Source organism: Urtica dioica, chromosome 2 (genome assembly GCF_054948205.1).
Source record: "Urtica dioica subsp. dioica isolate 48M chromosome 2, U.dioica_male_clone48M_v1_H2, whole genome shotgun sequence".
Taxonomy (NCBI): Eukaryota; Viridiplantae; Streptophyta; class Magnoliopsida; order Rosales; family Urticaceae; genus Urtica; species Urtica dioica.
Window position 1 is genome coordinate 45,020,373 of NC_142757.1, and position 129,689 is coordinate 45,150,061.

A 129,689-nucleotide genomic window follows, 5' to 3' on the forward strand; every position below is an offset into this window, starting at 1 on the left:
CCCTCCCGCGCGTTCTCTCCGACCCTCAACTCCCTCTCCTCGCCGTGCGCCGCGCCCACGCCGCCCTCTCTCACCTTGCCGTGCGCCCACGCCGCCCTCCCTCGCCGCGCGCCCTCACCTTGCTCGTGCCCACCCTCGCCGCGCGCCCTCACCTCGCCTCACCACCTTCTCTTCGCCGCCCTTGTGCTCGTCCAACTCCGGGTAATGTTTTTGAACATTTTTACATGAACTTATTTAGTGTGAATTCGATATTGATTTGAAATTAGGAGATATTGTATTGGATTTGAGTTTATTGAATTGAAGTTTGATATTGATTTGATTTGAGAAATATATTTGATAGTAGATTGAATTGGGATTGAAATTGTGTTTTTGTTTAGAATCGGATTGGATTTGAGTTTATATTGTGATTGGAGTTGAGTTTATATTTGATTTTTGTTACATTTGAGTTGAAATTTTGATAACATTTGAGTTGAAAATTGAAATTATGATTTGAATTTTGTTTATTAGATTCAATGTCGTCCACTACTACTACTTCTAGCGGTAGTGGTAAAAGAAAAATTAGAAGACAACTAGCGCTTAACTCCGATGAACAAGGAAAACGAAGAAACACTCTTATGGGTCGGGTTAATAAGGCTAAAACACTTGGTAAAAAAATCCCGGTACAATTTGATGATAAAGGGCAACCAATTGGTAAAGAGGGTGATGAGTTGTCGAGTTACTTTGGCGTGTTAGCAAGAGAACACGTTCCACTTTCGATGCGTGATTGGAGATGTAAAGACAACGCCCAAATTAAAGAACGGATTTGGAACGAAATGCAAGAAGGATTTACGATTCCTATCGAACAAAAACACGATTGCCTTATGAGAGTCGGAGAAGCCGCAAGATTATTTCGTCATGAGATATACAACGATCTACTCAAAGACATAATCAACGAACCAATCGCCTTAAAGAGACCGGCTTGTATTTTGAAATACTATACAAGTATCACCGAAGAAGATTGGATAGCATTTGTTGAGTATAGGCGAACCGAAATGTTCAAACAAACATCGGAACATGGGAAATCAAATATCGGAAAAAGTGTGTACAAATCTCGAACGGGCCGAAATGGATATCGAAAGCTTGATCAAGAAAAGGTTAGATTCATTTTTTTCTTTTAGTTATTTCAAATGTTGCAATTATTTTTTAATTTATTATATAATTACTTCTTACTAGCATGACGAAACGGGGGAATGGCCTACGAAAGAGGAACTTTGGATTGACTCGCGAATGAAAGACGTAGATAACTACAAGGATGAGAAAGACAAATTGATGGGAGAAAAAATCGTAAGTTCTTTAACTTTGTTATAACAATTAACCTTGTAATTTTATTTTCAAATAATTTTATGTGTAGAAAACGTTATCCCAACAAGCATCGCAAGGGACATGGTTGCCGGAATCGGGAAAGAGTGTTTTGCAAGAAGCTTTGGGAACGTCGCGAGTTTGCGGTCAATCCAAACACACGTCGCGTTTTAAGTATTTTGTTCCTCCAACGCCCAACGAAGAAGTAATGAAGATGCGTCGGGAAATGAGCGAGTTAAAGTCTTTGGTGATGAAGGCCTTCGGTGGAAATGGTAGCATTAATGTCGAGTCGCCTAGTGTCGAGCAAGTGGAAGGGAATCTCAACGCGAAGGTTATTGATGATAAAGAGATGGCAAATGTTGAAGAACACGTCAATGAAGTGGTCTCTTTAGGTATGTTTAATTTTTTTTATCTATTTATTAAAGATAAATGTTTTGGTATTAAGTTATTGATAAAATTCTTGATTCGCTTAGAACACGACGATGTTGATGATCGTCCGAAGATCGATCCTATCATTGTTGATGATCGTCCGAAGATCGATCCTATTGTTGTGGAAAAACCCAATAGTGTTCGTGCTAGTTGCTCTTTGAATCCAACCACGCCGGTGACACCGAGTTCGGATGAAAGCGTCGAGTGTCTTCTTTTCATTGATGACACCGAGTTTGGAGGCACAATTCATGTTGCAAATGGGCGAGCGTACATGAATGGAGGCGTAGTTCATTTCTCACCTTTGGAGGAAGGAAATTTACGCGTGGCCGTTTTGGGGGTTTTGATTAAAAAAGCAAAATTGCCAATTCCCACCGAAGAAGCTCAAACCGTTGAAGATGCTATAGGCGGGTTTGTCTCGTGGCCAAAGAGACTCATGGAAATGGACTCGGGAATAGAGAGTCGCGGTCCGGTTGTCAAACAACTCTCAAAGCTCGGTTTTGAGAGTGAAGCTAGCATCGATGATGCTAAGAAGATTCCGTACAAGGTGATTAATCCCAAGTATCGATTGCTCGCTCAACATGCCAACAAAGTAATGTTACCGGAAGGGGATGTGATTATGGTCGATGTTAGTCCAAGTCTCGCGGCTATCCCGATTCCTGTGTCATTTGAAGACATTTCCGATTTTTTGCAATACTTGGAAATTGGCGCGGGGAGCATAACGGTTTATATGGAGTAAGAGTTTTCTTTATATGCGTTTTTTAATATCAATATTCAATATTTAGTGTTTTGATCAACTAAATATTTGTTTGTCATAGCTATCTACGCTCGAGGCTAGAAAAGGCGAAGAAGACTCGAAATTATTGTTTTATAAATCCGAGCTTAAGTTCGTATATCGAAAATGACGACGAGGAGGCTTATTTGTCAAAACGAGTCAAGGACGTTGGAAACGTGGTACGAGATTGCAAATTTGGTGAATTAGTTTTGATGCCGTATAACAAAGGTGCGCATTGGATGCTCGTTGTCCTCGACCTTTGGAGAAATAGCGCTATGTTCTTTGACCCGTTGAGAAATAAAATCCCAATCGATTTAAATCGATTGATAAAAAGGTAATATTTTGATTTCTTAAATAATTTTCATTATAAATCGTTCTAGATGTTTTTTCTCTTATAATCTCCGTGTTATATAGGGTTCTTGTTGATTTCAAGCTCGAGCATCAAAACGCCCATAGTAACAGGCAATCAACGTACATCAAGGCTTGGGACGCTCCGAGACAAACGGGAAACACGGAATGCGGGTATTTTGTCATTTCTTATATGCGTGATATAGTCGTAGGAGGTGTAGGAAAATTAGAAAATAAGAAATCCTATACAAAGGAGGATTTAGAGAGAGTTAGGGAAGAATGGGTAAGTTATGTACAAACATTTATTAACTGTGATGATTAGCTAGTTTTTTTGAAGATGTATATATTAGATTTTGAATGTTTTGAAGATGAGGATATTTGAAGATGAATGTATATATTAGATATTTTTTGTATTGAAGATTATTTTCAGGTGCTAGTATCGTGTAAAAAACAGATTCTGGATTGAAAATAAATGATTCTCGCCGCGGCGAACTTTTTTTCTCGCCGCGGCAAGTAATTCGAGCCGCGGCGGGAAATATTATTCGCCGTGGCGAGACAAGATACCGAGAGCAGGCAAATTAGAAATCTTAGTCTCGCCGCGGCGAGATTTTTTCTTCGCCGCGGCGAGTTTTTAAAAAAAAATTCATCCCCTTCCTACAACGCATGATAATCCGTTGTAGAATAATCTCGCCGCGGCTAAGATTTGACTTCGCCGCGGCGAATTTCTCGCCGCGGCGAAGTGTATTATTCGCCGCGGCGAGTTGATTCTACAACGGATTATTATCCGTTGTAGAATGTTCTCGCCGCGGCGTGGAATGTACCTCGCCGCGGCAAATAACTCGCCGCGGCGACGTATATTTCGCGCCGCGGCGACGTGCTTCTACAACGGATTGAAGATCCGTTGTAGAATATGTCGCCGCGGCGCGAATTATACGTCGCCGCGGCGAGATGTTTGAAAATGTTTAAAAATTACACAATGGATTCAACCCGTTGTAGAAGCTTCTACAACGCTTAAGAATCCGTTGTAGAAGCTTAGTTTCTACAACGGATAATTAAGCGTTGTAGAAAGCTGTTGGATTCTACAACGGATTTTTAAGCGTTGTAGAAGCTTCTACAACGCAGGATTCTACAACGCTTAAGAAGCGTTGTAGAATCATTCTACAACTGTTTTTAAGCGTTGTAGAATCCTATTTTTGTAGTAGTGCCTGGTGCTCGATCGGGATGATTGACTCGACCCCGTGAACTAAGGAGAACGGGGTTTCTCCTGTCGGTGTTCGAGGACTGGTTCGGTATGCCCAGAGCACACCGGGCAATTCTTCTGCCTATCGTCCTTTCTTGGCATCGAGCCTTTTCCTTATTGAGTCTACTATAGTTTTGTTTGTTGCTTCTGCATGTCCATTTCCTTGAGGATACCGTGGTGTCGACATCCTCAACTCTATGTTATTACGGAAACAAAAAGTTCTGAATTTTTTTTATATGAACTGTGACCCGTTGTCCGTTAGGATCTCATGGGGGGTTCCGTGCCGACAGATTATATTCTTCTAGATTAATGCGGTTACGTCGATATCTTTTATCAAGACGAAGGCGCCTGCTTCAACCCATTTGGAGAAATAATCTGTTAAGATTAACAAAAACCTTAGTCCGCCGGGGGCGGGTGGCATTGGTCCAACGATGTCCATAGACCATTTCATGAATGGGTATGGAGACGAGATGGAGGATAACTCTTCCGTGGATCTTTTTATGTTAGGTGCGTGGCGTTGGCATTGGTCGCAGCGGCGCGAATGTGCCTCGCAATCTGCCAGCATGGTCGGCCAAAAGTAGCCTTGCCTTTTTATTTTGATGGCGAGTGCTCTGCCTCCTGTTTGGCTTCCGCACTCTCCCTCGTGTACGTCTTCTAGGATCCGTTTTGATTCGTCCGTGCCGACGCACTTGAGGTATGGTTCTGCGAAGCTTCTTTTGAACAGGTTTCCGTCTATTACGCAAAATCTTGCGCTCCTTAGTATGAGCCTTCGTTTTGCCATCTTGTCGGACGGGACCGTACCAGTCGTGATGTAATGTATGATTTCATCCCTCCAATTCCCCCTTTCTATAGCTATTACTGCCGTGACAGTGATGGCTATGGAAGGTTGTTTGATTGTCTCGACTGGTATTACCCTTTTGAGGTCCGGATCCGAGGTAGATGCCAATATGACCAGTGCGTCTGCAGAGGTGTTTTCGCCCCTGGGGATTCGCGTTAGAGAAAATTTCTTGAATTGCGCCGCAAGGTCTTTTGCCGGCTATTAGTGCTTCATATTCGGCTTCGTTGTTGGATGCAACGAAGTCGAGTCTGAATGACTGTTCGATGACCTCGCTGTGGGGTGATGTCAGGTGTAATCCTACCCCTGCCCCCGGTTTTGATGATGCGCCATCCACTTTCAGTGTCCAAGTGCCATCATCCTCAGTCACAGATGGGTCCTCTCTTGGGAGTTCGATGAGGAAATCTACTAAAACCTGAAATTTAGCGCAAGTTCTAATTCGATACTCAATGTCGTATTCGCTTAGCTCTACTGCCCATTTGGTCAGTCTCCCTGACTGGTTGGGGCTGTGTAGGAAACTTCTTAGCGGTTGGGTTGTCATCACTATTATGGAATGAGATTGGAAATATGGCCGGAGTTTTCGTGCTACGGAAACTACGGCTAATGCCAATTTTTCCATGATAGGATATCGGGTTTCGGCGTAGACTAACGATTTGCTCACATAAAATATGGGTCGTTGGTCCCCTTGCTCTTCCCTGATGAGCACTCCACTAACCGCTGCCTGGGAGACGGCAACGTATAGGTAGAGTGGTTCTCCTGTCAAAGGTTTTGCTAGGATTGGGGTGTCGACAGGTATTCTTTTAGTTCTTTAAAGGCTTTCTCGCATTTTTCGTCCCATTCGAGTTTCTTGTTTCCCTTTAGGAGTCGATAGAATGAGAGGCATTTGTCCGTGGATCGAGAGATGAAGTGATTGAGGGCTGCAATGCGGCCTGTCAGTTGCTGCACTTCTCGTCTATTTCGGGGCGAGGGCATTTCCCTTAGGGCGTTTAGTTGGTCTGGGTTTGCTTCAATTCCACGTTGGGTGACTAGGTACCCGAGGAATTTGTTGTCAATGGTGCCCACAAGAAGAGTTGTAGTGTGTATTTATGTACATTTGATGTCATATAGTCTTACGAAGACTCTTGCTTGTAATTGCTTATTCATTAATAAAGTTGAAACGTTCATTCATTCTTTCTTTGTTTGAAGCTTTATGATAAAACCTTAGTCTTTTAGTCCATAAACAAACTTAACAACTTACGGAGAGACAAATGTAGATTTGCATGAACAAACTCTTCGTAGTTTGCTTAAAACGATATATTCGCAATCTTAGGGTCAAAGGACTATTGACCTCAGTACGATTGTTAGAAGAATCTATGATGTCTGGTTATGAGGCATTGAGAGTTGGGGACTCTATAGTTCTTCTAGGTACCTTCCGAAGGTACTGAATTGACCAGTGCACTTCTAGAGACAAGATAAGAACAAACCATTTAACCTCTTATGTCTCGAAGTCACTATGTATGAATTGCATCATGCTTACCTTAATCCTGAAATGAGACATGCCATTTCACACCTTAGTATTCTCATTTGAGAAAGTCAGAGTTCGGACTCACTATGTGATTCCGAACAGGGCCTATTGGTGAAGTACTAAGTTGTGAGTATGTTATGAGTAACTTTGTGAAGTTCTCATAGATATGGAATTCATGTACAAGATTGCTGAAATGCAATGTATGTCACCTCATGCTTTGTTCCTTGGAGTGTGAATAAATGAACTGGCCAGTGTCCAAATTGAGTCCTGACTCTTTTGGATGAAACAATGTGACTTGTTAGCTCCTCGTCAATACATTGTTTCTAACTTATTCACAAGCGACAAAGGAGTTGAGGAAATAACAGCTAGAAGGGTAAAATGGTAATTTAGTAAATCCCGACTAGCTGATGACATTCATGAAGGGTAGCATAGATAATATTCAGTGGATCCGCTCATTATAATTAGGTGAATTCTTGAGTAGAAAATAAATTCATTTGAACCGAGAGATTTTCAGTGTCAGCTCTTTAGTGGAGTCAGTTGGCATTAAGCTAAACTTGGAAAAGGTTTGTGAACTTTTGAGTCCAAGTGTTTAGCTCAAGCTTTGTTCATTTGGGTCCATGAGGTCACTGTCACGAATCACATCGATAGGAATAGTTAAACTGGAAGCTAAGTCAAAACGAGAACGAAAATAGTCAAAAGGGTATTTTTGTCTTTTGAGACAAAGGATGAAATGAATGTCAATAAATTTTTTGACAAGTTCATTTGATGACTTAATAATACTCGGCCATGACTTGATCATTGGGCCTTGTGGATTAATTTCATTTCATAAGAATTTTATTGAAAATTCTTAATGGGCATTTCTCATGTTGTTATGAACAAATGAAGAAGCTTCTAGAAGCTCCTTCTAGAGAAAATATGGGCGCCCAAATACCTAAGAGAAAGAGAGTTTATTTTGTGCATAAATGTATTTAGATACTTGCCAAAAGAAAAAGAGGAAACAAATTTGCATGTAGATGCACTAGGGTAATCGGCCAAGTAAGAGAAAGGCAAGGCAAGGAACAAAAAAGGAAACAAATCCAAGCCTTCTAGAAGGCTGCCTTGGCCGTGTGGAATAAGAGGGAAATGGGCAATATTTGCTCATGAATATGTGATATTCTATAGAAGAGGAAACTACCTTATTGAAGGTGAGACCTCTCCTATAAATAGGAGCCTCATTCCACACATTTCATTCATCCAAGTTTAAGAGATTTGAGAGACTCTCTCTCTAGAACTTGGCCGAACTCCTCTCTCTCTCTCTTTCTAGTTTATTTTCGATATTTCTTGTTTTGGCACCTAGGTCCTCACTCGACCTAGTGTTTAGCTCTGCGACTTCAAGACTCGTTCTTAAGTCGTAGTGTTTAAAAGTGCCCACTCACTAATTCCTTTATTTCGAGTGATTTAGTGATACAAACTTTCGTGGTTGCTCGAGGTGCCGAGGAAAGAAAGAGAGACGTGCTGCGAGGGGAGACGAGCGTTGCAAACTTTCCAAAAGCTTCTTCAAGGTTCAAGCTTCAAGAAAGGTTAGTAAACGTCTTAGCTTATAATAGTTTTTAATTACATGTACTTGCTCTTTTCTCTAGGTTAGTAAAAACCGTTTTACTTGTAAAAGAAAATTTTTAAAATTCCGCCGCTTACCGAAGCGTTAATTATTTTCTTAAACCCTAGATCGATTCCAACAGAATTTCCCAGATGATACCCCGAAGGAGCATTTAGCAGGGTTCAGCTTCATTTGGTATTTATTGAATACCTCGAAGCACTCCTACAAGTGCCCTACATGGTCACAATCTCTTAGGGACTTGACGAGCATATCAATAATGTACACCTCCACTGTCTTTCCTACTTTTTCTTTAAACATTTCGTTGACTAACCTTTGATAGGTGGTGCCAGCGTTCTTTAGTCCAAATGGCATGACCTTGTAGCAATAAGTGCCTCAGTCAGTTATGAATGCCTTTTTTTCTTGATCGTCCGGATGCATTAGGATCTGGTTGTATCCTGAGAACGCATCCATGAATGAAAGCATCTTATGTCTCGTGGTTGCCTCCACCAGCTCGTCGATATGTGGCAAGGGGAAGCTGTCTTTGGGGCATTCCTTGTTCAAGTCGGTGAAGTCGATGCACATCCTCCATTTTCCATTTTTCTTTTTTACGACGACAGTGTTGGCCAACCAGTCCGGATATTTGACTTCGCGGATTGAGTTAGCCTTGAGGAGTTTTTCAACATCGTCGTTAACTATCGATGCCCTGTCTGGACCAAGTTTACGCCTCTTTTGCTTTATCGGCTTGAAACTTGGGTTTACGTTAAGCTGATGGGACGTAACGTCGATACTAATCCCTGGCATATCTTCCGTTGTCCAAGCGAAGGTAGATTTGTTTCGTTTTAGGAAACGAATCAGTTCTCGTCGTACGCCTCCCTTAAGCTCGGCTCCGACTCCCACACATTTAGAGGGGTCGAGGCCATCGAGCTGTATTTGTACTGTCATTTCAGTACTCGGGGAGTCCAGTTCTTCTAGTTTAGAGCCTTCATTTTCTGTTGGCTCTTTGTTTGTTAAACGTCTTAGCTTATAATAGTTTTTCATTACATGTACTTGCTCTTTTCTCTAGGTTAGTAAAAACCGTCTTACTTGTAAAAGAAAATTTTTAAAATTCCGCCGCTTACCGAAGCGTTAATTATTTTCTTAAACCCTAGATCGATTCCAACAAATGGTATCAGAGCTATGGTCAAAGATTGGCATGTACATGTATTTAAAAATATGAGCTTATAAATCGTTTTCGAAAATTTACTAATTTTGTGACAAGTTAGAATTGTTATCTTAGATTTTTTTTTAATTTATTGCTCATGCCTTTAAATTAAAAACCATGTTGTTTTTCTATGATTTTGGGATGTTTTTAAAACACATTAGAATCAGTTCTAAAAGTTTTTAATTTTTTATATTGAAAAACGTGTTTTAAAGGTTTGAGAAATTTCGAGTAAAATTTTGTGACTAGTTTTGTTATCTTGCTAGTTTCTTATTTTTACTTGAATCATTTTATGCTTGTTGTTCTTTCTTTTATGCCTTGTTATTACCTTGCTAATAAAACACAAATAAAAGCTTTAACAACCTTCATAAAACGTTCTGTTACACTCGATTCTTTTTCGCACCTAAAAAGGACCAAGCTTTAATTATTTCTTTTTCTTCGAGCTGGAGTAAACCCGCATTAAAAGTGGCATAACTCTCTGCTCCGAAATCTAAATTTAGTGATTCTTGAATCAAATTAAATATCTGTTTGTCCTCTGTCCAATGCCACCGGTTTTGGCTCAAAAGGACATCGGAGCCGCCAGATATGGCGATTTTACTCCGAGGTGCGCGGCTGTTCCGAAACTCCAGTTTTTTAGAAATCCGGATTTTCAAACCCCACTACCATGAGTTATAGAACTCTAATGAGAAAATTTCCTTGAGAAAAAATGTTTTTCATATGATTATAAACATGATGTGTAAGATTAAAATGTTTTGATTTTTGAAAGTTTAATTGAAATTGAGTTTTTACAAAACTAGTTTGAATTTTGAAAAACCGTTTTCACTTTCAAACTTGAAAATATTTTGTCATCCAAATCAAATAAGTTTTCAAAATGTTTTCAAAACAATATCTATATCACATATGTTCAAAATCTATATGCTCTTGAAAATTTGAGTGGGAGGTCTCTTTGTAGACAAGCCGAAAAATAAAAGATGTGTAATCTCAAACTTTCAAGTGTTCGAGTGAGTTGAAGTTCACACTTCCCTCACGCACTTTCCCGAAATAGAAAATAGGAAAAGATCGAGTATGTACCTTGTGCCTTTATGCACTAATACTACTCTGAACATGTCGATCTAGGATTCTCTTCTAGTTGTCCGCTCTATCGCTCTCTAACTAGGAAATCTGTTTCCGAACTTATAAGAGTCGATGAACCAACTCCAAAAACTAAGTGGGAGGGTTATACTTGTTGTTTGTAACCCACGATCCCCAACACTAATGAAAAGTGCAAGTGTCGTCGGACTAAGAGTCACCCTCGTGGCCCTCTCTTGAATGAGAGTACTCAAGGGCGCTTTGCTCTGATCATTGCTCAATGAGCTACGTCCGAGAGTGAGACGATGATGGCAAGGCCTCCCCTTGGGGGATTGTTTTTCAAAGTTGATCTTTTGGACTAAGTGGTTGGTTGCACACTTAGGCTCAATCCCTAGTAATCCTCCCTCGAGGCCCTGCGAAAGGATGTGAGTGATCAAACCAATTTACAAGGTGGTTAGTCAAAATAGATGTATTGACATCTTGGCTTAGCATTAATGATGTGTCATTTACTTATAAAAGGAGATTTTTTGCGGCCTTCTCTTGAGGGAGTAAATTATCGTTTGGTTTATAACACCTTTGGATTTTATAAAAGTCTTAATAAAACTTAAATCCTAAACCAAAGACTAATCATAAACTTGTTTCAACTTATATAGGCAATATGTCTCTCAACCATCTCTCTATCTTTCTTTCCTCGATCAAACTCGAAAACGAAAACTACGTAGATTCGAAACGTAGCCTCGACATAATACCTACCGTTAACAAGCACAAATGGGTACTCACCACCCCGTGTCCTCCTCTGACGAATGATGATTCAACTCAAGAGGACAATGACGCCTTAGCGGCCAGGCTTCGATCCGATGAGATTGTGAGGTGCTATATCTTGGCATCTATGAACAATATGCTGAAAGAGCAACATTGTGACATCGAGACTGCCGCTGACATGCTCTACAATCTCCTTGAGATGTTTGGAGGGCAAAGGCGTCAAACAAGGCTACAAGCAGTCCGACAGTTTATGAACTGTCATATGCAGGCTAGGACTCCTGTTGGAGACTTCATGATACTGATCATTAGTTTTCTGAATAAAATGGAAATCCTAGGATCTGAGATTGATGGGAAGAATATCATAGATATGATCTTAGAAACTCTCCCCGCATCTCTTGATACCTCCAAGATGAACTACTTCATAAACAAGCTAGAGTACACTGTTACCAAGCTTATGAAGGGACTTCACACTGCTGTAGGTCTCACTAAGAGAAAGAGGAATCAAGGAGAGGCACATGCTACTGAGCAAAAAGCCTCCGCCTCTGGAACTAAGAACAGACCTTACAAAGCCGATAAAAAGAACTGTCCTGCATATCTCAAAGCAAAGGAACATAGTATTGTACTAGTTACCGAAGCATGCTTAGTAGCTGATAATGTATCAACGTGGATTCTTGACTCCGCTGCTACTAACCATAATTGTTGTTCCTTGAATGGTTTCAAGAAAACCAAAAGCTTAGAGGAAGGCGAGTTCTGTTTCAAATGGGGTGATGGGAGCCTGGTGTCCGCGAAGGCTGTGGGATCCGTGACGCTGTCTTTTGAAGACCGCACTTTAAACTTGAATAATGTTTATTTTGTTCCTACCTTTGGGAAGAACTTAATATCCGTTGCTCGTCTTCGTGAGCAAGATTATTGTTTAAAGTTCATTAAGAATGGAATTCGTATTTCGTTTCTTGATAATTCTTTTGTCACTGATGCATGTATGAAGAATGCTCTTTTCTACATCTATCCCACTAAACCTTCTCTTTTAGACACCGAAATAGATAATGATCTAATTAGGGAGCCAAAGAGGATCAAACTTTCTGAATCCTCCGATCTAACAAAATCAACATACCTCTGGCACTTGAGACTTGGTCATATCAGTCTAGATAGGATTAAGAGACTTGTGAGGGATGGTCCACTCCAAGACTCTGCAATAGGTTCACTACCTACTTGTGAATCCTGTATAGAAGGAAAAATGACTAAGCGACCTTTCTCCGATAAGGGTCGAAGAGCCACTGAGTTGCTGGAACTAGTACATTCTGATGTATGTGGTCCGCTCAGCCAACAGACACGTGGAGGATACGAATATTTCATTACCTTCACCGATGATTACTCACGATATGGGTTTGTCTACTTGCTCAAACACAAATCCGAGACCTTTAACGTATTTAAGGTCTTTAGGGCTTTAGTGGAAAAGCAAACTGGCAAAGTGATCAAAACCCTTCGATCTGATCGAGGTGGTGAGTATATGTCTGGAGAGTTCGATGACTTTCTTAAAGAAGAAGGTATCGCTTCTCAGCTTACCGCACCTGGCACACCTCAACAAAACGGAGTGTCAGAGAGAAGAAACCGAACTCTTATGGAGATGGTTAGATCAATGATGAGTTACTCATCACTCCTTCTTTCCTTTTGGGGATATGCCCTCGAAACAGCCGCTTACATTCTGAACCAAGTTCCGTCTAAAACGGTTCCTGGTACTCCTTATGAAAGATGGACTGGCCGTAAAGTAAGTTTGGGTCGCATCCGAATCTGGGGTTGCCCTGCACACGTGCTGAGGCAAAAGACTAGCAAGTTGGCTAGTAGGTCAGAATTGTGCCTGTTTGTGGGATATCCGAAGGAAACCAAAGGTTTTACTTTCTATAGTCCCGAGGACGATAAGACTTTCGTTAGCACGAATGCTCGTTTCCTTGAGGAGGACTTTATGAAAGATGCAAAACCTACAAGCAAATTTGTGCTTGAAGAAAAGTTGGGTGAGGAAGCTTCTACCTCATCTGTAAGAACTGTTCTTACCCCAACTGAAACACAACCTAACTCATCAGAATCTCGTCAAGTAGTACTTAGACGTAGTGGGAGGGCTACTCAAAAGCCTGACAGGTACATGTCTTATGGAGACTCTCTTGTAGCCGTCTCTGACATGGATGATCCTGTTTCCTATAGCCAAGCGATGGCTTGTTCTGAATCAAACCTTTGGCTTGACGCCATGAAAGTTGAAATGCACTCGATGTATGTCAACAATGTCTGGAAACTTGTAGACCTTCCTGAAGGGATTAAACCCGTAGGGTGTAAGTGGATATACAAGAAGAAAATGGGTCCTGATGGGAACGTCGAGACGTTCAAAGAACGACTTGTGGCGAAGGGTTATACCCAACAAGAAGGGATTGACTATGAAGAAACCTTCTCGCCAGTCGCGATGCTTAAATCCATCCGCATACTCCTATCCATAGCTGCAGCTCTCGACTATGAGATCTGGCAAATGGATGTCAAGACAGCCTTTCTGAATGGCAATCTTGACGAGCGCATTTACATGGCTCAACCAGACGGTTTCGTGGAAGAAGGTCAAGAGACCAAGGTTTGTGAGTTGCTTAAGTCCATTTATGGATTAAAGCAAGCATCTAGGTCATGGAATATTAGATTCGATGAAACTGTAAAGAGCTTTGGCTTTGAAAAGTCAATAGATGAGCCTTGTGTTTACAAGTTAATACACGAAGGCAATGTTGTGTTTTTGGTGCTATATGTTGATGATATACTACTCATTGGTAATGACGTGGGTAAGTTATCTGAGGTTAAGGTCTGGCTGGCAAAGCAATTCGATATGAAGGATCTAGGAGAAGCCGCGTACATTCTGGGGATCCAAATCTTTCGAGATAGGAAAAACCGGACCCTGTCGCTCTCTCAAGCATCTTATATTGATAAGGTGATGGATCGCTTCTCGATGCAAGACTCCAAGAAGGGTCAAACACCCTTTAGGCATGGAGTTTCACTCTCTAAGGACCAGTCTCCCAAGACTGCACAAGAGATTGAAGACATGAGGAAGATTCCTTACGCCTCTGCCGTAGGAAGCCTCATGTATGCTATGCTTTGCACTAGACCTGACATCTGTTTCGCCGTTGGCGTAGTTAGCCGTTTCCAATCCAACCCTGGACCCGGGCACTGGATTGCTGTTAAGCATGTTCTTAAGTATCTTCGAAGAACTAGGAACTTGATGCTTACATACTCAGGTACTGACCTCACTATGACAGGATATACCGACTCTGATTTTCAAGCGGATAAGGATTCCAGGAAATCCACTTCGAGATCTGTGTTCATCCTTAATGGTGGAGCTGTCGTGTGGAGGAGTATTAAGCAATCTTGCATTGCTGACTCCACAATGGAAGCAGAATATGTGGCTGCTTGTGAAGCATCCAAAGAGGCTGTATGGCTTAGAAAATTCCTTAAGTATTTGGAAGTTGTTCCAAACGTCGACGAGCCCATGACCCTTTATTGTGATAATAGTGGGGCTGTCGACTCAAAGGAACCTAGAAGCCATAAGCGCTCTAAGCACATTGCGAGGAAATACCATTTGATTCGAGAGATCGCGCAACGCGAAGACGTGGAGGTGAAGTAGATCTCTGGCAGATCCATTCACCAAGGCCCTAACGAACATGGTCTTCGACCAACATCGAGAGGGATTAGGCATGAACGACTACACACATCTTCTTTGAGTCAAGTGGGAGTTTGTTGTCAATGGTGCCCACAAGAAGAGTTGTAGTGTGTATTTATGTACATTTGATGTCATATAGTCTTACGAAGACTCTTGCTTGTAATAGCTTATTCATTAATAAAGTTGAAACGTTCATTCATTCTTTCTTTGTTTGAAGCTTTATGATAAAACCTTAGTCTTTTAGTCCATAAACAAACTTAACAACTTACGAAGAGACAAATGTAGATTTGCATGAACAAACTCTTCGTAGTTTGCTTAAAACGATATATTCGCAATCTTAGGGTCAAAGGACTATTGACCTCAGTACGATTATTAGAAGAATCTATGATGTCTGGTTATGAGGCATTGAGAGTTGGAGACTCTATAGTTCTTCTAGGTACCTTCCGAAGGTACTGAATTGACCAGTGCACTTCTAGAGACAAGATAAGAACAAACCATTTAACCTCTTATGTCTCGAAGTCACTATGTATGAATTGCATCATGCTTACCTTAATCCTGAAATGAGACATGCCATTTCACACCTTAGTATTCTCATTTGAGAAAGTCAGAGTTCGGACTCACTATGTGATTCCGAACAGGGCCTATTGGTGAAGTACTAAGTTGTGAGTATGTCATGAGTAACTTTGTGAAGTTCTCATAGATATGGAATTCATGTACAAGATTGCTGAAATGCAATGTATGTCACCTCATGCTTTGTTCCTTGGAGTGTGAATAAATGAACTGGCCAGTGTCCAAATTGAGTCCTGACTCTTTTGGATGAAACAATGTGACTTGTTAGCTCCTCGTCAATACATTGTTTCTAACTTATTCACAAGCGACAAAGGAGTTGAGGAAATAACAGCTAGAAGGGTAAAATGGTAATTTAGTAAATCCCGACTAGCTGATGACATTCATGAAGGGTAGCATAGATAATATTCAGTGGATCCGCTCATTATAATTAGGTGAATTCTTGAGTAGAAAATAAATTCATTTGAACCGAGAGATTTTCAGTGTCAGCTCTTTAGTGGAGTCAGTTGGCATTAAGCTAAACTTGGAAAAGGTTTGTGAACTTTTGAGTCCAAGTGTTTAGCTCAAGCTTTGTTCATTTGGGTCCATGAGGTCACTGTCACGAATCACATCGATAGGAATAGTTAAACTGGAGGCTAAGTCAAAACGAGAACGAAAATAGTCAAAAGGGTATTTTTGTCTTTTGAGACAAAGGATGAAATGAATGTCAATAAATTTTTTGACAAGTTCATTTGATGACTTAATAATACTCGGCCATGACTTGATCATTGGGCCTTGTGGATTAATTTCATTTCATAAGAATTTTATTGAAAATTCTTAATGGGCATTTCTCATGTTGTTATGAACAAATGAAGAAGCTTCTAGAAGCTCCTTCTAGAGAAAATATGGGCGCCCAAATACCTAAGAGAAAGAGAGTTTATTTTGTGCATAAATGTATTTAGATACTTGCCAAAAGAAAAAGAGGAAACAAATTTGCATGTAGATGCACTAGGGTAATCGGCCAAGTAAGAGAAAGGCAAGGCAAGGAACAAAAAAGGAAACAAATCCAAGCCTTCTAGAAGGCTGCCTTGGCCGTGTGGAATAAGAGGGAAATGGGCAATATTTGCTCATGAATATGTGATATTCTATAGAAGAGGAAACTACCTTATTGAAGGTGAGACCTCTCCTATAAATAGGAGCCTCATTCCACACATTTCATTCATCCAAGTTTAAGAGATTTGAGAGACTCTCTCTCTAGAACTTGGCCGAACTCCTCTCTCTCTCTCTTTCTAGTTTATTTTCGATATTTCTTGTTTTGGCACCTAGGTCCTCACTCGACCTAGTGTTTAGCTCTGCGACTTCAAGACTCGTTCTTAAGTCGTAGTGTTTAAAAGTGCCCACTCACTAATTCCTTTATTTCGAGTGATTTAGTGATACAAACTTTCGTGGTTGCTCGAGGTGCCGAGGAAAGAAAGAGAGACGTGCTGCGAGGGGAGACGAGCGTTGCAAACTTTCCAAAAGCTTCTTCAAGGTTCAAGCTTCAAGAAAGGTTTGTAAACGTCTTAGCTTATAATAGTTTTTAATTACATGTACTTGCTCTTTTCTCTAGGTTAGTGAAAACCGTTTTACTTGTAAAAGAAAATTTTTAAAATTCCGCCGCTTACCGAAGCGTTAATTATTTTCTTAAACCCTAGATCGATTCCAACAGAATTTCCCAGATGATACCCCGAAGGAGCATTTAGCAGGGTTCAGCTTCATTTGGTATTTATTGAATACCTCGAAGCACTCCTACAAGTGCCCTACATGGTCACAATCTCTTAGGGACTTGACGAGCATATCAATAATGTACACCTCCACTGTCTTTCCTACTTTTTCTTTAAACATTTCGTTGACTAACCTTTGATAGGTGGTGCCAGCGTTCTTTAGTCCAAATGGCATGACCTTGTAGCAATAAGTGCCTCAGTCAGTTATGAATGCCTTTTTTTCTTGATCGTCCGGATGCATTAGGATCTGGTTGTATCCTGAGAATGCATCCATGAATGAAAGCATCTTATGTCCCGTGGTTGCCTCCACCAGCTCGTCGATATGTGGCAAGGGGAAGCTGTCTTTGGGGCATTCCTTGTTCAAGTCGGTGAAGTCGATGCACACCCTCCATTTTCCATTTTTCTTTTTTACGACGACAGTGTTGGCCAACCAGTCCGGATATTTGACTTCGCGGATTGAGTTAGCCTTGAGGAGTTTTTCAACATCGTCGTTAACTATCGATGCCCTGTCTGGACCAAGTTTACGCCTCTTTTGCTTTATCGGCTTGAAACTTGGGTTTACGTTAAGCTGATGGGACGTAACGTCGATACTAATCCCTGGCATATCTTCCGTTGTCCAAGCGAAGGTAGATTTGTTTCGTTTTAGGAAACGAATCAGTTCTCGTCGTACGCCTCCCTTAAGCTCGGCTCCGACTCCCACACATTTAGAGGGGTCGAGGCCATCGAGCTGTATTTGTACTGTCATTTCAGTACTCGGGGAGTCCAGTTCTTCTAGTTTAGAGCCTTCATTTTCTGTTGGCTCTTTGTTTGTTAAACGTCTTAGCTTATAATAGTTTTTCATTACATGTACTTGCTCTTTTCTCTAGGTTAGTAAAAACCGTCTTACTTGTAAAAGAAAATTTTTAAAATTCCGCCGCTTACCGAAGCGTTAATTATTTTCTTAAACCCTAGATCGATTCCAACAAATGGTATCAGAGCTATGGTCAAAGATTGGCATGTACATGTATTTAAAAATATGAGCTTATAAATCGTTTTCGAAAATTTACTAATTTTGTGACAAGTTAGAATTGTTATCTTAGATTTTTTTTTAATTTATTGCTCATGCCTTTAAATTAAAAACCATGTTGTTTTTCTATGATTTTGGGATGTTTTTAAAACACATTAGAATCAGTTCTAAAAGTTTTTAATTTTTTATATTGAAAAACGTGTTTTAAAGGTTTGAGAAATTTCGAGTAAAATTTTGTGACTAGTTTTGTTATCTTGCTAGTTTCTTATTTTTACTTGAATCATTTTATGCTTGTTGTTCTTTCTTTTATGCCTTGTTATTACCTTGCTAATAAAACACAAATAAAAGCTTTAACAACCTTCATAAAACGTTCTGTTACACTCGATTCTTTTTCGCACCTAAAAAGGACCAAGCTTTAATTATTTCTTTTTCTTCGAGCTGGAGTAAACCCGCATTAAAAGTGGCATAACTCTCTGCTCCGAAATCTAAATTTAGTGATTCTTGAATCAAATTAAATATCTGTTTGTCCTCTGTCCAATGCCACCGGTTTTGGCTCAAAAGGACATCGGAGCCGCCAGATATGGCGATTTTACTCCGAGGTGCGCGGCTGTTCCGAAACTCCAGTTTTTTAGAAATCCGGATTTTCAAACCCCACTACCATGAGTTATAGAACTCTAATGAGAAAATTTCCTTGAGAAAAAATGTTTTTCATATGATTATAAACATGATGTGTAAGATTAAAATGTTTTGATTTTTGAAAGTTTAATTGAAATTGAGTTTTTACAAAACTAGTTTGAATTTTGAAAAACCGTTTTCACTTTCAAACTTGAAAATATTTTGTCATCCAAATCAAATAAGTTTTCAAAATGTTTTCAAAACAATATCTATATCACATATGTTCAAAATCTATATGCTCTTGAAAATTTGAGTGGGAGGTCTCTTTGTAGACAAGCCGAAAAATAAAAGATGTGTAATCTCAAACTTTCAAGTGTTCGAGTGAGTTGAAGTTCACACTTCCCTCACGCACTTTCCCGAAATAGAAAATAGGAAAAGATCGAGTATGTACCTTGTGCCTTTATGCACTAATACTACTCTGAACATGTCGATCTAGGATTCTCTTCTAGTTGTCCGCTCTATCGCTCTCTAACTAGGAAATCTGTTTCCGAACTTATAAGAGTCGATGAACCAACTCCAAAAACTAAGTGGGAGGGTTATACTTGTTGTTTGTAACCCACGATCCCCAACACTAATGAAAAGTGCAAGTGTCGTCGGACTAAGAGTCACCCTCGTGGCCCTCTCTTGAATGAGAGTACTCAAGGGCGCTTTGCTCTGATCATTGCTCAATGAGCTACGTCCGAGAGTGAGACGATGATGGCAAGGCCTCCCCTTGGGGGATTGTTTTTCAAAGTTGATCTTTTGGACTAAGTGGTTGGTTGCACACTTAGGCTCAATCCCTAGTAATCCTCCCTCGAGGCCCTGCGAAAGGATGTGAGTGATCAAACCAATTTACAAGGTGGTTAGTCAAAATAGATGTATTGACATCTTGGCTTAGCATTAATGATGTGTCATTTACTTATAAAAGGAGATTTTTTGCGGCCTTCTCTTGAGGGAGTAAATTATCGTTTGGTTTATAACACCTTTGGATTTTATAAAAGTCTTAATAAAACTTAAATCCTAAACCAAAGACTAATCATAAACTTGTTTCAACTTATATAGGCAATATGTCTCTCAACCATCTCTCTATCTTTCTTTCCTCGATCAAACTCGAAAACGAAAACTACGTAGATTCGAAACGTAGCCTCGACATAATACCTACCGTTAACAAGCACAAATGGGTACTCACCACCCCGTGTCCTCCTCTGACGAATGATGATTCAACTCAAGAGGACAATGACGCCTTAGCGGCCAGGCTTCGATCCGATGAGATTGTGAGGTGCTATATCTTGGCATCTATGAACAATATGCTGAAAGAGCAACATTGTGACATCGAGACTGCCGCTGACATGCTCTACAATCTCCTTGAGATGTTTGGAGGGCAAAGGCGTCAAACAAGGCTACAAGCAGTCCGACAGTTTATGAACTGTCATATGCAGGCTAGGACTCCTGTTGGAGACTTCATGATACTGATCATTAGTTTTCTGAATAAAATGGAAATCCTAGGATCTGAGATTGATGGGAAGAATATCATAGATATGATCTTAGAAACTCTCCCCGCATCTCTTGATACCTCCAAGATGAACTACTTCATAAACAAGCTAGAGTACACTGTTACCAAGCTTATGAAGGGACTTCACACTGCTGTAGGTCTCACTAAGAGAAAGAGGAATCAAGGAGAGGCACATGCTACTGAGCAAAAAGCCTCCGCCTCTGGAACTAAGAACAGACCTTACAAAGCCGATAAAAAGAACTGTCCTGCATATCTCAAAGCAAAGGAACATAGTATTGTACTAGTTACCGAAGCATGCTTAGTAGCTGATAATGTATCAACGTGGATTCTTGACTCCGCTGCTACTAACCATAATTGTTGTTCCTTGAATGGTTTCAAGAAAACCAAAAGCTTAGAGGAAGGCGAGTTCTGTTTCAAATGGGGTGATGGGAGCCTGGTGTCCGCGAAGGCTGTGGGATCCGTGACGCTGTCTTTTGAAGACCGCACTTTAAACTTGAATAATGTTTATTTTGTTCCTACCTTTGGGAAGAACTTAATATCCGTTGCTCGTCTTCGTGAGCAAGATTATTGTTTAAAGTTCATTAAGAATGGAATTCGTATTTCGTTTCTTGATAATTCTTTTGTCACTGATGCATGTATGAAGAATGCTCTTTTCTACATCTATCCCACTAAACCTTCTCTTTTAGACACCGAAATAGATAATGATCTAATTAGGGAGCCAAAGAGGATCAAACTTTCTGAATCCTCCGATCTAACAAAATCAACATACCTCTGGCACTTGAGACTTGGTCATATCAGTCTAGATAGGATTAAGAGACTTGTGAGGGATGGTCCACTCCAAGACTCCGCAATAGGTTCACTACCTACTTGTGAATCCTGTATAGAAGGAAAAATGACTAAGCGACCTTTCTCCGATAAGGGTCGAAGAGCCACTGAGTTGCTGGAACTAGTACATTCTGATGTATGTGGTCCGCTCAGCCCACAGACACGTGGAGGATACGAATATTTCATTACCTTCACCGATGATTACTCACGATATGGGTTTGTCTACTTGCTCAAACACAAATCCGAGACCTTTAACGTATTTAAGGTCTTTAGGGCTTTAGTGGAAAAGCAAACTGGCAAAGTGATCAAAACCCTTCGATCTGATCGAGGTGGTGAGTATATGTCTGGAGAGTTCGATGACTTTCTTAAAGAAGAAGGTATCGCTTCTCAGCTTACCGCACCTGGCACACCTCAACAAAACGGAGTGTCAGAGAGAAGAAACCGAACTCTTATGGAGATGGTTAGATCAATGATGAGTTACTCATCACTCCTTCTTTCCTTTTGGGGATATGCCCTCGAAACAGCCGCTTACATTCTGAACCAAGTTCCGTCTAAAACGGTTCCTGGTACTCCTTATGAAAGATGGACTGGCCGTAAAGTAAGTTTGGGTCGCATCCGAATCTGGGGTTGCCCTGCACACGTGCTGAGGCAAAAGACTAGCAAGTTGGCTAGTAGGTCAGAATTGTGCCTGTTTGTGGGATATCCGAAGGAAACCAAAGGTTTTACTTTCTATAGTCCCGAGGACGATAAGACTTTCGTTAGCACGAATGCTCGTTTCCTTGAGGAGGACTTTATGAAAGATGCAAAACCTACAAGCAAATTTGTGCTTGAAGAAAAGTTGGGTGAGGAAGCTTCTACCTCATCTGTAAGAACTGTTCTTACCCCAACTGAAACACAACCTAACTCATCAGAATCTCGTCAAGTAGTACTTAGACGTAGTGGGAGGGCTACTCAAAAGCCTGACAGGTACATGTCTTATGGAGACTCTCTTGTAGCCGTCTCTGACATGGATGATCCTGTTTCCTATAGCCAAGCGATGGCTTGTTCTGAATCAAACCTTTGGCTTGACGCCATGAAAGTTGAAATGCACTCGATGTATGTCAACAATGTCTGGAAACTTGTAGACCTTCCTGAAGGGATTAAACCCGTAGGGTGTAAGTGGATATACAAGAAGAAAATGGGTCCTGATGGGAACGTCGAGACGTTCAAAGAACGACTTGTGGCGAAGGGTTATACCCAACAAGAAGGGATTGACTATGAAGAAACCTTCTCGCCAGTCGCGATGCTTAAATCCATCCGCATACTCCTATCCATAGCTGCAGCTCTCGACTATGAGATCTGGCAAATGGATGTCAAGACAGCCTTTCTGAATGGCAATCTTGACGAGCGCATTTACATGGCTCAACCAGACGGTTTCGTGGAAGAAGGTCAAGAGACCAAGGTTTGTGAGTTGCTTAAGTCCATTTATGGATTAAAGCAAGCATCTAGGTCATGGAATATTAGATTCGATGAAACTGTAAAGAGCTTTGGCTTTGAAAAGTCAATAGATGAGCCTTGTGTTTACAAGTTAATACACGAAGGCAATGTTGTGTTTTTGGTGCTATATGTTGATGATATACTACTCATTGGTAATGACGTGGGTAAGTTATCTGAGGTTAAGGTCTGGCTGGCAAAGCAATTCGATATGAAGGATCTAGGAGAAGCCGCGTACATTCTGGGGATCCAAATCTTTCGAGATAGGAAAAACCGGACCCTGTCGCTCTCTCAAGCATCTTATATTGATAAGGTGATGGATCGCTTCTCGATGCAAGACTCCAAGAAGGGTCAAACACCCTTTAGGCATGGAGTTTCACTCTCTAAGGACCAGTCTCCCAAGACTGCACAAGAGATTGAAGACATGAGGAAGATTCCTTACGCCTCTGCCGTAGGAAGCCTCATGTATGCTATGCTTTGCACTAGACCTGACATCTGTTTCGCCGTTGGCGTAGTTAGCCGTTTCCAATCCAACCCTGGACCCGGGCACTGGATTGCTGTTAAGCATGTTCTTAAGTATCTTCGAAGAACTAGGAACTTGATGCTTACATACTCAGGTACTGACCTCACTATGACAGGATATACCGACTCTGATTTTCAAGCGGATAAGGATTCCAGGAAATCCACTTCGAGATCTGTGTTCATCCTTAATGGTGGAGCTGTCGTGTGGAGGAGTATTAAGCAATCTTGCATTGCTGACTCCACAATGGAAGCAGAATATGTGGCTGCTTGTGAAGCATCCAAAGAGGCTGTATGGCTTAGAAAATTCCTTAAGTATTTGGAAGTTGTTCCAAACGTCGACGAGCCCATGACCCTTTATTGTGATAATAGTGGGGCTGTCGACTCAAAGGAACCTAGAAGCCATAAGCGCTCTAAGCACATTGCGAGGAAATACCATTTGATTCGAGAGATCGCGCAACGCGAAGACGTGGAGGTGAAGTAGATCTCTGGCAGATCCATTCACCAAGGCCTAACGAACATGGTCTTCGACCAACATCGAGAGGGATTAGGCATGAACGACTACACACATCTTCTTTGAGTCAAGTGGGAGTTTGTTGTCAATGGTGCCCACAAGAAGAGTTGTAGTGTGTATTTATGTACATTTGATGTCATATAGTCTTACGAAGACTCTTGCTTGTAATTGCTTATTCATTAATAAAGTTGAAACGTTCATTCATTCTTTCTTTGTTTGAAGCTTTATGATAAAACCTTAGTCTTTTAGTCCATAAACAAACTTAACAACTTACGAAGAGACAAATGTAGATTTACATGAACAAACTCTTCGTAGTTTGCGTAAAACGATATATTCGCAATCTTAGGGTCAAAGGACTATTGACCTCAGTACGATTATTAGAAGAATCTATGATGTCTGGTTATGAGGCATTGAGAGTTGGAGACTCTATAGTTCTTCTAGGTACCTTCCGAAGGTACTGAATTGACCAGTGCACTTCTAGAGACAAGATAAGAACAAACCATTTAACCTCTTATGTCTCGAAGTCACTATGTATGAATTGCATCATGCTTACCTTAATCCTGAAATGAGACATGCCATTTCACACCTTAGTATTCTCATTTGAGAAAGTCAGAGTTCGGACTCACTATGTGATTCCGAACAGGGCCTATTGGTGAAGTACTAAGTTGTGAGTATGTCATGAGTAACTTTGTGAAGTTCTCATAGATATGGTATTCATGTACAAGATTGCTGAAATGCAATGTATGTCACCTCATGCTTTGTTCCTTGGAGTGTGAATAAATGAACTGGCCAGTGTCCAAATTGAGTCCTGACTCTTTTGGATGAAACAATGTGACTTGTTAGCTCCTCGTCAATACATTGTTTCTAACTTATTCACAAGCGACAAAGGAGTTGAGGAAATAACAGCTAGAAGGGTAAAATGGTAATTTAGTAAATCCCGACTAGCTGATGACATTCATGAAGGGTAGCATAGATAATATTCAGTGGATCCGCTCATTATAATTAGGTGAATTCTTGAGTAGAAAATAAATTCATTTGAACCGAGAGATTTTCAGTGTCAGCTCTTTAGTGGAGTCAGTTGGCATTAAGCTAAACTTGGAAAAGGTTTGTGAACTTTTGAGTCCAAGTGTTTAGCTCAAGCTTTGTTCATTTGGGTCCATGAGGTCACTGTCACGAATCACATCGATAGGAATAGTTAAACTGGAAGCTAAGTCAAAACGAGAACGAAAATAGTCAAAAGGGTATTTTTGTCTTTTGAGACAAAGGATGAAATGAATGTCAATAAATTTTTTGACAAGTTCATTTGATGACTTAATAATACTCGGCCATGACTTGATCATTGGGCCTTGTGGATTAATTTCATTTCATAAGAATTTTATTGAAAATTCTTAATGGGCATTTCTCATGTTGTTATGAACAAATGAAGAAGCTTCTAGAAGCTCCTTCTAGAGAAAATATGGGCGCCCAAATACCTAAGAGAAAGAGAGTTTATTTTGTGCATAAATGTATTTAGATACTTGCCAAAAGAAAAAGAGGAAACAAATTTGCATGTAGATGCACTAGGGTAATCGGCCAAGTAAGAGAAAGGCAAGGCAAGGAACAAAAAAGGAAACAAATCCAAGCCTTCTAGAAGGCTGCCTTGGCCGTGTGGAATAAGAGGGAAATGGGCAATATTTGCTCATGAATATGTGATATTCTATAGAAGAGGAAACTACCTTATTGAAGGTGAGACCTCTCCTATAAATAGGAGCCTCATTCCACACATTTCATTCATCCAAGTTTAAGAGATTTGAGAGACTCTCTCTCTAGAACTTGGCCGAACTCCTCTCTCTCTCTCTTTCTAGTTTATTTTCGATATTTCTTGTTTTGGCACCTAGGTCCTCACTCGACCTAGTGTTTAGCTCTGCGACTTCAAGACTCGTTCTTAAGTCGTAGTGTTTAAAAGTGCCCACTCACTAATTCCTTTATTTCGAGTGATTTAGTGATACAAACTTTCGTGGTTGCTCGAGGTGCCGAGGAAAGAAAGAGAGACGTGCTGCGAGGGGAGACGAGCGTTGCAAACTTTCCAAAAGCTTCTTCAAGGTTCAAGCTTCAAGAAAGGTTTGTAAACGTCTTAGCTTATAATAGTTTTTAATTACATGTACTTGCTCTTTTCTCTAGGTTAGTGAAAACCGTTTTACTTGTAAAAGAAAATTTTTAAAATTCCGCCGCTTACCGAAGCGTTAATTATTTTCTTAAACCCTAGATCGATTCCAACAGAATTTCCCAGATGATACCCCGAAGGAGCATTTAGCAGGGTTCAGCTTCATTTGGTATTTATTGAATACCTCGAAGCACTCCTACAAGTGCCCTACATGGTCACAATCTCTTAGGGACTTGACGAGCATATCAATAATGTACACCTCCACTGTCTTTCCTACTTTTTCTTTAAACATTTCGTTGACTAACCTTTGATAGGTGGTGCCAGCGTTCTTTAGTCCAAATGGCATGACCTTGTAGCAATAAGTGCCTCAGTCAGTTATGAATGCCTTTTTTTCTTGATCGTCCGGATGCATTAGGATCTGGTTGTATCCTGAGAACGCATCCATGAATGAAAGCATCTTATGTCCCGTGGTTGCCTCCACCAGCTCGTCGATATGTGGCAAGGGGAAGCTGTCTTTGGGGCATTCCTTGTTCAAGTCGGTGAAGTCGATGCACACCCTCCATTTTCCATTTTTCTTTTTTACGACGACAGTGTTGGCCAACCAGTCCGGATATTTGACTTCGCGGATTGAGTTAGCCTTGAGGAGTTTTTCAACATCGTCGTTAACTATCGATGCCCTGTCTGGACCAAGTTTACGCCTCTTTTGCTTTATCGGCTTGAAACTTGGGTTTACGTTAAGCTGATGGGACGTAACGTCGATACTAATCCCTGGCATATCTTCCGTTGTCCAAGCGAAGGTAGATTTGTTTCGTTTTAGGAAACGAATCAGTTCTCGTCGTACGCCTCCCTTAAGCTCGGCTCCGACTCCCACACATTTAGAGGGGTCGAGGCCATCGAGCTGTATTTGTACTGTCATTTCAGTACTCGGGGAGTCCAGTTCTTCTAGTTTAGAGCCTTCATTTTCTGTTGGCTCTTTTTTTGTTAATTGCTATTGTTTCTCACTAGTTTCTTTAATATTCTGCTTCTGGTTAGTGAGATAGCAGCTACGGGAGGTCGCCTGGTTAGTGGGAAACCGGATACACTGGTGGAAGGTAGAGGGGACGGCCTCATCCGATGTATCCATGGTCGTCCCAGGATGATGTTATAAGGGGAGAGGCACTCCAACACCTGTTCGACTATTTTATTTATCCCGTTGGTCTTTACGGGCAGCTTGATGGTTCCTATTGATGGAGTGGTCGACCCGTTGAAGCCTGTTAATTGGGTCTGCTCCTTCTCGATCTCAGATTCTTCGATTCTCATTCTATTGATGGTATCTTTGAAAATAAGATCTATGGAGCTTCCTCCGTCGATTAGGACTCGAGCGACTTCGCAGTTGGACACGTCGATTGTTATTACGAGCGCGTAGTCATGCTGGTCTGCTGCTCCGGTGGCTTCTCTTTCGGAGAATGAGATTTGAACATCATGTTCCTCTCCGATCTTGACGGTCTTATTCATCAGCTGACGCTGATGAGCTTTTATTGAGTTGACTGAGTTTTCGCAAAACTTTGACCCGCCCATTATGAAGTCGACTCGGTGTTTTTCCGCGGTCGGCGGGGACTCTGGTTCCCCTTCTTCAATGGGCCTGGATCTTTTTGGCGAAGGATTGCCTCTGCCACGGTTGTTAAAGACCTTCTTTTTGGGCGGGGGACCCAAGTCGATGTTCTTTAATTCCCATTTCGCGTATTTTTCGGCCAGCACCTTGCGCATGGTTTCGCAATTTATGGTGGCGTGGCCGGTGGTCTGATGGAAGTCGCAGAACGCATTTGGGTCCCTAGTCCATTTTTTTTTGCCTAGGGACCTCCCTCCTTGCTCTCTTCTCCTATGTTGAAAGCAAAACCTGGAGGGGCGTGCTGCTTCCTAGCTTGTGATCCGACCTCTTGGGGGTTGGGCCTTCGAGGATTGCTTCCCACGCTTACGGGTCGCACCCATGTGTTAGCGTGGGGTTTCTTTTCGGCCGCGCGCTGTTTTGCCAAGAAGGCGAACTCCTCCTCGACTTTAGCGTAGTTCGCAGCTTTGTGGATCGCGTCTTCCAGTGACAGGGGCCGGTACACAGTCATCTCCAATTTGAACCTCGAGTCGTGCCACAGTCCGTTCCTTAGAGAGGTTATGGCAGATTCGGGATTGACGTTGGAGATTTTCGAGAGGAGGTCCTTATAGCGGATCATATAATCTTTTAAGGACTCATTTTCCTTCTGTTGAACCCCCCATAGGTCCGCTATCGTGAGCTCGTCTTCGACGAACATCGAATAATGTTTTAGAAAAGCTGCCGACATTTTTGCGAAACTATCGATGGAGTTCGGCTCGAGCCTGGAGAACCACTCTAAAGCGGCTCCTAACAAGCTTTCAGCGAACAGCTGGCAGTATCCTGCCTCTTGTTCTCTCTCTGTCAGCATAGCTCGTCCCATCGCAATCCTGAAAGACATGATATAAGCTTTCGGGTTCGAGGTTCCGTTATACCGCGGGAGTCGAACTTTCCCGGCGTCTCCAATAAAGACATCGGTGATGTTTTTTGCGAAAGGGATCCTTCCTGTTTCGGCGACAAGTCGGTCTATCTCGGGGGCCGAACTGATCGCACTGTGGAATTTTGAACGGACAGCCTTCAGCTCGGCTGTTACCGACTCTTTGAACCTTTCGAACTCGGTCGTGCTGGGTTCGCCCTCTTGAAAGCGGCGAAATTCCGTGCGCACTGGCGTGACCGTAGTGACTTCGCCCCGATTAGTTTGCGTCTGGTTCTGCCCGCCGAAAAATTGGGGGGTGAACACTGGGAAGGTCGTCGCAGGGCGAGGTCCGAAGTCCGCTGGGAAGGATCGCGGAGGTGCTCCCGCTGGCGGTGGCAGGGGCAGTCCGTTCGGATCGATCGGGGCTTCTGTGGCGACCTCTTCCGTACCCCCACCGAGCTGTGAGCTCGAGCCTGGGGGCTGGTCCATGCCCTGAGAGACCTGGATCCCGGTGAAGTTCAGACGGACTCCAGGGGGAAGAGCCTGGCTCGTCTGCGCGGCTGACGCCATGTTACGAGCGGACTCCTGGGCGGTCACCTCGCCGAGGTTCGGATGTTGACCCGGAGTATTTTGAGGGGTCAAGAGGGAATCTAACCGGGCACTGAGGCTCCGGTTGGTTTCTTATTGACTTTCTATTTTTTTGTTCAGCATATCCAGGATTGCCCTGAACCCCGAAGGGATTTCCTCTCCCGTTTCATAGTGAGTTGGGATGGAAGACATGATATTACTTTTCTTGCGAATTTGCTCCTTTCGAGGTTAGCCTTTCTGAGTTTCCCACAGACGGCGCCAAATTGTTGATGTCGATTTCAACAATCTCAAATTATAATATAGTATATATATTTGATTTATTATAAGTATGGGTTTCAGAAAACGTCGTATAAGAAGCAAAGGAAATTCAAAAGAAATGGACAGAAACGAATATAAATGCTCAAAGTTTTTGTTAATAACCGAAGAGATTACAAACTAGAAGATGGTGGAGTGCCGAACTCAACAAGGACGAACTCAGAGAATATAGAAATAAGAGATCGAAAGTAAGATTATCAGCTTGCGTGTGTATAATTTGACATATCGGCTTCTATTTATAGTCGAGACTGGTTCGTTGAAGTGGACACGTGTTCGTCAGTTCGGCTCTGCCACGTCGCTAGTCGAAGTTATCTCAGATCCGGTCTTCACGGCGGAGTCTTCTATCTGACCATGACCGATTCCTCTCGCTGGGTCAACTCGGGCGGCTCGTCTTTCCTGTGGCGAACTGGGCTCCTTACTGGGCTTGGGCCGAGCTTCAGGAGTCGAACTGGGTCCATATATGTCCTTGAGAGCCGGACTGGGTCTGTTGTTGGGCTTTGGTCAAACCTAAGCCCAACTTAAATGGTTTTGTTATTTTTATTTTTAGAAAATTGATTTTTGACCCCGACAATAACAGTGTCATAAATTTTCATTTCATTGATATTAACTTTTATATAAGAAAAACTGAATCAAATCCAAACCAGTACCCTAACTTTTAAATTCCCAATTTTGAAATAAAAAAAATTCATATCTCCCAAGAGATGACTTCATTCCATGTTCGAATCGCAACTCTAAATCATGGATTCTATGTTTGAATCTGTAATTTCAATAACTATCAACTGTCGATTTTTACTCCTTTGTCTCTTTCTGTGTTCTTCACGATTAAGAGATTGTTGTTTATTTTTTAGTTTTTAAATAAATTACATATATGGCGCGAATGAATAAAGATAATTGGTGTTTACATATAAATATTAAAAAAATTAGAAACACAGTCAACTTAAACATTTGACATTGCTAAATAGCCAACGTTTGATAAATCTTAGGTAAGTAGCCACTTTTAGACGTAAATCTTAAGTAAATAGCCAACATTTGGTATATAAAAATAGATATTTACCTAAGATTTGCGTCTGAAAGTGGTTATTTACTTAAAATTTATCAAACATTAGCTATTTAGCAATGTCAGACGTTTAAGCTGGATATTTTCCTAATCGACTCTAAATATTATACTCAACGTCAATGCAAAGTCAATAAAAATTCAATTAAAAAAAAAAATTGTGGCACTATTGTCTATTTTATGGTATAATTTCATCGTTTTAGTTAAATAGATGTTATGAAATCAACATTTTTGAAAACCAAATGTGAAACTCGACATTTCACTAAAACACAAGCTATATATGTGTCATTTCTCCCAAATTAAATAAGGTTCCAAGATTTTTACATAATAACCAATTGATGATGCGACAATTAATTCAAATTTTGTTTATGTACCTTTATCAACTTGTTATAAATATATTAACATTCAAAATTGGGATTTGAAGTATTGAATTTTTTTTTTTTTTTTTGCTAATTGATCTTATTGTTTCCGTGTAAAAATGATTTTCCTAGAATTTTATGGGACTTGAAATTTTGGAAGTCAAATAACCAATGTATCAGATATTCACGTCATCAGTATTTCATATTTAGTAATTTTTAGGCGCGATTTTTTGTGTGCCTAAAAGTGTCCAAAAGTCAGCCGATGTCAATAACTCAAATTGTCCTAGCGAGGATGCGACATTAATCACACTTAAAAGTGTGTGTCTAAACAAATTGACTGGTACTGGGGTTTGAAAATTTTTAATGACTAAATTATTTTTATTAGTTTATTTGATTTGTTTGTTTGAGTGGTTTATTATTTTGAAAATTTGAACGTAAAATAAATGGTTTGTTTAAGTTAACCTTTTATTTTAATTATGGTTAATAAGGAAAATTCTATCAAATACATCTTGTTTATTATTGTCAATGGATATTTTGCAGTAACTTGGAAACATATCAGTAAAAAAAATTATCTTTTAAAACAAAATATGAATAAGATTTATACAGAGTCAATACATTGAACACATAGAGATCAATTTTTTATTTTTATTTTTTTTGCTTACAGAGAGAGTCATTGATGAATTTCGGCCATGTCAAGAATTCTAAGTCGTTTCTTAGTAGCGTGGTGGGCTATGGAGCTGAACAAAAGTACAGATCTCTGTGCTGCAATATGTAACCTGAAAAAGAACAATTTAAATCGTCTCAGATAATTTGCAGAGAACCAGATAATTTCATTCACAAACTCTCATTTTTGAAAGTGATAATATATCAATACAACTTAAAATATGATTAAAGAACCAAAAAATTTCATTCTCAAACTCTCATCTTTGAATGATATTCAAAGTTTTAAACTTCCAAACTAATAATAAAAATCAAAGAATCATATTATTGAGCCTGAGGAATAAAAATCAAATTTGTAATAAAAATTTATTGTAATATTTAGTTAATATCCAAGGAATATTTATGATTATTTTTTAAACAAGAATATTTTAATGAAAAATTAGTCGATCTAAGCCACATCAAACGTTGCAATTGTAATATAGCCAACGTTTCGTTTAATTTTCGAATCTAGCCAAATTTGATGACGTGTCATATTTATGTAAGATGGTATTTACTATATTAGCCTTGGTTTGGTTTCAAAAATACTAGCCCACGTTTTGAAACTTGGTTTTGTAGCCGAATTTGTTATATTCGGTTTATATTTCGAATTTTTAAAAAAAATTCTATATTTGGCAAAGTTGGTTATTGAGCGTTTTTTTCTTTAATGAACATTATAGCCGTGTAAGCAAATACAGTGTAAATGTTCGTAAATTTTTGTTAATCTCCGTTGCTTTGTTAATTTCTGTTAATTATGGTAAATTTACATATGTGCAGGTAGAGCTGATTTCTTTCCTTTCCTGTAATACGCATTTAATACGGTATTTTTGTTTTCCAAATTTATTTTCTAATTTTGAACGAGATTTTATCATAATTACGTGTATTCATTATCTTGTTTGACTTTATTCAATCAAATAAATATTTCCTTTCCCTTTTAATTACATCACCGAATCTCATATTATGAATTCAAAAAGCTGAAATTAAATTGGTGAAATTATAGCCGTGTAAGCAAATACAGTGTAAATGTTTGTAAATTTTTGTTAATCTCCGCTGATTTGTTAATTTCTGTTAATTATGGTAAATTTTTTGTGCATTTATTGCATTAAATTTTCTCTTTTAATTACATCACCGAATCTCCTATTAAATTAGCTAAATATCCAATTAAATTGCGAAAAAATCTGAAATTAATTGGCTGTATACAATTCAAACCGGTCAAACGTGGGCTAGTGTTTTGATCAAGTAAGTATAAGAAAAAGGGTAAATTAGGTATTTTATATCCGTAAATTTCAGTAAATGGCTAGATTGCAAAATTTACCAAACGTTGGCTAGATTCCAAAAACCATGTTTCAAAATGGCTACGTTGCTAGTTTACCCTATTTTAATTAATTATCCAAATTAAAACTTGAGGTTTACAAAGTAGTTAATTGTTCCTGCTTGGTTGTACTGATTTGTCTAGCTATTATCCAATTTTGATAGCACCAAATTTTGATAGCATTAGAGTTGCAGCTATATTTATATACCATTGTAAGAATATGGCAGTCTTTCAAACCCATGGAAATCTTCCATATTGATGAGTATGAGTATGATGTGTGTGAATTTCATATTAGTGTTTTATTAGGTTTTTTTTCAGTGATTCAATTCAAGACCTTGACTACCTCCAAAAGATCTATCGTTGTCTACTTTAAAATGCTTTTGTACGTACTGGCTTTACAAGTTTGGAAAGACAGGAATTAGGTTTTGTTCAACTTGCTAAAATATGTACAATGTCATTTTAAAAAAGGCAGCAAAGCCTAAGATCTTTTGAAGAGATTCAAGCTCGAACCCTATTTTTCTTCAGCCATAGATTCTATTGAATATGTATATTTAAGAGCAATGCTTTACGGCCCGATTCACGATTCCAAACGATCCACTCACGTGTTGACACGTGGCAGTTTGTTGCCACGTGTCAACACGTGAGTGGATCGTTTGGAATCGTGAATCGGGCCGAAAATCAATTCCCTATATTTAAAGAAATGTCATAATTTTAGTTAGCCTTTATCGCTTGTACAAATAGACCAAGTTGTGATTTTCATTAAATTATGAACTGAGCTTTTTCGCTGACTCGAAGCTGTTCAAATTGTTGAAATGTCTTTCTACTTTACTTTACGATGGAACTTGCATAGGTGTTGATGTCATACACTCTGTAATACATGCAAATTTATTATCTGATTTGTATGTTCATCGTTTTGTATAACTGGCTGTTGATTTTTTTTTTTTTTTGGCATTGTTCTTTAACCAATATTTAACGAATATCAGTTTAATCAGTTTAAAAGATGACATATATTAATTTTTTTATTCTTATAATCTCGCATGTTGTTGTAATTGCAGAGATGATTGACTCTCAATTCCAAATCAGGAGGGTCGTGTTCTTTCTCTGGCTCTGATTCTGCTGGATCATATTTTAACAAATTATATCAAAGATAAAAAAAAAAAGAATATATATGGTTAAATAACCATGAGAATTTGAATTAATTTTCCTAATTACTAATCTGTTTTACAGGTCCATGTTGTTGCGAATTTGATATCCCTATAACAGTTACGGAAAATAAATAATTACGCTAAGATTATATAAACTAGATCTAGATTTGCAAATTTGAATAGAATAGAGCTAGATTTGAGAGAGTGATTCAAACAACCGATTAAAAGATGAGTTTTCAGATTACTTACATGTTTAGCAATCTGCTACTGACACTTCAATCGAGTTCTTCAAGATCCCGTTCTGAGCTCTAATAACTCGATCTTCTAGCTGTAGCTTCGATCTCTTCACTTATTCGGGAATGACGACAGGACTCTCGTCGTTTGGATCTCTGGAGATGATACCGTAATCTTTCGACATGTAATCTCCGGATGGAATAAGAAGAAAGTGTGGGCTCGTTATCTCACAAGGACTCGGATTTAGAGATTCAGATTGTGTCGTGTTTTTGGGAACGGAAACATGAATTCCGAGGGAGAAGGAGAGAGAAGAAATTCGGCCACACCTCAGTGATGTGACACGAATTTTTGGCTTCTTCTCTTGTTGTATGTATTGTGTTCTGCTTGACCCGTATTTATAGTGGTAGAATTGAGATATTCTACGAAGCTCATATAGATATTTTATTCTCCTATATTCTTTCCTATTTTCTAGTTAAGCATGAACCATTGGATCTTGACTACAAATCCTACTTTTTCTCTCAACCACCAAATCAAAATCTAAGATAATATATTTCCTTATTTTTCTCATTTATTTAAGGAATTTAGATATTTGAAAATAATGATGACAATATCTTATTCCTTGTTTAATGAAGATAATATATCTACAATTATTATTCTCCTAGATATTAGGAAATTAATTATGAGAGAGAATAAAAGACAATATCTTATTTTCTTATTTAATGGAGAGGGAATATATCAACCATTATTATTGTCTCTCTTATTTATTTAGTTACCTGATTTCTTTTCCATAAATCTAGTAACTAATTAAAGAAAGAATATTGGGTAATTAATACTCATAGTAGTCGCCTACCATAAGGTCAAGGGCCAAAGAATTTTTTCGAATTATACAGTGTCCATAATGCCCAACTTAAAATTCAATTAATTATTTACTCGATCCAATAATAAATAATTAATTCCACAATAAATATTTAATTCAGCAAATACACAAATTTTCGAATGAATGCTGCAAATACATTTTACATCTGTGAGACTGTAATAATAAATATCTTCATTATTACTAGAGAGTTTTTATCCATCTTTATCAAAGCCGAATCAGGGACTATGGACCTAGTACAAAAGCTCACACAAATCCGATTAAAAAGACGAAACAGTCATTTATCTTTTTCAATCGATTCGTCAATCTTGGGGATACTCCACAAAATAATACAAAAATGCACTCTTCTTATTACTAGAATTATAATTTATTCATCGTAAGACCGTCCACTGATATAGTCAGTTCATGATCAAAATCCTTCAGGTTCAACCCGTATCGAGAAAAAGTCAATTACTCCATTATACCTTTCTTGATACATATGAGCCCTAAGCCCCGTTGCTTCGCTAGCGAAAGATTCTTTCGTACGTACTTACTACGAAAGTGTGCACAACCAATCGGTTCTAGAATCAACCCTTAGGTGAGTGAACATTGACCTACTTTCAGGAAGGCTAAATTCCGTATCTGTAAAACATATCGTTCTCTTACAGATCTTCTTAATGCGACTTCATGTGGTTCATCTATGATAGGTTCAATTTTGTACGACATCATTCAGTGGTGCTTGGTCGTTAATTTGTTGTTCTTGCAAATAATTATCATGGACAACATGAACAACAACTTGAGAAGAAGGTAGAGGCAAATGTACTTGCACTCTAACTTCTTGGATTTCCGTATTACGTGGTTCCAAACTCCCACCGACTTCACTATTTTCGATGAACCTAGCATTACCAGTTTGGAGTTTGGAACCACGTAAAACATGATGACGTGTCACTTAAATAAGCCATTTAAAACTTTCATTTAATCATTCCAACCGATTTTTTTTTTTTTGCTACAGTGATTCGTCACTCTTTCTCTCTCATACAGTTTTTTTTTCATCAAAACTTCAAAAATCCATATCTTCCTCATATGAACTAAAAATTGGGTGATTCCAAATCCTACAGACTCGTGGCGAGGAGAGCTTCAAAAATAGACCCATTGTATTGGATGAAATTTCATGTCTACTATTGTAGAATTTCGCCGGAGTTCACTATTGGTATATTAATTATCGAATTTTTAAATTATTTACATTTTTTTTTGTTAATTATAATATGTTTAATATAAGGATATTTAAGTCAAATATAATTGTCGTTGACTATTTTCCTAAACGTTTGCAAACGTTGCCTACACCCAAATTTTATAGTTTAATTTTGGTTACAAATCTACAACGTCCTATTTTATGTATATTATATGATATTATATTATATACATAGTTATATGTATATATCATATAATATATGATATACGTGGATATATATATATATATATATATATATATATATATATATATGTGATAAATTACAAGAAATCCCCCTCAACTCTGGACTCGGTAACAAATTGCCCCCTCAACTTGAAAAAACCACAAAAATTACTCTGGACTCTAGTTTTTCTCGACTTTTGCCCCTTACGTCAAATTTTTACTAACTCTGTTAAAAAATTTATGACGTGGATGTCATATGTGACTTAAATTATATGAAATTATCAAAAATACCCTCTATTATTTCAATTTCTTTTTATTATTATTAATTCAAATATTAATTAAATATTTAAATATATAAACCTAAATCAAATCTTTATTTTATTTAAGAAATAAAAAAAAACAAAAAAAGTGGATCTGAATAATCTCCCTCAAGCTCAAAATCCCAGATTTCCTATTTCTTCTACTTCTTCACTGACGTCTCCACAAAATTCTTCCTTGCCGGAGCGGGCTTGTAGTCCCATGCCTTGGGGTCAAAAAGCCCGCCTTTTTCTCCTCCTTCGGCCTTGACCGCCTCGAGCCATTCCTCGTTGTCGCTGTGCCAGCGAGTCCGAATTCCAGAGCTTTTTCGGGGTTGCCCAGGCAGCTTTTGGGCAAAGCGCACCATACGACTTCCTGAGCCGCGGCGACGTTTCCAATCCCAATGGGCTCCGATGATTGGGGATTTCGCGGCGGACTTAGCCGCACTTCTCGAGCACACGGCGGACCACGGCAGGGGTGATGGACAGGTAGGGGATTCTTGGGGGCGATGGGTTGGATTGGGAAGGGATCAATTTTTTTATTATTTGATTCTCTCTCTCTCTCTCCCCGAAGTTATACCTTAATTCATTCACGCAAACTCCACCAACTGTTCGAAGAAATGTCCGAGCCATCATGCTTAGCTCGTTACCAGCTCTGAGCTCTCATCCACATCCTTGGTTTTATACTCTCTGCCGCGGCGAGGCCTCGGGGAAGGAGAAATGAGCGGTGGTTTGTGCCACCGGGTTTAGCAGGCGCGAGGGAAAAGAACAAGACCCAATCTTCTCGGCTAGGGTTTCACGACATTAATTAATGTACCAACGGAAACAAGAAGACTTGGTCCGGATTCGCTCGTCGTTGCAGAGATTGGAATGGCGAAGAGTCCGATTTCTTTTTGGAGGCGGAGATTCTTGAGTTCATGAGCTGTACGGAGAAGCCAGAGGCGTTTCCCACCAGGAAAGAACTTATCAATGGCGGCGAATAGATTTGGTCGACGCGATTCTGAGGAAGCGCGTTTGGATGTCGTTTGGCTGGGCTTCGGACGATGAAGAAGAAGAAGAAGAAATCACAGTCCGTGGATTTCATGAAGCCAATAGTTGGAGTTCATGGGAAGAAGACTATCGGAGCTCGTCCATGGTTTCGTTTTGGTTGTGTTGCTTCAGAATAAGCAAACGAATGACAAAGGTTGAGTGGAAACAAAATTGAACACGGGGAGAGAAGAAGAGGAAGTTGAATAATTTTTTTTTTCAATTTTATAAATAAATGGTTAATTTAATAATAATAATAATAATAATAATAATAATAATAATTGAGGGTAATTTGATAATTAAACATGTTTTAAATCACATTTGATATCCACGTCACCAAAATTTTAACAGAGTTAAAATAAATTTGACGGAAGGGGTAACGCCGCAGCAAAACAATAGTTCATGACAGTTTTTGTGGAAATCTCGAGTTCAGGGGGCAGTTCGTTACCGACCCCTGAATACAGGGGGTATTCTTGTAATTTATCCATATATATATTATGATATACGATACTAACGTATAAATAATATTTATTAGAATTAATGACATTTTTAGTCCCTGGACTATGTCGTGTGTAACAACTTGGTCCTTCGGCGAAAAAAGTTGTAGCATCGATACCTGGTGAATGTGAGAAAATCACGATTGATCCTTCTGTCAAATTTATCGTCTATTTAGACAGAAATGTGCTGACGTGGCTTGATCGACTAGGGTAGTTACCATTTTGCCCATGTTTTAATGGTTTCCTCTTCTTTTATAAAATATTCGCTCCGTGACAAACGTCCTCGTCTACTGCGAGTCTCTCTCTGTCTCTCTAAACCCTCTCTCTAGAACTGGTAGTGAAAACCAGTCTTCTTCTTCTTCTTCTTCTTCTTTGTGATCATCGAGATCGAAACCCTAACCTTAATTTTGAAGCTCTGAGAGGACTCGTTAATGGCGGACTCGGCGAAGCACGCCGTATCGGTGAGCGTCTCCGACTTCAAGAGCCTAATCCCCGCCTACAAGACTCGCCGGACGGTGGCGTTCCTCTATGGCTTCATGTTCGCATCTCTCCTCGTCACCGTCTTCTTCGCCTTTAGTCCGTCGTCCAACGCCGCCGCGCCGTGGCTCACCAACGTCTTCGCCAATGGCGGTTCTTCTGGTTACAGATCTCAAGTCTCTTCGATTGTTTCTTATCTTTTTCCGAACGGGAGTTCTTCCTCTTCTCCTTCTACTTCTTCCGGTTTAGGTTTCGTTCCCGGCGAATCGAATTCTTCTAGATCCGATACTCGTAGTTCAGGGAATTCCCAATCGAGTAAGAATCAGACGCAGAGCTTGAGCAGTTCCAGTGAGAGCAAAGCTTCAAAGTCGAATCAAACTGCGCAGTTGAAGCCAGAGAAACTGAAACAGGAAAACCAGACGTCTAATTCGCCGAAATCAGAGAAAACTCCGGTGTCGAAAGATACGGCAGTAAATTCGGAGAAAAAGAAGAGCAGCGGAACGAGTACAGGGGCGTCGACAGGGCAGGGGACGAACAGGGACGATTCAATTGAGTCCTTGAGGAAGTGTGATCTCTTCGATGGTAAATGGGTGAAAGATGATTCGTATGGCTTGTATTACAAGCCTGGTTCGTGTTCTCTAGTCGACGAACAATTCAACTGCGTTGCTAACGGAAGACCTGACTTGGACTTTCAGAAGTTTAAATGGAAACCCATCAATTCTTTTTTCCTTCCTAAATTGAACTGATTTTAATTTTTAATTTTTTTTTTTTTTTTTTTTTTTTGCTTTACTGAAATCTGCAATTTGTGTATTTATTTGTTTTAAATTTAATTAGACTTGATGGAAAAAAGATGTTGGAGATGTTGAGAGGGAAGAGACTGGTCTTTGTCGGCGATTCGCTGAATCGAAACATGTGGGAATCGCTGATTTGCATTCTGATGAACTCGGTGAAAGATCGAAGCAAGGTCTATGAAAGAAGAGGAAACCATTAAAACATGGGCAAAATGGTAACTACCCTAGTCGATCAAGCCACGTCAGCACATTTCTGTCTAAATAGACGATAAATTTGACAGAAGGATCAATCGTGATTTTCTCATATTCACCAAGTATCGATGCTACAGCTTTTTTCGTCGAAGGACCAAGTTGTTACACACGACATAGTCCAGGGACTAAAAATGTCATTAATTCTATTTATTATATTATATACGCGCTTATAAATATTATACATGATATTATTTGAAAATATTACCTACATACTAAACTATGTAATATATTATATTTATTATTGTTAGTTAAATTATATATATAATATTATTTTGTATTAGTACTATAAGTCTTTTAAAAATAAATTTTTATTTAATTATCTTTATTTTAAAATATATATATTTTTTAAATAATTATGTATGATAAATTTGTGTGTTGATTGTTATTTTGTTTTTGTAGTACAAATGCCATAAATTTTCATTTCATATTATTTCGTCTCACATTTATTGTATGAGAAGGGAAAAAACTTCGACTCTCATAAATCTAAATAGTAAAAAAAAAACATAAACTTATTGTATACATTATCTAATAAGTAACATATAAAAATTATTATGATGAAATTGAAAAATATATCGAACAATAAAATTAGATGAAATTTATATTTATAATATTATTTTATTTTTTTATTCTTTCATAATTATTTATATTTTTATTAAGCCTAATGATTATTTTATTTTCATGTTTATTTATTTATAAAAAAATTATTATTTATAATTTTTATTAAACATTATTTTACTTTTATGAAACCAAACAGGTAATGTAACATTTTCATAAATCTTCTTAAAATATCAATTTTAAAATCAAACACTATAATCTTCGACTCCGGGAATCCGATTACTTTTAATCACGTTCCCTTTCAACCACCGCAAATAAGAAATTAGGGTTGCTCGCTTTCCTGTGGATCATCGGAACTTCTTCACCGTCGGAGTGGAATAAAAAAATGGCGGCTTCGGGTTCGGGTTCGGGTTCGGGATCGAAGTCCCTCAAGGATTACTTGAAGCGGTACGAGAGCAACAGCACCGAAGACGAATTGAAAAAGAAGGGCAAGAAGAAGAAGAAGAAAGCAAACGCCAAGCCAGTCCCGACTGGCGTTCTTGTCATAAACGAAGACCCCGTTTGGCAGAAACCCGTCGTCATCGAGGAAGAGAGAGACAACGATTCCGATGGTCAGTAATTTAATTATATATATATATATATATATATATATATATATATATATATATATCGCTGAAATTGAATTAATCTGTTGTGCTCTTTGTGTTAAGAGGAAGAGATGCCACAAGTCGATGAAGACATCGAGGTCAAGAGAATGAGGAGGCTTGAGGAGATTAGGGCTAAGCGCGCTTATCATGATGTGTCTGAGGATGGGAGTGGCTGGGTTTCGCTCTCTTCAAACCCTCCTCAGACTTCGGGAAATCCGAACTCCGATTTATCGCCTCCTCGCCGGGGAAGGTCCCGGAACGACCCGCCTTCGCCGGAGCAAGGAAGGCCCGCCGGAGATTTGTCGCCACCTCGCCGGGGAAGGTCCCGGAACGACACGCCCTCGCTGGAGCGAGGAAGGCCCGCCGGAGATTTGTCGCCGCCTCGCCGGGGAAGGTCCCGGAACGACACACCTTCGCCGGAGCGAGGAAGTCCCGCCGGAGATTTGTCGCCGCGACGCCGGGGAAGGTCCCGGAATGACACGCCCTCGCCGGGACGCGGAGAGGAAAACGCTGACCTGTCACCGCCGCGGAAGCGTCAGAGCCGGTGGCGCGACTCTCCGCCGGGGAACGGCTCGGATCTTTCACCCCCGAGGAAAAGTAGAAGAGCTGATGATGGTATGGACTTATGGACTCTTGAATTGTAATGCTCTTTATTATCGTGACCGATTCGTAATTCATTTGGTGTGTACGTTTGGTTTCAGATCTTTCTCCGCCGAGGAGGACCCAAAAGGAAGAATCTATTCCGGTTACTAAAGTGCAGCGGAAAACTGGGTTGATCACCGGTCGAGAAATGAGGGACGAAATCTCGAAAACCAAGAAGGAGGATATGATAAGGTAGATGATTTTCAGTCCCAATTTATTTATTTATTTTGTTTTCTCTTTATATTTGATCAAAACGTAGCTCGTGAAATTAATTTGGCTTTACGTTGAATCCGTGATGTAGGTTCCGAGACATGGATCCCTCTATTAGCGGCCGGAACGCAGAGCCTGTATATCGTGATAAAATGAAAGGTCCGCAGATTTTTCTTCTCCTCTCAATGAGTTAGTGAAGACATTCGTTTATTGTACTTAATCCATGTCTCACATTTCTGTGAATGTTTCAGGGGAACGAATATCGAAGGAGGAGTTTGTGAAATCACGACAAAAGGTCAAGGAAAAGCCCAAGGTATGTTTCAGTTTAGTTAGTTTAGGAAAAGCCTGATTTCTAGTTTGCAGCTAAATATTTATTCTTAGTGTGCTGATCCATCTTGTGAAGTCATGCATGTGATTAATATATAAGATGTACTGGATTTGTATTAATATTGAATGCTCTTTTGCTTCATGGCTTGAGGTTCATGGGGGGGGGGGGGGGGGGGGGGGGGGGGGGGAATAGATTAATTGTCTAGTGAAACCGTAGGGTATTTGTTTTACTTTGATATCTTGTGTTTTACAACGGGTTGTGAACTTAAAAAGCCACACATTTTGTTTTCATCGACTGTTTGTGTCCCTTAGTTTATGCCATGGGGTTGATGAGTCTAAAGATTGTTTAAATTCGGACTGGTCTTGTACGCTGGTTTACTTTTTTGAGGATTCCTCATCCTCTTTTATTTTTATGAATAATACATTTAGTCTCTCCCACTCATATTGTTTTCATCCATTTTGACACGTTGGTAAATTTGTATAAATAAATTTTTCAGGAGATAAAGTTGGAATGGGGCAAGGGTTTGGCTCAAAAATGGGAAGCCGAGGCTAAGATGCAAGAGTTAGAACTTGAGAAGGATAAACCATTTGCTAGAACGAGGTTGGTACATTTTTTTATTCCTTTCGTATTCTGAGTCTTTCCTGTTTTGTGTGTGTGTGTGTTCTAGATTTTTAGAGATAGCTATACTTATTGTATTTTATTACCATGTTACGAAATACAGGCCTTCTATTACATACTTTTATCATGAAATCATTTCTTTAGTCACTGCAAATCTATTTTGATTTACTACGGATTTGGACGATGTTTAGTGTAAAAAAAAAAGTAAATCGACTTTGATTTATGCCCCCAAATTTCTTTTTATCAACTGACATGTGAAAGCTTAATCAACCATGCTTTTTATCTATGTCATTTAAAAAAATATATGGATTATACATTAGATCGGTATTATCTTTTTGGAAGTACAAACATTCTCATTCGATGCATCCTCTTTGCAGAGACGATCCCGAGCTTGACCGGACGTTGAAAGACGCTGTCAGATGGGGAGATCCAATGGCACATCTGGTGAAGGTACACATTCTCACTCTCTATAGAATTTGCTCTCAATAAAGCTACAAAATGTTTCGAATACTGATTCGGGTCCGTTTCGCTTTATCGTTTTTCTTTCAGAAGAAGCAATCCGAACTTGTTCTTCCCAATTTGGGCGAAAACGAAAAGATGAAGGAATCGGGATTCATCATTCCTCAGGATATCCCGAACCACAGCTGGTTGAAGAGAGGAATGGACGCCGCACCAAACCGTTATGGCATCAAGCCTGGGAGACACTGGGACGGTGTTGATCGCAGTAACGGTAAGTTTTCTTCACTGCCCGTTATTTTATTTTTATGATTTTCGGTTTGGGTGTTGTTTTTATTCGTGGGCGTAGTAAAATGTATCCTAAACATGAAATTTTGTTAAATGCATTTTTATGGGTCTTGTAGGTTTTGAGAAGGAATCATTCAAACGGACGAACGAGAAGCAAGCTACCGAAAGAGAAGCTTATCTCTGGTCTGTCGCTGACATGTGATGTTGGTGTGTTCCTCCTAAGAACCATAAATCTCTTGTCCTGGGGTTCATGACTTGTTGTGCAAGTAAACCAAAAGAGTTTCCGTTCATTAGCTCGGCAATATGTAGATTTTTTTTTTGTGACGTGAGTTTCTTCAATATGAAATGTAAAAAATGCATTCACTTGTTCTCATTAATAGAGCTAGAGAAATGGTTGCGTGTATTACATGCAAAGTAGAGCATAATAATTTATGCTCAAATAATATTATCGTCTGACGGGTCATTATTAAACTGTGTATATGATTAGCCAAAGCTGTCGCGTTCTTATTTTAAACGGTTGAGCTAAGGGATTTGAAGAAGACCTTCAAACTTTAACAAAAAATAAAGACCGAAATTTTAATGAACCCAAATGAATGAATGCAGAGAACCAAAAATCAATGAATATTATTATTTCTTGTTGCAACTGCAAATTTACAGCACAAGAAAGAAAAGCTCCAACGGTCAAATACAGAGAGCTATCTATGGTCTCTTCACTCTCTCACTCACAGACCCAAAGTGAAAGCCACAAACCACAACCTCTTAAACCCTTTCCTCTCTCAGAAATGTCACTCCGTCTAAAACCCTCGAAATCCTTTCCCGGTCTATCTTCAACGGCCCTCCAAAAACGTCTCAACGCACGCAAAGACATCTCCGAAGCAGCACCGAGAATATGGCGCGAAAAAGACGAACCCATCGAGCTCAACGATCTAGGCCAAGTCGTCCTCAAGCAAAACCACCCTCTCCTCCGAGCCGTTGACTCTTGCAGTTCCCTCGGAGACCTCGACCGAGTCACCTCTCAGCTCATAGTCTCGGGTATCTTCCAAAACTCCCTCACCGCCAGCAGGGTCGTCAAGAAGCTCTCCTCCGATCCCCGGACTCTCTCCAGAGCCGTACACGTGTTCGGTCGGATCGAGAGGCCCGACGCGCTTCTCTGCAATCTTGTCATGAGAGGCTTCGTGGACTCGAACGATCCCAATTCCGCTCTGAGGTTCTTTCACGAAGAGTGTGTGGCTGAGAAGCTCGTGGTTCCGAATCACTTCACTTTTCCCATTCTGTTCAAGGCTTGCGCTGAGATCGGTGATGTCAGGGAAGGGAAAAAGACTCATTCGAGGGTTGTGAAATCTGGGTTCGGGTCCGATTCGTTTGTTCGGAACTCGTTGATACGTATGTACTCGGTTTGCGGTAGCGTTGATGATGCCCGAGGGGTGTTCGATGAAATGCCTGATTGGGATTTGGTCAGTTGGAACTCAATGATTCATGTGTACGTGAAGAACGGGGATATGCGAAATGCCCGGAAGCTGTTTGAGGAAATGCCGGACAGAGACTTGTTCACTTGGAACACTTTGATCTCGGGGTATGTGGAGACCGGATTCATGAAAGCCGCGAAATTATTGTTTGATCTTATGCCCGAGAAGGACGTAGTTACGTGGAACACTATGATCGACGGGTACGCGAGGACCGCGAATATCATCGATGCCGTTAAGACGTTCGAAAAAAGTCCCCGACCGCGCAGCATAACCTCGTGGAACACGATCTTGGCTCTCTTCGTGAGAATCAAGGACTACAACGAGTGTCTAGTTTTATTCGACAAGATGTTGGAGTCGCGAGAGGCGAAACCGAACGGAGCGACTCTCGTGAGCGTCCTCAGCGCCTGCGCGAACTTCTCGAGGCTCGACAGAGGCAAGTGGGTCCACTCCTACATCGAGTCGAGCAAGATTAAACCCGACGCCTTACTCTCGACCTCTCTCCTCACGATGTACGCGAAATGCGGGGAGATAGAAACGGCTCGGAGGGTCTTCGACGAGATTCCCGACAAGACCGTGGTGTCGTGGAACTCCATGATCGCAGGGTACGGAGTACACGGGGACGGGGAAAAAGCCCTCGGGACGTTCTTCGAGATGGAAGAAAAGGGTTTTCTCCCGAACGAAGCGACTTTCGTCTGTGTTCTATCCGCGTGCGGGCACTCGGGGATGGTTCTAGAAGGCTGGTGGTTCTTCGACCTCATGAAACGGCGGTACGGGATCGAGCCGAGAGTCGAGCACTACGGGTGTATGGTCGATATACTTTCCCGGGCGGGTTTGGTGGAAGACTCGGAGGAGCTCATAAAGAAGATGCCGATGGAGGCGGGCCCCGCGATTTGGGGGTCTCTTCTGTGCGCTTGCAGGGCTGAATCGAACTCGAGGCTCGGGGAGATCGTGGCCAAGCGGCTGATTCAGATGAGGCCGCGCGATATCGGGCCGTACGTGATGTTGTCCAACGTATACGCTTCGCAAGGGAAGTGGGACCGGGTCGAGAAAGTGAGGAAGATGCTGAGAGAGAATTGTTTGCGTAAAGAAGAAGGGAAAAGCGCCGCGGTTCATCTCGGCCAATGTGGGACTCAAAGCGTGGTGTACTCGATGTTGAACGAGATGGGTAGTCAATTGAAATTAGGGAATTGGACTTGAGTAGTGTAAGACCGTTGGTTTTTTTTTTTTTTTTTTTTTTTTTTTAACACAAGAGAAGATAAAGATGTCATTAAAAGAAAGCACTGCGGGTTCGTCTCGGCTGTTGTGAACCGTGACAAACCATGAAGAGTGAGAATGGTTTGCGTAAAGGAAGACGTAAAAGGAGAACGGTTCATCTCGGCGTTCGAGTGTGAATATGTACTTGGATTAACAATTTTGTGACCGTAGTTCACGGAAGAGGAGTTATTCGATTTCGCAGGCCGTGCAGCAATTCGTTGGTCTGCCGAACTGCATTGTCACGCGTAAAAATAATTATTTTATTTTTACGTCCAAGTGGAAAAGCGGAGACGGTATTGTGGCCTAACCTTGAATCTCGAGTCGTGTTTATAGAAAATATGTTACATCACTCAATTTATCCCAAATTTTTTATCTCCTATACTGTTTAATTAGTTTGATAATTTTCTTCAAGCTCTGCAATTTTGAAGGACTTCAATTGGAATCCTGGATTTTTCGAGTCGAGAGAAATCAAGAGTTCTCACTATTTCTTTGAGCTTTGTCTCTGTGACGATCAGAAATTCAGATAATCATTTAACTTCAAATAATCCTGGAATTTTTCTTTTTATTATTAGCTTTATTAATCTTGCAATGAAACAATTACATTCAGGACTTTTCACTTGCCCTATCTTATTGAAGCACACCACAACCCTTTGCAAAGAAGATAAGCAATAAAATAATTAATAAAATGAAGCCAATTACAAAGCTAAAATCCACGAAGAAATGCAATTACGAATCCACTTGAACTCCGGTATCGTAAATTTCCCCGGCTTTCCAGTCTTGTGGTATGTTATTAACGGGAATAACCCAAGACTCGTCTCCTTCGCCGTCGCTCAATAGCATCCTAATCTGCAGAGGCCCGCTCAGAGGCGAACTTGTTGTCCACACCGACCCATAACTCCGATCCAAAAGCTTGCACACAAAGTTCTGAGTCTGCAAATAATTATTTTTTATCATTCACTTTTCGTCATTACTTCATTTAGGTACTATTATGACATAAATAAAACTAATCTTTCTCTATTTACAGAAAGCGGATGCGTTTACCTCGCAGAGCTGAACAACAGTGATGTCTCTCTTCCCTTGTTGATGCCAAATCACAAAGGCCAAGTAGTAAGGGAAGTCACTGCTTTCGTCTATTTTGATCGTGATGTTCTTGCTCGGGTAACTGCACGAAACCCTGTTCGTGGAATGCGAAATAGTAAAAAAAAAAAAAAAAAAAAAAATTTAAAGTCAGATTTGAAGTTTGATAGAATTTGCGTAGTGTAAAAGTGAGGTGTTAAGTGTACCGTTTATATTCGATGTCGACTACTCCGAGCGATAAGAGAGAGGCCGATGAGTCTGTGGTTTGAGCCATGCGACTAAAAGCTCGCTTGCTCATGATAAAATCTGTTCGGTCACTCGAGCCTTGGTCTGTTATAACCACTGTCACTCCTTTGTCCGAGCAATAGCCCGTGTTTGTGCACCGGACCTAAGGGACAAAAAAAAAAAAAATTTACATTACGCATCAAACAAAGTCATATTCTTCCCATGATATCTAAGGTTGGTGTGAAAAAAAAAAACGGAAAAAATCGTAAAACGGACACGATCGGACTAGACCACTGGTTCATTCTGGAACGGGATTCTGCTAACTAGCTCTGGTCTGATTTTTTAAACTCGTCCCAAACGGTTGGGTCTGGTTTTAAATATTGAAACCGATGTTTATTAGGCCGGACCAGACTAGTTCCAAAACTTTTAAACTTTTTTTTTCCTTCTCGAATTGTTATTACATTTAAACTTTATAGATTGAGTTGGACAAGTTGATTGATAGCATGTTTAATGTTGAGGATTAAGATAATTGAATTATTTTAGATATTATTTTCCTAGTTAGAATTATTAAGAAAAAAATGCATAAAACCAGACCAAACCGGAGCTGTCTAAAACAGTTTGATTTATTACTTATTTCCAGTCTCTGATTTTCCTAATCGTTGAAAATGGTCTAGTATATAGTTTGAAAATGAAACTGTAGTTTAGTTTATTATTTATTTAGTAACACTGACCTGGTAACAAGCACCGCAGCCAACTCCGTCCTGGTAGAGATCGGAAGCTGCCGCAACATCTCCACCGTTGATCGTCGCTCCAAACGATCCGTAGCCACACCTTCCTCCTATACAGTTAACAAAATACGAAAGGGTTTGTTAGTCTATATGTGTATATATCTATATGTATATATATGTGTTTGTGTTAACATGTTTGCTTCTTACTGTCTGTTCCCAGCTCTTCAGAATTCGGATAGTAAGCTGCTCGAGATGGGACAAAGCAGTCGCTGCACATTTCAGCGTATGCCCTAACTTGCATTACAAGAAAGACCGCGAAGAGGGAAGAGAGCGAGGTAAGAGAAGATGCCATTATTTGTGAGTCTTTTAGGAGATGAAACAAAAATGAAGGCCGTGTTTGTTTGTTTGTTTGTTTGTTTGTATGGATATTCAAAGCTTGCAAGATGATTCCAATATTTATAGTGAACCAAGAGAGCCTTATTTCTTGCCAATGTTTAAGACTTTCCGGTTGTGAAACTCCGTGGCTATTTTCGTTGACTTCCTCGTTTTCGAATTAATGTAGAATCCAAATTTGACCAGCATTTTTCTCTTGCCTTTGTTGGAGGTTTCTTTAGTATAGTGAGTTGACAAATATACATATATATATCATAATTCAAACTGTATTTTTTTGTAGCGTGAACTTTTGTGGCTAACCAAACCGAGTCACTTTCTGAGAAAGAAATATTTTGTTATTTGAAATCCTATGTAAATTAATAGATATATTTGTCTGCATTTCACTGTTTTGATTGCACACTACTGGAAGTTGTTATCGCTGCCAACGTCAAAAAAGCATATTGTGTGGGCGTTACAGGTATTATATATCCAAGACTAAAAAAAATCAAAGATTGAATTTTTAAATGTTTGACACGGAAATATAAGTTAGGTTCTTATGCACTGATGAGAATCTCATTTGTTGGCATATTTGCTGACTTTCCCACTGTGATTTTTTTTCTTCTATTATAATCACATGGGCTGTGATTTTTTTTTTTATTCCTTTTTAAGAAGGAAAGTACAAAGGAAGCAACACAAGTGATAGACATTGGTTGCGCAAGATATCATTGAGAAATTATAAAGTATATAACCCCCCAGGTTTTAGTTCTCTTCCAAAAATAAAATCATTTTAAATAAAAAGAAAAAGAAAAGACAATATCAAGAGACAGCAATTCGAGGCCAAAAAGAGAAAAGCGCATAATATTATAAGCAAAAGTGTCGTCATCATTACATACAAAAAATGACGCAGACACTGTTTAATGTTTTTTACATTTTTTTTCCGAACATCATCTATTAAAACTTCAAACCAACCCTTCTCCATTATATTTTAAACTGCTGTCTATATTCTTTAAGAATCAAGTGTGTATATGTATATCGCTTACACAAAAGTACTTTACGAAAGAGTTTTGGGTTTTGACAGATTTATTTATTCAATATTGAAAGAAAATTTATCGTCAAACTCTTTCGTAAATAAATCTGTCAAAACTCACGATGCAAGTTCTTCCTTTGTGAGTTTTGACGGATTTATTCACGAAAGAGTTTGACAATACATTCTTTCAATATTGAATATTTATATTCCTATGTTAGAAATGTTCCACAAATATGTATCAAATTTTTATTTATAACCATGATGTCTGCGTTAAATCCGACTAAAACTCGAGGCCCTGACGCTATGGACTGAGAGAAGTTGTTCAAATTGTTGCGTCCAAAGAGATTCAAACCGGAAGTTGATAAGGTCCTCTTAAGATAAAAACGGCCTCTAACTCATAACATTTTTTCTTAACCAAGTCGAAGATATGTTAATACCATATCACACCTCACCGGAAAATAAAAATTCCCGAGACCCCTTTTAAGTTTAGTGAGTCCACATATTAGTCCTTTTTTTTAAGGCGGTGTGACCTCCTTGCTAATCCGTTTAATGTAATTATTTAGTGACATTATAAACTAACATGCAGTTAAGGAAAAAAAAAAAAATTAACATGCACCAAAATAAACATATCCTGTATGAACATACTAGTAACATATGTACGTACTGTACTTATCAAAATCATCTAGTGTTAAAGGGTAAGAAAACGTTTGTTATAAATTAATGAGAATAAATTGCATATACTACCGTTTTTTAACTTTAATTTTAGAGATACTGTCTTAATCAACTTAATTCCAAAAATATCGTGCATTTCTCTTTCCCCCTTGTATTTGTTAGAGCTTCTTTTGATTTTTATTTGCTTAATTGTTTTTATATCACTCAATTTTTAAAATGTTGTAAAATGAAAATATTAATGTTTCTTGAAATTGTATTCATTTTGACAATTTATTGATTTCAGGTTGTAAAATTCCATCCACTATTTTTCGTAAAAAATTACAAAAGTATTATATAATGTATCAAAATTACGAAGATAACATGTAAGAGATTCTGTTAAGTTTGTTTTTAGTTTTTTTTTAAAGCCCAGTCGTTTTAAAGTGCTTAAAATTGTTGAACCTATTGTTCAATATCCGAATAAGAATAAATATGTACTAAGCAATATTCCAAAGCAAACATCCTTTAGGTTATCAAAGTTTCTAGACAAACCTGGATCCATCGCGTCGAGCGTGAGCGAAAACGTAATTTGATGAATGTCGACAGGTGGTATTGTGCTCTTCCTCAGCCATATATCTTTAAACCGGATGTGCTCTCTCAGATGTGAAAGAACGGCTATTTTCTGATACGGTGTATTAGGGACCATAACCACTTTATATAAAGTTTCAAATAGTTCCCATAAAACTCTAAAAGACCCAATTATCTAGTGTCTTCTTATTTTGACTCATATTCTACATAATAGTCTAATTGAGCTTCCGAATTGGATCACTAAATATAGCCCAAAAATACAAACAACTAATATAATTATAATTAATAATATAAAGCTCATAATTAGATAATTGAAATTACACATATGCCCAACAAAAACAGCTATTAATAAAAATTGTAAAAGCGTGTTTGACAAATTGAACGTAATTGTAAAAAAAATTAGAATTCATAACTTTTTAAGAAATATTTTTTTCTTTCTATTTAATTACCTATATATCCTCATTCATATATAAAAAAAAAATAAAAAAAAAATAAAATCACACGAATCTTACTCTGTAACATATTGGACTTATGGTCGTGTATTATACGGACTCACCCTCCCTCAATTCTCTCCGTTAATTACTCTAACTTCACTAACAAATGCCATATGTATTTTCAACAATAGAATAAATATGTATTTACATAACTTGTTAGATAAATGTCACAGTCAGATTCTCTGATCTGCATATAAATATCACAAACAATCCTCACGATTAACACTCAAGTAATATAATATATATATATATATATATATATATATATATATATATATATATATTTTATAGAAAATCTACACAATTATACTGAAATAATTCCCACTTCATGTGTGTGTATATATATAGAGACCCAAATACAAAACGAGAGAGGGGCTCGAATCAATATATAGACTAATGGGAGCTGGAGTGATGTGTCATCTCCCTAGATACTGTTTTTTATTTTTATTTTTTTATAATCATATCTATTTTACCAAAAACTAAATCTGATTGTGTTACTAGCAAAACCTAATTTAAAAACAGTTTACCAAACACTTATCTGCTTTTGAAAACAACGATTTTTTTTTCCTATAGCGGAATCTAAAAGCAATTTTTGTAGAATCACATCAATGTCAAACAGAGCCTTTATATACATATGTAGCATGGTCGAAGCTAGGAATTGAATTCAAGGTAAACTGATATAAAAAAAAGTCAAATGATTCATAGCAATAGTATATTTATTTAAAATATAATTTTAATAAAATTTTGAAAAATGATAAAAATCAAGGTCTTATGTTGTTTTCAACAATGTTTAAAATATCGATATCGATACTCGTACCGCGGTTCTGATTTTACGGATATATAGAGTATCGACAGATATTTTATAACAATTTTAATACCGACTACCGATTATATCGGTGATATAAGGATGATATATCAATTATCGACGGATATATCGACAAAAATCTTATAAATATATATATATATATATATATATATATATATATATAATTGTATATATAATTTAATGATACATATAACAATTATATTTTAAATATATATATATATATATATATATATATATATATAACATATCTATATTTATGTCTATATAGATATATACGTATATTTATATCTATAAATATAAATATACGTAATGAATGAATATATAACATTTATTTAGCTAACAATAAAGTTCACCTTATTATGAAATTAAAAAATTTAAAAAAATCACTCCATATAAACCTATGTAGTTCTATGAATTTTAATAAGCAATAATGGTCTTCATCCTCCCAGAAACTCAAGTTTAAATTTTGTGTCTGTTTAGAGCTATGAAAATAGGTATTTCAGGAATAACTTTTCTATTTTAACTGTTGTAGGAATTTTTTTTATAAAAATGGTATTTTGGGAATAAAACGATATTTTAGCTATTATATTAGTTTTTTTACCGAACTTCCCATTTTTCCTTGATATCGTGGATATATCGTCGATATTTTGAACCTTGATTTTCAATGAACTTTTAAAAGTACAAGATTTTATTAAATTAATTGTATATTATTCTTGATCAATTATACCACAAAAGTATTTAGGCACACAACTGTACGTTGTTTATCTTTACACTCTCCAAACAATCTGGTCCATCTCATGTATTACTACGGAACTACTGCACCTTTCATCACTACAAAATTGTGACTAAGCCACGCAAATCACCAGAATAACTCACTTAATAACATAGAACGAATATGGATAAGTAGCATGGAAATCACATGACAAGGGATCTGATACATGTCTATTTTCAACTAGTCCAACTTTATACTAAAGTGAGATCAATCTTTATTGCAAATAACGAAATTTGCAAGTTCTTGAATTCAGGAAGAACAATAATAATGATGATAATAACCATCAACATTATTATGCAGAAAACTGAATTACATCGAGACATCATAATTGAACATATATAAGTGTCTAAAACTAAAATGACTCCTACTAAACTAAGGCAATATCTGGAACAAGAATCATATGAGCAGTGTGCTATGAAAAACTTTAGGGGTCATGCCCTTTAGTAAGTGGATATGCTATCATAGAATTTGTCCCTATATGTTCGATATAAATCTCCTTTTCCTGAACTCTTTCCTCCACAACTAGGTACTTGATGTCAACAAACTTGGACTTCGTCTAGATCCTGGTTTTGTTAGAGTAAAGCGCCACAGATTTAATGTCACAATAGATCTTCAATGGCCTTTAATGCCATCTACCACACAAAATCTCATGACAAAATTTTGCAACCATATCCCATGGTTGGATGCCTCGAAACAAGCGATGAACTTTGTAGCCATGGTTGAAGAAGCTATCAACGTCTGTTTAGCATACTTCCATGAAATATCTCCTCCAGTTAACATGAAAATGTAACCTGACGTGGAGCGTCTTGAATCTTGCCGCGAAATCGGAGTGAGAGTATCCGATGATCTCCAAAGTGTCTGATCTCCGATACGTCAGGATGTAGTCATTTGTTCTCCTCAAGTAGCGCATCACACGCTTTGTCGCCTTCCAATGTAGCATGTCTGGATCACTCATATATCTGCCTAAAACATCCATTATAAATGCTATATATGAACGGGTAAAACTTGAGCATACATCAGACTCCCAATGATCGAGGAATGAGGAATCTTTTACATCTCATTTTTTTCAAGATCATAACTGGGGCATTGCTTGAGACTGAACTTTTCTCCTTTCACTACGGGCATATCTCATGGTTTACAATATTTCATGCCAATCTACTCAAGATTTTATCTATATAGCCTATTTGTGATAATCCAAGAATACATTGAGAACAATCTCTAAATATATGGATTCCTAATACAAACGAAGCTTCATCAAGATCTTTCATTTCAAAATTCTTCACCAAAATTAATGTATGCAAATGCTAGGGGCAATCATGTAAAATAATGAAGCCATATAATCAAATGTGGCTAGATTTTAAACATATCTAAAACGTTAGCTAGATTGCAAATCCAATGTTTCGAGTGATCTAGTCCGTGAGAATTTTCTTTTTTAATTAGTACCTTTACTTGAGAATTGGTTTTCAAATTATTTTTTCCTATCTACGTTCTCTAGCTATTTCCGACTTAAAGGAAACTAAAGCAAGAGCTTTGAGCTCACACATAAAAAAAAAGCCTATAAATTTTTAAGATTATCGCTAGTATAAGCCCTAATCAGAAGCTCAAATATCATAATAAATAAAATTTTACCTTATTCAATTATACCTTATTCATGTAAGTGTTGGGTTTTTTTTTTTTTTAAATGTTCAAATGTGATTTGAAATAAAGTTAAAAAATTAACAACGGAAGCTTATTTACGATATAGTTTTTTTTGTAATTACTTTTTCCAACGTAAAACTTCAACAACTCATATTTTTCAGATCTGCTTTCAAACTTTTGTTACCTCCATTTTCCGTGTTTCTTTTTATAATTGAACTAGTTTTACGTGTTGCTGCTTTCTGTAATTATCGTTCTCTTGGTTTGGTATTAAAATATGAATAATAGATGATCTAGAAAGTTATTAGTGTTTAACAAGTATCATAATTGGGAAAAAAATCAGCTTATTTAAAAAAAATGTATACATATATATATATATATATATATATATATATATATATATATATCCTTAACATAGTTAATAAGAGGCACTGTCTCTTTAACTTCAATCTTGGTGCCGTCACGTGGCGCCACCAGGAGGCGACACGTGGCGGCCAGTTTTTTTTTTTTTTTTTTTTTTTTTTTTTTTTTTAGCTTCCAATTTTTTTTTTTTTTTTGGCTTCCGATTTTGGTTTTTTTTTTTTCTTTTTTTTTGCTTTCGATTTTGGTTTTCTTTTTTTTTTTTCCTTTTTTTTTTGCCTTCCAATTTTGATTTTGGTTTTGAATTTTTCTTTTTTTCCTTCCAATTTTGATTTTTTTTCCTTTCCAAACATTAATTTTTTTTATGTATGTTATAATCATAATTACTAATACTATATTATACTATATCAATAAAATACATTATCCTTTATTTTTTTTCCCGACCTTTAATTTTTTTCCCTCTCTCATCAATATATTTTGTATATCTTTTTATTTATATTATTTCCTTTTTTCTCTCTCTTTCATCAATATATTTTGTATAATTTTTTTTATGTATATTATAATCATGATTACTAATACTATATTATACTATATCAATAACATACTATACCAATAACATACATTATTATGAGTATATGTTATTATTATTATTATTATTATTATTATTATTATTATTATTATTATTATATATATATATATATATATATATAGTTGGAAAAATTTGATTTCTTTTATCAGAATTTAACTTCGACTTTTACTTACCTAAAATTTCTTTTTCCCATAATACTTCTAAGAAATCTGACAGATAGGAAAACATTCAGTATTTTGAAAACCTTTGAATCAGTATTTTGCTAGATTTAATTTAATACAATTAAAAGTCTTCAACTTACTCTATTTTACTTATTTTTCTTTTTGACTTTTAAAAAAAAAAATTGCTAACTCGCGCATCGCGCGTTTTTAAAACTAGTATATATTATAGGGACGGAGCTAGAGAACGTAGAAAGTCTATAATTATAATTTGATATACAAAAACATACAATACCAAAAACATACACATTCTATCAAATTTCATATAAAAGTATATGAATATAATTATGATACATGCATGGCTGCTGAAACTCTTTATTTGTGTGTGTGTGAGAGATCCAACAACCTCAACTACAAATGACATAACCCAACTTTCTAGCCAAAACAAACAAATGCATACAATACCACAACCACTTAAGTGGAATTATCCTTAGCAGTTGATCAACCCCACGATATATTTATTGGAAATACTGCTCCGCCATATCAGTAGAGTATCGAAGTCTGATATCCAAGCTTGCGTGATAATCAAGCTTGGAGTTAGTCAGAGTTTGTTAAATAGTTAGACAAGTTGATAGAGTTTGTTATGAGTGTTAGAGTGTATAAAGGCTCAGTGTCAGCATTCATACAAGGTTAATGAAGGAAATCGTTTATGTTCATCTTTATTCTCTCATACAATCTATCAAACACCTTATATTCATTTTCTTATATGGTATCAAAGCTTCACAATCAGGTATCGAAATTCCCCCACATGGCTTCACCAAGTCAGACCTCAGCTTCAACGATCAACTGTGCTTCACTAATGTCATTCTCTCACCCAATTGCTTCGAAGTTAGACCAGAACAACTTCATTTCTTAGTCATCGTCTCCAATAATTCATCGCGGTGAATCGCGAGCAACCACTGAAGTTTCTCAACCATCAAGATGAGATTTCTTCCGGACTCAATCTAAAATTTCTCGACTTCAATCAACAAGATAGTCTCATTATGTCTTGGCTTTTCTCCTCCATGACCGACAGTCTAGTCTCTCGAACGATCAATTGCGAATCAACATCGCAACTATGGTAAACTCTCAAATCCTACTTCGGATCTCTAGTTAGAGCGAAGATCTCGCAATACAAGACAACTTTGCAACACACGAAGAAAGGCGATTTGTCGATAAACGATTTCTTACTAAAGATTCGTAATTGTGTAGATATGCTTAATCTAGTCGGTGACAAAGTCGAAGAAAAGAACGCATCGACGCGATTCTAGGTGTTTTACCCTCAGATTATGAGATGTTTGGTACATCCATTAATCTGAGAGTCGAACCATGCACTGTTACTGATCTCGAAGCCTTGCTACTCTATCATGAAGTCTTGCTGGAAAAGACGAGAGCAATGAGCTTGATCATAGTTCAAATCAGATCATGGCCAATTATGCAAGATCAGGCTCTCAACGCTCCATCAACAACAACTATTGTGCTCATCAATTTTCCCAGCAACATCAATGCGAAGGCTACTCCAAAAAATTCTCCAACAACTCCTTCAATCGAGGTCAAAGCAATGGAAGAGGTCAACCGCACGCACGAGGACGTGGACGTGGATTTACCAATGGCCGTGGTTTATGGCACAATAACAAAGTCTAATGCCAACTCTGTGGCAAAATTCGGCATATTGTCACTCAGCGCTACTATATGTTTGATCAAACATCCTCACGTCCAAGTCAACTTCAATTTGGTGCATCAATTAAAGGCAATGTTGCTCATCTCCAAGCCGCACCAGAATAGACAATGAATAATTCTGCATCAGATCAAGACCTCTGCTCCATGACAGTTCAACAAACAACATCAACGACTCTGCTTGGTTCCAATCACCGGGAGACACATAATGGTTTCCTGACTCAGGTGCAACCAATCTCATCACATTGGATATGGAAAATATAATAAGAAGATTGGAGTTCTATGGAACTGATCAAGTTTATGGGAGATGGTAAGGGACTTTCTATAGCTCATGTTGGTAATTCTATTTTTCAGTCTCGATTTTGTCTTGATAGATCTTTGTCTCTCAATGAACTCCTTCATGTGCCCAAAATAACGAAGAATTTACTTAGTGTGTCAAAATTTTCTAGTGATAGGTGCAATTTGTGCACTCCTCAAAAGCTGGATTCCTTCTGCTGTGAAGCGTATCTATTTGTTGGTTGATTGGCTTGTGGTGCTGCTCTAACCACGCTGTACTCTACCTTCCCTGATCCACTCAACACGGGCAATCTCTTTTCCGTCGATACGCCCATCATACTCGTATCTCACAGTACCATAGAACGAACCCGACCCTTGATGAATTCCAGTCTCCAATGTTGGACATGACACTAAATACTAATAAAATGACATGAGTGAGATAATCGAAGATGACTCGATATATAGCATTATGATCACTATTCATTGAAATGAACGGATAGCATCATATCAAAGGTCCCGAAAAAAAGTCCATGTTGATAAGAAAAATTATGATCACTTAATTCGAAAACCCCAAAAGATGGTAGAAAAGCGAGACAATGGTATAAAATAAAAAAAAGAAGAAAGACCTGATTCCGGGTTCTTTGTAGGCAGATAAAAAGGGGATGACTTGTGGCTGGGTATTAGGGACCATCATACGGCTCCCAATTTCACACGTGGCTGTAAAGTGGTCTTCAGCCGGATTTGATTTTAAAGGAAACAACGGAGGGATCCGAATCGGACCTAAATGGGAATGACATGAAAAGTCTTTCTGGCTCTATTATCTTTACTGGTGTTTTCTAACGAGTTCATTAACCATCATTATAGAACTCTTCTGTTAAACACTATTCTTAGAAAGAATTGAACTTCTATGCATTGATTAACTTTCCTACGGTCATCATAGTACACGAACCCCCAAAAAAAGGAAGTAATTAAGAGCATAATATGGGGCAATTTTGTATTTCGTTTTTTGATATAGACTACCAAAAAAGATTGATTTGAATCTTTCCCCACTGAAAATGCATTATTCTTTGATCCGTCTTAGGCCCGAGGCACCTTGCTATCATGAAAACGCCAGCTGTTACCATAGTAGCTGCATGAATCGAAGCGGATACTGGAGTGGGACCCTCCATAGCATCTCGGATCGATGAGAATTTTTCTCTACGAGAAATTGAACAGAAAGCCGCTGAATTGGCCTATTTCTTGCGCCTGGTATTAACTTAGAGAAATACAGGCAACACTTGAAGTTCTGAATAACAACATTGATATTAACTGCACAGCCCTATTTATTCATTAAAGAATTCCCATTAACTCTGAGACTCCAATTCATGACTGTTTCTCGGGTTCCATACTTTGGGAATTTATGTTCATAATGATGTCATGCTTGCTTGAGGAAAATATCCCAGCGAATAGAAGATGCTCAGCTCCGCACAACATAGGGATTAGCACGCTTTTAGTTCTCGCTTTGTTTTATCGGATCTCAATATCGGTGTTTTTTTATGGATTGCCATTTCAAGTATTGCTCCTACTAAAATCGAGCGTTCGATACCTCAATACCTTCGGTTTAGAGTATCTTCGATTGGTGCCTTTCGATACCTCTTCGAAGACTTTTTAGTCTATTTTGAGACATGTTTCGAGAAAAACCTCCGAATGGAGGGCTTCTCCCCGGAAATTATTAATAATAGGCTAGAGTTGATCTTAAATGCATTTTATTTCATGGAGTTAGCTTCATTATAGAGGTCTATAGTTAACAAATGAGTTCATCTTTCAATCGGACAAGGTATCGAAGATAACGAAGTGAGATAACGGAGTGAGATAAATGCGAAGACACTACACGGGTCGATACGCACAGCGCCTAGTATCCATCGTTTACGGCTAGGACTACTGGGGTATCTAATCCCATTCGCCAAAATTGAGAGGACCGGAAAAAAGAAGAATTGTATCAATTAAATCTAGAACTCTCAATATCGATAATAATGGCCAAGTCAGCACGAATCATGGTAGTTCGGAAACCATCACGAGTTATAGAAAAAATACGAGACATCTTAACAAGGCGACAACTAGAAAGCGTATAATAATAAAAACTGAAATCAAATGGGGATTGTATGTCTTCGACAAACACCAAGTGTCTATCAATACACGCAATCAGAGCTAAGCCAAGCCTAGCAACCACAAAGAGCTTCCCAAAATGTCACAGTCTCTATCTGTTTTTACCTAATCTCTTTCCTAGTATAAATGTAACTTCCACTAAACCTGATTTTAGTAATTGGCGCAATAAACTTGGTCATGCTTCAAAGCAGATCACTGAACTCGTACTAAATCATGTAACTCCGATATTATCAATAAAGCTATAAATTTTGTATGCTTTGCTTGTTGTCTTAGCAAACTCCATAAAGCTCTTTTTCCTAATTCTACAACTGTTTTCACTAAGCCCTTAGAACTAATTTACACACACACACACACACACACACACACACACACACACACACACACACACACACACACACACATATATATATATATATATATATATATATATATATATATATAGGGTCCCTCTCCCACCTTATCAACAAATGGCTGTAAATACTACATTCACTTTACAGATGCTTACTCAAAGATACACTTGGGTCTATCTTCTCATAGCCAAATCAGAAGCTTTGTAGTCATTTAATCACCTCAAAGCTCAGGTAGAACTGCAATTAGGGCACAAAATCAAAGCCATTCAAAGTGGGGGGGGGGGGGGGGGGGGGGGGAATTCAGAGCCTTTTCAAAAACCTTTAGCTCTCTAAGCATTGTTCACAGAATTTCTTGTCCTCATGTCCATGAACAAGACGGGTTGGCTGAAAGAAAACATAGGTAAATTGTTGAAATATTTCTTGCTTTATTAGCTAATGCATCTATGCATTTCAAGTTACATAAAATTAGGAAAATAGCCAATTTAAACAATTGATATTGCTAAATAGCCAACGTTTGGTAAATCTTAGATAAATAGCCAATTTCAAGCGAATTCAGAGCCTTTTCAAAAACCTTTAGCTCTCTAAGCATTGTTCACAGAATTTCTTGTCCTCATGTCCATGAACAAGACGGGTTGGCTGAAAGAAAACATAGGTAAATTGTTGAAATATTTCTTGCTTTATTAGCTAATGCATCTATGCATTTCAAGTTACATAAAATTAGGAAAATAGCCAATTTAAACAATTGATATTGCTAAATAGCCAACGTTTGGTAAATCTTAGATAAATAGCCAATTTCAAACGTAAATCTTATGTAAATAACCAACGTTTGGTATATGAAAGTGGATATTTACTTAAGATTTACGTCTGAAAATGGCTATTTACCTAAGATTTACTAAACGTTGGCTATTTAGCAATGTCAAACGTTTAAGTTGACTATTTTCTTAATGGACCCTTCAAGTTATGGGATGAAGCTATTAGGACAACTCTCTTTATCACAACAGACTACCATGTTCTACAATTCAATTCAAAGCTCCTCTAAATGTTAAGTTCAATTGAGATCCACAATACTCAAATATCAAAACTTTTGGTTGTCTTTGCTATCTTGATATGAGACACTATAACAACCACAAATTTGATTCCAAATCCAAACCACGTAGTTTCATTGGTTATAGCCTAAGTCATAAGGGTTACAAGTGTCCAAGCAAGTGCGGAAGAATTTACATAAGCTGAATTGTTATCTTTGATTAGTCCCACTTTTCCTTTTCTAAAGACAAACCAAACACTTTACAACCATCTCACTTTGTCCCACTATTCAAACTCTCAAATTCATAAATTCCAAACCACTTCCAATTCAAGATCCAGGACAAAGTGAGACTGAAAATATTTAACGAATGTGGTGCTAATCACTCTACTGAGATTGTTGTAGAACAGGTTCAAGTCAGCCTTACTAGCTCAGTCCTCATCACACAACAATGACCATGATCTATAGCTCTCAGAAGCTAGCAATTCACTATACTCTGACATAATAGAGATTATACAACCGTTTGAACATGTCAACTTCAATGGTAGTGCTCAACCTCAATCCACAGATGCAGTCTCACTAGAAACAGAAAATAAACACTCTATGGTCACAAGGTCGAAGAATGGAGTGTTCAAGCGAAGAGCTCTCATCAGCACTCGAGACCTGACACTGCTCAAGATGCTCTACAACAATCAGAGTGGAAAGCTGCAATGGATATAGAGCACAAATCACTGATGCAAAACAATACGCGGAGATTAGTGGAACTTCCTGCAAACAGAAAGCCAAGAGGTTGTAAGTGAGTCTTTAGACTTAAAGAAAATTCTGATAGCTCTACACTCAAACACAAAGCTAGGCTGATCATTATTACACTTGCAGTGAATATGAAATGGCTAGTACACCAAGTAGATATAAAAAAATGTGTTTCTCAATGGAGATTTGCATGAAGAAGTGTACATGCCACAACCATATAGTTTTGAAAATAGCACGAGACCAAAAGCTGTTTGCAGACTCATTAAGTCACTCTACGGACTCAAACAGGCTCCAAGAGCTTGGTTTGAGAAGCTAGAAATAGCTCTACATTCTTTTGGCTTCAGTCATTCAAAGGCTCAAGAGAAGCAATCCTTTGGTGTGACAATCTAAGTGTAGTTCACTTGACAACGAACCTAATACTCAATGCAAGGATCAAACACTTAGAGATTGAGCTTTATTTTGTTTGTTAAAAAGGTTTAAGCCAAATAGATAAAAGTGCAACATCTTCCTTCGGTCGATCAAACTGCTGACATTCTGACAAACGCCATCTCTAGCAATGCCTCTGAGTCTATGCGTTCCAAACTCAAAGTACTTGATGCAAGTACGTTAAGTTTGAAGGGGGAAGGGTATTGGAGGTACTGCTCTGCCAGCTCAGCAGAGTATCAAAGTCTGATAGCCAAGCTTGCGTGATAGTCAAGCTTAGAGTTAGTTAGAGTTTGTTAAATAGTTAGACAAGTTGATAGAGTTTGTTATGATTATTAGAATCCGTATAAATACTCACTGTAATCATTCATTGAAGGTTAACGAAGAAAATTGTTTATGTTCATCTTCATTCTCTCCTACAATATATTAAACACCATATACTCATTTTCTTTTAATACTTAGGAGTGGTGAATTATTGTTAGTTAAAAGTACTTAGAACTACTAATTTTATGGTAGATATTAAGCTCGGTAACTTTTTATAATCTATTATATTATAATTTATAAATAGTTATAGTTTTCATTACTTATAATTTTACCCATCTATACTTTTGGTTTTTGAAGGTTTGATGGAGAAAAAGTTTGATGATATTATTGTGCCATAATTGGCTGCTTAAATAGGGTTACAAGATAGCAGCTTTTCCTAACTTAATGCACATATATATGAACTCACTAACCACTAGATAATATCTAATAATAAATACGTAAATAAACAACTGAATAATATCTGACGGTTTTCTACACTCTCCCTCAAGTTGGCAAGTATATATCATAGATGCCTAACTTGGAAATCATCTTCTCGAATATTGCTCGAAATAATCCCTGGTAAGGACATTTGTTGTTTTCTCTATTGTTCCAACGAATGGGATGCAGATTATTCCAGCCTCCAAGTTCTCCTCAATGAAATGCCGATCCACCTCGATATGCTTTGTCCGATCATAGTGAACCAGATTATGAGTAATACTCTTCAAGCTTCCATGTATGATTTTTCTCAAGCGCATCCGTTTCCTCCATAACAACCACCTTCCATTCAGGTTTAGATAGGGCTTCATGTATACTTTTGGGAATGACAATAGAGGACACACTTATAATGAAGGCATTGAAAGACATGGATAGATTGGTGTTAGAGACATAGGAAGACATTGGATACATAGTACACTGGATACAAGTTCATTTTCTATGATTTCCTTACCTTTTTCACCAACTGCTTCTAGTTCGGATTCATAGTCGGTCGGAGGAGCAAAGGTTGTCGCTATTTCCTCACTTTTTTTCTTTTAGCAAGAAGACCCAACTTATTCTTGTATGATAATCAATTATAGTCATAAACCACCTCTTTCCATTTAATGTAGATACTCTAGATGTTCTCCAGATGTCACTATGTATTAGTGTAAATGGGGGAAGTAGGAGTATAAGTTTGTGTTCGATAATGATTTTTGTGGTGTTTGGCTAAAGCACAAAATTCACAGTGAAATGAAGAAGGATCTTTATTTATAAAAAGAGTAGGGTACAATTTTTTTAAATAAGAAAAGCTAGGGTGTCCTAGTCTTAAATGTAGTAAGTACACTTCTTTATTGCTTGGAAAAAGAAATAATTTGAAGACAAGAAGTCTTTTGACCTATTTTAGTTGTACTTGATACGTCTTCTAGGAAATAAAGACAGTCACGTTCTTCATCATTGCCAATCATCCTCCCCGTTGCCAGTTCCTTAAAGACACAAGAATAAGGTGGGAAACAAGCACGACAATGAAGATCTTACTGACACCAGATTACAGGATAAGTTTGGAACATGAAATTATATACGACAATGAAGAACTTTTGACAAAGAGATGGAATTATATATTTTGATTTCTCCTATTCTTGCAATTGGTGAAAGGGTACAATTTGCTAGTCTAACTTTCTTATTTCCCGCACATGGTTTATATGATAAAAAAAAACTCAAAATTCTGATCTTATGATTTGTAGCACCCGATTCAATAATCCAAACATTATATACTTTTGAGCATAAATATGAAGACAGAGGACTTGTCAAGAAACATGATGGAATATCGTAGTTACAGGGGTTTTGTGTGGTTTAGAGTATCTTCAAGATTTGCTCTATCTAAGCCTTAGTGAATGGTGGCTACTCAGAGTTGACTGGCTGCTCTTGTGAAGTATGAGCCATAGTTGCTTAGAGGGCTCTCCCTTTCTTCGTCTTGTATTCTGTTGGTTTGCCGTGTATCAATCAGCAGGTCTCTCTTGTATGCCACAACCTCTTGCAGTGATCGCACCAAGGCTTCTTTCTTTCTTCGTTCCCTCTTGTAAACAAGGCTGGTGTTTCGTGAACTAGATCAGTGGTTTCTTCATTGCATCGTATGATATTTCGTCGATTTTCTTCAATTCTAACCTCCGAGAAGACTTCTCGGATTGATGGCATTGGTCGTCCATTGATGATTCTTCCTTTCACTTCATCAAGATCACGGTTCACACCTGCTAACAAGACATAAACACGGTCATTTTTCTCGCGTTTCTTCTGTCGAGCACAATCAACTGGACTCTTCCAAACATCATCATGGTACTGATCCAGTTCTTGCCAGAGTGCCACCATCTCGTTGTAATAGGTCATCATGTCTCGGCCCTCTTGTCTGGATTGAACTTGGTCTTCAGTTCGAAGATTTGTGATGCGTTCTCACTATCAGAGTATGTCTCTCTGATTGAGCCCCAAACTTCTTTGACTGTCTTCATGAACATGTGGGGTTTGGCGATTGATGCTTCCATCGAGTTGAGTAGCCACACCATGACTAATGAGTTCTCAGACCTCCAGATGTTGTAACCATCACAGACCTCCAGATGTTGTAACCATCACCTGCTTTCTTAGGTTGTTTGACTTTCCCCATCAGATAGTCAAGCTTTCCTCTCCCTTCGATCGCGAGCTTCACGGATTGGGCCATTCTAGAAAATTTCGTCCAATAAGTCTGTGCCCAGCTATGAGCATAGATGAATGGACTGATGATGAGTGGGATGCATCCATACTGTTGATCTGAGTAATAGAGGAAGAGGTTTTTGGGGTTTTGGGGCTAGTCGATTTCTCCATAACATTATCGCCTAATACCATGAAGGTTTGATGGAGAAAAAGTTTGATGATATTATTGTGCCATAATCGGCTGCTTAAATAGGGTTACAAAGATAGGATTACAAGATAATAGCTTTTCTGAACTTAATGCACATATATAGGAACTCACTAACCACTAGATAATATCTAATAATAAATACATAAATAAACAACTGAATAATATCTTACGATTTTTCTACAATTTTCATTGTTCTTCAATGGATTTTGCTGATTCATGGTTGCATGCTTTGTCAAAATCATCCGCCTTCAATTACGTATGTATTTTTTTTTATTTATCAAAATCATCAATAATGCATAGTTCGTTCTAAAAAAAATTCATGCCTAAAGCTCTTTAGTCAACTAATTGAAAACCAGGGCTATGTATACTCCAGTATTTGTTTAAGGATTGTTTTTTTTTTTTTTTTTTAAGACGAGTTGACATTCGTCAGTTGTCAAATATGTTTTGAGTTTTTATGTGATTTATTTCATTATAAAGTTGGTAATTAGATACCAAAAAAAAATTGAGCAATATATTTTTCCTAATGAAATTAGTTCGAGTATAAGAATACCACTACCAAAACAATTAACTATTTGAAAAAATAAAACCATAGAATAATGCTGTTAATTCATATTCTTGCTTACGATGCGTAATGTCAACACATAAAACTATTTAGTCGTTGTCCTCAAAATAAAAAATAAAATAAATAAAAAGTATATAGTCGTTTAGAAAGGTGCTTCCGAATCCAGCATGATACAATGATCTCAGTAATTCACTGTTGCTGATATCTATTGGATGACTATTTGTTTTAATCAATTTTAGATGTAGAATATGGAGATCGACTTTGGTTCTTTATCGTCTTGCTCTCATCTCATGACCATACAAACATCATCGCAGAAGAATCTTTTGAAGAATCATAGAATAAATGCCACAATAAAATTGTTTTAAGAACTCATAGTTTATTCCAGTGAAATTTGTTGTAACTAGCCAAGTTTGTCATTCTTATTGGGGGAATAGCACAAGTTTCATTTTATTAAGCAAATAGCTCATATTTTCGGCTCAGACCATAACGCCCTTGGTAAATTCGCGAATAGGTTAATTTAATTAACCTACTGGAGTGAGTTAGGTTAATTAATTAACTTATTAGTTGAATATTAGTTTACGTTCTGATTTTTTTGTGAGTAAAGTTAATTTACTAAATGATTGAATTCGGAATTAGGTTAATTAATTGAATGCTTTGAATATCAATTGACTTAAGTTATGATTTTTGTAAATTTTTTGTGAATTTCAAATCATTCACGAATCAGTTAATTAATTAACCTAACTCACTCCAGTAGGTTAATTCAATTAACTTACCGCGAATTTGGGGGTTCTAGGGTTCGTTCCTGGAAATTTCAACGCAGACCAAGTCAACCATGGCCAGAAAATCCCTGGGAACTCCAGCGAACTCAGCGGGACTCGACGCTACCGTCCCGGAGGAGATCCAGGCAGCAACCGACGACCACCGAGACCTCCGGCGAACTCAGCGGATTTCTCTGCCGGGACACGAGCATTTGGCGGAGCCTCTCGATGCCGGCCATCCGCTCCTTCGCATCCCTTGCACGCGCGAGCTCCACCGCCACCTCCTCCATCGCCGATCCGGCGGAGATTTGCAGATCCGGCGGCGGAATCAGCGCATAAGCGGAGAAAGAGAAACAAGCGCGACTTTGGCAATGGTTGAGGAGAGAGAGAGCGTGTCTGTGTGTTCTGTGTGTACAGCTAGAGAGAGAGAGAGAGAGAGAGAGAGAGAGAGAGAGAGAGAGAGAGAGTTGTGTGAAAGGGTAATTTAGGTAGTTTAGATTAGTTGGGCTATTCCCTTAATTAAATGAAACTTTGACTATTCTCTTAATATTAATAGGTTGATTTGGCTAGTGTCACGACCCGCGAGCGACAGCTCGCCCACGAGCCGCGACCGATCAACTCTCATATTTTTCATATTAAACAATAGATCATAATACTTTTATATATTAAAATAGTTTGCGAAAATTCGGGGAAATTTTTTTGCTTTTATAACTTAGAGTCTTATAGCGACTCCTATACAAATATGTTCCGGAACGTTTTAACAGAAGACACTAATCCCCGATTAAGAAACCCCATAGCCCATAGGTCAAGGCAATACGCGCTCGGTCTCGGTCTTCAATCTCGTTTCCCGCTTACCAGCTTCCCTTATCTACATTACCAAGGGTCATAAAACTATGAGTCGATTGACTCAGTAAGTGGGAGTCTATCTATAAAGTAAAACGACTAATGCCATGTGACATGCAAACAAACACACAAGAATGCAGAATAATTGCTAGATATCGCTAGAACATAACATTAGAGCATGACTGACACGTGATATCACACTTTATCTATTCACTTGTCGTTCTGCAAGATCGTACATCCTCTTCTGCTACGATCTCCACAACGACAATAAGCCAGCCTCAGACCTCGAGCAGCAGTCTTACGGCGGCTTGGATGTTTTAAGATTGTCTGGGATCCACTAGTGGTACCATCTTCATCTGACGTCGGCGCATGTGTGCCCCCTTGGCACGACAATGAGTTCACTCGAGGCGACTGCTCATTGCTGAATGGGTTCACTCTTGGCGACTGCCCATTACCATCGGGTTCGCTCGTGGCGACTGCCCGTTATCGTTGGGTTCTCCCCAGTTTTGAGTACTCAGCGCCATACAGACGACCTAGGTCTGCCACAAACACAAGTCGTTGACTTGTGGGTACCACCGACACGAGTTTAATTAAAGTTTGGGTACTCTGCGGCTAACAGCGTACACGTTATACTTATATACGGAAGAGCTTAACGGGATAAACCCCGAAAGAACTTATTGTTTCTCTTTGAAGCTCGTTAAGTGTTTTAAGCTGAAAGTTCGAAATGTGACTTCCGAACCCTCTACTCCCGATTGAATTCGAGAGTCTATTGCTCTTCCGTCCTCTCGATTCTAACCTACTTCCTAGAATTAGAAGAGAGGTCTAACTATACACATAGCAAACGTGGCTGGTTCAAGTTAGCGTTTGAACCTAACGGGCGTACCCGAATTAAGTTTTCAAGCAAGAGTGGCCGAAGCCTTAAATTTCAAGTTTATTCATTTTAGGGCTTTCACCTACTCTTGTTTACTAGCAAATAAATGCACAAACAAACATGGTTATTCCCTTGGTAAGTAGTTGACTTATGTCTCCACACTTACCTGGAATTGTTCGACAGATGGTTCGACGATTCCCGTAGATGTCTTGCTTCGCAAGTTCTTCGAGGCACTTGGCTCTTGTCGAAACGTCGAAAGAACTAGCATTCGGAGTAGAATATCCGTTAGTTAATGGATTCGAGTTTACTTAAAGAGGATAGGGTTCGTTATCGGGATAAGAGTTGGTTCGGAATTCGAGAATTTAATTTATTATTCCCCGGTTCTTCGGAAGTTAAATTTATTCAAGTCTCGCGTATTCTCGTACCGAGATGAATACGAAATAAAATTCAACAATTAATCACGAGTCTCAAATAAATTCAATAATCCGAAAACAAAATAACCGAGAATTCCAAACGAATAATTAAATTAAATTCAAAAACATCATTAAATAAATAATTATAAATTATTTATTTAAATACTGAAAGTACATATCTAAGAGTATTTAAACGCTATAAGCGATTTAAAACTCACGAGTTAATCGAGCTTTATTTCGATAACTCTTTCACTTGATATCTTCAGAAACTGATCTCGTCGCTCTTGACTCGTCTGGTTCCCGTTCGTCCGTCAAGATCTGTAAATCAAACCTGGAACCCAACGACGAGTTAACATCTTAAATTCAGAATCCTTATCAGTTTCCAAAATCCAAATCCCGATATCACAATTCAAAACCCGAACCCATAACCAATTCAAGCGAACTCAACCCGAAACCAACTAACCGAAAACGTCCTTAACACAACAATAACCATAATAACTCCCGAGGCTCAGAATTTACACACAAACAAATCAAAACAGCCAGAAACTCACAGCTAAAAGAAACCCACGATCACAACGAGCCATACGGCCACACAACCAACAAACCACGGCCAAGATAGCAACATAACCAACAATTCGTCCAAAATTCCAACAAAACTCAAACAACCATTTTTTCCTCAAAATCCAATCAATTAACGAGCTCTAACACATCTCAGAATCATCAGATAACACGCATAAATCAAAATCCCCAAAAATCAACGTCCAAAATCCTAATTCATCACATTTTCGGCCAATTTCAAACCAAAACCAAGAAATCCGAGAATAATCATCAAAGATAAGTTATAATCATCACCAAACGAGTCCAATGAACGCTCAAACACCATCAATTTCACCAGATTCAATCCGGAATCTAAAAACCCCCAAAAACCAAGTATGAACCCTAGAATCCCCAAAATCCATTTCGGGTTTGAGTGCTTACCCAAATTCCACGTGAATCTGGACTCCTCGGCGTGCTACCCTTCTTTTCAGGCGTCTCTTCCTCGGGCGGTGGTCACGGCGAGCTCGCGGCGGAGTTGCTCTGCTCGGTCAAGGCGCGCGGCGACGTGGCTCGGTGCTGGGTGACGCGCGAAGAAGAGGAAGGGAGAAGAAGAAGAAGAAGAAGAAGAAGTGAGGGACGATGGCGGTGATGATAAGGCTCGGTGGAGCTTAGAGGAGTGGCCGAGTTTTTTTTTTTTCTTTATGTCTGGTTCTTGCGCGAGAGACACGGGAAGAAGAAGAGAAGAAGAAGAAAAGAAAAGAAGAAAGAAGGAAAGAGAGAGAATGGTGAGGTGGCCGTGCAAGGGAGGGATGAGTGGAATAAGAAATCCACGTGGCAACCTCTCCTCGCGCCACACGTGCACACGTGGCCCACTCTAATATTGCCACGATTCTCTTAAAACGACCCATTTTTCTCTTTTTCTTTCAATCTCATCCTTCAAAATGTTGCACATAAGTCCTTTTAAAATAAAATCTCACAATCCTGTCCTTAATTAATTAAAAATAATCTTGAAAAATAACCGAGAAAATTATTATTATTTCCCGTTATCTTGAATATATTTAAGGGATTCCGGAATTTATTTTTACTCTTGAGATTTTTAAATCTCCGAGTCTATTCCGAATAATTTTATTCGGAAATAATATCGAGTTTACTCGAATATTCTTATTCCGAAATCTCGTCAACCTTAAATATTATTATTTTCCAAGATATTTAAAATTTAAGGACGTCTCATATGCAACAAAAATTTGAATTAAAACTCGTCCATTTTATTCAAATTCACAAGTCGAGCGGTTACAAAAGTTTATACATTACAGCTAGTTAGCAAAATAGCCCACTTTATTCTAAGTAGCCTATTTAGGATTCTAAATATAATAATAGGAAACTTGATGATTTCATACAAATTCATATGAGTTCTGCACAAATTCAAAAGTCGATACAACATTTCAAAATTCAGAGAACTGTGTGGTGGTGACTTTGCCAAAAATAATCCTGAAAATATTTCTATTTTCCCAGCTCCGGGACTTTTTGGAAAATAAATTAGATGAAAATATTAATTAAAAATTAAAAAGAGAGTCAAGATAGTCGGAAAATGGCATGACGTTGGTAGTCTGGCATCTTTCGGCTTTTTCGTCTCTGATTCCAAGTAGATTCCTCTCTCTCTCTCTCTCTCTCTCTCTCTCTCTCTCTCTCTCTTCATATATACATATTGCCAAGTGTAGAGAAAGCAAAATACCAGTTTTTCATTCGTTTTTCTTCTGCGAACCATTTTCTTTTCTCTCCGAGACCAAAGGAAATAATTTTCAAATCCATTCTTCGTCTTCTACCATGACTGCCTCGTGTTGCCAAAGCTCTTCCGACACCAGGTACTTTGATATCATCGTCTATAATCTAAAAATTCAAATCCAAGATTCGATCATGTCAATCGCAAATTTAATTCATGATTTTCGTCTGTCTACATTTTTTTATTATATTATATAACGAAATGCAATATCGAATGTAATGGTATCGTCGCCGTAGATTTAAATGATTTCATCTTCATTTATACTTTAAATCGCTTTCGACGTTTGTGACTGCGTTTGTTTTGTGTAATTATGTGGAGAGATCTTTACGTCACTCTGTTACACATGATTATCAATATTATACTTTAGATTATCTGATTTATATGAGATGTCATTATATTCATCCCATATGGATTTGAAATAGATTAGAATTGGGTCTATACTTGATATATACTTTGTCCAAAGTCCTATAGCTGTAAAGCATACAAAGCAATAATATAGTGAGTCCTACGGATTTGAAAGACCGTGTGGAATATATTTTTTTTTTTTGAAAATGAGAACGTGTGGAATATGATTCTTTCTTTTCACTGCTTTACTTCTGTTCATAAAGAAACGTCAGATAGAAATTTACCGATTAGCTTTATACTTTTTACCGGATGGGGGTTTCACACTTTTGTAATTTGTTGCCTTGTTGAACCAGTAAAAGTTCATTGTTAGGACAAGCTCCGCTTGAAGCAGTGCTGTTCGACGTCGATGGAACTCTCTGCGATTCCGATCCGATTCACCACCAGGCTTTTGAAGTGTTGCTTCAAGAGGTAAATCTTAGACCAAATCTCTATGAAGATGATATTCTCTTGCCCTTTTTTTTTATTACTGAAATTTTGTTTGAATTAACGACAGATTGGGTTCAATGGAGGCGTTCCCATCACCGAGGATTTCTTCATTCAGACAATCTCCGGGAAACACAACAACGACATTGCCCGAGCGCTCTTCCCTGACGATTTCGAACGCGGCTTGAAGTTTTGCGAGGACAAGGAAGCCATGTTTCGCCGGTGAATAATCCCTTTTCCATGTGCTCTCTGAAATCCTTAGAGCTATTCGACTTAACCGGTTTGAATTTGACGATGGCGACAGATTAGTCTCCGAGAAAGTGAAGCCTCTGGACGGGCTTTACAAGGTCAGAAAATGGATCGAGGACCGCGGGCTGAAACGGGCCGCGGTGACAAACGCTCCGAGGCCCAATGCGGAGCTGATGATCTCGCGGCTCGGGCTTTCGGATTTCTTCGATGCCGTAATCATTGGGGACGAGTGTGAACACCCAAAGCCACACCCAGAGCCCTACTTGAAGGCCCTTGAAGTCCTCAACGTGTCAAAGGATCACGCTTTCGTGTTCGAGGTAATATAAGAAAACTGAAATGTTTAGGCAACTTGTTTTTCGGCAAAAATATTACATGCTTCCAATTTTATAGTGAACTAGTCACGTAAGTGTAGGAATTGCATATCAATGAACTAGTCCTGTAATATTTATTTATGATTAAACATTGACTGTTTTGCAAAAGCTAAGTTTCAAATGGCTAGATAACTATGCTGCCCCTTCAGTCCTTTTGCCTAACATGTTCCAATTTACTGACAAGTAGTCATGTAAGTGTTGTACTTGCATATCAATGTCAAAATCCAGTAAAAAAAAAAATTGGTTACTTGGATTGGATAAGAGTCTAAAACTTGTGAAACCTTGAGTACTTTGCAAAAACTTAAAAGTTTCAAATGGCGAGATAGCTTCTGCCGCACTTCAATCTTTTTACCCTACAGGTTTCCAATTTCCAATTTTGCAGTGAACTAGTTTAAGTGTAGTAATTGCATATCAAAGCTTGAACCCGATTATAATTTTTCGTTACGATTCGCAAATGTTTTAAATACTTATGAAGCCTCGAGTATTTTGCAAAAAGCTATGTTTTCAATGGCTCGATAGTTATACTGCCCTATAGTCTTTTTGCCCCACAAGTTTCCATTTTACAGCGAACTAGTAATTCAAAGTATAGTAATTGCATATGACAAATGTCTGAGAATTATGAAACCTCGACTAGTTTTGCGAAAGTCAAGTTTCAGATGGCTAGATAGCTATATTGCACTTCAGTCTTTTTTTTTTTCTACGAAAAATTATATACTATGTTGGTGTGTTTTCACTAGGATTCTGTGTCGGGGATAAAAGCCGGAGTTGCAGCTGGGATGCCAGTTGTTGGAATAAGCATCCGAAACCCAGAGCATATGCTGTTGCAGGCAAAGCCTGCCTTTCTTGTGAAGGATTACGCGGATGCGAAGTTGTGGGCTGCGCTCGAAGAGCTCGACAAGAAGGGAAAGCAATGCCAAGAATGAAGTTTTCTTGGTGATGATTTTTTAACCCAAATGATTTTTTGAGGGGAACGTAATTAAGTCCTCTCTCTAGTCTCTACATGTAGCTACTTCACTTCACTTGAGACATTATATCAAGAGAAATATTCTGTGCCCTAGCTGGCACTGCTAGATATAATAATAATAATAATAATAATCCCCTTGAAAAAAAAAAATCATATTGCATTGTATTGTATTTTATCTAGGGGTGTCCTTGCTGTTTTGGAGCAAGCAACAGATTCAGTCACTTCAATGTGAAAATAAGTTTGAACCCTTTAAGAAGAAGATAACTTTTTTAACTCTTGTAGATTTTCCAATCACTCACAAATTCAAAGTGCATTGAGCTTGTACTAATATATATATAAAAAAAAAAAAAAAAAAAAAAGTTTCAAGGGAATACTGGCCTATTCTCAATCTAATTAAATATAATAGATAAAACCTCTAAATTCTAATACTCTAAAGATAAAAATGCCTGCTGGTAAACTGAACATTTTATTTACATGTGAATATATGACAAAACATGCTTCTCAAAACAAAACTATGCATGAAAGCAGGTAAATAAATAAACATTAATTAGAAGAAAAAGTTTACTGTTTGGGCAGTAGTTGGTGAATTCACAAAACTCGTTTATCTGGACCATGATACCGAGTCTATCTCATCCCTTGCAGACTTGTAAAGCTCAAGCCTCTTTGCATATTGGAGCCTCTTTGCCATTAATTCAGGATCTTCATCCAAAAGCTGAGCAAATTGTTTACCCTGCAAAACAAAATCACCAAACTTACTCAAAACTTCTAAGAAAAGAAGAATCAATCACAACCCATTACTCATGTACCTCTTTCCTGCCCAATCGCGCGTAGAAGCGATCAAGCAAAGACCGTTTAGCCTCTCTAACTTGGCAATGAACAACGGACTTTGGAATGGTGTTCCTCAGAGTCTCGGAAACCATCCCGATGTAGGACGACACATTCGATCCTATCCTGCGGAAATGGGCCTCGGAGGCAGAGGACGGGACGGCCTGGTTCCCGGCTTTCTCGGCTTCCTGCGGAAGCTTCCGGAAGAAGTCAACGGTCAGATACGCCGACTCCATGTCCACCAACCGCAGAGTTGTCTTCTTCCCATCTTCACGAAATCTCTCCAGTGCTTCAATTGCCGCCGCGGCTAACTCCCTTTGAAGCATTGGAAACCGTTTCAACTCCTGCTTCGTATCAAAGTCATCAATTAAGTACAGATTGGTATATTTTTAGTAATGAAAATATTTTTTTTTTTTAAAAGAGCAAAAAATAAAACATTGTGATGGATATCGCACATTCGAGAGGAGGTCCGTGCTCGCCCCCACTAGGAATCTCTTCCACCCAATTATCTCTCATACAATTTCAAGATCTTACATCTATGTTCTTAAGTACTCTTAAATCTAAGTTCCTAGCATATATGATTAGCTGCCACTTGGTTATGGATCGTTTTATGTGACAAGACCTTGGTTTATTGAATAATAAATGAACCTGTGTTTCAGCAATTGACCTCCTCACAAGCTCCTTCAAAACAAAGTGAACCTGCAGTTGCCAGAACAATTTTAAAAAAATTACCTCGGGTTGAATTTTGCAGAAGGTAAAGTAAAATTCGAAATTCCAATATATCAGGAACTACTTGACCAATTACAAATGTGGAAAAATTAAGAGCTTTTAAGAACCCTTATAGCTTGGAAAGGGAATATCGCCTAAAGTCATGGGAAAAAAAAGAACCACTTACTGCATCGACAGAAGCTTCAGCGGGGCCTCTGAAAAAATTAAGTGCACTGTCGATAAGTCGGCGATAGCCTTGCTCGGGCGCAACTAGATGAGGCTGGTACCCATCTGCCTCCGAAACTACTCTTCTTATGTTTTGAATCGAAAGATGTCGATCAAAAGGAAGCTTCCTTAGAGCCGAAGGAAGCTGGTTGTCAAATACGCCATAAATTCGATCCCCTCCAGGTCGCCTGAGATAAGAAGGTGAATCATATTAGTACATGATGAACAAAAAAAATAATGATGTCATTTATATTTTTTAACGGAAAGACAATGAAATTTTACCCTCCATCCAAATGCTCTCTAAAAACCCTCTCAAACGCACGGCATAACTCTAGGATGGTATATAACTGTGCCTGATCACATCAAAAAATACAACTTCACGTCATGTATCTCAGATGGAAATTGATACAATAACAACCAAACAAATGACACGTAAATTCATACCCCAGCGTCAATACCAATAGGTGTACCGAGATAATCCAACTCTTTCTCCATTTCATCAATGCTTTTGTTGATCAAAGATTGAATTCCTGGGAGTCGAGCTTTGATTACCGACTCCAAATGCTGCAATCATTTAAAATTGATAAGAGGCTTGCTCTTTCGCTCGCTGTGATTAACAAACTTCAGTTTGAAATAGCAAGATTTCACATCAAAGTTTAAGAAGAAAAAACAGACCTTCGAAAGAAGCTTAGCAAGATATTCTGATCCCATTTTGCTTGCCAAATGTCCATAATCGGGACTATTAGCAAAAAACTCACGCTCCCTATGTCGAGCAGAAATCATGTCCAAATTTTTATTGATGTCAGATTGGGAACGGTTCACAATTCCAACCCAAGGATGCTGAAGCCGATATGCTCTTCCTTCAAGAACCTAGCAACAACAAAAATAAATGAAAAACACCAGCAATTGAGACAAAGAATGGAAAACTTTGCAAATAAGTCTTATCCAGCATTGGGCTAATGTTCAATGCTCAAGAATCATATTTGTTGTAGCGAAAAACGTAAATTCTTACTTCCAAAGCGTTTGTTCCTTTATCCATCAGATCTAGCTTTGTCAAAACTCCAAATGTTCTGTCACCTATGCAGTGAAGCAAATCAGACAAGAGACAGAACAGAAGACCATACAAGGAGATAGAATAAAACTACGAATTGCAAGAAATGTATAGAAAACTACCTGTCGGATCAACTTCTCTAGCAAGCTTAATAGCATCGGATGTTGCTATATCTTGATTGGCCGGAGTTATGGCCAGAATAATGCAATTTGGCTGCAACACAAATAAAACTTTAATATTATTATTATTGTTATTTATAATTCCTTACTATAAAAATAAGGTTGATGTATGTGTTACGATCAACATTTAAATTCACAAACACGCTCTATAATAACCTTGCTCGTATTTAGTTACTTAATAGGCAAGTGAAGCCATGAAGATAAAATGTAACTTAGTAAACTCAAAGCTTTGTAATTAAAAGACAGGCAAGAGCTTTAAAAAATCAAAGCAACGAGTTAGTGTCAGCATTTCAAATAAAATCCTCAAAAAAAAAAAAAAAAAAAAAAAAAAAAAAAAAAAAGCAAAGTAAGAACAAAAATACTACAGCTCAAGCCAGGTAAAGCCACAATCCAATTAGCCAGTAGCCACAAGTGATATAATTCAATGAAAGAAAAACTGTTCTCCTTAAAATACCTTCTCAACATAGGAGCGAACCATGATTTCAATATCTTGAACAATACTCTCTGCTTGTCCCTCTGCAAATTACAAAAGCAGGCTTAAATTTTCGGTCGTCAAAAGAATAATAGTGAAAAAGATTTCTGTAAAAAATCTGCTGGTTTTTATTTTATTAAAAAAAAAAAAGTATTACCTACAGCAACCTTGGTTAATCCAGGCAAATCCACCAGTGTTAGATTGACAACTGCCAAAAAAGACAACCCATCAATTTCAGAGAATTTATTATATTGCAGTAACATAGCTGAAAATGAAAATCAATTAGAGCCTTGTGTCAAACCACCAAAGACTTCAGTAGATTTGAATAAAAACAGCATGACATTGATATCTCAAGTATGAAATATCAGATACGCTACTCAATGGAGAAATCTAATAAAATGCATGTTCATCACTATTGCTTGATTATGGGAGTAGTGTTAGCAGACTATAAATCATGCTAGAGCTCAATGAACATCTTGGCGTGATGTTCTCAATATTTCTTCCATCACATGTGTAAATCTAGAACTAAAGTAAATAACAGTTGTTGATAGAATTTCAATTTACCGTTCGGAGAGTAAATACTAAGATGGATGGGGATTGAAGAAATCTGCTTTGACTTCCCAATCATCCTGTCAGTTTCCTCTTGGATTTCCTTGCGAACCGTAGCTGAGTAAACATAACAAACAAATGAAATCTTATATTCATCCCAAGAAAAATCGCACAATCCCACAAAATAATGTATTGTTGTGCAAAAGAATGATATTCATTTTACTGCATCAATCTGTGGGGTAAACTTATTACTTACTAATTATCCAAGTAAATATTGATCATATTACTCTTGATTGAGTCAAATCAACAACTCTCATCTGCCACTACCAATGTGAACTTTGACCAAGTCATCAATGGTAGTCAAATACTATGACAATGAGAACCATGTTCGATAAAATAACATACAGAAATCATTGAATCTTCTCTTTGGCATGTGAAGAAACTCTGCATACTCTTCGACACCCTTTTCAATTTTGTGTAGCTGCAAAACCAAAGGTCTTCTAGTAACAATCCCTGAAATGAAACCCCCAAATCCAAATGAGGCAATTTCAAGAAACTACATTTCCTTGCAACATAATAATGTGGTTTATCGATGGGGTGATTATAATTTCAATTATAAAAGTATGCGGATGTAACTATCATCTATAAAATATCAGTAAATAATGAATATATTTATACTATAGCATTTAGAATCAAAAGTTTTTAATCATTAGGATTTATAAAGCTATCAAGTATCAACTACCTTAAAATACGTAAAAAGTAGTAAACAAATCAATCACCGATTTTCAATTCCTGTAAGAAAGTAGTTTGACTATGTTGACTTTCCTTCTTCATTTCTGACGGTCAACTAGTATAACACTTGCTTTAAAATTAACAACCAATATTTAAATACCGCACGCTCAACCAAAATAAAGTTCGTAGAAAAAGGAAAATAAAAAATAAAAAACAAAAAGAAAAAAAAAAAAAAAAACTTCTCTGTAATCGCGTGACAAAAATTATTTTCTTGACCATGGAAGAAGCGCAAATTATAATTCACCATGAAAGAAGCGCATAAAAAGAACTCCAAACAAACCTGATCCTCTCGGAAGAAAATCTCGCCCAACAATGCTCTCCAATACCGAAGATTTTCCAGAGCTCTACAGTTTCACAGAATATCACACAATCAATACACTTGTACAAAACTACATATACATGCTCTCTGAATCCTGTTAATACCTGACCACCGACGACGGCGACAGAAGGAAGAGCCTCCCAGAGAGTCGGCAGAGCTGAATCGCCGCCGTGATCGCCGAGGACCGTACATGCTCTCTGAATCCTGTTAATGAGGCCAATCAGGCTTTCCATGGTTGCCATTTCAGCCACCTGTGATCGTTTCTCGCGAGGTCCGATCAAAACGAAGCCGCTCAAGGTGACGGTGACTGAGACAATGAGAAGAAGAGGACCGACAAGGAAGTACAGGATAACTACTGAGATATCTATTTTTGTTTTTTCTAATATAATATATTATTATTAGTTTATTTACGTGATTATTTAAAATTCCAGAATATTTGTCAACTTATTATTAAATTCGAATATTTGGCGAAAGAGTCGGCTTAGTAACAGATTAGTGGCTTTTTAGCTTTCCCTTTGAGAATTGAGAGAGAGAAAAAGAAAATGGGTCTGAAACTGAAAGTAATGTAAAGTGTGAAACTCGATGCCCCACGAAGACGTGACTGGCGTCTTTATATAGATGTAAGCTGTAAGATCGTATATGCTAATATAGTTAGAGATTAATTAATTATTTTTTCTTTCATTGTTTTCCTTTACGGCTTTTTGTTTGCAACGGGAGAGGAGAGGAGAGGAGAGAACCCAAGTAGGTAAAAGGGTTTGAAAGTTTTTGAATCTATGTTTTGGCGGGCTATATTTTCTCTTATTACGTGTTAATTGTCAGTTTATGGTTAACTTTTTTTTCATTATCATCATAAAGTAAAATTAGGATGATTGTAAAATGGGTGATTTAGCTAAATAGCTAATTTAACGTTGTGTATTTGCAAAATAGCCAAAGTTTATCTAAAATTAATGAAATAGCCAAAATATGTAATAATTTAGCTTCAAAATGTTTTTTGACCTCAATATTAATTTATTTGAAAGTGATAAATTGTTTATTATAATCGTCAAAAAATTTAATTTTAGGTGTAAGAAAAAATTTGAAAACATAAATTTGTTATTTTGCTGAAAAATTGAAACTTTGTTATTCTGCTAATCAATAAATTTCAAATGGTTATTTTGTATAATTTAATATTTGTTTTGTTGAAAAATGACATATATATACTTTTGGTTCATCAAAATATTGCATCCTTAATTTCAACAAAGTGTTACGTTTACACTTTTAGTTTATTACCTTAAAATTGATTTATGTGACTCATTTATACTCTATTTTGAATTTTTGTTTAATTTTGACTTTATAATGCTTTAAAACCATTATAATACCCTTTTTTTATTTTGTTAATTTTCACTCCTTCTATCACTTGTCATGACATCAAATTAATTAATTTAACATTATCAACCAAACATCAACTAAAATTGAGTTGATAAGCGTGGGGGTGTAAATTTTTTTTAAATATTTATTATTTATTGAACCTTGGTTCGGCCAAAACCAAAGCCCAATAAGTGATTCAGCCCGGCTCTAAGCAAGAAACCCAAGCCCAGCTCGTCGAGGAGAACAGATCGCCCGCGTTGGTCCAGTCAAGTAGCGAAGTCGTGGTCAAATTGAAACCTCGTCAAGAAGACCGGATCTGAGAATTGACTAACCTACGGCTACGACGTGGCGAGGACGAACTGATCAGCACGTGTCCAAGAGATGATCATCTCTTCGCCTATAAATAAAGACTGTTGTATTCATATTCACACACACAGAAGCTTCGACTCAGTCTTTCATATTTGTATTCGAATTCTCTAGTTGAGCTCGCCCTCTTGACCTCGTCACTTCGCCCCATCTATAAACGTTTATTATTTATAAAGCATATTCCTTCTATATTTCGTATTAATATTTCTCTTTAATTAAATCGGGATTTCATTTCTGTCTCTTATACAAAGTCTTCTAAGACCTATTATTAAATAAAAAATATATATCGTACAAATATTTGTGATTGTTGAGGATCCCTAAATCAGCATCAACAATAAGTTTCATGTGCCTTTGTTAGGGGTGGCAATTTGGTCCGGACACGAAACACGAAACGGTTACGACACGATTTAAAGCGGATTTGGATCTCAATAAATGGGTCGGTTCTTAATTGGATCGAACACGCTAACACGATTAAATAATGGTTCAAAACGACACGATTACGGTAACACGATAAAAAGCCGATTAACACGATTATTAAATGGTCGACACGAAACACGATTACGACCCGCACGAATATGATCCAATTAACACGATTACGAGTAATAGCACGATTACGATCCATTTAAACACGATTAATATTATATATGTAAAATTATAAATTTATAACTATAAACATAAAATTATAATTATAAACATAAAATTGATATTAGAAAACACGATGTAATAAATAAAGTATATTCGTATAAATATCAATTCACGTATGATAACATATAGTCAATATTATACCAATTGACTTAACGGGGGCAATAAGAATCCCAATTCATTTCGAACAATCACAATTACTATAGTCTCATAATAACGTATCATATTCAACTTTTTTTTATTTCAATTCATATCGAACAGTTTTCATTCACAATCACAATAACTATCATCTCATAATAACGTATCATATTCAATTTTATTGGATTTCAATTAAATTCATATTGAAAAATCACAATTTGAAATTGACAGTCACAATAACTGTAGTCTCATAATACCGTATCACATTCAATTTTATTTTATTTCAATTCAATTCAATTCATATCGAGCAATTACAATTTACAATCACAATAACTATCATCTCATAATAACATATCATATTCAATTTTATGTGATTTTAATTCAATTCAATTCACAATCACAATAACTATCATCTCATAATAGCGTATCATATTCAATTTTGTTTGATTTCAATTCAATTAAATTCATATTGCAAAATCATAATTTATAATTGACAGTCACAATAACTATAGTCTCATTATAACATATCATATTCAGTTTCTTTAAATCGTATGAGTATTGGTTAGAGAGTCACTCGTAGTGTATTTGTTGAATATGTGAATGTGAATTTGGGTATAGATTATGTACTTGTTGAACTTTTGATTTTCGGTATTGTTGAACTTCTGGTCTTGGGCATTGTTGAACTTCTGATTTTGGCTTGAGTTTAAAATGTGTTTGTTTTTTGTGTAAGTGTTTTTATTTTTATTTTTTTACATGCTATAAATGGATTGTGATTCTTAATCAGTTGAACAAACAGTGTCGATGTATCGGAAGTTAGTAAAAAAAAAAAGAAATAGGACAATTCTGATCTTATGACTGTTATGTTTTTTATAATTATATCGCAACTAATTGAGTCCGAATGTCTAAACACGGTTAAAACACGATTAAATACCCATTTAACACGACTATTAAACGGTTTAATTTAAACGGTTTAATTTAAACGGTTATGGATATGTAAAAAAAATAAACGGTCGGATTTGGATCTAGATTTCAAACACGATTAATAAATGGTCGGATTTGGTTCTAGCAATTATTTATACAAACACGATTAACACGACACGATTACGACACGAACACGAAATTGCCATCCCTAGCCTTTGTTAGTTATAAGTTTATATACATTTAATATTTGAATTAAAAAAACAAAAACTAAATAGCTAACGTTCAAATTTTTTTATTTAAATAGTTAATTCTAATGATGTGGCAATTAAACCAAACAATGGCTTCCGATTTTACTCTTTATTTGAAATAAAAAAAATCAATTAATTAAAAATCCTAAATTTAGGACTTGATTGTCCATTAAACTCTCTCTCTCTCTCTCTCTCTCTCTCAGGTCCACGGCCTTGTGGCTTAGTTGATCTCACGCGCCTCCAGCGCACCATCTCGCTCTTTCACGGGGATCTCGACTAAGAATAATAACAGATACGGGTAAGGCCGTATACACCTATTTGCTACTCATATCCGTCTCAATTTTTACATGTTATTCATACTCGTTTACCCGATTTCTAAAGCAGATTGAGTAACGAGTATACCTGTGGGATAAGCGGGAATAATATAATATACATGTACCTATTTATCCGCTATAAAACTGGGTATCTAGTTGGGTGGGAAGACCCGTTTACCTATCCATAATAAAAAAAATGAATATATTTTATTTTTATTTTAATATGTTATTTTAGATTGAATAAAGCTTTAATATATCTTATTTCAAATTAGATATATTACTAAATATATGTCATATTTTTCAATGTGTTATAAACAACTAATTTATTTTATTTTAGTGGATATATTTATAACTCAAACTCAAAAAAATTAACCGGTCAGGTATCAAATAAATGGGTATGGAATAATAATTTTGTTATTGTACTCAGACTTGTTCAACCATAACATGTATTACTCGCTTACCCGTTTAATCAATAAGAGTGAGTGTTAGTAACTCGTTTTAATTTACGCGAGTAATGAGTAAAATTGTCATCTATTCCCGACCTCTACATTTGTGTTCTTCAGAAACTCAAATCTAGGTTCTTTGGCGAAAAAGGCCCTTCCTTCGTCTTCTCCTCCATCAAAATCTACTCCAAGCTCTCTTGATCTTTGCACAACCGCGAGTGTAACAACCCGATTTTTTTTTGCTACCTATTCATAAAATCTTGAACTCTCTTTTCATACTTTAAAGTTTTACAAACATATATATATATATATATATATATATATATATATATATATATATTTAAATCTATAACTGAAATAAATATTTATTTTCAATGAAATACTTTAACTCTAAATTATCATAATATAAATAAATGCTAAAACATTTCTTCATAAATAGAATAATTATGTATCTCTGAAAGGTTCTAATATAAAGAAACATACTTAATAATTTTATAAAAATAACTAGGCAGCGGAAAACATTTTATTTAGCGTAGCAGTATCCATCTCCGCCATTTACTCTTGTCGCCACCACGATTTCAACTCAAAGTCATTTACCTTACACATGTCCTATAATGCGAACGAAGAAAAACATATACAAACATGTTAGCTAAAGCTCAGTGAAGTTCATGTAAAACTCACAAAACATTTTTCTATATAAAGAAACTAAAAAGCATAAAGTTTTATGTTTTATTATAAACGTGATACATATCTTGATTCAGTATTTCAGGGACTCCTAGTGATCGTATCGTATCGTACGCACAAAGGCTTTATGGAAAACAATGCAATAAAACCTTGATTCCGCCCTTCCTGAACATGTAAGACTCACCTATCAAGACATAAAGGTCTACGAGGTGGTCGCAAGAACCTACTCTGGCGTAGACCGATACGTCACCTACTTAATGTTCTCACTTGCATATTTATTAAATAATTTGCATGGTAAAGTTCATGAAATAAAATAAGTCAAGCATACTCTACATATTAAGCATAGTTCACAAATACGGTAAGATAAACTTGCAAACATAATAATGTAATCTAACATGCATATAGTAATAAAATCATACACATCCATAAAATTAAATAATACTTGCACGTGATATTATTTTGAACTAATTCGCATTGTAGTGAGATGAACTCACCCTAGGTTTCAAGATACTTAGCACTCGAGCTAGGAATCCTACTCTTACTCGAACCTATAGGAAATCAACTTATGAGCTTCTATAATCTATCCTTACAAATCCAAGCTTAAGGGATAAAAGACCTATAAGAATATTAAAGCTCTAAGAATGATCTAAGGCTCGGGAAAACATGATGCATATCGAAAATATAATTTGAAAGCTTGTAAAAACGTTGCTGGAAAAATTACTTTTTCAGAATGACCTATAGTCACACTTTTGTTAATTACATATAGCTCGTGACTCGAAAATCAGTGATTCTTTTTAAAAAATAACAGTAACATCTTTACCTTTAAATTGACATATTAAACTTAATTTTACAATCTATAAAATGTTCCCAAAATCAGTTTTTAAGTTCACTAGACAGAATTGTCCGATTAAGAAAAACAGTTTCGGCAAACAATTTTACAAATACTTGTTAGAACTTATTAGAACTTATTTTCTGAAAATTATTTTTGAAACGGGCCAGCTCGGTATCTAGCCTAAATTAGCTATCTTCTTTAAAATTTTAGCCCAACTATCACTTAAATTAAGTAACTAGCCCAATACACTACAAAACAATATTATATTCATATCTTACCCTTCATCAAATACACACCAAAATTTTTGCCTCCGACTCCGAATCCTTCAATCCTCCGATATTGACTCCGAACTCTCCATCGATTTCGAATACTTCAATCCTCCGATATTGCCTCCGACCTCCTTTTCCGCCACCAATTTTCTTATTTTGCCACTTCCGAAGCCGACGAAGACGTTTCCGTTCTCATACTTAGAAAAAATGGTAAGTAAATATTATTTCCAATTTGATCAACCCATAGAACACCATAATTGAAACCCTAGCCCGTATCTCCTATCAATTCTTTGTTAGATTAATTATAAAATATGGTAAATATTATTTCCAATTCGATTAACCCATAGAACACCATAACCGAAACTTTGAAACTTTAATGGTAAATAATATTTTAGTCCGGTCATTCGATAGTAAATATTATTTACCATTCGAAAAAGAAAAATACTTGTCTCCAATTTGGCGAACGATTCCATGATTCAAATCCGATGATGAATAACTGGAAAAAAAATTTGGAATCAACAAACAAATAAGAACGAAGTTTTATGAAACCAAAGAACCTAAACACCTACACTAGACAAACATAAACTAAGAATGATTAAATGACTAACCTAGACAAACAGATAATATAAGAACAATAGAAGAACATCTATGAAATCGACGATGCTAAACATCTATTCCAAATGAGTCGTCGAAAATTCTGATTGCAAATCACAGGATAATTTTAATGGTAAATAATATTTACAGTCCGGCCATCCGATAGTAAATATTATTTACTATTCGAAAAAGCAAAATACATGTCTCCGATTTGGCGAACGTTTTCATTATTCAAATCCGATGATGAATAACTGGAAAAAATTTGGAATTAACAAACAAATAAGAACAAAGTTTTATGAAACCAAGGGAAATTTTGGAAGTATGAGAAATATGGGCTATTTTCCTAAATAAATGGATAGTTTGACTATAATTTAAAAGTCCCCTATATAAGTAGGCTAGTTGTTTACAAATATTGAAACATTGAAAAGACATAATAGTAATAGTACCAAAATATATTTTAATGTACAATAATTAATATAACGTGTTTAAATATTATACTCCATGGTACGACATCTTTTCTCGGGTCCAAAGGGACATCTCCCAAGCCAGTGTGTCTTTAGAGACTTGTTACGAAAAATATACACATAATATACTTATAAAAATTTCATATTAATAAATAATAATTAAGTATCTTTGTTTTGAGATACTTCACGGTCAATTTGAGTCATAAAAATTATTTGTCAAAGTTACATAAAATAAAAAGACAGATTCGAAAAAAAAAAAAAAAACATCTAGTTTCTAGAGTTGGATAGGAACATGGAAATAAAACTATTACAAAAAAATACTAAGGAACTATAATCATAAAGAATTAAGACGATAAATTGCTAACCTCTTGAACATGAAGAAAGGGCAGAATTATTCTTCACTTTGATCTCTAGAAGGAGTTCTAATGAACTTTATATTCTTTGAATTGTTTCTCTCCACTCTAACTCACTTTGTTTAACAATGAAAATTTTATGATGAAAGGAGGGAGTGTCTTGGGGGCTATTGGACTCAAAGAAACCGTGCATGTCATCTTCTCCTCCTCTTCTTATTTTTTTTAATGTTATTTCTTTATTGGAATACACCCAAAGCCTTACACAATCATACACTAAAGGGGTGTCCTATTTTAGGTTCTACGCATGGTCATGCATGAGATAAAGTTGCTCTTATCAAACTATTGAGAAAGGTAATTTTATTCTCCACAAAAAAAAATTTTATGACACACCACTAACATTTCTTACACCACAACCACTTTAAGCTACTTTCAAGATAATATTTTTGTCCTATGTGCCAAGAGTAAAATCGGCAAGCCTAGTAGAAATGAGTAAAAAAAAAACTGACTTGTGATGCCACGTGATTGTTTGAAATGAGCACCATTGTTAGAAGTTGTAAATGTGTTACGATATAAAAAATGTGTAATATTCTTGATTAAATTCAATAATAAATAATCTAAAAGTGATTTAATGAAATTGATTCATGAAACATGAAATTAAATATCTCATGACATGAGATGTTATAAAAAATTAAATGTCGACTTTTTGATCTTGAGTCAACTTTCTTAAAATAGAACGTTTGACTCGAAATGGACCTTCCTAAATTAGAAACAATTTCCGAGAGTGTCTAAAATGATTTTTTATTATGATGTTCCTTAAAATTTCTCATTGATATTGGAATATTTCAAATACAACATATGAATAAAGCTGAAAACGTAATAAAGAAAATTTGAAATGTCAAAGCGAGACTCTTAGCTAAGACCCGGTGGAGATTTGACTCTGAAACGCACTTCTTTGATCACTCGCACAGAAGAAACTTGATGGAGTACTAGGACTTGGCTTCTAATCGAAGGTTAGAGTACTCGTGGTTGAAGTAGGTAATCATCCTTCTTATCTAGTTATCACTGTTTGTTTTGAGGATTTTCAAGACACAACCGCACCACCCAAAGTGAATACATATCCACTTGTGGCTTTAGAGTCTTGCATATCAGATATCCAACTAGCATCAATGAATCTTTCAATGACTTCGGGATATTTAGTATAGTGTAAACCATAGTCACGAATCGTAAATACCTAAGTACTTTCACAATTGCTTTCCAGTGTTCAGAACCTAGATTACTCGTATATCTCGCAAGTAGTACTTACAGAGTAAGCTAGGTCAGGCCTTTTACAATTCATCAAGTACATTAGACTTCCAACTACTCTAGCATACTCAATTTGAGACACACCATCTCCTTCATGCTGAGACAAATGTGACTCACAACAATTGGAGCTCTAGAGACTCTACCATCATCATGTGCAAATTTGTCTAAAATTTTATCAACATAGTGTGATAGACTTAATACAAATCCATTAGATGTTTGCTTAATCTTGATCCCCAAGATAACATCGGCTAGTCCCAAATCTTTCATATCACACCTAGGGTTCAATATATCTTTTGTGGACATAATCATGCTCTCATTGCTTCCAACAATGAGCATATTATCTACATATAAACATAGAATCACATAACCATGTTCAATTGTTTTAATGTAAACACACTTATCACACTCTTGATTTTGAAACCATTTGACATCATCACATTGTCAATTTTCTCATGTCATTGCTTTGCAACTTGTTTAAGGCCATACAAAGATTTGACTAGTTTACATAATTTCCTTTTCTTGTCCAAGTGCAGCACAACCCTCTGGTTGATCCATGTAGATATCTTCCTCGAGATCTCCATTTAAGAAAACAGTTTTCACATCCATTTGATGGATTTCAAGATTGCGAAGAGTGACAATGGCTATAATCAATCTTATAGATGTTATTCTCGTCATGGAAGAATAATTATCAAAATAGTCAAGACTTTCATTTTGTCTATAACTTTTAATTACAAGTCTATCCTTGTATTTATCGAGTGACCCACCACTTTCATCTTACTAGTGAAGATCCACTTTAAACCAAGAGTTTTACTTTCAGGTGAAAGGTCAACTAGTTCCCACATGTAATTATGCATTATAGAGTCAATTTCACTTCTTATGGCATAATTCCATAAGTGATCATCGACTGAATTTACAACCTCTTTATATGTTAGAGGTGCAACCTCTTTATTTCGGAAATCTGCAGGCGGTGACCCCCTTTGTCGCAGTTAAAACATTTAGTAACAAACCTTTGTTGGTTCTTCTTATAGAAGGAATCACCTTTCGGCCCAAACTTGTTGGCGGGATTCTTGCCATTTGAGCTCTCACCATGCTCGACGAAGTTGTCTCTCTCAGAAGTGGTCTTGAATCTCTTATTTGAGCCATAGTTGTCTTTCGATCAATGCGTAGCCATAGTTGACTTTGTCGCAGTTCTTGAAGTCCTTCTAATCCGAAGGTAGCTTCTCGATGAAGGAGTCAACTTGAATAGACTTGCTAATCAGATTAACTTTCATAGCAAATCAGATGAACTTTAATCAGATTCATGACGAACTTCGAAGCACGTCGCTGCAAGGCATCACCATCACCGAAATTGGAGATTCGTTCACTAACAACATTGCGGATTATGCTGCCGTGGTTCTGATCGAAGTCTTGCGGATTTGATGCCACCTCCAACACACGCGCCACGTCGACGCCGACTCCAACGCACGCGCCATGTCAATGTCACCTCCAATGCATGCATCGTGGATCGCATTGCAGCGATCATTGGCTTCCTACCACAGAGGAGGAAGGGAATCTAAAGTTGTTCACGAAGAATTGCCGGAGAAGGATTAATGTTTTTTCTTGGTTGGAATCTTCGTTCGTGGGTTTGGCGGTTTCTGGTGATTTCGATTAGGGTGAGCCGAAAGAGAAAAAAGAAGTGGGAATCTGAATTTGCAGAGTGAGAGAGGGAAATTTTGGAACTCTCATTAGTATTTGGCTATTTTTAGTTTGGCTATTATTTTAATCTCTTTTCTTTGTACTACCAAATCACTTTTTTTTCCCATGCAAACCGATGAACTTGAATCACGCAGCTCATAATGTTTGAGCATAGGCTTCGCGCACTCAAGTTTCAGGGAATTTTAACATCGGGATGTCTCGTCCCTTGTGCGGGAGGATCTTTTGGCTTGAGTTTTGAACGACAGTAATTTAAAAATGGGTCAAGCGGTTATATAGCCCGATAGAACTTAAGCTTTTGCAAAATAGTCATAGTTTGCCAACTATAAGCAAACTAGCCCAAGTAAGATTAATCTAGGCTGGATTAAATTTAATCCCAACGAACTATAAAGACATAATGTAAACTTTATGAAGGCTGGATTAAAATTAATCGAGGCAGGATTAAAAATCATAATACTCTCAATTGACTATTTTGCTATACCTAATGAAACTAACTATTTTGCAAAAGTCGTAGTTTGAATTGACTACTTCATACCATTTTTCCTTTAAAAATAAACTTGAGTGACCTGGTTATTTTCCAACTATATCAACATCAATGACAATGTCATTTTCTTCTCAACCTTTTTCTCAACCAACACGGGAAAATGATCACAGCAGCAGTAAGATCACGAACAAAGAGTCTTTTCTGCCCATTTATAAGCCTTCTGACTCTGAGTAGAAATCCAAACTTAAAAAATAAAAATAAAACAGTAAAACATGATATTATAAAAAAAAAACGTAAATTTTCTTTTTAAGCACCCAAAAGCTTTGGCAATAGTATTCTCTTTGTCACACTTTCATAATAAACACAATGGATCTCTCGCATCAGACTGAATCCAGATTTCCGAGCCTTTCTCTTGATATTTTTTTTTTCCAGCAGTATATAGCTAATGGAAAGATAAATTCTGTAACTTAGTCTTGTGGGGACACAAGCATGATTATTAAAATACTTGAGCATACCCTTAAATACATAGACATATAATGTAAATGAACACAGTCCCACATTCGCTGCAAAGAGAACTAACTTGAGTACTAACAGCTTATAAAACACAACTTACAACACTTAGTAAAGCATACCTTTCTCGGCCTTTTGGCTAAGTTCAAGTGTAGTATCTGTTCTTATCAGTCAGGGGAGTTTCCATAATAATAGCTTGTTATTAGGTTCCTCGGCGTCGCCAATGTTTTGCACTACAGCATTGGTTGCTGCAACCCTACAAATATTAGTGAAAGATTGTTCCATTTTCCCAATTAAATGTATACGGAATTTATTTTTATCCAGAATACTCTAGTATTTGTAGACATTTCATCTCCCTCGAAAAGTGACTTAGTCCCTCATTCAACTTGACAACTCATGAAAGATTCACGGGTCGATCATTGAAAATTTAAATGATATGAATACGACCGGATTTAGATTTTTTTTTATTGACACATCCGTACTAATATATTTCGGTAAGATTCAAATAGTGAAACAGCTCTTATTTATTTATTTTTTTTGTATATGTGCAAAATATTTTTATTTCACCTAAAGCCTGAACTACAGAAGAATCTCTAGGCATGTGTGTGTTTGCTTTGCGAGCTCAATGGAGCTTAAAAAATGGCAGATTTGTAACAAACAAGATTTCTATACGTCATTCATAGTATTTGCAAGCCAGAAGTCTGTAACAAATTTCCTGTATAGTAATTAATTACAACCTCAAGTTTTTTGTTTCCTCTTCTTTAAGCAATGGAGAATTCTGGAATTTGGTCAATTGGAGTCACAAATCTTAGAAAACCCATAGGATAAACATGAAGTAGAAATAAATAGATTATAAACACATATTATTGGTGTGATAATTAAAAGATTTATATTTTTTTTCTTCTTTAAAAACAGAAGTTTTGGTGTAAGAATCTATTTTTATAGTGCACATTTAGAGGGTGATTTAGATCATAGACCATGGTTGTTATAGTCCATGTTTATATGTCCAAGTACCAACATGATAAAAAAAATGGTGCTTTTTTACTTTTGAATTAATTAAGCTCCCACTTTGTTTAAGAGCAAACCAAATGTGTTAATGACCCATGCCAGTCCCACATTGGCTGCAAATGAAATTATTAGCTTAAGTAACAGCCTATAAAAGACAACTTAAAACACATGATTAGGCATACCTTTCTCGGCCTTTTGGCTAAGATCAAGTGTAGTATCTGTTCTTATCAGTTTAATATCTGATATGTGGGTCATAGACTCACACGATATTAAATTAATTTTTTCAGGGGAGATTCCATAATAATAGCTTGCTATTAGGTTCCTCGGCGTCGCCAATGTTTTGCACTACAACATTGGTTGGTGCAACCCTACAAATATTAGTAAAAACTATTCCACTTTCCCAATTAAATATATTCGGCCTATAAAACATGAGAAATTGCTACATCTATTATCAAACTATTATATTTTTCCAATTTCTCATAAAGTCATAATTTGGTCAGATATGCCACTAATTCAAATGTACAATTACCTTTTTACTCTCCACTTAAATTTTTCTTACAACCCACACCAACTCTCTCCATATTCTTTTAATCTATTTAATTTCCAGTCTCCTGCCATAGTCTCTCTCTCTCTCTCTCTCTCTCTTCGTCGGTCTCTAATAGGGTCCTCTCTAAAATCCTCGGCGTCTCTACCCCCACAGGTTCCAAAACGTGCACCCTCCTCTTTGTCTCTCTCTCTCTCTCCGTCGGTCTCTAAAACCCTTGGTTTCTATACCCCACGACACCCAAACGTCCAGCAGAGCCAAACGCCCACGAGTTCGTCGTCCAAGACCAGCCCGCGCACAAGATCGTCGTCCAAGACCAGCTCGCACACAAGGTTCGTCTCGCATTTTTTCATTTTCCATAAATTTCGTAGTTTAGAAAGTTCAAGTTATATGTCACATTTTGATAGTTTAAAGAGTTTCAAATGTTCTGTTTGGTTTGGGTACGTTCACCAGTTGGTATAAAATCGTCAACAGAGTTCATCAATTGTTGACTTCAGATGTCAACAGTTGATGTCCACTGTTGACATATGAAGTCAACAAATAATGAACTTTGTTGGAAGGTTATTTATATATGAGGAAGAGGAAAGAAGATGACACGGAGAAATTACAATTGATATAGGAAGTAAATGAAACTAAGTAACTAAGTTATCGTTGACATCTTTTGTAGACATCTAAAGTAACCAATTGACGTTAATGTTGAAATTAAGTTTGTAATTTTTATGTTTTAGGTTTGACAATGACCACAATTGTGCCCTAAACGTAAGGCAATGACATCACCCGCAAGCAACGAATACTTTAATAGGAGAGGTGGTGAAGCATAAGTGTATTGATGTTAACAATTGCCATCAACAGTTGACATCAATGTCAACAATTGGTTCAACAACAACAATATTCATTCAACAATTGGTTCAACAACAAAAATATTCATTCAACAACAACAATATTCAATCAACAATATTCTCACCCTAAACCGAAATTATAACTAATCAATTAACCAATACTAAGGGATAAACTGAAATTCAACAATCTCATTCAACAATTCTCTTGAATCCCAATCAATAATCCATAATCAACAATTCAATTCAACAATCAACAATTCAATCAATCAATAAGAACAAAACCTAGATAAATTTAGCGCAACATTATTGGAGACTAATTTTTAGTCTTTGATACGTAAATATTTTCGAGACTGAATTTTAGTCTCCAATAAGACACTGCGCAAGAGTATAGAAGACTGATTGTTATTCTCCGATTTTTCTCATTTTCCGAGAATATATTTTAGTCTCTGATGCCCACATTCAGAGACAAAATTAATCTCTACAAATTTGCGTCATTTTTACATTTTTGGAGGGAATAAATCCATGACTAATTATTAGTCTCGAATAGTATACGCAACCAAATCAATCCCGAATACTATCAGAGACAACCAAATCAGTTTCGGATGCCAACTATCAGAGACTAAAAATTGGTCTCCTACCATTTGCGCCATTTTTCATTTTGGTGGGAATACATCCATGACCGAAAATTAGTCTCGAATACTATTAGTCCCGAATACTATTCGAGACAACCAAATCTGTCTCGAATGCCCACAATCAGAGACCAAAAATTAGTCTCTACAAATTTGTGTCATTTTTACATTTTTGGAAGGAATATATCCGTGTAATAACATCCGATTTTACAATGTTTGACATTTGCCATCAATTATGATGAAGAAAATAAAAAGAAATCAGTAAAAACAATTACCCTAAACATTAGTACACTAGATATTACTAAAAATTACAAATAACCTACCATTGTTATTGATGTTCCAAGCTCTGCAATCCAGTACGAAAATCCTGTAATCAGAGTACAAAGAGACTAAATTAGTAAAATAAAATTAACAGTATGACGTGAACTTCACTGAAGAAATTGAGAGAGTAATAAGAAATTTAGGAAAAAAAACCTCAATAGGTGTATGAATTCTGAACAGGAAAACCTCAAGTAAAAATTTGGGGAGAATTTTCTAATTCCTCACCTTGCTAAAACAGGGCTTGGTCAGACTCGGACGCTCGGTGCTGCGGTGCTCACTTCACTTGACGAGCGCGCGGAGGAGAGCCTCGTTTGGGTCGCGCGGAGGCGGAGGAGATGGCGCCTTCGTTTGGGTCGTGCGGAGGCGGAGAGGCTCGTTCAGTCGTTCGTTTGGGTCGCGCGGAGATGGCGCGTTCGGCGTTCGTTTGGGTCGCGTGGAGGCGGAGGAGTGGGTCGTTTGGGTCGCGCGGAGGCGGAGGAGATGGCGCGGAGGAGAGGGTCGCTTCGCTTGGGTCGCGCGGAGTGAGAGTCGTTCGTGTGGTCGCGAAGGCGGAGAGGATTAAATACATAATTTTTTTTGGGGGCCCATCTAAATATGGTGCCCCACTAGTACAAAAAACAGCATTGGGTGCGACTTTTTTCGCACCCAAAGGTCGAAAGTCGCACCCATTGATACCTTTAGGTGCGACTTTAGGTGCGACAAAGTCGCACCCGAAAGTTCGCACCTAAAGGTCATGGGTGCGACTAGTCGCACCCGAAGGTCATGATTTTTAGGTGCGACTTTTAGGTGCGGATATTCGCACCCATATTCGCACCCATAAGTCAGAAAAAATGTGCGAAAAAGTCTGCGCGAAAGCCATTGGGTGCGACTAGTCGCACCCATAAATTTGGCGGGTAGGCCAACGGGTGCGACTAGTCGCACCCAAATTCATTCGCGCCAAGTCTTTGGGTGCGACTAGTCGCACCCAAATTCATTCGCGCCAAGTCTGTGGGTGCGACTAGTCGCACCCGTTGGCCTACCCGCCAAATTTATGGGTGCGACTAGTCGCACCCGATAGCTATTTTTAAGTTTTTTTTTTATTTGTTATTTAATATTTATTAATTAGAAATTAATTCATTACGAATTCTATAATTGTAATCAAATAACTAAATAGTTTATTAATTAGAAAATTCATTAATTAATATTTATAATCATAATAAAAACTAATCATTTGTTTTTCGATTATAATAATTATATAATGTACGACAAATAATTAAAATAAATGTTCATTCTTTTCCCTTTCCTTTTCCTCGGTTTGTAAACCAATCCTTGAACATTTTACTCCCTCTTCCGCCAAATCTTCCTCCAGAACTGCTGCTACCTCCTCGTCCACTTCCGCTCGTACGCTCACTGCCGCTCGTACGCTCTCGCTGGTAATCTGCTGAACCTGGCGGCGTCGTCTGAGCATCTGCCATTGAAACTGATGGCGGCGTTGTCTGATGCATAGGATGCATCTGAGGCGGCGGCGTCGTCTGAGGCATCTGTGGCATCATGCCGGGCGACATCTGCGGCATCTGTGGCATCGTGCCGGGCGACATCTGCGGCATCTGTGGCATCGTGCCGGACGACATCTGAGGCAAGGGCGAAAACTGCTGCGTGAACGCGAACATTTGTCGCTGCATCTCCTCCATCTGCTGTTGTTGTGCCGCCATAGCGAGTTGTTGTGCCGCCACCTGAGCTTGGAGCTCGCCAACCACTGGATCTGGAACGCGGCGCCGCGACGAGCCTGAGCCTGACGACGAGCTTTCGTCCTGAGCCTGAGCAATAGCCCAAGATGTTCTCGGGACCGTTGGACCTATTCCAACGTACCAATCTTGACGGTTCCCGAGAATTTCTAGCATCGCGTGCTCCTCTGCGGCGTCCTGGTCAAAGACTACGCCTTGCTCTTCTGCTTGTCGCTGAAGATCCGCCAGTAGAGTAACTATCCGCGCCTTTACACATAAAAAAATTATTAAAAATTAATTATTATGTAAGTAACGTACTCTTAATTATAACATATGACTTACATGTGCTCGTCTCGCCCAATCTGTCGTCCATTCACCTTTTCTATTATGGTGTTTTTGCTCCCACGTCGTTAACGCGGAGCCCAAAGTCCCATCATCCTTACTCTGTAATTGTTATGAAAATATAAGTACTGAATTTATTTCAACTTAAGTATTTCAAAATTAGAATAACTTACGTTCAAATGACGATGAGCCAAGAAAGAAAGAGATCCTTGAGTCGACCTCGTCTTCTTCTTCTTCGAATTCTCCTTGTTGCGAGTAGATTTTTTCTGCAAATAATTAATTTTGTCATTATTCAATCTGATAAAGATATTGTGATTTATTACAATCATACATTACGTACCTTCCAATCGTCAGTCGCGAACTCGTCTACCACCGCCTCCCAATCCTCTTTCTTATATCCCGGTGGTGTTTCCGCCTTAGCGTTTTCAGTGCTCCCACAAAACTCCAATCTGAACTTCTCTGATAGCTTGGACTTCTGGTTGCGTCGCCTGATCTTGGCATTCCGAATGATAGCCTGATCAATCGTATTCTGAAAGCAATCCACAGGCAGATCCTCGCCGGTGTCAAGATCCGTGTACACAAATCTGAACTCGGAATGAAGTGCGCTCAAAATAGCAGCCAACATCTGTGGCGTCACTTCACTCCAATCACGAGTCGTAGGCGGGATATGTGCTTTCACCAAAGCACCGAGGCGGTTGTTAAATAGTCCAACTTTTTTATTTTCTTTCCTTATCTCTTGGTAGAATGTTTGGTTTATTGGGTCCCACTTGACCACCTTCGCACCCGGTACCCCCTGTGTTGCTCGCGCCGACGTCGAGCCGGTTGTTGGTCCCCTTGATTTCTTAGGACCTTGGGACTCAGGTTCCTGTGGCGGACCTTGAGAATCCGGTCTCTGTGGCGAATCTCCACCAGAACCTGAAGCGGTCGACATCCTATAAAATGAAAACAACATTTGTAAATTGACATCGTATAAAATAAAACAACATTTGTGAACATACATCACAAAACAAAAGGAAACAACATCATACAAAAACGTGGGTGACACCACGGATATATTTTATTATAAATCCTCACATATGGCGGAGGAAAACCGTGGTTACATAGATAGTTCTCATTCATCGTCATCACTACCTATATCAACATCAACATCAACATCAACATCTTCTCCCTAAAAAACGATGCATTCCTCATAATCATCATCGTCTTCCTCACCATCGTCAACGATATTTACTAGCTCAGCATCTTCGATTTCATGTCGATGATTCAGACGATCGATGTTTGACAATTCTATTGTCAACGGAATCGAGGCTGAGGTGGTGGGGTCGACTTCAGGAACGTCCCAAATCCCTCGATGATTGCATTCCTGAACGATTTCCCAGTTACCACCTAAAACAAGATCTTTGATGTAAAAGACTTGTTTCGCTTGAATTGCGAGTATGTACGGCTCCTCTGTAAACCACTGTTTCGCGGTAAAAGCACTCGTTTCTCCAGTAGTCTTATCGTTGTGAACTAGTCGCCGAGCATCGTGCTTGTCACCGTACCATATACATTTGAATAATACAACACGACAGTCGTACCTATAATTCAGCACTATGACGTCTTCCATACGACCGTAGTAAGTGAAATCATCCACGTCTCACACACGTTCTTCTCTACGTGCATCACGTCCATGTTGTGTTTCAACTGCGACTCAGACCAGTACGGCAACTCGTAAAAGATGCTTTTCTTGGTCCAATTCAGTTCGCGAGATGCTCGCTTTTGTTTTTTGCCTACAGAGGCAGCGTGTTTGCCAGTAGTCGTGCAAGAAACACCAGCCAACTGAGCGAGTATGTCTTGCGAAGTCAACTTCTCGGGTTTATTTCGTTTCTCGTGCTTATCTTTGTAGTGATCGTTGCTTTTCCTCAATCGGTGACGCCTTTTTAAGAACCGACGATGGTCGTAGTAGACGATCCTGTTTCTGATTTTTAGGGAGGGCGTGTCAAAGTTGCACGTAGGGCAAGCGAGATACCCCTGGCCGCTCCATCCCGATAGATACGATCTAGCCGGAAAATCGTTTATCGTCCAAAGTAACGCGGCACGCAACCGAAACACTTCATCTCTGGCTCCATCACGAACGCGGACTCCATTCTCCCACAGTTCTTTCAACTCTTCAACCACAGGCTGCAAAAAAACGTCCATGTCTTTTCCTGGTGAATGGGGCCCCGGGATCAGAAGCGTTAGCATCAGGTACTCTTTCTTCATGCATAACCAAGGCGGCAAGTTGTACGTCGTAAATACTACAGGCCACATGCTGTATGATAGGCTCATATCCCCAAACGGGTTGAATCCATCCGCAGCTAGCCCAAGCCGCACGTTTCGAGGCTCTGCAGCAAAACCTGGGTATCTCTCGTCCAAATTCTTCCACGCGGTACCATCAGCAGGATGTCGTAGAATGCCAGCTTCCCTGACGCGATCTCTTTCGTGCCACTCCATATGAAGCGCCGTGTGTCGAGATGCGTACAGTCGCTTCAATCGATCTTTCAAGGGAAAATATCGCAATATCTTCTGCGGTATCTTCTTACCAGTTGGCTTCCATCTACTCTCGTTACATATCGGACACACGTCGACGTTCGCGAGATGTTTTCGGAATAGGACACAGTCATTAATGCACGCGTCGATCATCTCGTATCCCATGCCAAAACGCTTCAGCTTCGCTTTTGCCTCGTAGTGCTTCTCCGGTATTCGATTACCGGCTGGATGAGACTTCCTCAAAAGCTGCAGCAGTTCTGTGAACGACTTGTTCGTCCAATGGTTCGTAACTTTAAGGTGCATCAACTGAACCAAGAATGACAACGACGAAAACTCCTTGCATCCAGGGTACAATTCCGCTTCCAACTCAGCGAACAAGTCTTCCACTTGCTCCTCCGCACGCACATCGCTCGGAGCCGGCTCCGTAACACCATCGAAATCATCGTGATCTCTTATATCCTCCACAGCAGCATGTATTCCTCATACTCCTCTCTGGGCTGTTTCTCCGATGGGGACTTCTTCAAGATGACCGACGGAACGCACGAACTCGCCATGATGATACCATTCTGTGTAGCCCGGGGTAAACCCTTTGTTTAGCAGATGATGCCTTACAACCCCAATGTCGTGCCATCTCACGTTGTTGCAAGGCTTGCATGGACATCGATATTCGTAATTATCGTTCGGAAATCTTCTTGCAGCGCGGATAAATTCATTAACTCCGAGTTTATACTGCAAGGACAACCGATTGTTCTCGGTGATCCAATCTCTACTTGGATTGGACATTGATTTCGCTAAACGAAAGAGAAAATTAACAATTATTAATAGTTGTTGCTAAGGGACGAAGACGACTGAAATCGATTACTTATGTTGGCGCTGATGCCGAATAGTGCGGCTTAAGGGTTATTACTAATTAAGGGACGAAGAACTGTAAAGGTGAAATTATGAATTTTATTTTATTTGAAGTCGAATTACATAAAACATTTTACCAATTTTACTAATTATATCAAATAATTAATTTCAATTACATAATTAACAATTTTTATAATTGTATCAAATTAATTTCAATTACATAATTAACAATTTTACCAATTATATCAAATTAATTTCAATTACATAATTAACAATTTTTATAATTATATCAAATTAATTTCGATTTCAAAATTAACAATTTTATCATACTAACTACATTATTAATACATATATACGTATAAAAAACTATTTAATTACCTAATTAATTAACAATTAGACTAATTATACTAATTACAATTAATCTAAAGTAATTAAAAACACAATTAAAAGGACTACGAGAGGCTAACCTGTAGAGTACGACGAGGCTGCGAGAGGCACGACGGTGCTACGACTTCTTGGCTGATCGAGAGACTCACGGCCGGACTGAGACTTCTTCGCTGAGAGACTTCAACCTGGACAAATGGAGAGATAGGGCTCAAATTAGATCATCCTTCAAGTGGTATTCTTCTTAATCTTACAGTTTTTAATTCTTGTTCAATTTTCTTGAGGGTTAAAATTACATCTATTCATAATCTCAAAGCTAAACATGACTTCACTGATTATTAAAAAAAAAAACCAAATTTTTGTGTAAAAACCAGATTCTGATAAGCTTGGAACTTTAGAACTTAGATAAGCTTCAAGATTTTCGTGTTTTAACACTTGTCCTGGGTAGTGTTGATGAGAAACGGTAAGAAATAGTTCAGATTGAAGGTAAACACTAATCTATAACAATTCTAACAACATATCCAGAAACAAAATTACATTCAGACAAAATATCCAGAAACAAAATTACATTCAAACAAAATTATAACAATTCTAAAAATAAAACAACGCAGCACAACATTAAACGAACACACACACACATACTCACGGCCGGGCTTCCAAAAGCGACGCCACATACTCACGGCCGGACTGAAATAATGAATTGAAATAATAAAATTGAAATAATGAATTGAAATATTCCGACCACACATAAACGAACACACACACACACATACTCACGGCCGGACTTCTTGGCTGAGGCTTCGACGGGTCGCGCCAGTTCAGATCGAGTCTGGCGCGAGGAAGAGCGACGCCGGCCGGTTCATATAGAGTCTGGAGCGAGGAAGGAGCGGTCGGAGGCTGAGAAGCGGTGGCGGTCGGAGGCTGGGAAGAGAGAGAGAGAGAGAGCGGTGGCGGTCGAAGAGAGAGAGAGAGCGGTGGAAGAGAGAGAGAGCGCGTGGTGGCGGTCGGAGGCGGTCGGTGGCGGCGACAGGGGTGGGAGAGAAGAGAAATCGGGGAGAGAGAGTTTTTTTTTAAGGTTTGGCTCGGATAAAATGAAAACCCGAGCGGCTGTATAATTTATAGACTTTTGAATTTGGGTGCGACTTTGTCGCACCCATTGACACATTTGGGTGCGACTTTATCGCACCCAATGACCTGTGTCAGAGGTTTCGGGTGCGACTTTATCGCACCCATTGACATTTTCTAAAAAAACGGGGGAAGTTTTGTCCGCCGAAAATTTAAGATCATTTAGGTGCGACTTAGTCGCACCCAATACTTTAGAGAAAGTATTGGGTGCGACTAAGTCGCACCCAATAGTGGTACCACACTTTTGGGTGCGATTATTCGCACCCAAAGTCAGAAAATTTCGCGAAAATTTTCCAGCGCTTAATTGATTTTTGGGTCCGACTATTCGCACCTGAAAGTCTTATTGGTGCGACTTTTAGGTGCGAATAGTCGCACCCAAAAGTCATCCGCACCGGAAAACTATTTTTGTAGTAGTGCCCTAGGCCTGGGCCTAGCCCACCTTAGCCCAATGCCGGCACTGTGCGAGGTCACGGTGGTGGTGCATGTTGCGTGGTCGCGGTGGTGGTGGTCGTGCTTATTTGAGAGAGAGAGAGAGAGAGAGAGAGAGAGAGAGAGAGAGAGAGAGAGAGAGAGAGAGAGAGAGAGAGAATTTGAAAAAGAGAGGAAGTCATAAGAAATATGTTGAAAAATCCCCAAATAATGAGCCCCTAGCTTGAATGGAAAAATGAAATTAGAATTAGCCACGACAAGTCGTGGCAATTCCCGAGTATAAAAATTGTAGCTGCTGCGTTTGTCGTAGTGCAATACGCAATCAAAATTAGAAACCCATTAAATATGCACGGAGAATCAATAACCCAGTTCATAGACAATGCACCTAATATGAAAGAATTGGTATGCTTGGTGTTTGAAGTATGCATGATAAGCTCACTTGTTTGTAGAATAAGCTTGGAATATTCTCTCCTCGCTTTTCATCAAAACCAGGGCTGTACAAAACCTAACCAAAAATCGGATAAAACCAATATCCAAACCGAACCGAAACCGAAATCTAGAGCCACTAAAGGATAACCGAAATTCGGATTCGGATAACCGATCAATTAGTTGTAACTAGATAGAATATAAATTTATCGATTAATTTTACAAGTATTTGTTGCAACTAGTCAATCTTCGGCCTAATGGGCTATTTCTCTAATAAAATAAAAATTTAGTTGTTTTTTTAAAAGAAAGATAGACTATTAGACTATTGGACTAATTGCCCCTTAATTATAACCGGTATAATATTCACCTTTATAAATAGTCAAAGTAACTAAAAAATCTCAACGTTTTACTACGGACCGTACGTTAAAAACGTTTCACCTGGTAATGTTAATGGTATTATCAAAATCTGAAATGATTGTTTTTGTCAAATTATTGGAATAGAAGAACTGTGATTTATAGGTCAATTAAGGAATAAAATTAATAAATAAAATAAAACAAACAAACAAACGTAGTTTAGAACACTCTATCCGCCACAGTTAAGTTCCTACTATTTTTATATTTTGAAGAACCCCATTGCAATTAGTCCCAGAAAAAGTGAAAAACATTATAAATCTTTTTGTTCACCATTATAAAAAGGCAGAGACTCGCAGAATAGCATGTTTAGTACTACGAGAATAATAATAGGGTCATAAGCTAATTTGGCATATAATTACACTAGAAAAAGCGAAACCCGACAGTAATCTGTTTCGGTAAATTTGAAAATTCAAAATATATATAATATGTTCCGAAAAGTAAAAAAGCCTACTTCTTTTTCCCCTTATTTTTCTTGTTCTTCTTTTGCTTATTATTCTTTTTACCTTTTCCCTTCTTTCCCTTGCTTTCAATTGTTTCTGTTTCAGTAGCCAAACTAGTTTCACAAACTTCCTGTCGATCCATTTCGGAAACTTCTTCTTCTTCTTCTTCCAAAGCATCAGAATCTTTCCGATCACACAATTCGCCGGACTCAGCAATAACAGCCTCAGCAGTAACATGAGCATCACTTTCAATAACTTGTTGACCAAGAAATTTCTTTAAAATAGGCTCCATGGTCGGTCTCCTCGATTTCAACTGCTCACAAAGTCCTTTCACTGGAGATGCCTTACCGTGATATCCAACGATGCTAACACGAAACAAAAATGCCATGAACAGTTCAGAAATCTTAAATTGAATGTTCAACACATTTACCTAATTCTGTCCATTACTTGCAAAAACCATACTAACATATATATCCCTAGCACTACTAGGTTTTTGGACTGTCCTATTTCATTACTCAATGCAAGGAAAAACTGGTTAATGCCGTTTTCGTATTAAAAAAGAAATTTGAAGTGGGAGATTTGTTGTTAAAAAACTGACCTCGTATCCAAAGCGGCATGAAGCTGCTTGAGTTCATCGTCCATCTTGCGAAACTGGTTTATTTCTTCAGAAGTCGCAAAAGGGAATTTCTGGGTCTCATCAACACTCAAAAAGGCCGAACATTTCTCCAAATTCTCCTGAAAATCATGCACATGTAATTAAGAGTCGGAATATTTTCTTTTTCGCTTTCATATAACGTCAATTCCAAAGTAATGATTGAGAAATTATACCTTGACCTTTCGGGCATGAAAGTGCCCGATTTTTTGTTCATCATCCAGAGAGCGCAGTTTATCAAAAACATCCCAACAAAACCCGGAGTTTGTTGGACAGTCACTCCCAATTCCTTCCAAATCACCGGAATCCCGATTATCACATCCCGGTTCCGAATTCAAAGGAGGTTTCTCCGGAGATTGCGCTTCACCAGAGGCTGCATCGGTGCCGGAAATTACTTCTGAAGAGCCGTCATGAGCCTCTGGAAACAAGGTTTTCAATATCTCGTCCTTGCAGGGGTTCACCTTCATATCCACAAACAGCGTATGAGGACACGTAACCTTAGGGAGTTGTTTCCCTCCCAAACTGACGATCACCAGAGGATCTTCGATCTTCATCAAGGCTTCAGAGAGGACATCGAGAAAGCGTCGACCTCGTCCTCCAATAAGGGTTGAACGGAATTCCCAAGGTAATTGTTCGGCACTGACATTCCGGTCAAGAAACATGTTGAGTATACCCATACACTTGCCGAAATTCGCCTGGAGCAAGCATATGATAACGATCATCCTAGTCACGACCATTGAGTAGTTTTCGTTCACGTTCCCATACCCATAAGATCGTTTGTTCCACTCCTTCGTGTCCTTTGTGCTCTTAAGCCAAACCTTGATCACATGGACCACAAACTCCCGGGTCCTTTCTAGAAGCATCGCCAAATCGGGATAAACGATGGAAGTTGGGTTTGGCCGAGAACGCTCTTCTCGGTACGCGAGCCACTCGATGCACGAGGACCGTGTAGTGACGATCTGACCCTGGATCGAGGCTGCCATGTTGAGGAGGCTCTCAACAAGATAAAAGAAGCAGTGTGGGGATATATAATCGGTCGCGGAGTACAGATTGACGTTCAATGTGTCTTCCAGAGCTACGAGGAGTCTATACACGAGATCGGGTTCTCTTACCGAGGGCCCACAAAGAAATCTGAGGAATGCCTCCCAAGGCGGGTTCCATTTCAAGCCCTTCATAAACTTCTCAAAGAGCTCACGATCGATCGTCCCTGATCCCAGAATGATCATCACGACGCTTCCGATTTTCCCATAAGAAAGGTCCCATAAGCTATCGCATTTAGCCACGTATTGTGTAAGTAAATTCTTAGAGATTTGTGTTCCTCGAAGACGAATCATGCTTGCCGTGAGTGATCTCCGTGGATCCGAAGGATACACGTAGCTGAGAAAATCACCGACCGCGTTCACTACGAACGTGTTGAGAGTTTTAGAATTCCGAGGGCTCTGTTTCATATATTTAAAATCCAAAAGATGGACCGCAACCCGATAGATGAACGTCAGAATTTTACTTTTGCAAAACAGAGACACGGGTTTGTGGGTATAAATGGCTTTCAACGTCTCTAAGACCTTGATTCCGACGGTAGTAACTTCCGAGCACCAATATTCCCGAGCAGAGCAAGCAAGCTTACGGGCATCAATGGAGACGAGCTTTTCATTATTCCTAGGAGATCTTTTCTCAACGCTCCGTGCCCAATCAACCTCGGAGCCGAGCAAAAGGTAGATGGGAGTCGAGTTGTGATATTGTTTCCATACGCCAAAATAACTCAAGCAGAAGTCTCCGTGATCCTCATATTCATTAGCTTCTTTGTGCGCCTCGAGACGCTCGAGATATTCAAGCACAATAACAATTTGATCGTTCCATGTATCCCAAAAGTAAACAAGTGATTCTGCAGACACCTTATTTCTAAGCATTGCATTTTTGAAGTATCTCTCGAGATCAGAAACCAACTTCTCTTCGCAGATGAACTTTGCCGGTTTCAAAGAAAAGTGTGCCTCGAGAAATTTCCTAGCAGACAAGATTTTTCCTCTCACGCTCTTGTACTTCTGAGAATTGATCATTTGACTCATAATCACCGGCAAGGAAGAATCTTCGCTGGACATAATATCAGCCTCGATACAAACCAGATCGTAAAAGTCCCCCGATTCATTCTCAGCGAAGAGCTTGGCTTTCGACAAAAGCCCATCCTTGTCTTGAAAGTTTTTCAGAGGCCAGCCTTTACCGGGCAACCAAAGCGATCTAGCGAGCACATAGAACATAACGAGGCTCGAGGCTTCGGCAAATTTCCGAGCTTTTCCAAGGAGATCAATTGAAAGCAGAATATCGCCTTTCAACTTCGCCATATCTGCAGCTTCCACAAAATTTCCGGATTCTATTTCCAACAGCATTATTTCATCGAAGCAACCAAGACGTTTCAAGAACTCCCGAGCGGATGTCACAGAATTGAATGCTCTGACAAAGTTCATCATAGAATTCTTGTCGTTGGTGTTGTGATAATGAAGCGCACATCGCTCCAAAAACTCCTGTTCGACTTTCTCAATTTCTTCGCCTCTTGTTGAGGAACCACATTCTGTTTTTGAATTCTGTTTCCATTCCTTGATGAATTCCAAACCCAAGTCAAAATGTTTTCCTCTGGCACAAACAGTCAAACACTTTGAGAAAAATCTTCCCCGTGCATATGCTTCGGCAGCGAGCTCATAGCAACCTGCAAGAGTAAAGCATTCGGCGGCTCTTGAAAGCTCGGATTCGCCGAATTTCTCCAAGTAAATTTTGCCTACAAATATGATAATTCGCTTTAGAATATAAGTTGAACTGTTACCATAGTAAAAGTAAATATCATAGGAACAAAATAACTGATAGTGCAGGGGAAATCCGTACCTGCTCGTTCATACTCTCCTAAGTCAACAAAGCACCTTGCGGCAGAATCTGACTTTCCTATGGATTCAAAAATTTCGGCCGCTTCTCTGAGCAAGGAATTTGCTTCTTCAGGTTTGGAGGATTGCATAGAGTCAGCCATAGCTTTGATTCCTGAAGCTTTGGACATGCGCTCCCAATATTTATCATGAGCTCTTTCGAAGCAAACCGTTGCCCACTCGTAGTTTTTCTCATAGAATAACTATATATATAATAAAAAAAGACTTCCATAGATTAATAATAATAATAATAATAACACTGTTCACTATGATTTTTTAATTAATGGATTAAGCTAACCTTGATGCCCCGGGATCTCCATTCCTCGGGGCTGCTCGTGACTTGCATTGCCTGAGCAAGTGAGTCGTCAAGTTGCCTTACTTGCACAATACACTTCTTTTTCCAAAGATCAAACATGGGATCTGAAAAATCTGCATTCTCGCAAATCCACAGCCTTTGCCTCGTACGCGTCACAGCGACGTACAATTGCTTGAGCTCGGAACACAAAATGTTGTGCTTGGACTCGGAGAATTTGGGAAAATTTGGGGGTGATTCGAGGTCAAACATATTCATGTTCTCCATGAATTCATATATCACCCTCCACTTGTGTTTTAGCGGAGAGGATCCGAAAAAGTTGTAAAGCAAAACATCCTACACAAACATAAAAATAAAAAAAAAATAAAAAAAAATTATCACTTGGCACATCAAATATAAGATGAAAATACAAGAGATGAAAACAGAGTTTTAGTTTGGTGATACCTGAAATTCAAGGCCTTTGCACTCTAAAATGGTCAGAAGAAGAGCTTGCTTACCGACTAGTTCGGAAATTTCACGTCTCACACTATCATCTCTAACTATAATCACTTGCTCGGCTCCGAACCCAACAATGTTTCTGCTCTCTTTAGCATTATTCCCGAAAATTTTGACTATTGCATTCTCGTTATTCTGGGACTGAAGCAGAACCGGAGCTTCCCCAGATATCAAACTGGTTTCGGGTTTCAGAACATCGATGGAGTGAGGAAAAAAATGGTAAAGCAGCTCAATGATGCTATGCGACAATTTCAGAATCCCGGCATGAGTTCGAAAGTTCTGAGACAAGCTGAGAATCTCCGAGACTCTTCCTTTCTCAGTTTTGTCTCCATGTTCTCTTTTGGATCCTAAGAGAAACCTTTTGTAAAAGAGAGATCGTATGTCTTGGAATCTGAAGTCAATGCCCCGTGCAATCGTCTGAGCTGTATCTCCGGCAAACACGAACCCCTCTTCAACATTACTGCAAATATGTTTGAACAGGGCGATCTGGCTCATCGTGAGATCTTGAACCTCATCGATATACACGAAATCCATTTGATCGCCCTCGTATCTCTCATGTCTAAGTCGGGAATGTAGATCAACGACAAAATCGGCTAGATCGAACTCTCCTCTTTCGATCTTCATTTTCTCATACGTCTGAAAAATATCGTAAATCATCGCTCTTTTCTCGCTGCTGAAGGTGGAGGAGCGTCCCTCTGACAGCTTGACATATTCGTCTCGGCTGAGCTTCAAGTCGCTCGATTCCATCACCTTTTGTCCACCTTTGATGTAAGAGATTATCTCAGTGAAGACTCTTGAAGGATCGATCTTCTTTATCATATTGGCATTAAAATGAGGCCAATAAGAAGCACTGAACTTGTCATACGTGACTTCCTTGGTCCTCAAGAAAGTCTGAAGTGCGACTGATCTCGAGATTTGGCTGTGATCTTGACACATGTCGACGAACCTGTCAAAGTATGACTTGCTTAACGTTCCGTCGAGCATCATCAGAAATTTGTGGAACGTCACAACTAAAGGATAAGATTCGTGAGAAATATCGACAAATGAATCGGGGACGTTCTTGAACTGCTCTTCTTCATCATCAACAATTTCCGATTTGGTCGAGTTACTTCCGCCTAAACCTGTACGTCCACACACAAAGCTTCACAAAAAGAAAAATCCCCATCAAGGTCACATTTTATGAGGAAAAAGGGAGATCTTTCTAATTGAGAATGACATACCTTTTCAAGTCAGAAACATGTTTCTTGATCACACTGCAAAGCTTCGGACTGACAGTTACGAAAAGTTGACGTAGGACAGTAATTTTATTCTCCGTCGAGCCTTCAGATTCTATCACTGCCTTGTGATACAATTGTTCTTTCTGAAACAGTTTCATTGTCAAGACGGTAGTTTTTCCAGTGCCAGATCGCCCGAGGATAAAACTACTTCGAGGAGAGAGTACGATCTCCATTTCTTCATCGGTCACTTCAAACGGGAGATCCAATTCCTTGCCATCGCGATCGGAAAGCAGATGATTCACAACCCCATAAGACAAGGAATAGAATTTCATTAGCAATAAGCTCTCGCTGACCCTCGAGTTCTCAACATAGCTTCTTCCATCGGACGAAGAATTCGCTAGATCACTCCCCAATTCATCGCTAGAAAGATCTTTTAATCGGGTGATTTCTATAGATGGAAGCCAACTCTTCGGCATCTCCAAATTTCTGGGGACATACAAGAGAAAGAAGAAGAACGATAATTGTAAAGCTTCCCTGAATATAGATCACTATTAAGAAAACTCGAAAAGAAGAACAATAATTGTAAAGCTTCCCTGAAAATAGATCACTATTAAGAAAACTAGAAAAGATGAGTACCCCTCCACGCATTTTTCATTGCAAAGGCTGATGAACTCATTCGTGTACATTCCAAAAATCCCATCGAGTCGTTTTGTAAGTTTTGGAATATCTTCCGGAGTCATGACGTCCCAGATTCTTAAAACTTGAATGTATTTTGAATACTTGAGTATATCAACCGTGCACATGACATAGAGCCCCTCAACCCTGAATTTCATTATCTCTAAAGTACTTCCACCACCAGAATCTAAGATCGCTTGTTTTGGCCTCCATCCGCTAGAGAGCTTAAGCAGAAGGTTTAAAACTGCTTTCTTCACACGGACCGACTTCAGTTTCTTGAACGAATTCAGGAAGTTATCGCTAAACAGAACCTGGTAACAGAAAACTAAATTCAGTTGCCTTGTTGTGTAAGAGAACACCTTTTAAAAAAATTCTTCACCTTCCACTTTGAATTCTTGAAAAGTACACTATCGGCATTTAGCAGATCATCAAACTGATCAAGCTCTTTCTTGACCTCCAATATAGTCTTAGCCAAATCTTTGTCATCGTCGGCGTTGAAGAAACAGCCACGATTTTTCGCATCGATTACAAGACTCCACCAAATTGATTGAGTAGAAGTGAGCGTTCTTTCGTTACCTAATATCCACAAACAATGCCTGTAGCCAAAAAAGAATTCATTAAAAACGAACGCTGGTTATTTTCTGTACTTGAGGAAACATGCGATAATGTTTTTAATGAGTTTACAAATAATGGCTTACCTTGCTCTTGTCAGAGCAACATTAACTCGCTGAGGATTGGAAATGAATTCTAGAGATCGACCGTGGTCTGATCGTACTGTGGATATGATTATTACATCCTCTTCACCACCTTGAAATCCATCAACCGTCTTTACTTTGACGTTGAATCCCCTTGATTCATCGTACTTCTTCCCGAGTTTTTCCTGAATCGCAACTACTTGAGCTGCATAGGGAGATACAATTCCAACACTGACCTCTCTTTGTGACTCAACCCATGCTGTACATCAAAAAATGAAATTTGAGGTATAAATTATTTAACTTCTGATCCACAGAGGAAATTCTACAACTAAGATTATATACATTGAACACCATATCGATAACTAAGAATAATTTATAGTGAAATGAAATTATTACCTCTGTGGAGACGGTGCAGAATCTTCATCACAATGGCTACCTCGACCATGTTTTTCCGACTAATTCCATCATCGTCCCTTTCCTCTCTTCCACCAATGACATTCAAGAACGAATATGAACCAAACATCGGCCCCGGAAGATATTGTTTCTCGTAACTTTTTCGCTGAACTAATGGTGCGTCTTGGATCAAGTTGTAGTAGAATTTTGAATTAGGGAAACAACTTATCGATGGATGCATCCGATACTGCACATCAAGGAGGTTTTTAGGAAGACTTTGTAAACTCAATCTCTCAAACAAACTTCTCCCAAAACCAGCTTCCTCACAAATCTGTACAAAAGAGAGTAGAATAACAATCAGTAGAGGAAATGAAATAGAGATAATTCGTGAGAAATTAAATTTTTTTTTTTTTTTTACATTGCTTGTAACAGTAGCTAGTAATTGGCGTTCATCTCCGACAAGAATCGCGAGGTTTATGCCCGGAAGTTGAAGAGGTATTGTCGATTCGCACTCCTTAAGCTGCGCAGCTTCATCGATGACTAAAACATTCATAGGCGCTATTTCCATGTGGTAGAGCTTATAAGAAGTGGATACGGTGCAAAACACCAACGAGGCGTTTTGGAAACAGAAAGACTTAATCTTATCTTCGTTTCTAAAACTTGGGAGGTCGAGTTTCTTCAGAGAGCCTTGAAGAGATCTTAAAAAGGAAAGGCAAGCTTTTCTCACTGACACCAAGGAGTTCCTGTCTACAAACACATCAGAAGGATCTTCCACAGCTTCCGAACAAGAAAACAATTCTTCTAATTCATCGGAAACAACATAATTTTGAAATAGAATTGATTCCAAACAATCAAGACATCCAGCGAGGGAAGTCGCATTTTGGAAATTCTGTTCAGAAACGTAGCTCTTGGATACATGAGTGCAGAAGATAGAAATGCATTTCTGAAGCTGCTCAGCAATGGAAACGAATCGTTCTCGCACGTACTCAATAAACGACTTGACAACCTTTTGATATCCCTCGACTTCTTTCTCCCTAATCAGCTCATTTTCCACAGAGATACGGTACTGAGGAACGCAATCTTCTAGAAAGGATATCATCGAAAAAATGGAACTAATTAAACCAAAGGGCCCAATGCACTCAGCGAGCCTCTTGGCTCGGTAGTCCAAATAAATCTCTTGCATAACCGACCCATCGTTGAGTTTGAGCCTATCCTTGTTCCCAAACAGCAGAATATCTCCAAGCGAAGAAACCGAGTCTTTAGTCTCTGCTTCGTTTTCCGCCATTTTCACTACCCGAGAAGCCACTTCGGTTATCGCAATGTTTGTTGGTGCACATATAAGAGTCCTAACCTTCATTTTCAAGAGAGAAAACAAAATAGTGGCGGTCGTTTTTGTTTTTCCGGTTCCCGGTGGACCCCATATGAGTTCAAATGAAGATTTATTCTTGCAACGCATGTTATGCAGACAGGCCGAAATTGCCCTGTTCTGTGATTCATTAAGATCAGAGGACAAACTTGTAATGATATCCTTGTACGAAAAACTATCACTCCCTGCACCACAAGAATCACAGTGTTGGTTGACCTGCAAAGAAAAATAGATTGTTATAAGAATAAAAGGAATTCTTCTAAGACTTACATAAGACCAAGAAAAAAAGAGTGCATCGTATTGCATTTTAGGAGCTCTTACCACAGAATTGGTGCATAGAACATCTTTCAGAATCTTGGGATAGCTCGTCATATGCAATGCCTTCCACGTCCTCTTGTGCGGTATCAAATTCATCAAGTAAGTAACGTACATCGATGATTTCGTATCTATGTCCGGTTCGAAGTCCTTCGATGCTCTCACTCTGAAAAATGTGGAGCTAACACTAAAATCGTCCTCGGTCTCGTCTTCGTCAAAGATCTTAGTGACAGATAACAAAGCCCAAGATCTTCCAGCACGATCCAAGTCGGTGAAACTTTCGGGTTTTGAATTCGTTAAGACCAAGAGATCCCCAGGGAGAGTTTTATAAGGCTCTTTGCTTCGGTCACTAAACCTATTTCTCCAATCATCAACCCGGAGTTGATACAATTTTGTGCCATATGGCTTTGTCTCTTCAAGATCAACTACCTCAGCAAACGGTGCTCTGTATAGGGTTTCCATGCTTGAGAACATCTGGGCTCTCGTTTCTTCTAACAAAGGGTACACATAAGACCCCAAATAGAGCTTTACCGATTCAAAAGATTCGGGAATTTTTTTTATCTAGAAAAATGACAGTATTTTAGTTGAAAATTTGAACTGAAAGATGTGGTTACATGCTATTAATGTAAGCTTTCAAAACCCAGAAAAATAAATAAATATATGCACAAGGAATTCGTGGATAAATTATACTACGGAACTGTAACAACATGAAATATCCTATGAACTAGCTTAAACAATTTCATAATCACAAGGTAAAATCAAATCGTATAACTACTACACATACGTAAATGTACATGCAAACACTAACAAGTTGAAATTTTTTTTGTACCATGGACACCAAGAGACAAAATTTGCAAGAAACAGAAAAAAAAAATGGCACTTAAAAAAACAAACAAGACCCAATCTGAAATAGTAAAGATAAAACATATAAAAACCTTGTCTTTGTACAGATTCTCGTTAGAAATGTCTTCAAGAGACCAAGAGAACACAGTCTCGGTGAAAATATCAGTTGACGAAGCATTATTTCTCTCTAAAGTTTCCATCTTTCTCTCAGAAACAGTTTCAGATTCACTTCACTGACGAACAAAGATCCGTCTCTCTATCTTCTCCCAAAAACCCTCTTCTGAAAGCTTAAGATATATATATATATATATATATATATGATCACAAAAACAGAGTAAATGGGGGTTCTTCAGCCAAGACTCACGAGTTGACTTAAAAATAAAGGCGTGGCTACATATTTGATTTTCTTAATAATATTTTTGACAAGAGATTCCTTGCAGAGTAAGTAAGATGCAAAAGGACAGTACTATTACCTGGGTGGTAATAGAATATATTCTTTAGGATATGAGTATGACCCTACAATGTGACCCAGACCTTAAACTTTGTGTGTGAGTGACTGTGAACTGCATTGTCTTGTCTTTTACACAAATTATTCACCACTAGTGACCTATTTTAGTACGTACATATTTAGCTCAATACCTTATCAACGCATCGTATCTCTCTGTATAAAAGAAATTTATGAATTTGTTATATGAAACGGCGGATTAATTAAATCATTAGGTCCTTTAATCTAATATTTGATGCTTGAAAATTCTGATTAGTCGCAAAGACAAGATGTCGCACACAATGTGTTGACAATGTGTCTGACAACTTGCTTGAACACAGATTATGGATAAACAACAAACAGTGCAGTAAATAAACGACACACGATATGGTTACCCAGTTCGGTGCAACATCACCTACGTCTGGGGGCACTCTGCCAGTGGAAAGGATTTCACTATCTTGTAGTCAATAGTACACACAAGGTTTATATCTGATTACAATCAACAAATCAATAAAACCTAGAGACTATTACCACCAGTGATCACCTAGTCAGGGACTCCCCCTGAATTTGAGCTCCGTCTCAATTCCACCCTTCGAGCAACCACCTGGCTCGGATGACCTTCAGTCTTCAACAGTTCGTGAACCTTCAATCACGAGAACAAAAAAACCCAAATCTCACAAACACTCAATCTTTCTGGAATAGTGTTTGAGGAATTACACCGCTCTTATCAAAACACAAAGCCTCCCAATCCGCCGGTCTTGCACGTCTAGGAGCTCTAGGTATTTTGATAAAGCGTCAAGGCTGCTAAGGGAGAGCGCATGGCTTTTATAGCAGCTGTACAATCCTGGAAGGTATCTCGGGTTTCCTTACCCGGCCTCAAGCGAATATCACAAAGTAAAGACTCCATCAAAGTGAATATTCGTGCAATGAAGATAGCAGCGAAGCAAATATCTTGCAATCAAGTCAGCAGCGAGGCAAATATCTTGCAATCAAGTCAGCAGCGAAGCAATATCTCATAATTAAGTCACCAGCGAGGCAATCTGTGAAAACTAGAAACTTGCCCGAAATACTGTCTGCACACAGGAGGAATGATGTCGTACCAGAAGCTGAACCATGAAGACCGACATCTTTCCAAACAACTTGCACTAAAAAATAAAGCCAACCTATAACGTATCAACAATCTCCCCCTTTGGCTATTTTTTAGGCAAGCACTTCCAGGAACATTTTTCATACAAGCGTCATGACCAGAGAAGATAGTCAAAATAAATGACCTCATGACGCCTCTCCCCCTGATTGCCTCAAAACAATACCAAAGGCAAGGATCGACCAACACAGAGGGAGGAACATAACAGCCTGATCAAGGAGATGAGAACCAAAAACGACCAGCAGATAGAAATCATAAACAACATAGTCTGAAAACACATACCGATGAGGAGAGCAGAGGCTGATCACCAAGAGAAGGCAAGGAGTGTATCAACCAGAGCAACAACAACTAAAAGAGACCAAAAACAGAGAGACTCTAGAAAGTAGGAGTCCCGCCAGAACCTTCATTATCGTCATCTTCACATCTTCTTCCTCATCCTCATCTTCAACTTTATTCTCTTTATCTTTTGGAGCAGGCTGAACAGTCTGTGCCGGAAGCAGCTTTCCGAGGAGAAGAAGTCTTAGAAAACTTCTTTGAGAGCAGAGACTTTCTGAATAAGAGTCTTGAGGATGTCACTCTGCACAAACTCGGAAAAAAAAAACAGCAACCTTTAAAGATTCACCGACGGCGACAACAGTAGCGACAGAAGACCTCCACTTCCTAAATGTCGTCCAGGATGTCAGAAACTTCTTTCTCAACATTCCTCTGTCTCAGCTTCTTCTAGTTCAAAAACCCTTCTTCACAGGCTCGCTTTTCTTCTTCTTCTTCTTCTTCTTCTTCTTCTTCTTCTTCAGAAGACCTGCTGAAGCTTACTTCCCCAGTAATGACAATGATCGAGAGAGAGGCTTTCTCGAGCGTTACACTTCTTGCGGCGGAGAGTGATGGATTCTCAGGAGGAATTGACCCAGTAATCGCACCTCCGGCCTGACCATCGGCGCGTTTATTGGATCGCAAACCTCGAACCCGGACACCGTGACTATAACTCTCCAGCCCAGGCCCCTTTGATTTAACATCTTTCGCCTTCATCGCGGTCTTCTCTTTCTTGGGAGGAATGGTAGTGTTGATCCCACTTCTAGTTCCAACCATTTTGAAAGGAATTTGAACAAAACTGTCACACAAGAAACCGTCGAGAGGGGTGAAAACGCAAAAAGTGTGAAAGACGGGCGAAGAACAAAGCGAGAAATTAAGAAAAGGCAATAGATAACTTCCCATCTTTTCTCGAAAACGTAGCCATCTGCATGTAAGAGAGCATGGCAAGGAGTAATACGTCGTTGTAGCAAGGAATGGGCCATGGTCCGTCTCAGGCCCAAGAAAAGAACAAGTGGCATTTTAGCCCGGCAATACAGTCGAATGGGCCAACCAGAAAAATGGGCCCATGAGAAAACTTTCATGAAGCATACGCGTACACATAACAGAGAGGTACCAGCTCTAAAAACTTCTTCTGCTATCTCCATAGTTATATCACTAGGAGGCACACTTACTTCCTCAGTTTCATGAAGGATGCAAGGACATCTTGTGCGACATCCTTCTCACTGGCCGGATTGTCAGCAACAACAAAATGTGATAGACCAAGAAATCTAATGATAGCATCAGCATGTGGGGATCAGGGGAAACAAGAGGAGATCCCAAGATATCACAATCACTCTCTACAAAATCTTCATCCATAGCACTAGGTTCAGGGTTCTCATCAAACACATCAACATCTCTAACCTCCTTTACTTTCTCAATCACCACGGGGAGTAGGGAGAGAACCAGAAAAACCTTAAAACCACACAAGAATAGCTTCACTTGGAGAAACTGAACGCTGTTCTTAGGAGGGAACATCTTCATCGTAGAGATCAACAGACGATGCTTGGAAGAGACAGACCCAATGACATCTTGGATTGACAAAACAGCCTTCCTTGGAGCAATCATCACATCCTTCTTCTTGGCAATAAAATTTTCTCTTGTAGGGAGAGTCTTCTTAGGTTGAGCACCTCCGGCCTGACCATCGGCACTCTTCCTAGAGGACATCCCCTTAACACGAACACCACGTTGGGTGATCTGAAACTCTATGGCTTCCTTAACGACAATTTTCTTTTTCTCCATGGTGGTAGTTCTCTTCCCGCTTCTTGTTCCAACCACTCTGACAAAATTTGCAAGATAACTTCCACAAAATAACATGAAGCAAATAGTGGTTACACTAACCAGAAAATCGTCAATAGCAAGAGCTGAAAACCAGAGAAGTCCAAAACATCGTCGTGAGATAAACTGAGCCAAGAGATTAGTCAAGCTCAAAAAATATGGCTGCATATACAACATGACATCAAGGCAAAGAGTGACAGAGTTTTCCCAATCAACCAAAGGAGAGCAACTGGGCCAGAGCAAGTACGAAGCCCAAACTATGAACCAAAATGGCATAAGAGCCCTGTACGCGCGTCGAATGAGCCAACCAGATAAATGGGCCCATGAATAAAGAGAGAAGAAATTCCAATAGTAATCATCCACATAAAACACCATATCATAATCCAAGGCCCTCATGAGACAATACTGGCCTAGACCCAGTAATTGCTATTGAACAATAACACACAGCTCAAGAGAGGACCGAAGATCTTCAAAACTATCAGCATCCAAAACCTTAGCAAAAATGTCAGCTAGTTGAGTTTTAGAGATAATCATACCACTGATGTTGTTGCAGAACAATGTCTTGACATCTTGGCCGACATCAAACTCAGCACTCATTTGTTTCAACCACAAGAGTAGAGTGTTGATGTTACCAGCTGCAATATATTCAGACTCTGAAATGCTTTTTCTATCAACTGCACTTCCTGCCCAGTCAGTTTCACAGTACCCCACAAGAGTAGAAGTAGCATCACAGGAATATAAGAGCCCAAAATCAGCAGTTCCAGAGATGTACCTTACAGTGCGCTTAGACTGTGAAAGATGGCTAACTTTGGGATTAGCTTGATACAGAGCACACACACCAACAAAGTAAGCAATATCTAGACGGCTGGTGGTGAGATATGAAAGGCTTCCAATAATACGTATCCCATCTTCAATATCACCAATGACCTCTTCAACATGGTGATTTTTCAAAATTACTGTAGAAGGAGCACATCTTTGAGGCACAGCTTCATTCTCTTTGTCAGGGAACGACTTATCACGAGGAAAATCGTCTTCAGTCACAATGTCGACCACTTTGTCACCAACATCTGTCCTGACATCTGTGCTACTAGATAAAACTTCATCCTCATCATTAGCACTTTCAAAATCATCATAAACCACATTAATAGACTCCATCATAAACTTGGTGCGTTTGTTAAAGACACAATAAGCACAACTAATTCTGGAATACCCAAGAGAGATACCTTCATCACTTTTGGGATAAAGCTTACGATGAGGATCCCGATCAGCAAGGATGTAGCACACAGAGCCAAAGACATGGAAGTACTCGACGTATGTCTTTCTCCCCCTCCATATCTCATAATGAGTTACAGCAGTGCTCGAACGAATGGTAACTCTGTTATGAATATGGCAAGCTGTGTTGAGTGCTTCAGCCCTTAAGAGTAGAGGAATGTCTTTGGCAAGCATCATCAATCGAGCCATTTCCTGAAGAGTCCGATTCTTTATTTCAACAACCTCATTTTGTTGTGGGATGATGGGGCCAGAAAATTCAGGAGCTATTCCTTCTATGCTTTCTCCTTTGTCTCTTTGAACTTGCCCTTTTCCACTGAGACTTTCAGTTTGCATAGGACCCAGCAAGTCCATGTGTGGGAGCTCCAGAACACGTGCAGTGGTAAGATGTTGCACCATCTTGTGCGACTTCTGAACCTGTTTTCCTATCTTAGCTTCATCTGCCTTGGACATGAGACACTTGGTGACTTGAGAGACTTTGACCGGGGACCATATGTAGCAGTCGTCCGGGGTCCTGGTTCCTTTCATAAGCTCAACCTGTTCCTCATTTATCACAACACACTCATCACGAGTAAAATCAACACGTAAGCTCAAGTCACAAAGTTGGCTAATGCTAATAAGATTAGCAGTGAGGCCTTCAACCAACAAAGCCTCTGTTAAGCAAGACAAACCAGGATAATTAAGTTGACCTTTTCCAATAATCTTTGCCTTCACTCCATCACCAAAAGTAACATGACAGTTAGAGTAAGGTTTTATGTTGGATAAAAAGGTTTGGTCACCTGTCATGTGTCGAGAACAACCACTGTCAAAGTACCAATCGTTACCAGTGAAGGCATGCTGAGAGGTGTAAGCAAAGTTGGCGCGATATGACTCATTTTTCACTCTCCATTCCATACGAGATGAGGGGGAACGACTTGGTTGAGCTTGCCTATGGGATGATTGATGCCGATGAAGATTCCTCCCATATAGACGATAACAAAATGGCCGAATATGACCCCTACGTCCACAGTGATGGCAAACCCAACGAGGTCTGTTGACAAGAGACCTGATTGGTCTATAAGGAGGTTGCTGATGCTGATTCTGGAACTTGTCACGACCAGATGTCTGAGACATATTTCGCGGCATCTGTGCAGCAGACTTTTGAGGAACAAAAGTAGTCTGAGACGTGGAAGCACCGTGAGTATACCCAATCCCCTTCATGTTCTTAGCAGGCTTTCCAACAGCAGACTTTTGAGGGACAAAAGTAGTCTGAGACGTGGAAGCACTGTGAGTATACCCAAGCCCCTTCATGTTCTTTGCAGGCTTTCCAACTGTGAGAATTTTATCCAGGCTGTCGGTGCCGGAGTTCAGCATCCTAACTGATTTAGTCATCTGATCCAGCTCTCCATTCAGCCGACTGACTTCCTTCTTTAGATCCACAATCGTCTCTAGTAGCCTTGCCTTGTCTTCAGTCAGAGTGAGAATAAGACCACTCTGTTTGTCGAGAATCTGAGACTCCTCAACCCATTTGGTGTGCAAGGTATTGTATGCGTCATTCATGGCATCGTCAGATAGTTCTCCATCTAGAACAATTTTCTGAGAGCATTCACCAAATTTATCAGTAGACTCATGAGCAGTAAAGGCCACAAAATTACTTATCTTATCAGAGTCGCTATCTTCATCCGAAAAGGTAGCGTTGTACCCCTTTTCCTGTTTCTTGAGGAAGTTAGGACACTCCTTTTGAATATGTCCGAAACCTTCACATTCGTGGCACTGAATGCTTTTGCCTTTGCCAGGTCGTTCACCGCTATCACTGTTCCTGTGAGGGTTGGCATCCTTCTGGAATCTTTGTTGAAACTTGTCCTTAACATCTTGTGAGACATTTTTTCCATTCATCTGGTTGAATCTCTTCATGACCCTGCTATAATTTCTTGCAAGCATAGCTATAGTATCGTCAATGTCACTATCAGAATCTGAGAATACCTGATCCTTTTGTTTATGAATAGAGCCTTTTAGGGCCACCCCTTTGTGTTTCTTCTCTGTCTTGGGCAGGGAGAGCTCAAATGTCATGAGAGACCCCATAAGTTCATCAAACTTCAAGGTTTTGAGGTCATGGACTTCTTCAATAGCCGTGATCTTCATTTTGAATCTGGGACTCAAAGCTCTCAGAGTTTTCCGAACAAGATCTTCGTCGGTCATGGGTTTCCCAAGAGAGTAGGATTCATTGGCAAGGTCTCGGATGCGAATGTTGAATTCAGCAACAGATTCATCCTCAAGCATAGTAAGAGCTTCAAAATTGGTTGTGAGGTATTGAAGCTTCTGCTCACGGACCTTTGTGGTACCCTCATACGCAACAGCAAGGATTTCCCAGGCCTCTTTGGCAATAGTGCATGTATTTATCAACCTGAAAACATTTGTATCGACCCCATTAAATATAGCATTTAGAGCACGAGAGTTACCAAGGGCCGCCTCTTCTTCAGCAGGAGTCCAGTCTTTTTCGGGTTTTGCACCAATAGGGGCTCCTTTGTCATCAGACTGAACAGGAGCTTCCCACCCGTGTATCATTGCTTTCCAGGTTCTGTTATCAAGGGACTTCATGAAGGCAGTCATGCGTGCCTTCCAATAACCATAGTTGGTTCCGTCGAGTACCGGAGGGCGATTGACAGAACCTCCCTCTCGAGAACTATCCATATTAGGAAATCAGAAAAAAAATCCAGGAAACCACCTAAGAGATCAAGGTGCCTGCTCTGATACCAATTGAAAATTCTGATTAGTCGCAAAGACAAGATGTCGCACACAATGTGTTGACAATGTGTCTGACAACTTGCTTGAACACAGATTATGGATAAACAACAAACAGTGCAGTAAATAAACGACACACGATATGGTTACCCAGTTCGGTGCAACATCACCTACGTCTGGGGGCACTCTGCCAGTGGAAAGGATTTCACTATCTTGTAGTCAATAGTACACACAAGGTTTATATCTGATTACAATCAACAAATCAATAAAACCTAGAGACTATTACCACCAGTGATCACCTAGTCAGGGACTCCCCCTGAATTTGAGCTCCGTCTCAATTCCACCCTTCGAGCAACCACCTGGCTCGGATGACCTTCAGTCTTCAACAGTTCGTGAACCTTCAATCACGAGAACAAAAAAACCCAAATCTCACAAACACTCAATCTTTCTGGAATAGTGTTTGAGGAATTACACCGCTCTTATCAAAACACAAAGCCTCCCAATCCGCCGGTCTTGCACGTCTAGGAGCTCTAGGTATTTTGATAAAGCGTCAAGGCTGCTAAGGGAGAGCGCATGGCTTTTATAGCAGCTGTACAATCCTGGAAGGTATCTCGGGTTTCCTTACCCGGCCTCAAGCGAATATCACAAAGTAAAGACTCCATCAAAGTGAATATTCGTGCAATGAAGATAGCAGCGAAGCAAATATCTTGCAATCAAGTCAGCAGCGAGGCAAATATCTTGCAATCAAGTCAGCAGCGAAGCAATATCTCATAATTAAGTCACCAGCGAGGCAATCTGTGAAAACTAGAAACTTGCCCGAAATACTGTCTGCACACAGGAGGAATGATGTCGTACCAGAAGCTGAACCATGAAGACCGACATCTTTCCAAACAACTTGCACTAAAAAATAAAGCCAACCTATAACGTATCAACAATGCTAAAAAGAAAATAATAATAATCCTCTAACAACACAAAAGTATCTGTCACGTTTTCAAGGTTGCCGCATAAGCTTTTATTTTATACATCATATTTTTGTTTATATGTTTCATTTGTATCTCTCATTTCTGTACAAGACTAATTTCCAAGGTTTTCATTTACATCATACACTTTCGAACTAATAAGTGATGTATAGATATTGATTTGAAAGGCTAGCAAGTAAAAGGGAGAGGACTGTAGCTAGCTGTAGCCCAGGTACTGGTAGGAATGGATAAAGTTAGAAACGAATGTACGGTTAGTGACTAAAATATCTCTTTAGTATATTACTTTAGTTCAATATATTAAAAAGTAATCCAGAACTTGTTTTCTATTTTGTTTTTTTTCGTATTGCTATTTCTTACATCGACTATAATCTAAAGTCTAAGTCTAAACGCGGGCTTTCAGGTCCTGTTCATGTTCCTGTTCCGTTTTCGCTAATAATTCGTAAAAGTAACTATAAAACAATATATTTCGTTAAAGGAGAGGTAGCCTCTCTTTTAAACGTTTAGCCTTAATTTTATTTTACAAGTATTTGGTATAACTAACCAATTTTCTAACTTTTTTAAAAAATATAGCTCAAATTTTATTTTATTAGAAAAAGAACTCATCAATCCAAAGTTAATTAAATTAACTTTTTGCAATAAGACAAATTGTGTTATTGGCGTCGAACACCTATGTCGCATCCAATATGGTAATGGATGCTACTAATCACATCCAATAAGATCGCAGAGAATCAACAAAAAATTTCTCATTTAAGTGATAATATTGGCCAATGGATGCGACTATCCTGGATTTTAACTTTGCAGGCACAATCCAAATTTAAAGTGGGATACAATTCCCCCTTTAATTTTCGTTCATTTAATGACGTGGAATTGTTTTCTCCAATTTTAATTTTAAAAGTATTCGCATCCAAATTAGTATTGAATGCTACATAGTCGTATCCAAATTAGTTTGTCGCATCCAAATATTAGGGGAATTCGATTTAAAGTTTCGTCTTCTCCACTTCATTCTCCCTCTCTCTCTCCCTCTCTCGATTTTCACACTACCATCGACCCTTCTTTTTCTCTTCACTCCACCGCAAAACACAAACTATCACCATAGCCGCCTCCGAAACCCTAATTCCACTGGACCACCTCATAAACTTCGAAAATACCCACACCACTGGACCACCTCGAAAATACTCAGACCACCACCGAAATAATCTCTCTCTCCCTCTCCGAAACCCTAACTTCACCTAAAGCTTCCCCTTTTTCGTCTGAGACGTCGACCACCAAATCTCGTCTCTAGCATGCTTAGTCGTGCTCCGCCGTGCTCTTCCGTCTCAAGTATACCTCTCATCTTTCTCTCTATGTCTCTCTGTCTATGTCTCTTTTTCAATCTCACTCTCACCGTCTCTCTCGCATCCCTCTCTCTCGGTCTCTCATCTCATCTCTGTCTATGACGTGCTCCGTCGTGTTCCGTCGTGCTTATCCCTTTTTGGTATGCCCTCAATCTCACGCTGTCTCTCTCAATCTCACTCTCTAGGCCTCTCTTTCTCTCTCTCATGTCTCTCTCTCTCTCGGTCTCTCTCCCTCAGACTTGACTGCGTCTCACTCCCTCTGCCTCTGTCCAGTGTCGTCGCTGCGCTCGAAGACCAGCTGTGAACGTTGCTCGAGACCTGTCTCGAGACAGACAGCATCTCGATCTCTCTCCAGCTTGACCACGACTTCGCTCCTTGATTGGATCAACGTGGGCGATCTGTTCTCCTCGACGAGCTAGGCTTGGGCTTTTCGCTTAGAGCCGAGCAGAATCACTTATTGGGCTTTAGCCAAGCTAAAGCCCAATAAATAACAAGAAAATTTATTATTATTTTTTTTCATACCCCCACAATTAGCCCCCAAATATTTCCAAAATATTCCGAATATTTTGAAAATATTTAGCACGAAGAATTCGAACTGTCTCGAATTTCAAGAGGGAACTTGAATATATTTATATTTTTTTGACACGTGGCTTCGCGTGAAGACGCGTTCCCTAACACGTGACGCGATCTATTTGTATTCCAGAAGTCGGAGTCAAAGAGTCGCGTGCATCTGTTGATATCTTTGAAGATATCGAGAGAATATTTTTTATTTGATTTGATTTCATCCGAAATGATTAGATTTTCTCGAAATTTGGTTAAATATAAATGTGTATAAATAAGTGCGCTGAAGAGGCACTTCCTTTCATTTATATTCTCAGCATTCATAGTGAAAAGGTAATTCTTCTTTTTTTCACCTACTTCGAACTCGAGTTTTCTCTCTAAGTTCTTTGAATTTGTTTAGACTTCGGCTAATTTTCGTTCTTAGTTCGATCAGCGAACTCAAACAAGTTCATACTTTTTAGATACTTCATCCCTTACAACTCTAGGTTTAGATGTTGAACTCAGGAGTTCGTCCGTCGGGGTCTCAACCTCTAAGAAATGAGGACATTATCTTACCCTATGTCGTAACCTATCTCGATCTGAGGGGAATTCGGGAGAGATACCAAATACCTCCATAAATCAAAACCCTTCTTCCCTCTCCCGGAGCCACTGCCGACACTATTGTAGAGGGTTTCTGTTGTATATATGAAATTTAGTTAGAGAAGTGTGGACTAAGGTTTCCAATTCACCCATTTCTGTTCGACTTCATCGAGGCTCTCGGGCTGATCCTGCCTCAGATGTGTCTGAACTTCGTAAGGATTGTACTGGGTCTAATAGTTGTGGCCCAAGAACAAAAGGTCGAGCTCAAATTGATGGAGTTAGTCCGTCTTTGTGTTTTCAAGGCGAACTCGAAACACGATCAGAAGTGTTTCTATCTTTCGAAGGCCGCGGGCAGGGGAGTGATCTCGAGCATTCCTTCGAAGGAAAAGTATTAGGGGAGGCGATACTTTTACTTTTCCGTTAACGAGCATTCTCTCGGAAGCCGAACTCGATCTTTGTCATCTAAATGGGCGAGCTCGCCGAGTATGCTTAGATTAAATATCATGTTTTTAACGTAGTTAGCGAAAATGTGCTAACTTTTCATTATATTTATTTTTCAGTAAAGATCAGGGCACCCTCTCTAGAAGACGATTTTTGCCAAGAAACTTTCTAAGCTTCAGGAAGGTTCCAGTGAGTGGTCGAGCTTCAACCCTTATAGTTTTATCTCGGCCAAACTCTGACCATATCCAACCATATTCGAAGACTTTGAAGAAGGTTGGTTCGACATAGATCGAGTTCGTCCTTCTTTTTTTTTGCTGTCATATATATATATATATATATATATATATATTGTTATTTTTGCTAAGTCCCTTTTATTATTATTTTTTTAGACGTAGGGGACAATATGAACACCCAAGTCAGCGTTCACGAGGCGAGGAATAACAAGAATGGGGGCACTACCTCGACTTCGACTCCGAGGTCATGGTGATCGGGGTTCGACTGACCATGAGGTTGAAGTGACCGGGGTTCGACTGACATCCTCGATCCCGGTCATCTCAGTGCATTCGAACGAGGTTCCTGAGGCAGCCGGGACTACGTAGATGGTCGTTCGGGACGTCGTAGCCCCCGAGTCCCCTGCTCCCGAGGTCGAGGGGGGGCGCCGCTGAGGATGCCGATGTCGTGGCGGCACCAAAAAAAAGGAAGATACAGGCGGGTCGAATTACCGAGGGCGGAGTGCCCGAGGAAGGGGAAAAGAGGAAGAAGAAGAAGAAGAAGAAGAGGGATCAAGTCTCGGATCTTGTCGGAGGGGCCGAGGAGGAGCCCACCACCGAAGTCCCTGCGGCCGTAGTGGCTCGGGCCGATAAGGGAAATGCGATCGTGGAAGGGAGTAGGGTGTCTTCGAAGTCGCGGAGTGGCGGCCGAGCTGAAACCGCCCCGACTTCGTCTCACAAGAAGAAGCATGTCGTCAATTTTCACTACGTGCAAGACCACATGTTGTGCGACGACATCTATTCTTCGACGGGGTTCCCCTGTCAGCTGACCTGGTCCGACATGGCGCTCCCAAAGGTGCCCTAGCTCGCCGAATCAGACTGCTATCGAATGATGGCTTCGGCCATCACTGGGGTAAGCACCCTTTTTTTTGGGGTAGTCGACCTGTTGTACTTGGTAAAATTCTAGTTAGGAAATTTATCAAATAGTCGAACTGAATATTTAGTTAGTTTTTATGTTGTCGAACTGTTGCACTTGTCGAAAAATTTTGTGATTTTCTAGTGGTCGAGTTGATTAAACATGTATTTTATTTCAGTTGTCGACCCTACTGAACCGGGGCGTGTTTCGTTATGAGAAACACCTCCACGATGCTAAGCTCGAGCAGGAAAAGCTGTCCGAGGTTCAGAATGGGATGAAGTCCCTTCAAGCCGAACTCCGGGAGATGAATGACAAGGTCGCCACACTTCAAGAAGATCTTCCTGCCAAGGATGCCCTGCTGGATAGGGCGAAGCAGAGGAAGGAAGAGCTCTACGGCAAGGCCCACTGCCTGTCCGTGGACCTCGACGACAAGAAGGCAAAGATCTAGAAGTGGGGCGCCTGTGCGGGCGACTTGAAAAGGGAGAAGGAGAAGCTCGCGGTCGACCTGGCTGATCGTGACAAAGAGCTGAAAGACGTTCTTGAGGAGCTCGCTAGGATGAAGAGGACGGCGAAGGCAGACCGAGATCGGGTTGTGCATGCGGCGAAGAAAGCGACTTCGCTGCGATACAGGGAGCACGTTCTCAAGTACCGAGCTTAGAAAGAGAAGACGGAGTCCTCGTCCTAAAAAAGCTTTAGCAGTGCCAGGGGAACAAGGAATTGACAACTTAGACTTATAAAATCTACCAAGTCTTTTAGATCGCCGAGATCCAAAATGTTTTCCTTAAGAGTTTAGGCCGAAGTCATATAGACTTGTTTTAAATTCGCCAAGTCTTTTAGATCGTCGGAGATCTAAAATATTTCCCTTAGGTCAAAGTCGTAGAGTGGCTTAAATTTTGTTTAAAATATGATAAGTCTTTCTAATTGCCGGTGATCCGAAATGTTTCCCTTAAGATTTGAAGCCGAAGTAAACAAATAAATTTTACCAAGATTTTGCTAAGTTTTTTAGACCGTCAAAGATCTAAAAAGTTTCCCTTGAGGTTCTTGGGCGAGGTCGAGCTTGTGAAAGTGCGACCTCTGATTCATATGTTTTATAGAGATGACGATGTGAGATGTCGGATCTTGCCACAAGCGTCGTGAGGTATTTACACTGCTGGCTTTCTCTGAGGTTGGGACTGTTGGCCGAGGTGCGAGCTCCGGAGCTCTGATTGTAGTGGTTTTTTATTTGCTTTCGACGTTTCTCGTCAAAAAGGAGGGTTAGGAATTCTAAGAGGTTGGGGACAATGCCTTTGTAAAGAAAGGCTAGTCCAATTCTTACTGGGTCAGCAGTAGTATTTTTTTAAGTTTATCACGTTCCATGATCTCAAAACGGGGACTCCATTGAGCGTTTTGAGTTCATACACCCCAGGGTGTATGACTTTGGTAACCCTGCAAGGGCCTTCCCAGTTCGCACCTAGTTTTCCGGCGTTTTCCTTGGCAGTGTTTTGGAAGATTTTTCAGAGAACTAGGTTTCCTACCTCGAACTTTCTTGGATTGACGTTCTTGTTATAGAACTTGGCGATAGACTGTTTGTATTGGGATAGTCGTGTTAACGCTAGCTCCCATTTTTCATCTATGAAATCCAATGTGTCACATAATGATTATTCGTTCTTTTGTTCATCTTCATGGGCGTGCATCGTTCTAAGAGTCTGCAGCTGGTGTTCGATTGGGATGACAAACTCAACTCCATGTGTTAGGGAGAATGGGGTTTCCCCAGTCGGCCTCCGTGGGCTAGTTCAATAGGCCTAGAGTACACCTGGTAGCTCTTCCGCCCATCATTCTTTCTTAGCTGTAAGCCTTTTCTTGATGGGGATTCACGATGGTCTTGTTTGCTTCTTCAGCGTGTCCGTTTCCCTGAGGATAGCATGGTGTTGACATACTTAGTTCAACATTGTTGTTGTAGCAAAACTTTCTTAGTCTTTTAGACATGAACTGTGAGTCATTGTCTGTCACAATTTCGTGGGTGTCCCGTGCCGACAGATATATTTTTCCAGATGAATGCCTCCACGTCGAAGTCTTTTACTAAGACGAAGGCGCCTGCTTTGACCCATTTTGAAAAATAATCTGTCAAGATTAAGAGGAATCTTAATCCGCCTGGGGCGGTTGGCATTGGTCCCACAATGTCCATAGACCACTTCATGAAGTGGTATGGAGCCGAAATGGAGGACAACTCTTCTGTGGGCCTTTTTATGTTAGGGGCGTGTCATTGGCACCGGTCACAGTGACGCGAGTGTGCCTTGCAATCAGCTAGCATTGTGGGCCAGAAGTAGCCTTTTCGTTTTATTTTTATGGCAAGTGCTCTTCCACCTACATGGCTTCCGCATTCCCATTCGTGTACGTCTTCCAGGATTCGTTTAGACTTGGTCAATCCGACACATCTGAGGTATGGTCCTACGAAACTTCTTTTGAACATGCTTCCACTTATTATGCAAAATCTTGCATTTCGCAGTACGAGTTTGCGTTTGGCCATTTTTTCAGTCGGGACTGTACCACTGGCGATGTAGTGTATGATTTCATCTCTCTAATCCCCGTCTTCTATAGTTATTACTGCAGTAACGGTAGTGGCTATAGAAGGTTGTTTGATTGTTTCAACTGGTATAATTCTTTTCAGGTCTAGATTCGAAGTGGATGTTAACGCGGCGAGAGCGTCTGCGGATGTATTTTCACCCCGAGGGATTTGTGTCAGAGTGAATTGTTTGAAATGCGTTGTGAGGTATTTTACGACCTTCAAATAGGCTTCTATTCGTTCGTATCGCGTTTCGTATTCACTGGAATATTGATTTGTTACGAGTTGCGAGTCGCAGAAAGCTTGGACGTGCTTTGCTCCGACGACTGTAACTAATCGTATCCCAGCTATTAGCGTTTTGTACTCGACTCCATTGTTTGATGCAACAAAGTCGAGTCTGAATGATTGTTCAATGATTTCGCCGTGGGGGGATGTTAGGTGGATTCCTACCTCTGCCCCCTGTTTTGATGACGCCCCGTCTACTTTTAGTATCCAGGCGCCCTCAACTTCTGTATCGGCGGGATTCTCTCTAGGGAGTTCGACTAGAAAATCTGCCAAAACTTGTGATTTGGCGCATGTCCTAATTCGATACTCGATGTCGTATTCGCTTCGCTCCACAACCCATTTGGTCAATCTCCCCGATTGGTTAGGACTATGCAGAAAACTTCTAAGCGGCTGGGTTGTCATCACTATTATGGTGTGAGATTGGATATATGGTCGGAGTTTCCGTGCAGCGGAAACGACGGACAATGCCAATTTTTCCATAATAGGGTATCGTGTTTCTGCGTTGACTAACGATTTACTAATGTAAAATATTGGTCGTTGGTCCCCTTGCTCTTCTCTTACAAGTACTCCGGTAACTGCCGCTTGGGAGACAGCGACGTATAGATAGAGTGGTTCTCCCTCAATGGGTTTTGGGAGAATAGAGGGTGTCGACAAGTATGTTTTTAATTCTTTAAATGCTTCTTTGCATTTTTCGTCCCATTCAAGCTTTTTATTTCCTTTAAGGGGTCGATAGATTGGGAGGCATTTGTCCGTAGATCGAGAAATATAGCGATTGAGAGCGGCGATCCGGCCTATCAATCTTTGCACCTCACGCCTGTTGCGATGTGATGGAATTTCTCTTAAGGCATGCAATTGATCTGGGTTTGCCTCAATTCCTCGAAGGGTCACTAAGTATCCGAGGAACTTGCTGGATGAGAGCCTGAATGAAATTTGGTCGGGTTAAGCTTCATTTGGTACTTGTAGAGTACTTTGAAGCATTCTTTCAGATGTTCGATGTGGTCGTTTTCCCTTCGGGATTTTACGAGCATATCTTCAATATATACTTCCATGGTTTTTTAGTCTTTGATAGGTGGCTTCAGCATTTTTTTAGTTCGATGTGGTCGTTGACTAGCCTTTGATAGGTGGCTTCAGCATTTTTTAGTCCGAATGACATGACCTTGTAGCAGTATGTGCCTCGGTCTGTTATGAATGCCGTTTTTTCTTGGTTATACCTTGAGAATGCATCCATGAACGATAGGATCTTGTGTCCCACTGTTGCCTCGACTAGTATGTCGATATGCGGCAAGGGAAAACTGTCTTTTGGGCATGCTTTGTTTAGATCGGTGAAGTCGATGCACACCCTTCATTTTTCCGTTTTTCTTTTTGACGACGACGGTGTTAACCAACCAATCTGGATATTTTACTTCACGGATAAAGCCGGCGGCTAGGAGCTTGTCTACCTCATCATTGACTACTCGTGCCCTATCGGAGCCGAGCTTGCGTCTTTTTTGTTTTACGGGTTTGAAACTAGGATCCACGTTGAGCTGGTGAGATGTAACGTCGATGCTAATTCCTGGCATATCTTTTGTCGTCCATGTGAACATGGATTTGTTTCGTTTTAGAAAGCAAATCAACTCTTGCCGTATATTCCCTTTGAGCTCGGCTCCGATCTCTTCACATTTGGCCGGATCAAGGCCATCGAGCTGCACTTGCACTGTCCTTTCGGTACTTGGGGAGTCAAACTCTTCGGTTTTTGGGTCTTTTCCGTGAGTCGGATCAATGTTCATTAATTTCTATTGTTTCTCACCAGACGTCTCAATTTTTATCTTGTGGCTCGTGAGGTAACAACTATGAGCGCTTGCTTGGTTCCTTCCGATCTCCCTTATCCATCCAAGTGTGGGAAATCGGATACACTGATGGAAGGTTGAAGGCACTGCCCGCATCCTATGTATCCATGGTCTTCCCAGTATAATGTTGTAGGGTGAGATACATTCCAAAACCTGGAATTCTACTATTTTCGTTTTCATGGGTAGCTTAATGGTTCCTATCGAAGGAGTGGTTATCCCGTTGAAGCCTATGAGTTGGGTTTGCTC

The 129,689-nt window shown here is 38.8% G+C and overlaps 6 protein-coding genes, 1 long non-coding RNA gene, 1 other non-coding gene and 3 pseudogenes across 9 annotated transcripts; 6 read left to right on the plus strand and 5 right to left on the minus strand.

Moving 5' to 3' along the window:
* Nucleotides 1-38,402: 38,402 nt before the first annotated feature.
* Nucleotides 38,403-39,535, plus strand: LOC149404950 (protein trichome birefringence pseudogene; annotated as a pseudogene).
* A 771-nt stretch (nucleotides 39,536-40,306) lies between these two features.
* Nucleotides 40,307-43,638, plus strand: LOC149404951 (pre-mRNA-splicing factor of RES complex protein). The gene is made up of 9 exons (XM_089606932.1): nucleotides 40,307-40,657; nucleotides 40,757-41,308; nucleotides 41,395-41,527; nucleotides 41,637-41,704; nucleotides 41,797-41,858; nucleotides 42,370-42,473; nucleotides 42,869-42,941; nucleotides 43,041-43,221; nucleotides 43,352-43,638. The coding sequence occupies exons 1-9, from the start codon at nucleotides 40,432-40,434 to the stop codon at nucleotides 43,435-43,437; spliced, it is 1,485 nt and encodes a 494-aa protein (XP_089463058.1). The 5' UTR covers nucleotides 40,307-40,431; the 3' UTR covers nucleotides 43,438-43,638.
* A 313-nt stretch (nucleotides 43,639-43,951) lies between these two features.
* On the plus strand, nucleotides 43,952-45,926 carry LOC149404952 (pentatricopeptide repeat-containing protein At4g18840 pseudogene; annotated as a pseudogene).
* A 497-nt stretch (nucleotides 45,927-46,423) lies between these two features.
* On the minus strand, nucleotides 46,424-48,526 carry LOC149404953 (expansin-like B1). The gene is made up of 5 exons (XM_089607237.1): nucleotides 48,193-48,526; nucleotides 47,989-48,095; nucleotides 47,239-47,420; nucleotides 46,997-47,129; nucleotides 46,424-46,885 (listed from the first exon to the last, which is right to left on the minus strand). The coding sequence occupies exons 1-5, from the start codon at nucleotides 48,335-48,337 to the stop codon at nucleotides 46,682-46,684; spliced, it is 771 nt and encodes a 256-aa protein (XP_089463363.1). The 5' UTR covers nucleotides 48,338-48,526; the 3' UTR covers nucleotides 46,424-46,681.
* A 19,589-nt stretch (nucleotides 48,527-68,115) lies between these two features.
* On the minus strand, nucleotides 68,116-70,013 carry LOC149404954 (uncharacterized). 2 transcript variants are annotated; one of them, XR_016295508.1, is made up of 3 exons: nucleotides 69,724-70,013; nucleotides 68,964-69,076; nucleotides 68,116-68,593 (listed from the first exon to the last, which is right to left on the minus strand). It is a non-coding gene; the product is annotated as an uncharacterized LOC149404954 (long non-coding RNA). The 2 variants fall into 2 exon arrangements; XR_016295507.1 differs by lacking the exon at nucleotides 68,116-68,593 and having other exon boundaries at nucleotides 68,796-69,076.
* A 938-nt stretch (nucleotides 70,014-70,951) lies between these two features.
* On the plus strand, nucleotides 70,952-73,767 carry LOC149404955 (Haloacid dehalogenase-like hydrolase (HAD) superfamily protein). The gene is made up of 5 exons (XM_089607253.1): nucleotides 70,952-71,144; nucleotides 71,761-71,875; nucleotides 71,961-72,112; nucleotides 72,195-72,456; nucleotides 73,248-73,767. Exons 1-5 carry the CDS (start codon nucleotides 71,107-71,109, stop codon nucleotides 73,431-73,433), a joined length of 753 nt encoding a protein of 250 aa, XP_089463379.1. The 5' UTR covers nucleotides 70,952-71,106; the 3' UTR covers nucleotides 73,434-73,767.
* Nucleotides 73,768-73,840: 73 nt separating this feature from the next.
* Nucleotides 73,841-78,971, minus strand: LOC149404956 (phragmoplastin DRP1E-like). Its single transcript, XM_089606693.1, has 15 exons — nucleotides 78,699-78,971; nucleotides 78,556-78,619; nucleotides 77,889-77,996; nucleotides 77,499-77,600; nucleotides 77,092-77,142; nucleotides 76,917-76,978; nucleotides 76,406-76,496; nucleotides 76,245-76,309; nucleotides 75,908-76,102; nucleotides 75,677-75,796; nucleotides 75,515-75,585; nucleotides 75,195-75,420; nucleotides 74,948-74,998; nucleotides 74,281-74,643; nucleotides 73,841-74,204 (listed from the first exon to the last, which is right to left on the minus strand). Exons 1-15 carry the CDS (start codon nucleotides 78,834-78,836, stop codon nucleotides 74,076-74,078), a joined length of 1,836 nt encoding a protein of 611 aa, XP_089462819.1. The 5' UTR covers nucleotides 78,837-78,971; the 3' UTR covers nucleotides 73,841-74,075.
* An 8,511-nt stretch (nucleotides 78,972-87,482) lies between these two features.
* LOC149404957 (uncharacterized) lies at nucleotides 87,483-100,933 on the minus strand. The gene is made up of 6 exons (XM_089607732.1): nucleotides 100,889-100,933; nucleotides 99,408-99,512; nucleotides 95,584-95,685; nucleotides 95,073-95,508; nucleotides 87,713-87,852; nucleotides 87,483-87,608 (listed from the first exon to the last, which is right to left on the minus strand). The coding sequence occupies exons 1-6, from the start codon at nucleotides 100,931-100,933 to the stop codon at nucleotides 87,483-87,485; spliced, it is 954 nt and encodes a 317-aa protein (XP_089463858.1).
* Nucleotides 90,316-90,456, plus strand: LOC149404958 (U2 spliceosomal RNA; annotated as a pseudogene).
* LOC149404959 (U2 spliceosomal RNA) lies at nucleotides 91,384-91,576 on the plus strand. Its single transcript, XR_016295670.1, has one exon. It is a non-coding gene; the product is annotated as a U2 spliceosomal RNA (small nuclear RNA).
* A 1,050-nt stretch (nucleotides 100,934-101,983) lies between the features above and the next one.
* LOC149404960 (uncharacterized) lies at nucleotides 101,984-112,386 on the minus strand. Its single transcript, XM_089606698.1, has 14 exons — nucleotides 112,121-112,386; nucleotides 111,192-111,746; nucleotides 109,923-111,086; nucleotides 109,508-109,835; nucleotides 109,115-109,370; nucleotides 108,796-109,012; nucleotides 108,378-108,727; nucleotides 107,745-108,227; nucleotides 106,474-107,665; nucleotides 106,015-106,365; nucleotides 105,682-105,919; nucleotides 102,987-105,577; nucleotides 102,757-102,893; nucleotides 101,984-102,523 (listed from the first exon to the last, which is right to left on the minus strand). The coding sequence occupies exons 1-14, from the start codon at nucleotides 112,226-112,228 to the stop codon at nucleotides 102,166-102,168; spliced, it is 8,328 nt and encodes a 2,775-aa protein (XP_089462824.1). The 5' UTR covers nucleotides 112,229-112,386; the 3' UTR covers nucleotides 101,984-102,165.
* Nucleotides 112,387-129,689: the final 17,303 nt, after the last annotated feature.

Coding starts and splice junctions, on each gene's coding strand:
- LOC149404956 (XM_089606693.1), bottom strand. CDS start 78,836: ATGGCAACCATGGAAAGCCTGATTGGCCTCATTAACAGGATTCAGAGA. Junction 76,310..76,405: donor TAGAGAAGTTGATCCGACAG/GTAGTTTTCTAT, acceptor TTCACTGCATAG/GTGACAGAACATTTGGAGTT. Junction 74,999..75,194: donor CTGAAGCTTCTGTCGATGCA/GTAAGTGGTTCT, acceptor TGGCAACTGCAG/GTTCACTTTGTTTTGAAGGA.
- LOC149404960 (XM_089606698.1), bottom strand. CDS start 112,228: ATGGAAACTTTAGAGAGAAATAATGCTTCGTCAACTGATATTTTCACC. Junction 111,087..111,191: donor TTCTATGCACCAATTCTGTG/GTAAGAGCTCCT, acceptor TTTTCTTTGCAG/GTCAACCAACACTGTGATTC. Junction 108,228..108,377: donor AATGAAAAATGCGTGGAGGG/GTACTCATCTTT, acceptor GTATGTCCCCAG/AAATTTGGAGATGCCGAAGA.
- LOC149404951 (XM_089606932.1), top strand. CDS start 40,432: ATGGCGGCTTCGGGTTCGGGTTCGGGTTCGGGATCGAAGTCCCTCAAG. Junction 41,309..41,394: donor AAGTAGAAGAGCTGATGATG/GTATGGACTTAT, acceptor GTTTGGTTTCAG/ATCTTTCTCCGCCGAGGAGG. Junction 43,222..43,351: donor CGGTGTTGATCGCAGTAACG/GTAAGTTTTCTT, acceptor TGGGTCTTGTAG/GTTTTGAGAAGGAATCATTC.
- LOC149404953 (XM_089607237.1), bottom strand. CDS start 48,337: ATGGCATCTTCTCTTACCTCGCTCTCTTCCCTCTTCGCGGTCTTTCTT. Junction 47,421..47,988: donor GCTGCGGTGCTTGTTACCAG/GTCAGTGTTACT, acceptor TTTGTCCCTTAG/GTCCGGTGCACAAACACGGG. Junction 46,886..46,996: donor CTGTTGTTCAGCTCTGCGAG/GTAAACGCATCC, acceptor AATTATTTGCAG/ACTCAGAACTTTGTGTGCAA.
- LOC149404957 (XM_089607732.1), bottom strand. CDS start 100,933: ATGCACCACCACCGTGACCTCGCACAGTGCCGGCATTGGGCTAAG. Junction 99,513..100,888: donor AGTGCCGGCATTGGGCTAAG/GTGGGCTAGGCC, acceptor CCATTTGTCCAG/GTTGAAGTCTCTCAGCGAAG. Junction 87,853..95,072: donor GATGCCGCAGATGTCGCCCG/GCATGATGCCAC, acceptor GTTTATATGTAG/ATAATATGCTCATTGTTGGA.
- LOC149404955 (XM_089607253.1), top strand. CDS start 71,107: ATGACTGCCTCGTGTTGCCAAAGCTCTTCCGACACCAG. Junction 71,876..71,960: donor TTGAAGTGTTGCTTCAAGAG/GTAAATCTTAGA, acceptor AATTAACGACAG/ATTGGGTTCAATGGAGGCGT. Junction 72,113..72,194: donor AAGGAAGCCATGTTTCGCCG/GTGAATAATCCC, acceptor CGATGGCGACAG/ATTAGTCTCCGAGAAAGTGA.